Source organism: Calliopsis andreniformis, chromosome 8 (assembly GCF_051401765.1).
Source record: "Calliopsis andreniformis isolate RMS-2024a chromosome 8, iyCalAndr_principal, whole genome shotgun sequence".
In the NCBI taxonomy this organism is placed as follows: domain Eukaryota; kingdom Metazoa; phylum Arthropoda; class Insecta; order Hymenoptera; family Andrenidae; genus Calliopsis; species Calliopsis andreniformis.
Window position 1 is genome coordinate 5,176,911 of NC_135069.1, and position 141,601 is coordinate 5,318,511.

General features: G+C 41.7%; 7 protein-coding genes across 9 annotated transcripts; 5 read left to right on the forward strand and 2 right to left on the reverse strand.

The window, feature by feature from the left end:
* Window positions 1–11,750: 11,750 nt before the first annotated feature.
* LOC143182387 (CCAAT/enhancer-binding protein) lies at window positions 11,751–12,945 on the reverse strand. Its single transcript, XM_076383349.1, has one exon. It carries the CDS (start codon window positions 12,831–12,833, stop codon window positions 11,754–11,756), a length of 1,080 nt encoding a protein of 359 aa, XP_076239464.1. The 5' UTR covers window positions 12,834–12,945; the 3' UTR covers window positions 11,751–11,753.
* Window positions 12,946–15,266: 2,321 nt separating this feature from the next.
* Lolal (longitudinals lacking protein-like) lies at window positions 15,267–17,100 on the forward strand. Its single transcript, XM_076383332.1, has 4 exons — window positions 15,267–15,394; window positions 15,913–16,145; window positions 16,217–16,431; window positions 16,867–17,100. Exons 2-3 carry the CDS (start codon window positions 15,957–15,959, stop codon window positions 16,409–16,411), a joined length of 384 nt encoding a protein of 127 aa, XP_076239447.1. The 5' UTR covers window positions 15,267–15,394; window positions 15,913–15,956; the 3' UTR covers window positions 16,412–16,431; window positions 16,867–17,100.
* A 2,339-nt stretch (window positions 17,101–19,439) lies between these two features.
* On the reverse strand, window positions 19,440–21,869 carry LOC143182056 (arrestin domain-containing protein 3). Its single transcript, XM_076382799.1, has 7 exons — window positions 21,752–21,869; window positions 21,132–21,287; window positions 20,830–21,044; window positions 20,569–20,757; window positions 20,279–20,478; window positions 19,806–20,071; window positions 19,440–19,730 (listed from the first exon to the last, which is right to left on the reverse strand). The coding sequence occupies exons 1-7, from the start codon at window positions 21,867–21,869 to the stop codon at window positions 19,576–19,578; spliced, it is 1,299 nt and encodes a 432-aa protein (XP_076238914.1). The 3' UTR covers window positions 19,440–19,575.
* Window positions 21,870–33,165: 11,296 nt separating this feature from the next.
* Window positions 33,166–60,577, forward strand: LOC143182353 (uncharacterized). Of its 2 annotated transcripts, XR_013002426.1 has the most exons (9): window positions 33,166–34,039; window positions 36,465–36,608; window positions 42,247–42,424; window positions 56,257–56,462; window positions 58,709–58,800; window positions 59,008–59,200; window positions 59,570–60,155; window positions 60,373–60,480; window positions 60,567–60,577. XR_013002426.1 is itself a non-coding variant. In XM_076383308.1 (7 exons), exons 1-7 carry the CDS (start codon window positions 33,166–33,168, stop codon window positions 59,848–59,850), a joined length of 1,968 nt encoding a protein of 655 aa, XP_076239423.1. In that variant the 3' UTR covers window positions 59,851–60,197. The 2 variants fall into 2 exon arrangements, 1 of the variants encoding a protein (XP_076239423.1); XM_076383308.1 differs by lacking the exons at window positions 60,373–60,480; window positions 60,567–60,577 and having other exon boundaries at window positions 59,570–60,197.
* A 5,633-nt stretch (window positions 60,578–66,210) lies between these two features.
* LOC143182101 (vesicle-associated membrane protein 3) lies at window positions 66,211–68,088 on the forward strand. 2 transcript variants are annotated; one of them, XM_076382863.1, is made up of 6 exons: window positions 66,211–66,406; window positions 66,531–66,580; window positions 66,659–66,709; window positions 66,887–67,119; window positions 67,589–67,667; window positions 67,928–68,088. In XM_076382863.1, exons 1-5 carry the CDS (start codon window positions 66,341–66,343, stop codon window positions 67,624–67,626), a joined length of 438 nt encoding a protein of 145 aa, XP_076238978.1. In that variant the 5' UTR covers window positions 66,211–66,340; the 3' UTR covers window positions 67,627–67,667; window positions 67,928–68,088. The 2 variants fall into 2 exon arrangements, with proteins under 2 accessions (XP_076238978.1, XP_076238979.1); XM_076382864.1 differs by lacking the exon at window positions 67,589–67,667.
* A 1,290-nt stretch (window positions 68,089–69,378) lies between these two features.
* On the forward strand, window positions 69,379–78,450 carry Fatp3 (Fatty acid transport protein 3). The gene is made up of 13 exons (XM_076382862.1): window positions 69,379–69,648; window positions 74,339–74,489; window positions 74,552–74,789; window positions 75,266–75,497; window positions 75,747–75,948; window positions 76,193–76,385; window positions 76,715–76,858; window positions 76,923–77,060; window positions 77,146–77,212; window positions 77,352–77,442; window positions 77,518–77,671; window positions 77,758–77,813; window positions 77,875–78,450. The coding sequence occupies exons 1-13, from the start codon at window positions 69,530–69,532 to the stop codon at window positions 77,971–77,973; spliced, it is 1,884 nt and encodes a 627-aa protein (XP_076238977.1). The 5' UTR covers window positions 69,379–69,529; the 3' UTR covers window positions 77,974–78,450.
* An 836-nt stretch (window positions 78,451–79,286) lies between these two features.
* On the forward strand, window positions 79,287–85,631 carry LOC143182057 (5-oxoprolinase). Its single transcript, XM_076382800.1, has 21 exons — window positions 79,287–79,451; window positions 79,507–79,692; window positions 79,765–80,003; window positions 80,069–80,231; window positions 80,292–80,377; window positions 80,453–80,651; window positions 80,768–81,028; window positions 81,143–81,268; window positions 81,335–81,536; window positions 81,603–81,816; window positions 81,910–82,048; window positions 82,140–82,417; window positions 82,508–82,768; window positions 82,925–83,030; window positions 83,105–83,272; window positions 83,345–83,589; window positions 83,654–83,765; window positions 83,856–84,080; window positions 84,147–84,328; window positions 84,455–84,614; window positions 85,340–85,631. The coding sequence occupies exons 1-21, from the start codon at window positions 79,287–79,289 to the stop codon at window positions 85,478–85,480; spliced, it is 3,858 nt and encodes a 1,285-aa protein (XP_076238915.1). The 3' UTR covers window positions 85,481–85,631.
* Window positions 85,632–141,601: the final 55,970 nt, after the last annotated feature.

Sequence of the window (141,601 nt, forward strand, 5' to 3'; positions counted from 1 at the left end):
CTCGCGGTCTCTGATTCGCTTTACATTGGATTGTAAAAATCATGTTCCTTGAGTATTTCAGGGCTGTTGGTACGATTTAATTTATTCGAGCCTTAATCACTTGTATTAGTTATCATTTAAGGCCCTAGTTATCGTTTAGATGATTTTAGAAATTTATTGATTTCGAATCTGCATGCGAAATTATTCACGAAGTTATACACTTGTGTTCCTGAAATTGCAATTCAGAAAGTGAAATACATACACAGACTGAATATTTGAATATTGGAAAATTTGAATAAGTTTTTGTATATTTAAATATATGCAAATAAAAAAATCCACGAGCAGAATGCATAGGCCGATGCACAATCGGTTCGTTTCGTCTGCGAAGCAGTATCGCACCGTCGCTAGTCAGACATCTGCAGGTACGACGTACTCCGCTGCGCTAAGGGGAAACAGCCATCGCTGCAATGGCGAAGTGTTCACAGTAGAAAATTCGTGGTCGCTCGTTGAACGTTTAATTAAAATGGAGCAACTCTGAGTCGATTACGCGATGAAATCGCGAAAGCTGGAACACGACGGAAGGATGTAATTGCCTCGCTTCTCTAATTAATTAACGCGTTCACGCACCGCGCCGTAGGAGCAAACTTTGTTATTACGCGGTACGAGTGGTCTAGCTGCATTGCGTTTACCTAGGCCAGCTGGTACGATCCTGTTTCGCAATCGTGTCGACTTTAAATAGATCTTTCTTCGTAACTTTTGGCTCTTCACACGATTTGTCCCCCATCCCCGATCATTATTCTTTTTAACGCGAAAGCGCACTTCTTTCTCTACTGATCAGAGAGACTCTTCTATGACTGGACGAGACTCTGGCACTCGTTCAAACAAATAACATAATATGTTTCGCAGAATTTACTGCGATCCTTCCCTGAATTTTGGCGGCAATTCCATTAATTTTTATGAAGCGTCTTATTTAATAAATCAAAGACGTAGAGCTTAGAACCGTGAAAAACGTCTACGAAGCTCCTCCTAAATTACTCAGGGCTCCAAAATTCAGGCAACCTCTCTACGAACAGTACACTCTATTTCCTCGTTATACGCTTCTCGACTGATCCAAGCTGGCTCCCTCGAAACTTGGCGTCCAAGGCTATCATTGTTCCCAGTGAATGAAAACTCGATCGTCTAGGAGTCAGCGCGGGCCCCGACAAAGAGAATCGAGCTATCGACCCCTGTAGTGGGGGGAGATCGGCCTGGTGCCGCGATGACCCGAATCATTTTCATTCTCCGCGTGGAAAGGCAGTGGCGGGCAAACAAACAGCGCCGTTCTCGCGAAACATATGCTCGCGCGGGGCCGTCAGTCCGTGGCAATGCTCGGGCCAACGGTACGCGAAAGTTCTGTCGAAACGACGCCTTAGTCATCGTCCTTTTCCGGAGGATATAGGTATACAGCGGCGCGCACGCGTGTACATACATTCGATAATACTAATCCGCGGCTCGTAGCACCGCTTTTGCTTTCTTGCAGCGCAGTGACCTGATTCCTTGCATGCAACGCGGGTAAGAGAGTGTTTCCAGAGAGCAAAGAGGGGGGGGAGATGGAAAGAGAGAGTGCTCGCCGAGGCGAGGGACCGAGACGGAGGAGCTGCTAGCTAGGCGAGCGTGCGAGCGAGAGAGGGAAATTGGTAGGACGAGGGAGGTCGGAGGGGGACGAGCGCGCCTCGTGACACGTAATACCCGTCACGGTAATAGTGGCACGATATTATAGCACCGCTAATGTCATTCATTTGTGATTTAATGGGAGAAGTCTCGACCGCAGCCTGTAGCAGGACAACGACTGCCGCGGCTGTTGATTCGGTGAACTCACGAGGTGCCTCCTCCTCTGTGTTCCACCGTTGCATCCACGGGGTTACGTAATTGCTCAAATAGTAACATCTCTTTTTCGTTTAACACTTGTTGAGTTTGGCTCCGTGGATACTTCGGGTGCAGAGCACTTGGGGACGAACAATCTTTCTATGTTAAAAGGAAACACGAAGGATTACAAGGATATTGAAACATTTCAAGGAATAAAAAGAATGAAAAGTTCAAGGCTCTTGTGGTATCTCAAAAATTATTCTAAGAAAAACTAGGTTTCACAGACTCAATTTAATAATAAAGATAATGCAAATTTTTGGTCCGCAGTAGAAACATACATTCATGAACAGACATCCTTCAGACCTGCCTAAATCATTTAGTAGACATAGACACCCATGGACAGACATCTTTCATACATGCCTAAATCATCTAGTAGAAACAGACATTCGTGAACAGACATCTTCCAGATCTACCTAAATCATCTAGTAGAAACAGATATTCATGAACAGACATCCTTAAGATCTACCTAAATCATCTAGTAGAAGTAGACATTTATGAACAGGCATCTTTCAGACTTTCCAAAACCATTTATCAATGCATTATCCAGACAGCTCAAAGATATCTTATCTTCTCTACACACGAAGTTTAAAATACGTATTTGGGACGATCACAGGATATTCAACATCCAAAGATTTTTCAGCTGTCTGTAAGACGTCGCAGTGGAGTCTGAATGACAGTACTCTCTAATAAACGTACCCTATCGCGTAAGAGACGTCGTGAGTCGCTATGCCGGACGTTTCATTCACTTTTTTCCCCGGGGCGAGGAACGTGGAAGGAATTCACGACATTCGTCGTACATATGTTACAGTAGTCACTGTGCGGATTCGTTCGTCCGTTCGCCATCGTTCCAGCCGCTCGCTCGCTCTAAGTATTTCTCTACTCTCTTTAATGTAGGTTATCCCGGTTATGCTAGTTACGACGGGCTCTTAGAATTTAGGTTGACCATATGGCGAACGGAATCGTCGCGTTTCTTTCTCGCGTCGGTTATTAATATCGCGCCGCGCGCCACTCCGAATCGTCCGTCGGTTTTGAGTTCGCTTGCCAATCGAACCGATCGACGTTGATCGACGATATCGCCTGCTCGGACCATCGATCTCCCTGCAACGTTGACTCGCATAGAAGTGAAATGAAAGAAACATTTTTATTTATGTAGGGTAGCAAGGAATTTGAAGATCATTCTGAGTCGTAGCGAGGTTGATCGTAAGGTAAATGTCTCAGTGGCCGACTATGCTTTGTATGTGAACACTAAAACTAATTTTATTTCATTGGAAGCTTGAATGTACTTATTTAATAAAAAATAAAAAATTCTACCATAAAATAGTATAGTCAGCTAGTGAGATGTAATTCAAGTATTGGGAAATGCATTTTTAGGTTGTCCACTTATTGGGACATTTGACATGTAAGGGTTGAGCCATTCATAAATTTCTGTTGCCTTCCCTTCAGAAATAGAACAGAACTACTTTTGTGGGTGGGAGATTTTTTTTTCCTGCAATTGCAATATCTCATTCAGTGCGTCTTTCTCCGTTCCTATTTTCTATATAGCTCTCGACACGGTCCAGGTTTATTTCGTTTGACTCACCATAGGCGAGACTGGTCGACTTCGAGTAGGCTCAGACTTCACAAAGATTCTGAGTGATGCAGATCTCAGGAGCTCCTGATAAGTGATCGAGATTTACCCATCGTTTCCGCGATCGTCTCCGCAGCTCGCGGTGGCGCCCGCCGCGCGTAGAACAATCTTCCATGTTTGATCATCTGTATTTGCGCCGCGAATGTGTCGACAAACGCGCGGGCTCGTGTTTGTCCGCGATAGAGCAAGGTGCTAGAGGCCATTCGTCGGGCCGTCAAAGCGTAAATTACATCGACCGAGACGATGTCGCCTTTACGGTGCCGACCCATCGATCGAGTGGGTGAATCGTTTGGCTGTACGGAAAAACCGTGATAAAAATAAATTCTCGACTTCCTCGTGGCCGCGTGGGTGCGTGAACGCACACAGACGCCTGCGTATACGTGTCTCGGATGAATCGTTAGACGAACGCTGGCTGCTGTTCAAAGACGCGGCTGCATCGCTGACCCGATATTACGAATTTCACTTTGTAAATAGTGCCTTCTTATTGGGACTAATTGGCTGTCTGGAGTCCTTAGAATCATTGTGGTCTTCTGTTTCGGAATGGACTGCAATGCCTCTTGCATTGATATGGTACGTTCTCTCTTTGGTGTGAGGTCAGTGGAAAAGGATGGTACAATTGTGTCCTCGATCATTGTGGGAAAATAGGACTGAAAATGAGTGTATATGTGAAGATGCTTTTTATTGTGGAATTTGGGTTTCTTCTACTGTTATCATTCCTTACTTTGTCTATTTTCATGGGTATCTATTCATGACTATCATTCATTACTCTGTTAATCAAGACATTTCTTCAGTCATAATCACGTTGATGGGTCACGATTACTCGAGTACTCAGAAATTCAGAAACTCGAATATGAGATATCTGAAGAAGCGTAGAGAAAAGAAAAAAACGACTTTAGAAAGGCAATGTATGAGATCCACATTCAAATATCAAGACTGCAAATACAGAGGTACCACAGTAATCCATAACGCCTGTATGTGCATTGATGATGCACCAATGCACCTCAAAAGGTTAATCGCCCGCTACCACCAAATTACCGCCTCTAATATCTGCCGATTCAGGCGTCCGCTTAAAAATCGTCTCGCGTGCATGGCGCCAGGGATAATGAACGTGTTCTATCGTTGCCGTCGGCCAGGGAAAGGAGCGTCGAGCGTATAGGAAGGGAACAATAGAAGTCGCCGAATTATTCAGTGAATTCGAATTTGATTGGCGTTCAGGTGAGGCGGGGAAGTCGGGCCGTGGCTTGTCCCTGATGCGTCGCGCGCGTCTAATATAGCAATGCAGGCGTGGAATATAGGTCGCACGCTAGAACGCTCTTTTATATATGCCGCCACACGCTCGAGGATCGTGGCGAAGGTGGGCGCACGCGCGCGTTCCTGCACACGGACGAGCTAGTGTAGACACGCGAACGCGAGCATTACGCATCGCATGCGTTATGAATTCGTTAATGTCCTCCTCATTGTGCGCCGCGGTATCCGCGAGAGTGCATCCAGAGCATACCTCGCGATTAATCGAAGATCTGGATCGCTGGGTCTTTAACAAGGCTCTCAAACTTGGCATTATGAGGTGAGGTCACTCAGAGACCTCAATACTACTGTTCCAATATGAACAATTTTAAATTTTCTAATCTTCAGATTCTGGGATATTTAAGACACGCATGTTTAAAGTGTTGAGCTTTTCAAGTCTTCGAGTATTAAAGTTGCATGTTCTTAGAATGAGAAGCAGCCTTCTCTTGTATGGGTGAAGATCCTTTAATGTAATTTTCTTCTACCAGAAATTGGAATTATATTTTGTAGACTTCCATCAAGTAACATATTTCCATAAACTATAAATCCTCAAGCAATATGGACATGCACCGAGTATCGAAGTCAGCGATTTTTCTCGCGAACAAAGAATTCTAGAGAAAATACCAAGGGTTTGAGCGAAGGCTCGAGCGCGCGGAACGCTCGAACGAGCATCCGGCTTTTCGTTTTTGTGACTCACTGATCTCGAGCTATAGACACCGACGAGATCTCTGCTCGCCTAACAGAAAAGACTTTTCATCTGTCGCGAGGCAAAATAGTCGCTCGCTTATTTTAATTCCCGCGGAGTTCCGCACGTACGTCCACGGACCCGTTACGGCCGGCATAACAATGCATGACGTAACACTCTGGGGTCGAATCCTCCTTACCTCCTCCTCGTGGAGCGATGTTACAGGAAAGTGAAACTCTCGGAAACCAGGTCACACCCACATCGTGCTCGCAGCAGTGAACCGCGATGCCGATCTACGACTCCCCTTTTAACTCTGGGCCAGATACTTTTCAATCTGACCGAGACAGCGGGCCGAGGGGAGCCTCCTCTGAGGAGGTTCCTCGAGAGGCCGAAATTTTCGGTGCTCTTAACTTGGACAATGAGGCAACTGGCTTGAGTCACTGAAAATTCGCATAGAATCCGCTGTGCCATGGCACCGCGATATTTCAAGTTTATTCTTCTTCTGAAATTTCGAGGAATTCCGTGGATAGCTTCTGTGCACTTGGTGATTACAATCTCTCTGATGAGAATTTATGTCTGACCTTTGTGTCTCATTAAGAAGACAACTTTCTTGCACTCTAATCGATCTACTATCGTTCAAGCCTCACAAAGTAATTAAGAGCAGAGATAAGATTCTTCGAGGGTTTCGAAGTCCCTCTGGCGTTGGCCTCTTCCAAGAATCTCCCAAATGTAAGTGACAGACGCCTTTTGAGTTACAAGCTCTCGCTAGGAACGCGATATTCCCATTTTACTAGACTAACAGGTAATACAGGTACTACCGCGTTATTAGCTACCTCCGAGTTTGACCAGAAGAATGACTCCTGGCACGTTCGCCTTTCGCGTTTCATGGTCGTGACTAGAGGATCGTTATGTTGAATAAGATTCTAGTCTGGTTTAGAATGAATTCACTATCTAGAAATTGTACCACGGACCGAGTCTCTCGTGAACGTTCGCGTTCCTCTTGAAGCAAGGGGAACAAGCGTGTGCGGGCACGGGCGCGTGGGTGAGAAACGGTGTTGCTAGCGCTGGCCCTAACCCATATACCGTTGCAGCCAGAATAGAGACGAATAATAGGAGGGTGGATAATAATACCGTTGCCAGAGTGCAGCTAACAGTGGCATTGTCAAAAGTCGAGGAGAAAGAAGTCAGGGCAAAAGAGAGTGTCTCCTCAGAAAACCCTTATCACGAAACAACTATGGATCTACCAAATTCTATCTTCCCTTCATATTAACAATTCAAGGTAGAAATTTTTATTTGAGGGACGAAATTCGCTGACAAAAATGGAAACCAATGATTTCGCAGTTTCCATTGGAGTGTGAACACATTACTCTCATGTCACTATTTAGCTATAACATAAAATAAATTTGCTATAGTATGCAATGTTATTCCACGTGACGTGACAGTAATGTGTTTGCACCCTTACTTTTCACTCTCTTTTATCAAGGCTATGTTTCTTCGATGTAACGTCAATAACAGTGCAGTAGAATTATACTTGATGCTCGAATAATGAGTTCGCTGAAAAGCCACGAAGAAGTGAACTCGTCCACAGGGCAATTAATCAACCCTCGGAAGCTGGAACGTCAGTGGCCCTGTTTTCGAGGTGGATGCTTCGAATACTTTGGTCTGGTTCTCGGAGTCCTGTTTCAAGCCGATCCCGCAGCCCTCCCGAAATCCACGCTTCGCTCGAGCGGTCGGCGTTGGCAGAGCTTGCATCTAAAACAAGCGACGGCCGCGACGTGTGCACGTAGACACCCCGGCGTCAAAACTCGGTGCATTATGTCATACTTTTAACGGCGGCGTTGAGCTGCAGCTTGTCCGCATTCGACGTCCTTCTGCCTCCTAACGCGGAACGGAAGCGCGCTCGTTTTATTTCTCTTCCGTCATCGGGCGCAGACAGAGACGTCTCGGTGCTACTTATCTAACGGAGGCGCGATCGTAATGGTAGCCGATCGACGGAATAACAGCTCCGCGATTATGTAACGTTTAGGATAATTAAAGTATCGATTAGTCCGCGGCAGGTGTGTCAACATTGCTCGAGCGTCATGAAACGGGCTGACTCGCGTTCCATTGGGCAGGCCTCTGTCTCTAGAACGGGATCGATTCTGGTTGAGAATGTGCTTCTGTTCGAATGGGACATTTCTTTCGGAAAGTGGAGGAAAGATGCGGAAGTTGCGCTAGGGCTTACACTTTCGTGATAGAGGAATATTTATAACCTGGAGCGATCTTCGGTTCTGAGTCGAGCTGACACTGGTGATTAATTATGTTACCCTCTTAACGATGCCAAGTGAACTTTCGCCTTGTTTTGAGATCTGAAGGTTTAAGGTTTCTTGAGGGGTTTAGGTTCAGATTTGTAAACTTTCTAGTATGTTTAAGCTTGTCATGGGCTCACATTAAGGACCCACGAAAGTTTTTGTAATTATTCTTATGTCTGACTAGGATAGGGACGCTTTCACTTGCTTGATAAGATTCTTTGCAAGGTGCTCTTCAATCCCGAGGCGAACTTTTTACGAGAGTCTTCTGTGCCGTGTTTAACGGTGAGTTTTATGGGTACCTGTTGATTGACTTCGTAGAATCGACACGTGATTCATAAGTAGTAGTTCCTTAAAGTGGTCGAGGATTACATTAGAAAGTATAAGTCGAAAGTGAAACTGTCTTAAACAATTCGAGACAAAATTCCTAATTAACCTTGCCTTACTAAGCTGACGTGTGACAAACTCTAAGTAACTATATTTCTTTAGAATCTTGTGTCTACATACACACCCTTATATATGCGGTTGTAAAACAAAGTAGTATAAATTACGTATCTTTATTTTCGAGAAATTGAGACTCAAAATTCTATATTCTCATAAGGTTTCTTTAATTTAAGTTTCTTTAGTTACAAATACAAATCCTATTTACTAGATTTCAATAAAAGTATAAACTCAAATTTTCTGAAAATACGATTTATGGCGTGTTGCCCTATAGTCAGATTAGACTACTGTGCGTTAAAGTGAGTATCCATTTTTCTTACATCTGAAGCATAGGATTTCTCACGTTCATTTCGTCATTAACATAACAAAGACCCGTCTTATTGCTAACTAAATCTCTAAACAAACAATTCTATTCTTAAATAATAGACGTTGAACAGCGTACAGCAGAATCTCGTTTCGCGGTTCTTTTTGCATTGAATTATGAAAAACTCGTTTGGCTGATTATACCTTGGTCCGTTTCCTTTTGCGCGACGAGCTAGAACTCGTATCCTGTTCGACGTGAGCGCAGAAGTAACGCTCTACGCTCGTCACAATGGTGTTAATCTATTTATCTGACTAACAACAAACTTATCTCGTGACTCATTGCCCGACGGATTCGCGCAGCCGAGAGGGCCGATCGTTTTGCACGCTCGCGACACGCTCGATTTTTACCTCTGGATTAAAGACTGACAGCTTTATTGTTGCATTCTGTTCGCGTCGAAGCAGCTTTACCCCTTTCAAACGCCACAATCGTTCTCCATTGTGACCTCAGACTGCATCGATGCATCCTGGTGCAACGCTCTGCATCGTGTACATATGATGTTATGCATCAAAACAGAGACGATTATTTTGGAAACACGATTTTGACAGTTCCATCGGGAAGGTGGGAAGATTTTGATGGATCGTCTTGTTTTCTTGTAACAGTGATAAGACGAGCTTTTGATCTGGTTCCAAGTAGATTTCTTTTTATCACAGTTTAAGGAATGCAGTGTTTCCTCGTGTAGACTCGGTCCTACACTGATTTGAATTAGAAATTGCTTAGATTGAAAGATTTTTATCTGCATAAATTGGTCTTAAAAATGTGCTCAGTGAATAATGAGCCTATATCGAGAAAGCTGGATTTTAGTTTGATACAGAGAAACAAAAAGGAAATAGATATAGGAGGAGATCAAATCCAATTTTATCAACAAAAGTGATTTCTCGGTATCATTTTTCCAAGTTAAATCCTCGAGTTCCTTCCTCCTCGTGCATGTGTCATCTTTGCTTTCACCAGGGCGTAACAGCTGATAAACAAAGAACGTGTTTCCCGCAACGAAAGAGGAAATGGGTGAACAAAGAAGGCGATTAGTTTTTTCTATCAAAATATATTTGTGCATAGACAAGAAGACAACCGTGACAGGTAATCTCGTACCTAACATACATATCAGTCATACGCCAAGGAACGCGTGCACATGCACGCACACGCTCGTGTGCGCGGCGTGCGTGTCGTGCATGCACACATTCGCCCATGCACGTACACGCACGCCCACGCACGGTGATGTATAATCGCGCGTACGCACACGTTTGTATTTTGAGTCGTGCATCATCGAGAGACTCGAAAAACGTCTTAGAAGAAAATAAAGAAAAAGAAGAAATTAGTGAGACATGTCGCACGAGTACACGTACATTCGTAACAAGTATCGCTCTCTCGCACGCGATCGAATCTACGACAAAAAAAAAAGAAAGAAAAAAAAATGAAATGAAAATGAAGCCCGCTTCACGCGATTTCACGGTAACTCAAAGTACAGGGACCGCGGCTGGACCGGGTCCCAGGTAACGTCGACGAAATATATTCCTATATTTCTCTCTCCTCTTCTGTCTCACCGCAATCTCAAGCATGCATTCGCATTAAAATGTATAACTACAACGACCGTTTGTCGGGTACATGCGTGCACACAATCACCATACATATACAATTCTTCTCCTCTCGTTCAGGTTCCCTTTCTCTCCCTCTCTCTCTCTCTCTCCCTGACGCACAAAAAACGAGCGCTTCGTATCGCTTCTCTAACAAAATATATTAGCTTTTTTTATATGTACATACATCTCGAAATATAATAAAATTAATAATAGAGCTATAATACAAGGGCGTGTAAGAGTGGTTTTGTTCCATCGTTTTTTTTTTCCTTGGGTTTTCTTTTTTCCATCGGATGCGCGTATTCACCCTGTTACGAGAAGTTGCGCGAGCAATCGCCGACGTGGTCGCATCGATACTGATTATCGTCGCGCTGACACGATAAATCTCGGCGTGCCTTTATTTAGGTACTCGGTAATGAGATGGATAATCTAATTAATCGGTCGGTATTCAAGAACGAATCTGAGCGCGACGCACGTGAATATCGCGATCATCACATCGTGTGTACTTGTGCGCGTTTCTCAGCGGCGCGCACATGTGCACGCGTGTGTACGATCATGGAAGATGCATCAAAAATGTATACCGTCGGGGGAATTGAAGATTTATGCGAACGAACTTACGTATGCGCGCATCGTATTCGCGCGCTCGCGTACGTCTACTCGCCCGTACATGTTTCCTTTATGCCTGCATATTTTTCATGCGTGAGTGTGTCGGATGCCAGTACACACCGATGCGTGATTTGTTCCGAGTCGCAGCCGTGAGCGCTGCGAGTTACGCGATCGAATGAGGTGGTACCACCACCCAGTCTTTACATACTCGTGAAAGGTAGATACGAAAGAAGGAAGAAGAAAAAAAAAAAGAACAAAGAAACGAACTCCGATCGACCATCCCTTCCGCTCGAAAATTTTCATCTATCCCGCGCAACCGAGCTTCAAAGCGGAGAAACGCAGCAAGGCTGCGCGAGCTATCCTCCCTTTCGTCTTTTTATCTTCCGCTTTGTACAGACGCGAGGGTGGATTATCAGGGGTCGGGGGATGCTTAGTGTCCGGTGCACTCAGTGCAAAAAGTTCGCCGTAAGCAGAGGCACTTTTCCACACGGAGTCGTCGATTGCGAGCTTCAGCTGCCGAAATCTCTGGAGTCGTCTTAGAGCCTGGTCACACGAGTGTTAAGATAAGGGACGTTACGGCGTCCATTGTATGTCTTTCCTTGTGTTCTTAATTAAAAGTAACAAAGATGCAACTACAATCGTCCATCAAATTCGATTATCCGCCAATACTCGTGTGACCAGGCTCTTGCACCGAGTCCAGCCTCTCTCTCTACCGTTCTCCAATCCTCCCAGCGTCTTTCCTCCCATCCATGGAGTCTGTCGCTCCGGAAGCACGCACGTGCACGTTCTCCACTCGCGGGACAAAGACGCGGCGGATGCTCCACGCGTCCCTCCGCTTCGTTCCTCTACCTCTGCTTCAAGAGCTGTCCTCCGAGCGGAAGCCCGCTCGCAACGACTCTCCTCACAACCGTATCGGCTTGGAAGCCAAGGGGCGAAAGTCGACGGGCGATGGAAAGGCGTGATGGCGTCGCGACGCCACAGCGCCCATGGGCCACCGCCTCCTGCGCTACATGGGTCCCACCGCGTGCTGCTGGAACTGGTCTAGATGCCTGGAGATCTCACGGTGCAGCTGCTCAGGCACCACGCCGACGCTGCTGAACAGCGACCTGAGAACGTTCAGCTCCTCGGTCAGCAGCTCGATCCTCTTCTTGAGCAGGTCGTTGTCCTTCACCAGAAGCTTCACCTTCTCTTCAGTCTCCCTCGATCGGACCTTCGCCTTCTCGCGACTCTTCCTCACCGCGATGTTGTTCCTCTCGCGTCGCCTTCGGTACTCGTCGCTCGCCTTGTCGATCGCCTTGGTCTGCTTCCTGGCAGCAGCCGCGGCAGTGTTGGCGTGGTGCTGGTGCGCCATCACAGGCTTCATGGGTCCTCCCCTTGGGGGTGGTTGGTGCACTGGCGCGCCAGGGTGGCCACCTGGCACCGTGGATGGTGTCAGGGTGGTGAACGTGGGCGCTCCATTGGCGAAGGGCCCATTGGTCACTGGACTGTACCCTCCTGGAGGGTACTGAGGACAGTGGCGACGGTAGTCCGCTGGGTCAAGGGGCTCCTCTTTGATGCTTGGTGATTCGGAGCTGGAGCTGTTGCTGTCGCTGCAGCTGTTGCTCCCTTGATGGTAGCTCGCCCCGCTGTGCACTGGCTGGGGCATATAGGCGAGCGTGGTGCGCGGGTAACCAGGGGTTCGAACATGTTTCACGACTCCATTATTAGCGCCCAACATGTCCAGGAGGCCGTCGTTGAAGTGGCTGTCGTCGATCAGGTGCTGCAGGTCCAGCGAGATCTCCGGCGTGTTCAGGTCGGTTAGCTCGCCGGCTGCGGCGCAGTGCTCGGCGTACTGCTGGTGAAGGCTAGCCTTGCTCGCTGAGACCTTGCTGACCACCGCGCTGTTCTGCTGGCTGTGGTTGTGATTCACCTGCAGAGCCGAGTTGTTGTTGTTCGCCGCGTTGTTGTTATTGTTGTTACTCTGATGATTGTTATTATTGTTGCTAGTGTTGTTGTTGTTGTTGAGCACGTGGGTCTTCTTGAGATCGGCCGCGCCGTGGGCCTGGGCCTGATGGGCCGTTGTATCGTACATGACTGGTGACTCCATCGCTCACTCGCGCATCACAGATACGAATTATAATCTCTCCCGCCGATTGTCACTCCTTGGTTGCCCTGTCCTTTTGCAGCAAACTTCGAAGTTTCCAGCTGGGCTACTTTCCTTCGGGAATCTTCTTCTCGGCGAGCAGGCTCGCGAGCAGCCGAGCGCCCGGCCGAAAGCTTCGCCGCGAGGACGACCTCGAGCGGCGGGGATTTTCCCGTGCGCCTGCGGACGAGCCGAGAAAGATCTGACACTGGTCCAAGAGTAGCAAAAGATACTCGACCCTCGACTATTCCAATTTTCGAGGACGACGAGCGCGTCGCGTTACCGTTCCGCTGGCCCCCTTAGTCGGCCGCGATATCCTCGGCACACGCCGCGTGTTTTCGTGTGCGTCGACGCGCGCGCTAAACTTCACCACGCCTACGCGGGCTTTTTCGTGCCTCGCCACACGGTAACACCACAAGGAGCGCCGCAAAGAAACCAGAGAAAACGATACCACCCGCACGAGAGCTGGCGCGCGACTGAGCCGCTTCGCGGCATGTCGCAAGCTTTCAATGTGGCGCGCGTCGAGAGCAACTCCATGCCTCATTGCGCTTGCGCCCGCGCTAGCGCTTGCCCTCTGCTCCCTCCGCGCCTCTTTTCATAGTCGCGGCGCGATCCACGCTAAGAACGCGCGGATACAGCGCGCGTCCACCCTCCTTCCCCTGTTCCTCCCCTCGCCAAGCGTAGCCGCGCTCGATTCACTCTTTTCCATCTCTCTCTTTCGCTCTCCCTTCCGTCCTCTCCTCCACCCTTTCTCTCTCGCTTCCTCGCCCTCCCTCCGACAGCCCTCGGTCCCTCTTTGTCAGTCTCACGAACTGACACGTTGTCGTCCCGTCGCGGCATCGCGCGACAGGAAAACTTTTCCGGTGCTCGCCTTTCTCGGTTCTATTTATAAGAACTTATACACGCGCCGTCCCTTGTGACGGATGGATTTTCCACGGAAACCGAAAGAGTTTCCGCGCTTGTTTCGTGTTGGACTTCTCCAACTTTTGGGGATACTTGATGGAAGGGGTGTGCCTCATACAGGCTCGTGTTTCGATGGGGAGTTTATAGCGAAGAATGTACTCGAAGATCTGTTTACATATGCGGTCGATCACATAAACCTTTTTTAAGGTTTAGAGAAAAGTATTTCAGAGATGAAAATCCTGTAATCCTCAACACCATTAGGGACAAATATTTTGTCTTCTTACTCGTTCAAAAAATTATATTCTACTGTATTGAAAGTGTTAGCCGTATCTGCGAGTTTCTTTCAAGAAGGGCGCGCACCAGGTACATAGGGTAGCGATCGATTATCGATACGAACATTGTTGGTCACTCGATTGGAACCGATTCCTATGTAACGGCGGGCCCGTTCGATTTGTCAGCGCGTACGCGCTGATATGTAGGTATCCGTCCAATTGCTTGCGTGAGATTGCGCAATTAGCAGTAACGAAGTGAGAGAGGATATTATCGGTAATAGTCGCGAAGTACTTTCTGGCAATGTACGATAGTGAAATGGGTTAATTAGCGTTATAAAGAGATGCATTGAAATTTTTCGTAGGCAGGAACTTATAAAGTGGTTGTAGCGGAAAACGGAGTGGAGGTGACAGTAGAACAATTCAAGAATTTAATTTCGCGGTGTACAGTTCTATTTTCGAACAGGTCTCTGTTTTGGGAGACTGTCTTTTAATAATACATCTAGGAATGCATTTTGCTCTCGCTGACGTCGATATACAATTTTGGATTGACATTTGTGCAGGGAGAGTATTTCAAATCTGGCTGCACGCGGTCGAAGCTGTACATTGTAGTCGATAATACAGAAATCAGTAATTAAATTTCTCTATTATCGATTATCGAATCGATTCATTCTTAATCCGCAGTTTTTCAAATATTTGAAAATCTAACGCGCGAAATTGTTGCTAGCAATGCGTTTAGGATAAACTTTTTCTACGGTCATTATTTCATGGAAAATATCAATTTTTCTTCGTCTGATTAATTTTGCAATTTATAATTGCTTTCATTGGTTCATTCTCTTCTAGTTTAGAAGATATATTGAGTGTCCGATGATACCTAGAATACGACGGAATTTAAGAATGACAAAAATGCGTTTAAGGCTTCATATGAGATTAATGGATTTTGAGAAAACATTTAAAATACACGTGAAATATGTATGTCTGACTATATGACTTATTCTACTGCGGACGATCTTTTTATCAGCGCCAGTGGTGAAGACACAATGTAGTTTCTACATTCGCCATTCGGAAATCGCGGAGGGCGCTTGAAAATCAGTGTCGGTATTTCACAAAACGATGCTTGCACTGACATCTGTCAGGCGTGAAAAAATTTACATATCTGTCGGTACATAGTTCAGGAACCGACCAGCGACGGAAAGATCCGAAATCGACCGAATTTCATCGACGTGATATTAGCCACAACAAAAAATTCGTAACATTCGTGTAAAAACTTTTCGGCGGTGTGTATATATTTTTCGCGTTCTCTTTGTGCGTTCCATCGTTGCCTCTGAGGATACGGCGATCTGTTGGCTTAAGGTAAGTAACAATCTGCTGTAGGTTATTCTTTCACGCGGGATTCGTGTCGTTGGACCGTGTTGGGCCTCTGACGGGACTGGTCCGTCGGATGTACGCGTATTGTTATGACAAAATACGACCAACAACTTCCCACGAACCATAGTCGAATCTCTGTACTAGACGAGTTCGCGTGCAGATGTGATCCTCCTCTTTTCATTTGCATTTTCTCTTCACGAAACGCTTTCGAACTCGTCTGGTCGAAAACGTTGAATGTTTCTCGAGCTTAACCTAAACAGAAATCTGGTACGTAAAATTCCATGCGACAAGGCAACGACCTGTGTAGCACACTTTTCGGAAACTTTGACCTTCGTTTTTTTATTAGCTTCGACTGATGTAACTTTGTTTTAATGGCTCCGAAACTTTTTCAACTTCACACGTGTATACGTTATAGCACTTACCGCGACGTTTGCTTTTTCACACCACCTGCTCTTACCTTTTGTGAGTGTGTTTATGGAAGGCTGGGCTTTCTGTGTTTGCAGCTTACAAATTTAGGTGGAGATCATTGGAACATTGGGTGTCAACAATGGCAGATGAACAGCAGCAGTTTTTTCTTAAATGGAATGATTTCCAATCTAATATGGTATCGTCGTTTAAACACTTACGAGATGAAAAAAGTTTCACGGATGTGACACTAGCTTGCGATGGTCAGACGTGTAAAGCACACAAGATGGTGTTGTCTGCTTGTAGTCCTTACTTTAAATCTTTGTTAGAGGTATGTTATCATTTAAACGTGTTATATAATACTGTGTGGTCATGTGTTAATTAAATTCTTTGTTGTTGCAGGAAAATCCGTCCAAACATCCCATCATAATCCTGAAAGATGTTGCGTATAGTCACCTTCAAGCTATCTTGGAATTCATGTACGCAGGAGAAGTTAACGTTTCACAGGATCAGTTGCCTGCCTTTCTGAAGACAGCTGATCGATTGAAAGTTAAAGGATTGGCAGAAGCACCAGGTGCCATTAAGAGGGAAGGTTAAACGTTGCACTTGTAGTTATGGTAAGTCACTATATCTTATTTTTATACAGGGTGTTTTACAACAAGTATCGGAAGCATTCAGGACTCATACTACTGTACAATATTTTTCAAATCGTGCGATCACGAAATCGATCGCGATTACATTCGAGGAGCGGCTGTTTTGACCTTATCTCGAACAAGAAACTTGTCACTCAATATGTACTTAGGGCAAATGATTGGCAGGCAGGATCGATAAAACATAAGCTATCTAGATATGTACATAAAAATGTTTCTGTGTTTCGTTTTACATACCCGAAAAAACAACGAATATACTCGTGATGTTTTTCGAATGAAAGTGATGCCAAGAATTATCTTTTATAATCTCCTTTTCCTATTGCTGAACACCCTGTATACTATGTTTTAAGTGGTATAAGAAGTTCTACAGAATAAACAAGAATTCTATGCTTCCTCTTCCAGGAGTTTGGGAAGCGTGCGGACTGAAAAAAAAAAGTGTAATAATGTAAAGTGATCGCGTAAAGACATATACCACACACTATAAAAACACACGCTGCGTGTGCACAACTCAGTGTCCTCTGGTTCATGACTTGGATCAACACACGGCGACAATGTAAATTATGCCTTTTCTTAATCTCAGTTAATGTTAATGTTGTATTGAATGGATGTATACAAATATGGTAGAGACGAAATGTTGATGTTTGTCTTGAACTCATTGCGCCATAACGTGGTGGCAGCAACAACATTGATTATTTTTTTAATACAAAGTGCTACAAAAAGAAAATAACTAATAAGTGGGTCACGATAGTTTACAACACACGCTGACCGAGGCAGTATCGTGGATCAAACTGAAATGTTAAAAGACATCTGTACAATTACCTGTTTTTTTAAAATGAATCTACTGACTCACTATACTCTCCTATTGGTGGTTTCATGGTAGATCTATTCACGAGTTGTCGAAATTTTTGGGAGTCTCTACCAAATACTGATCATATAGAATCTCTTTTCGATCCTTGCCCTTGTATCCCTGTGTAAGATTTTTTAATGAGAAACATGTTTTGAGAATTAACGATTAATGGTATCATGTATTATTACATGACCTTGCTGAGGCACTGACAGTACTGAAATGTTTCGCTGACGCATCTTCTGGTATCGACTTGCAGGAACCTTTGATAGTGCCGTGAATAGATCTACCATACCCCCGATAATCTCTTTAAAGAGTGTCAAATCAAGTTTACTGGAAGTTGTAACATGCGTGTCGTACATTGCTCTCTTTTGTTTCTTCTTGTGGATTGATAAATCGTGTCGCTTCTCACTGCTCTAGACGTATTTGCAATCGGACTAAAAACAATTATTACACACGTTCAAAAATCATTCGGTACCAGTTACCTCTTCTAGTGATCATGATTTCTTACTTAACCAAATACTGCCAGTATTTGTACCGGCGTATTCACAATATTACCGATAGACCAAATTTATTTATGATAATAATATATTAAGGGTTGAATGTCTTAAATCGAGGGAAGGTTATTGTAATATAAGCGAAGCAAATTTTTGTAAAGTCGGAGCGCACAGTTCCTTTCCCCTCCCGAAGAATCAGGATAATCAGAGAGATTTAAAGAAAAAAAGAGGTCAGGAAACATTATCGAGTCAAGAATGCGTACATCAGTACGCAAATTATATTGTTTGTTATATATATACACACTCACATACACACACATACACATACACATACACATATATATATATATTAAAATGGCCAAGAACTTTTACTGTTCTTATTTGACAGCATTAACTTACGAATTGTATTACCTTTTTTCTGCTTTAGTTTTCTTCTCGATTTTCGAACATGTTCGAATTTGACTCTTGACTCCTTTTAACTTTTTTCATCCCCGTTCCATCGATTAAAGTCAACGTTCGATATAACGTACAATTTCAGAAAAGCTCGAACATTTTTTATAATTTGCATTTTTCAATTTAAATTCATAATTCAACTAGCCACGAGTACACCTACGACACCGAATGCCAATTTGAAGATTCCTCATTGAAAATGCTGCTCGACGAACATTTTATTCAATTCTGCATCTGATGTTCTTGTGAGTGTCATTGTGTTTGTACTAATTAATAGAGTGCAGCAGTTCGTGGTATTGTTGATGAAATACACTAAGTAACCATCGTTGCAATTAAGAATGCGTATGAAAATGGGACCAGCATTAAAGGAACGTCACGTTTAAGGGATAACAAATTGGAATTGACTTGAATTACTTTTGTTTCAACAGTCACACGTGCAGTTTTTGATAGCAGAACGTGCTCCCTTCTACTCGTTTACTTTTATTTGGTAAAAAGTAAAATTTTGACAGTCATCCGATCCGCGAGTCGCACGGGAAAAGTTAGAAAAGATGATCCGTGTCTCAGTATTTTAAGACAGCCTTTAACGTTTAAGACAGTTGGGTTCAGTTCCTACAATGACACGTTTATCGGGCATTTGGTGGTTGAAACGCGATTCGTACCGTGTGTATTTGTAAAATCGCAAAGTTGAGAGGTATACACGTTTAGAAATAGATAAAATGTTACACGAGTGATCACTCGAGATAAGTTCGCAACTTGTTGATAAACCTTCCTCCTTATTTTCACCTCCTGATTTCGTTAACCGACATTTCTGCGTGATTTTTACCCTCTTTTCTTTTTTTTTTTTATTCGGATATTTGAGAACGACCGATTTGCAATCTGTTGATTTGTCGACGAATCTCTCATTCCTTTTGTATTACTGTTTTCGTGAAATTCTACACAATATTCTCTTCCTACCCCTTATGATCGACCATATATCGTTACCTTTTTTTCTAATTATATGACTCGATGATGATTATGATTATAATATGACGATGTTGAGATATGAGAATAAATTGTGTAAATATATCATTTTTCTTAAATCGTTGCTTTTCCCTTATTCCTTCTGACTTCATCTGTCTCTGATAAGTGATACATACATATAATTCATAAAAAAATATTTATTCATTTTCAAGCAAACATACAATGCAATCACACAATACTATATAATTATAATAAACTTGTAGATAAATTCTTCAATTATTTCTAATTCACTTTTCAATTTATTTGTCTTGTATACCTGAAAAAAATATTCGATTAAAAGAATACTCAATAATAGACTTTCTATATAATTGTTTCTGTGGTATTACTTGGCGTTGGATAGTTGAACACAGGATACCTGGGCGCGAAAGAATCATTCGCACCATGCACGTAATTCGATTCACCGTTATCTTTGATGTTCTGTGCTTTCGTCATGCACTCTTCATACGATGGAGGTGCTGGACGATAAAGAAAGTAGTTAAATTAAATACGTTCTAAATACAGTTCATCTGCAACCACATCAAATTCCTTACGTATTTGATAGTCGATATTCGAAAATCCAGGCTGATTTGGGTGAACGAAACCAATGGACTGAGGTGCATCGCGAATACCACTGTTTGAAGGCTGATCATCAGGTGCACAAGGTGCAGTTGGTGGCATCGGCATTGGAATATGCATTTCTGAAGATTTGTTAGCGATTACTTCGGGGTTGTATGCGTTCTGCGGAGGCGCAGAGGGTGGGCAGAGCAATGGTATCGTTCCAACTATCGCGGGATATTGTTTGTTGACTGCCCAGTGCCTAATTAGAAAGCATACAAGATCATTGACCGCAAGTAGAATAAGACCAGAAGTCAGACTTTAGAGTTGAAGATTTAAAACAACTTGGACTTTTCACAGCTAATCGAAAATACAATATTTGACAAGCCTAACAATAGATTAACAGCTCGATTATACTTTCGATTATCAGTGTCCTAGCTGGATTAGCTTATCATAATTGACTGCTTACGCTCCCGAAACATGAACGATGATCTTTAATGTGTATTCTATGTCAATAATGTTACAAAATTCTAAATAGGACGGTGGTATTGGTGGTAATAACAGCTCAGAGACAGTCTGTGCTTTAGTAGTGGTGGGTGCTGCGATTTTGGAGGATGTTACAGTGCACCTGGTAGTCGTCGATTTCGAGGTCGAGTGAAACTTTAGTAACTGCAAAGAAGATAAATAAAAGAATGATTTTCTTGTACCTTGCAATAGTATCTTTGTGACACTGAATTTTTATGAAGGCACTTTACTCACTTGTTCAAATCTCGTTTCGATAGTCGTTACTTGAACAGTACTTGAAGAATTTACATAGTCTATTATCGTATTTATTCTTTGCCCTGGGACGTATCCCAGGGTTGGAAGTCTGACACGGACGTTCAAGGAGCCTAAGTCGATGCAGCAGAAGCAGCAAAAGTTTTTTGAAGTTTCGTCGTCGACTCCTAACTACTCGAAGATGTGATATGTTATTCAAGTTTGAGATGAAGCAATGTATACAAGAAGAACAGGATTTCTTACACATTTTTGTTGGTACAGGTTCAGATTTAAGATCGAGAGAACAGTGAATGCAGCCTTACACTCATGGTCGAACCTCCATGGCCTGTCCATCACACCCTTTACTGTATACCTCACATATCCGATGGGGTGTTCGAAACTGCTAGGAATATTCTGAGGCAGGTGGAATGTGAATGGATATCGATGATGACCCGGAGGAATGTCTACTTGTATATCAGCTAGAATGGTTTCCATGTTTTAAGTACACTTATGTCAATTAATATAAAGATAAAAAATAAAAAGAAGAACAGCATCTTCCTACTCACATTTTCTAGCTCCTAGTAAACTGAATTCGAAATTGAAATATTTCTCGTTATTACTGTACGTGTCAGAGTGAGTTACAGTGTGTCCTTGTGAATTTCGCTCTGTGCGAGACTCGTTCCATTGCACGCAAGCTAGTCCCTTGGCAGATAAGTACAATCCTAGAAAGTCAGAAATCAGTTGTTATGGATAAATCAATCGATGATTCTTATCGTGAGTTATGCGTGCGATGGATAATCGACAGATCTCAATCATTTCATGTATTTCAACTTACAGTGATATAATATTGTATTCAATTAAAAGTTTGTATTTTTTAACAAAATTTTTGAATAAATTCTAACGAGAAATCTATGTGCTTCATGAATGGAATGCAACTGCCCTTAAAATAGCTGCACGCGCATTAACTGATATCGTGCAACGTGCACCAGCGTAGCTCGAAGAGCGCGTTTTATTTAAATTTCTACGATCAGATGCAGGAACTTGGTTCCTACACTCAGTTATACAATTAAGTATAGCTTTAACATTGAGATCGCTTTACTTTTTGTGTTACGTTACTAAATTTGGCGCCAAAAGCTGGAACTTTGTTTCACCTTTCAGTTGTCGATTTTTCCTTGTTGAAACTTACCTCTCAGGTTCTTGCTTTTGCAAAGCTCTACAACTATATTTCCAGTCACAATTTCACCAGCAGTATATATGGCACCAGGTCGATCAAATTCCACACAGAACTTTGTTAATGATGACATTATGCACGATTTCCACACTAAACTGTTTAGTATTTTTATTCAAGTGACTACTTGCGAATCGATTTTCTTGAAGAGAGAAACTCGCGTAGACTAAAGATAGTCTGTGGAAAAAATAGTTAGACATGCAATGTTAGCGATTTAATCTGTTCCCACTATCAAATTAGTTTGTCTCCTCACAAACGTAATTTGTGCTGTCTACTGTTGATTACAGCTGTAGACTGATGTAAAAATACTATAGCTCTGATATTTCGTGTTGAATGAATCATTTATAAGGATGGGGAGCTATCGATGGATAACGAAGAACGCAGATTGCGCGCTATCAATGTTGCTTCTAAAAAATTTATCAGAGGTGTATTGGCCATTGACGCAATACTTAAGAATTGAAAATCATTATATATGTTATCTTGATTTTGATTTAGAAGAGTTTTACAGAGTTTGTCGCATGGCGGCAAAGTTTAACTGTTTAAGTGTTATTCAAATAAATTTACTTTGATTTATTTCTTGAAAAACATAGTAAGAAAATTATAGCTCATACCGTCGCAAATTTTGTCCAGGTAACTGTTCAAGAGCGAATTTGCTGCTTGGAGTAAGTGTCATAGGTGACTAATATGCATAATATCACTTCCACTATCACTTTCATGGACACTACTATGAATTTTATCATCATTGCTCAATTCTGAGTCAGTTTCAGGCCAAATATATTTAGATAGAAGGTTTTTAAGAATGGTTTTAATGCAGTTTGTGCTGTTTCTGTACTATTCTAGATGGGTTTGCATAATAAAATTCATTGTTTTTTAACAATTTAAAAAAATATTTGCAAAGGGCACAGGTTTTTAAGAATACGGTCCTGATACTCAGGAATTAATTAGTGGCGCCATCTAGTGGATATGTTTCGAGGAGTTTTCACCCACACTTCTCGCTTTCATAAAATTAATAAGTCTGGAATATATTTTATAATTTCACTGTTGAATCCAGCAATTTGTAATTAAAATCGCTATTACTAATAGAATTTTTTCAAAAAGACAATTACCTCTGGTTAATAACCTACCCTCTTGCGCCATCTACCACTAATTCTAAAAACCATTGAAGTGAGACCACGAGGTCTTCATTCGTTTCGTGGCAGTTCAACTGTGCGGACGCTTTAGAGACCTCGCGGTTATTGAGGTATTAATCGCTTATTTATCGACTCTTAATCGTTATAAATACTATTACTGCTTTCGTTTACGTTCTATTACTAATTTTACATAACGTCGATAGTCTTTTAATTCGAAATTGATTCGAAATTTTAAGAAAACTTGAATCGGATTCTGAGTCACTTCTCTGTTATTCATTTTGTATGAACTAGTAACTTATATATCAAATTATAAGTTTTTACAGAATATCTGGGAGTTAATTGTTACTTAATTGTAATATTCGTGTATTGAAATATCTTTTTCTTGTCTGTTTCAGGTATCTGGCTAATATCAAAGTGAAAAGTATTGGCGCCAAAGTGAAACCGACGCCATGACACTTGACCATCTACCAATTCTAAGGGGCCTTAGGCAGACATATTGGTTTGAATTGCGCGCGCCGCCATTCCATTCCTAGACGCCTTGGAGGTCGGACGTGCGCTTACCTCGCTGTGTTAAACGAATCTAATCCTGTTTCATCAATCCTCATTATTATAATGGTATGTATTCTTAATTCTGATATATTAATGCATATTTAATGAAAAATTTACTTTAATTTCGCTCGTTTCAATAAATTATACGTGTTTGAAAAATTTGTTGCCTGTGTGCATCGATCGTATGATTGACTGAAAAATACACCCCATATTTTCTGTTTCCATACATCACTTTAACAAATTTAATAAATTATCTATAGTAATGTGTAGTAGAAATATAGTCTATTTTCTTGAATTTTTTGTTCCCTTATATTGCTTTGAGTAAATTGGCGTTGATAGAAGACGCTAGGAAAAATAATGGCGTCGAAATTCAAATATCGCTTTGACATTTTGGTTTAGATTCATAGAATTGATTAACTTATAATGAATTTTATGCTATATAGTTACATTTTTATAGCTTTCCTATTGTATATTTTTTGTTAATTTTCAAAGTATTTTATGGGGAATGTAACAGGTAGGCGCCGCCATAGTCTAGGCGATCGAGATTCGAATCTCAAACGATATGCTTACGATTCTCGAAGTTGCGCACGCAGCCTACTTTGAACAGGGGACGCCGGAGAGCTCATCCCATCGCAAAGGTAAGTTTTTTACTATTTTTTCTGGTATTATTACAGAATTTTACATATTTTTGTGTATTTTTGTAAAATATAAGATATTATCGCATTGCTACGTAATAAAATTATGTCTATCTCGTTATATAATTTCGAATATTTCGAAAAATTGGCGTGTGGTATGCAAACGATAGAAACGCCAAGGGTTGAGTACAAATACATTGACAATTGTGTCATAATAATTCCTGTACGAATTAGTTCATTGTTCTTAGATTATTGGCTCTGTTTTTTGCTTCGTTTGAATGAGTAATAAGGGTTACGAGGGCTATACAGTTTTTGTTATATTTCACAGCTCTGAGTGACGCATCCCCTCTCCAGTCTCAACGCCATGTTGTTAGTTACGTGGATTCGAACGAAAGGTCGTCATTTGTTTGTTGACTGTGGGAGAAATAGGACCTCGCGGTAGCTCCAGAATATTAAAGTGAGTGTAGTACAAGTAACTTATATAAAAATATAAATGTATAAAGAAATAGTTATTTCTATTTCATTATATTTATTATTAATTTGTGTCTCTATTTTGTTACAGATTTCTCGTACTTGATGGTATTTAAATCGAAAATAATACTATTAGGAATCATTGAAGACGAGTTCCTGTGTTGACGAGTTCAGGCATTAAAACGTGAAGAATAATGTAAGTATCTTTTTTATAACATTCAGAAATGAATATTTAAAATTTTGTAATTGATATTTGAGAATTGAAAGTGATTTTCTCTAATAGATTCCGTTTTCTTTTTATTTCAGACCCAGCAGTCACCCCCTGGGTAATTCGTCGAGCTGCCTTCGTTCAGTGGGTGTAAGGTAACGCATGTTTACAGTTCCTCTGGTTACTCAACCATGTCGTAGGACGCAAAGGTCCAAAGCGGCACGAGTGACTGGTTGTATTTATGTTGTTTTGCGAGCATAGTGATCGCGGGTATGGTTTCATACTCGTGAGTGGTGATATCTTTTCTGTGGTATTTATTAGCTCAGGCTAGGGTCTTCTTCTACGCCGCGTTGTCAATAAATTAGAACTTACTAGTTCTTTTGAGATTTTTTAATACAGATGTGATATACGATATGAATATATTTTTCATGTAGTGCAAAAGTTGGTTGCCTTTGAACTTCATTAAAGTGAAAATTATAAATTAAATATATTATACATAAAATGAAATAAGAGTGTCAGGAAGCACTCTATTGCTACGACGGAATAGTAATATTAAATTTATATATTGCTTGATAGAATTTAATATTGAATATTGTTTGATAGTACATATAAAAAGTTTAAAACAGTACTAAAAAAATATTGTTTATTCAAGTTTGATCGTGTTAAATGAAAATGTGTTCCATTTGAAGTACAAGAAGACATTTCGCGATGGGTAGATTCTATTGTCAAAGTAACAAGCATGCACAACAATTTAGTTTATATTTAGAAACTTTACTTTGACGATGAAATTACCCGAGGTTCATTTTACATTTTGAAATTTTTAGAGCTTTTAATCTTAGTAAAATGTAGACTTTTCCTTGATAAAGAGAATTTTCAGTCATTTTCTTAATAAAGAGAATTTCAAGTAGAGTCTTTCTCTTGTTGAATATAGTAAAGATTAGAGACATTTCTTTTGCCAAAGAATTTAATCAAAGTCGAGTCATTTGAATGGAAAATAAAAGATAACTCGTTAGATTTTGTATACTAATCACTTTTTAAGCTGAGGATTTTCAGGTACCAATCCCGTACCCATTGCCTTCGACCCATTCACGTGCCCAGGTGCTACTTGGGTGGGTGGAAGCAATGGGGCACGACGACCTAGTTATAAGATTCTAATAACATTATTTAGCGGCTGGCATTGTGTTAGTATATCGTGCACGACGTATTTTCCACTTGTGTGTGTGGTTAGGTCGTGGAATTGCGTCGATTGTTTATCAAAGTAGCTTCATTAATACGAACATATTCCTTCGTACACATGCTGACATAATAAACATGTCCTGGAATATGTACATAAAAACAATGATAACATACACAGATGTATATTATCAATCATTACATTATATAAAAAAATAACCCTTTCTTTTCGTTTCAATTATACGTATACGCAATGGTTGCTAGCCTTTGTCAGCCGATTTCAGGAAAATGGTACGTAACTTTAGAGTGTGCTTGTTGTGTACCAAACTCGGGTGACGGAGGCGTCCCGGGACGTCCTCCCTAGTGTAGGCCCTGCACCCGGGTGTTATGTGTGAGAATCGTGGAGTGAGAGAGACGTGGGTGGGGGGAGAAGAGGGGCGCGATTGGTGTGATTGTCTTTTTGCCATGTTTTAAACATAGGGCTGTGGAATCAGTTAGATAGGCAGGTAGCTTACCTTCTGGTGTGACTGTTAGATGTAAGCAGGTAGGGCTGGGGCATGTCATCGCAGTCTCTCTGATCGGGTAGGCGCGCTCTCGCGTGATGACTTGCTTCCGGGGTAATCCATTTGAAGAGTTAAGAGTGGAGCTGGCGCGATAGGAGTATGCCATCGCCTCGGTTTTGCTTTTTGCTTTTCAAATTCAGCGACATTGCACTAGGGTCGCTGAGCCGCGATCGGAAGGACAGGCTCGAACGTTGAACCCATTTGGGGTGTTGAGAGCGTAGCTGGTACGATAGTAGCAATATTATCGTCTCGGTGTTGCTTTCGGCTCCTCAAATTCAGCGACATTGCACTAGGGTCGCTGAGCCGCGATCGGAAGGACAGGTCGAACGATAATCCATTTGGAGAGCAGAGAGCTGAAGCTGGTGCGATAGTAGCAATACTATCGCCTCAGTGTTGCTTCTCGACTCTTCAAATTCAGCGACATTGCACTAGGGTCGTTGAGCCGCGGTCGGAAGGACAGGTCGAACGTTGCGCCCGAAATTCAGTGCGCGTTCACGAACAGAAATTTCTTGGGAGTCCAAGACTTCCTCGCAATTGCTGGTCGCGTTCTCGTGCTTTTCCCTAGCTTGAGGATTCGTTCGTCCTCAATGTGGTGGGGAATCTCGAGCCTAGAGTTAAGTTTCATCAGGGTAGAGCACCCGAAGAAAGAAGCTGAAGAGTCCCTGCAAGATTGGGTAAACTACTAATGGCTCGCCATCCTCGGATGGGGAGTCATTCTTATTACCACTTTATCACTATGCTCATTTCTAGTCTTGTAGTATTAGTAGTTGTAGTTTGCATGACTTGGCCGCCCTAGGCTGGCCCAACGAGGGATCCAGTGATATTGGGCAAGTCGCGATTTGAATTAGTGTTGCGTAAAAATTGTCACGGTTTGGATTAGTGTTGTGGACAAATTGAGATCGCGATTTGTACTAGAGTTGCGAAAAAATGAAGTTTACGGTTTGAATTAGTGTTGCGAAAATGTGATCACGGGTTGAATAGTGTTGCGAAGAAATACCGACCGCGAATTGCTCTTAGATGATTTTATTTTGAGATAGTTTTATACATTAGAGATTTATTAAATCATTTAGATTTCTTTTTTCTAAGTAATCTTTATTAAATTATGCTAATTTTTTGCTTACACTAGTGTTTCGATGTTAACCGCGTTTCATTTAGTATACATGTACTTTTACTGTCACTAGAGTCATTGCCTTTCATTAAAATCTTTGAATTGTTATTCAAGTAGTATTTTTTCCTTTTAAAGTAGAGTTGCGATATAAATTGATCGCGTTTCGAAGTAGCGTTGCGATGTGAAAAATGCCCAAGCTGAAACACTGGAATCTGGAAACCACGAAGAGCAGCTAAAACAGTTGCATTCCACTCGTGGTTCAACACAGCCTTCAGAAAGGCTGCAACTATTTTTTCGGAAGTAGTGTGGCGCATTATGAATTATGGGTGCATAGTATTTTAGAGTCACTGTCGAGAATTTATTTTTTAGATTCATTGAATAAATATGGCACCCTCGGGAAGTTGTTGAATTGTTGTATTATCAAGTAGTGTTGCGGATAATAATAGCGCCCTGCATATGTGGCTGCTTTCGTGAGTTTTTTTATCCTATATTTAGTGAATTAGTGTTGCGAATGAAAAGTCTACTCTAGCGTGTTTCCCGTATTTTGTATGGGTGGACTATTGAAATTGTGGTTTATTTGTTTTATATTTTTGCTTGTCTTTTAGCGCCTTATGTGGCTGCTTTTTTTAGCGCCCTGTGTGGCTGCATTATGTATGTACGTATCTATATTTTTTTCATATTCAATGAATGAACAGGGCGCACAATGGTGAATCTCTTTTATGGATGCTATTGCAAGCTTTTTTTATTCAATGAATAATGGAGAGTTATGTAAAAAGAATCAAAACCAATCGAATGTACGTTCTTCGAAATACTGTTGCAAAATATTACTTACATTCGAATTGGAGAAAATTGTTGTTTTTATTGTTGATATTGATGTTTTTTACTTTCAATGTTTTGAGTGCCACGTTATTTATACGCTGATAAAGATTTTTATATGAATATAAACAACATGAGTCAACTAATTTATATAATTATGAATTATAATTAGAACATGTTATAGAGAAAGATATCAGATGAATTGTAGAGCTATGAAATAAATATAAAATTAAATTAAAAGTAGTATTATTTACGGTTTGATTCACTGTTCATATGATAGGATTGTTAATGAGTGTAGCGTGGCACTCAAAGTTTTAAAATTTTATATGTGTATTATTATTGTGTGTTTTTTATATATTTGATAAATTTTATGTTGATTATTTGATGAAATATGATATGAGTGGAATGAAATTTAAAAACTTCAAGAGTCAATTACTACTTCCGATTAAAATGTATATCAGGGGGAGTCTGTTAATTCTAAAGTTATTAAAAAATTTCTGAAAGCAATGAAAACGCTATCATTTGAGAGTATTAATTACAGAAAATTGGGGCTAGGAAATTTTTAAAATATGTTTACCATTTTTATTAGAATATTTGCTATTCTTAAAATAGAATATTAAATTATATGCTTTTAGTTTTGAGTAAGAGATATTTCAATATCGAAATAGAATTATATAAAAAATTAGAAAAGTGTGAAATTTACAATGAGAATTGAAATGTACTTTTCCAATTTTTTAAACTTTTGCTTTTAATCTTGAAAAGTAAAATAAGTAACAGTAATATATTTTCATTCCGTTCATAAAACTTGAAATATTTTTATGTGTATTATGTCTCATGTTCATGTCTATTAATCCATTTCTTTCAGGTACTGTACTAATCCAACGAAAAAGTTTTTGTTACAGATACCATTATAGAATTAACCATAATAAAATAATAAGATAATAAGAGAAGGAACAGAGAATTTATTAAGAATTAAAAAAGTTATTAAATAGGTAAAAAACGTACGTAATTAAAAATAGTGGCCACTATTTATTAATATTAAGGAAACTGAGTATGGGAGGATGGGTAATGATAAGTTGAGTTACTCTAAGTTAAGATAATTTTAGAATAGAATAACTCAACATACTATAAGTTAACTTAGTACTAAGTTAAATCCTGGGGTAGGTTTACCCTTACATAGAATATAGAATGCTTAATTCTCTATGGAATACAATTTTTCACTTCTGATATATGTAATTTTTAAGTATACAAGTGAATTTATTAAGTATATCAAAGTGGATACGATACATCTAGAATAATAATAAGTTTACCATAGAAAATTAAGTTGTTTTAATTTAAGAACTTAGCTTTTTCGGGAGTAGAGTAAAGCTCGCTTTGATACTCGTTTGCGCAGCGATCCAATCCTAATCGTTTCACAAACGTGTATCAAGGGGTGCATAAAAAATGAAATTTAAATTGAAGGAGGGCGGATGGGCGAGGTTAGGGTGGGTCTCCATTCGCAGCAACCTCCCCGTGGTGAGACCTGGGTAAACGATATTATTTGGTATATAATTACTAATTATATCGCGGTTGTGCAATATAATTATTAATTAAATGACAAATAAATCTAGCAAATGGCTGCGATTATTATTTTGCCTTCCAACTTCTCTGAAAGCAACGTGATAAATCTTGGATTAAACTGTTCTTTATCAATATTATATGGGTATCTCCATAGACCTATTATCTAATGTAATTATGATAAAACACGTCAATTCTGTATGCATTACAATTTTAATTCTTCCTTCAAACATATCACTCGCTTTCATCAAATGTTTGCCAGTGTTTCTCGTATTGGATACTAGGGTATTCAGTTTCAAGTAGTACCACCTCCAGCGAGGTTCAAACATACCCTTAATCTGTGCTATACCTTTAAAGCCTGATCATACATGCAACAAAGTGATTACGATGCGAATCATTAACGAGCAACGACTTTCCAGCACTGTGCAAACTGTGCAATCACGTGCAGCATTGCCTCGTGGAACGATAAACGGTTGGAAGTTCAATTTTCTGCTATAGTAATCCTCCTCTGACGAGGGACAAGTCCTGAGCATTTACCTGTTGGACGTGTTTACTCAAGTTCTACCGCAAGCTCCCATCGTTCTATTGTGCGCCACGATGCTTTGCGACACAATTTCGATGACCGTTTACTGTATTATCGCGATCTATCGATTTACTCTGCGAAAAATCTCTCTGCTTCTATGCACAAATCCAATTTCCCTTGAGGACAGCTGTGAGCTTTTGCATTTCTCACTGAATAACTTTGATGTTCTTGAAAATAGAATCTCCCGAGGTTGTAGAAATCTTGAGGTGAAGTAATTTTTGTTAAGAATCTGATTTTCTTTTGGCAAAAGATGCCTTTTATTTCAAATTTGCACCAAACAGCTATTGTCAAGACGTTGATCACTATATATTATAGATATACAGGGAACTCCATAGGCTTCTGTTCGAATTTTATCAGTGCATTCTATAGTTAAAAATAAGGGAAAAATGCCGTGCCTAAAAATGGGCACTATTCTCTAGAAAATATGTGAATGTGAAAATATTCTCAATAGAATCAAAAACGTTCAAGGCTATGAGAACGTTCCTAGGAGGAGTATAAAGGTTTTCAATTGTAATAAAGGACTTTAGTATTTTTCCTGTGTTTAAAAAGAGAGTTCAGGGCAGGTAGGTTCGCGAAAGGGATGGCGGGGAGGTACCTGTAGTGAAATGGGTGGAATTGATGAGGCGGCACGTGCGAGGGGGAGGGAAGCCCCTGGGACGATGGAGGGTGGGGAGGTCGAGCAGGGTAAAATTCGTGTGGGGGATGGCACGGTACGCTTCAACCCTCAGTAGCGCGACAGTCTCTGTCGGGGTAGTAGCTTAGAGTTGGCGATTCAACATTCATGTAAATATCGTCATCACGTCACGGGTCCTCGATCAGTGTTGTTTCCCTCGTGTCAATGGTTTCGGTTGTCCCGTATTCGGAACGTTGACTAGTCGTGAACTTATCTCGAGAAAGTAAAAGTATCGAGTGGTCAATTATGGAGAAACGAAACGCGATGGCAAGTCTGGCACGATTGCGATCAACAGGTTAATTCTTCGTGAGCGAACGGAGGTGCCTGGTGAGTCGAGAATTTTTGTTTATGATATTGGTGTTTTCGATGTTGACGTACTATATTGCGATTTAGATTTTGGTACCCTATTTTTGTGTTGTCATTAGAGGGTAATTGTCAAGCCTTTGGAGATTTTATTTCTATGTGCTTTCGACTGGGTGTTTGAAATTTATTTATGTAATTAGAGTAGGGGAGGAAATATTGTAATATTGTGGCAGCTGTCAAAATTAAATATTAATTTAGGTGCTATTTATAAAATTAGTTATTGGAAATAATTAATTTCGTATTTCATTAAATGAATGTTTCGTACTTCGGGTTTAATTAACTTTATCGTGGTTGAAACGGGTTCTCCTTATTCTTTTACTGAAAAAGATAATTTATTTCTCGCAGTACTCTGAAGAAATTGAGTTTCTTTGAAATATTCTGTACTTTTTTGCTTCTATACATTGTTAGTAAAAGCAGGCTTTTTTTCACTAAGTGTTTTGCATAATTAACTATCACGTGTAGACCAGAAAAGGGAGAGGAACTTTTAATTTTGAAATTTTTAAGCGAATATCGAACTCTGAAAAGCTGTCCAATTCTGTGTTTGCTTTTAACGTTTGAGCGGATTGACGCTTTACCGACTTGCACCCTGTGGACAAGTAGTAGGTCAACGTCAAGGGACTTTTCAAAAGCATCTAAAGGTTGTTTAAAGTAAATGTGAAAATCAAATGACTAAAGTAGACGAAGCTTTATTAGCAATTTCGAAATTTGTTATTTTACAAAGGTGTTTTATGTTATTCGTCAACTGATTTTAACATCACGCACTCTGTCGACTACTTTTTAAAATCTCCTTGTAAAGTTGGAAAAAATAGGGTTTCTAGTAATTGCAAAACAAATATCTCTTTCATTAAATTTTTTGGAATGAAGAACATTGGAATTACGATTAAAGTGATCCTAAATTTCGACTGATATTATATCCACATTTCAAGATTAACACAATATTGCATAAATCGAAGAATACTGATCTTTGTAAATATTCTAGCCCTCTACTCTACACACACAAAATACGGTATCATCTCATACAAAAAGGCATTTCTTCAAATTTTCATACAAAGATATATCCATGTGAAACCTTTCCAAAGGCACCATCACAATGTTCAAAAAAGAGTTTCCTTGTATCCAAGCATCAAACGGAAACACCACCCTCGTAATTCAAATGGCACACTCAACGAGTCGCCATTTTCAGGTCCGTCAGCACACAGCCATCGCGTTCCTCTCGTCTGCTTTAATAGCGTGGAACACCGACGAACGCTCCACTCCTTTCGAATCCACTCCAAGACGCCATTAACTAAAAACGTGGACGAGGAACGCGACAGAGATTCCAAACAAGAGCATGGCTTGAGATGAGAATTCAATCTGCAGGGAACGGTCTCGTACTCAGAGAAAACTCGAAGTGGTCCTAACGGACGAAACATCTCGCGTTTCATCTTCGCTGGGGAGCACAATGAGCCGAGGAGAGGCTGGTGCCTTCCTTCTATAGATTGAAAGGAGGTCGCGATCGGGGACGAGTGACAGACAACGAACAGATATTCCTCAAAGCTGAGAAATGGCGACAAGCAGCACAGGACAATCGATGCACCTTAAGTCCCCGCGGAGTCCCCGCCAGCTGCCTCAACTGCCCCACATCCCGATCGGTGGCCAGAGAAGCCCCACTCAGTTACCGCTAAACAAGTCGCCTGGAACGCCACTGGTCTTCGAGTTTCCTCCAGAGTATTACCCAGAGACACCCAACACGAACTTTGACTTCGAAGAATTCGGCCGCACGAGTGAATCGGAGAGAGCACCCAGGAGTCCCAGTTACTATGTTCGCCAGGGATGCAAGAGTCCAAAGACGCCCAGCTTGCACTCTCCAATCAGGAAGTCTCCGATATTCCAACTCTCTGAGTGCAAAAAGAGTCTGGGGAAGACTATGAGCTACCCTCCAAAGAGCCCCATCTCTGGCCTACCAATGGTCCCTGTGAGGTCGCCCAGTTCCTCCAGCTTTGGCTGCAAGAGCCCCAAGCCTTTCGACCACAGGAGGAACTCTTGCTTCGGTTTCAGTGGTCCCAAGAGTCCTATGTCGCCGACGATAGTCACTTGCTCTTCTCACACGCTGTCTAGTCCGAAGCACTCTGAAGTGAGCCTGGAGCAACAGCCGAACTGCCTGAGTTACAAGAACAGTGGATCCAGGACGTCGTCGTTGGAAGGGTCGTTCAAGGAGAAGAGCGAGAGTCCTGTTGATAAGAAGGGGAGCAAGAAGGGTAGTCACTTTAACAGGAGTCAGGGGTGTTTAGATGAAACGGGTAAGGGTAAGGAAGACACGGATGGAAAGAATATTGCGAGGCGGTCCACTAGCGATTTGACAGAGATCGAGGACGCGGACACGGAAGTGACTCTGCTGTCCAGCCCACGGAGGCGAGGCTCCATGAAAGGTGGTCTCGGTAAGCGCGATTTTAGATTACTGTTTGTTCGTAAGCTGTTCTGCCTCTCATTAGGCACTATTGTCGGAACGTTTTATCGTGTCCCGTTTGAGGTCGAACACGTATTATTTGTGGACAGTTTTGGAGCGAATAGTTACTGAAAGTTCATTCAGTCGTGCGTCATGGGTGACCTCGTCTCGAAATTGGGGAAATTTTTAAGTGGAAAGTTGGTTGGAGGGAAATATTGGAATGGGTGATATAGAGTTGAAGAGACATGTGATAATAGTATTATGTTGTCTGATAAGAGGGCTTTGTGGCGTTTCTATATGTACTCGGAGTGCGCGAGTTGTCAGGTTCTATTTTAGACACGTTTATTACTAAAAATATGCAAAGTAGTACAGTCTTTTCTGATTTAATAGTCTGTGGTATTTTACCATAGGAAATATTATATTGATACGATTTTTCTTTGGATTACCATAGAAAATATTAGTGAACTTGGAAACAGGATATTGTCATATCTAAGGTCCAATATAGTATATCCAGAAGTCAGAAAAAAGAATTTCTATTTTGTATACTTCCAAGAACATTGCATTTCTAAAGCAGAGAATAACTTTTTATTCTTGTTTGATATCTTTGACGTCAAATGTCATCGAGGCTACTAGCTACAGAAGAGAACGCATCATTGAAATTTGCGATTCTCAATTAATAAACTTAATTATCAAACCTCATTGGACGAAGAGAGCCAGTTATCGATTTATTCTGATGTGAACGGTCCTCGTGACCAGCTGAATCGTGAATGTCATTGCTCTGTAATGAGATAAGGGTAATTATCTGAGCATGGAAACGCGCACGAGACAATTCACTCGCGTGGCGATTAGCGGCAAACGATCGATTGGCTTAAAATCGCGCGGTGTTACGTGACGCCTGTTATATCTTTCAAATAAATAAGGTTTTAGTCTCGTAACATCCCAGGGGATTATCCTTTCATAATTAACGCCTCTGTCCGCCCTTCCTTGAACGTGGGCGCTGTCAAAGTATCCTTTTTTGCATCTGCATAACGCGTTAACGAGACGCGTTTCTCGATGCACCGGAAGGTATCGTCGTGGTGCTTCCGTTGGGCTGCATCGAGTTTCGCAATCAACGAGAATTATCGAACGGGACCGCGGAATCTGAATAAGGACACGTACGTGGCTCAGATAATCGTTTCATGGTCCAGCGAGAACGACTGGAAAGAAAGGGAAAGAAACGCTATGCTTTCTGGTGCTCTTGTCTTGACAATGAATTTCTAGTGGTTAGTGTTCGGCCTCAGAAACAGAATGTGACATTTAAACGCAAATAAAATAGATGATCTTGATAGAAGATGAGGATGTACAGGAATAGAGTGAGGATGCATATGATATTTTATCTAGAGAAATTATTCATTGGAGCATTCATTACTTTGTTTTACATTGACGAGATTCATAGCAGTCTTCTCTATAGAGAAAATTTCAGAATTATTGAAGAAAAATTTGAGCATAGAGTGGAAAAAGAGTTTCAATTCGAAAGTTGAAATTAAGAATCCGTAAAAATCGTCTACTTACACGCAGTCTCGTTAGCACTGCAACGTGCAACGAAGAAGGGATCAAAATCACACGAGGTCGGTGTGATAATCCTTCCAGCCAGTCTTGACAGTCTGATTGGATTCTCGTTTAAAAGTCAAGAATAGAACGAGCTTGCTCCACCTTCGTTCTCCACTTCTTTCTCTCGTTCTCTGACCGTTTCCGCTTCCAGGCGCTGAAAGGTACTGTATTTCGAGAATACCTAATGCCGTAATCCTCTTCGATCTTTAATCCGTCGGTGAGTGGGAGATGCGTTCGGATAGGTATTTCATTCGAGACAGGTTGAACTCAAGCAGCCAATCGAACGTTAACGAACTGTCGTTTAACGAGCTACGAACTGTTGCTATAAACTATTGCTACGAGCTACGTTTACGAGCAGACGTTGCGACTATATGTTATGTCAAGATTTGTCCACGACAATCCAGAATAATAGTATTTGAAACAAGAAATAGAAATATTTGTATTAGATTTTTTAGTTTGTCAAAATTGGTTAATATTAAATAATACGCTCGTATGTTAATTGAAATACTTATATAATTTTGCATGCAAGACACCTGTAATATAATTATGTATTTTTTTTCTGATATTATGTACAATAAAATATTTTATCGCAAAAATTAATACTTCGAACGAGTAATGTAAGTTCACATGCGTCAAATATTGTTTCAAATATTGTTTCCTTTACGCAAAACTATTTTAATAATTACTTCCAACACTTCTTGCTTGAAGCATATCCACCACTGTCACAATCCCTCTGGAACGATGCGCTACGAATCCTTTGCTGTTATGCTATGAAATTCCCTCACGTTTGTGTAACCCACTCGTGTGTGTGTGTGTGTATTTTGTAGCTTACCTCGCGTCCAGACGGGGCTCCCGTGACAGTCAGTGCTCCAATTTGTCGAATGTCAGCAACGAGGACGTGGGCCCGTTGAATTTCAGCGCGCATCCACGCGCGAGACAGCGCAGGACTTCAAATTTCCTTGAGCTACCTGGTAAGCACATTTTTCTCTTGCTAAATGTCGTTTAAGAGGGGAGAGTTGATCTTTCTTGAGACTTAGGGGTCTTTGAACCGTGGAAGACGCAAGGGTTAAAGTCCACGAAAGGTGTCGGTCTCATTTCTTGTGAAAATTGCGGACTCTTGTGTGAAATCTATGATTCCTTGGCGTACATAGTGTACATTTATGTTATTCCCTGTAACAAAAGTGTATTTACACGTGTTCTGTTGTTTCGACGAATCGATGGATTGTTCAAGCGTTCCATCAACGGTAATTGAACGTTACCACTTCACAAGGGGTTGACGGGACAGTATACAAGTCAGCAAATTGGATTCCCAATTATATGGAAAATGTTTCTTCATTGCTAGTAGATGCCAACTCTTCATACAGTATCGTGGTGTAGTGTGTCGTATTGAAAATTGTCAAGTTTTACGGGATGCACAGACTCGGAAAAATTTTTTTCTGAGAAACCGCTTACAGGCGTATAAAACTGGAACCTTCCCCTTTAATTTACAGAAAGAATTAAGTCGATACGATTTTTTTTCGCAAGGTTACAGCGTTTTAAAGTAACCCTTGCATTTTTGCCATATATTGGCACTATGTCATGCAGTATCAAAATGCAAGGGTTACTTTGAAGTGCTGTAACTCCGCGAGAAAAAATCGAATCGACTTGATTCTTTTTCTAAACTAAAAAGGAAGGTCCCTACTTGATGCCACTATGAACAATATTCCCGAAAAAAATTTTATCGGATCCGTGTAGTTTGTCAAACTTTGCAATTTGCCGTGTTAAAAATTCTCAACTTTGGTGGGATGCACAGACTTGGGAAAATTTTTTTCGTGGAAACCACTTATAGATGTATAAAATTGGAACCTTCAGCTTCAATTTAGAAAAAGAATCAAGTCGATACGACTTTTTTTCGCAAAGTTACAGCGTTTTAAAGTAACCCTTGCATTTTTGCCATACAATGGCACTATGTCATGCAGTATCAAAATGCAAGGGTTACTTTGAAGTGCTGTAACTCCGCGAGAAAAAATCGAATCGACTTGATTCTTTTTCTAAACTAAAGAGGAAGGTCCCTGCTTGATGCCACTATGAACAATATTCCCGAAAAAAATTTTATCGGATCCGTGTAGTTTGTCTAACTTTGCAATTTGCCGTGTTAAAAATTCTCAAATTTGGTGGGATGCACAGACTTGGGAAAATTTTTTTCGTAGAAATCACTTATAGATGTATAAAATTGGAACCTTCAGCTTCAATTTAGAAAAAGAATCAAGTCGATACGACTTTTTTTCGCAAAGTTACAGCGTTTTAAAGTAACCCTTGCATTTTTGCCATACATTGGCACTATGTCATGCAGTATCAAAATGCAAGGGTTACTTTGAAGTGCTGTAACTCCGCGAGAAAAAATCGAATCGACTTGATTCTTTTTCTAAACTAAAGAGGAAGGTCCCTACTTGATGCCACTATGAACAATATTCCCGAAAAAAATTTTATCGGATCCGTGTAGTTTGTCAAACTTTGCAATTTGCCGTGTTAAAAATTCTCAACTTTGATGGGATGCACAGACTTGGGAAAATTTTTCTCGGAGAAACCGCTTACAGCTGTATAAAATTGGAACCTTCCCCTTTAATTTAGAAAAAGAATCAAGTCGATACGATTTTCTTTCGCAAAGTTACAGCGTTTTAAAGTAACCCTTGCATTTTTGCCATATATTGGCACTATGTCATGCAGTATCAAAATGCAAGGGTTACTTTGAAGTGCTGAAACTCAGCGAGAAAAAATCGTATCGACTTGATCTTTTTTTTTAAATAAAGGGGAAGGATTGCGCTATAGTCTCCCGTGAACGGGATCTCCCGAAAAAATTCTAGGAAGTCCGTGCATGTCGTCAAACTTTGGAATTTTCAATACAATAAACATGCCTTCAGATTTACGACGCTACAGTAGCAGTAGTACACTGAACTTAAAAATTAGGTACAGCACCTTACAATCAAGACTTTAAGCTATAATTTAAAAAAAAGATTATGATCCTACGATGATTTCTCGCGAAGTTATCGTCTGTCAAAGTTAGCCGATTTGTGCCCAAAATTTTTCTGACATAATTTTTTTGACTAGTGTACTAATAATTCGATTTAGTTCAATTTATGTTTACATTCTTCTGATTCATAAAGTTATCGAAATTTCTGTAAGTAATTAAACTACGTCGTCCCCATGGATACACCTTTATTTCAAAACCCATTGGGACGTAGTTTCAGAATGTTACAATATACGCAAGTTTTCGTGACCCAGAAAACAATTTGTAACGATTTCGTAGCTTGTTCAGCAGATTTCCCGTCGTCGTTGGAATTCCAAGCATAGCGTGCTGACGGATTACATCGGAGAGTATATTCGAGACAAGCGTACCTACACACCGGAAATTAATTACACAGCTGACGTCCGCTAGGTAAATACTTTCCGCAAACACAGGGCTCCCTGCGGCCTTCCTCTAAGCCACGAAACACCGAGTAGCGGGATATCAGGACTAGCGATATTAGACGCCGCGTCAACAGGGTTGTTGGTAACAGGGCGAAGTGTCGGGAGAGAGTGAAACGTCGTTGTAGATCGTCGCGATAACTCGTGTCGATAACGAGCATTTTTTCCCTTCCTTTTTGAGAGGGTCCGATTAATAATCGCTACTAGGATAAAAATAGAAAATCGATGCACGAGAATTTTATTGTTTGTTAGAGATCATAGTGCCAATCCTCGGGGAGAGTAAAGTTATTTTTATATTATTTTCGAATATAAATGCAGAGGAAGTTGCTCTGAGAAAGCATCTAAAGTGATGTTAATTTTTTATGCCTTGAGTTGGTTTTCTTACCCGTATCGTTTTTTGAAACCACAGCGGATAGACATTCTGGTACAAAGCAGAAGGAAATATGAGAAAAATGTGTGAATAAAGGAGAAGAACTGAACTATGGTGTGATCGAAGCGTTGTCGTTTTCACGAGGTGAAATCGTTGAATACGAGAACCAAAGACGTGAATCGCAAGTATTTTTTATTTTGTCAGTATAACTGTTCCCTTTCTATTGCAAAATTTTCTGTGGAAAATATCTGTAGTTTGTTATTACCAATTATAAAAAAATTAAAGTTAATAGCGACTGATATGGACTCTAAGTAGTACAAGTCAATAGGACGCGGCAGTAGAAAAGGTCAGGCGAGGTCAGACAAACTGTTCGAGATTCTTCCTGGATCTCAATTAAATTCCATCCTTCCTGTGCATCTGACTTAATTTATTAAACATCGTCAGTACCTTTTGCTTTCTCATTCTATTCTTTCGAAGAAATATTTCTAAGAATCCACTGTCGTTGAAATAAATTATCAGATGGTCTCTGCATTCTGCGAACGATTTTTCTCTCCATTGAACAGGTGACTTTTTCTTCAGTGTTTCAATATCAAACAATCTGTTGCTTGCGATTCGTAGGAAGACACACGTCGTTTCGAAGTCCTTTCAGAAAGAAAAGAGGTCAAGCACTGGAATTCCTGGACGAGGGTCAAAGTCCAAAGAGCTTCGTCTATCTAATCTTCTGTCAGTTGAGTTTCCTGGCTCGTGTGAATCGTCTTTTCATCCCTCGTGCCCGTGCAGGAACCTGTTCGTGTTCAGTGATCGAATTTAATCGGTTGGGAATTAATTGAAACGCGAGTGGCTTCTTCGTTTCAAGGCAGCGTTCGTGGCATTGAAATTTCCCATTGAATCGACGAAAACTCGCCGGTAATTTCAAGAGGGAGAACTTCCCTGGAAACGTCGTTGCCGTAATTAGATGGCCTGTCGAGAGACGAACTTCTTGAGTGCCTCGTCGGCTGTAACCGCATTAAACGCCGAAGCGTCGGCTATGCTTTGTCGAACCAACGACGACGGTCCTGGCTCAATTTCCACCGAGAGCAAAGTTGTCCTCGCGTGCTGCAGCGGGCTATGGAGGACAGACTCTGGTTATGAGGAGAAAATTAAGAAAATTACCCGACAGAAAAGTGTAATGAGAGACGTCAGGATATAGGATACTATAATATTCGGTATAGAATGATTGAAGCATTTTTTAATAGTATGATGATTCGAAAGAATGATCAAATATTCAAGCATTCAGGCATGTCTCAGACAAGCCTCAGACATCTTCAAATATTTTTATGTATTATCCGAGTTATTTTCAAGTATCTTCTCAGGAACTCAAACATATTCAAAAATTCAAAAATTCAAAAATTTAAAAATTTTTAAATTCAAATATTCAAATATTCAAATATTCAAACATTCAAATATTCAAACATTCAAAAATCCAAATATTCAAATATTCAGATTTTCTATTCTAGTATTTCCATATTCTGTACCAGAAAATATTAGAAACTTTGGAACCTACAGAGATATTTGAAAGTAATTACAGTTAGTAATTATCTTCATTTACTTTGCATACACGTATCTTCAGAAAATTCCCTACATTCTAATATTCTAATCAGTATGCATAACTAGCCTCTAGTTAAGCTACAGCTCTAAAGATCCATAAAGTATCCTATGGTTTCACTACCACATCCAAGAGGAATCCTTTTGGATGTCAATCCATCTGTAACTTAAAATACAAGACTGCATGACTTCAAACAAGACTTTAGTCGTCCATTTCAGCGAAGCAAACGAAGCTAACCAAATAATGTCTGTTACATGACATTGCAGTCAATATTCATCCAGATTTTTTGTCGAACGATGGGTATACGTATGAAAAATATTACGTGAATTATGTTTTACAAATGTCGCGTTTGGACGAGCAAAAAACAAACAAAAAATAAATATCAGAGGGATTTAATAAAACTGTGAATGGAACCATCAGACCATGAGAACTAATCGCATTGGATTCTCGCGACAGATCGAAATGCATGGCGAACGAAATTCCACGGCTATTGCGCAGTCAATTAAATTTTTGCCTTTGGCTCGGTCCTCACGTCGATACGTCGTTCGCGCTATTCCTATCAGCACGAGCCAGAGGAACGGGACCGCGAGCTCCTCCCAGTTTCCACGGCAAATCCACTGACTGATAACACAGATTTTCCGCTCTGTAACGTTGACGTTTCGATCGTCCACCCGTCGCACTGATTTCGTGAAAGGAAAAATTGCTCGTCGAGAGCTCTACCGTTCCTCCAATAAGAATAAACCCAGAAGCTTTCGTCGCTGCTCGGCGTCGTTACGCTTTGATCGTGAAAATTGTCCCGCGATTGGGCTCGAATCGGCAAAAAGGAAAAATAATGGCGAGCTGTTTGACGGAAAATTGGAGAGCCCATTTGCGATTGGGAAACGGTCTGCTTTGCAAAGTGTTGGAACGGTTAGTGAGAAATTGAAGACGCCAACTTTGGTGGAACGTTTCTCCTAGCTTCACTCTGCTTGTACTTTCTGGTTTGTTGTTCAGAAAGTACACAGAACTTTAATACCCCCTTGGAAGTAATTGAATGGACAGTGAATTGACAGCTGTTTTATGGTCCTCTGGCGACCGCTTGTTAATACGGATATTAGTTAACGAAGAGCAAGATCTAATTAAGGGAACGTCCAGTCGATATCCGTTTACTCTGCGGTGACGTTCGACCTAATCACGCGGGTTTAATTAACTGTCTATCAATGTGTTGCAGTGCCAGATCACATCAGGCCACGGGTGCACAGCTTGCCTGAAAAAGCGTACAATCCCAGGGCTGGTGACGATCTCTACCGACTTCGGGCGTTCAGCATTACACACAGAGGTGTTGTCAATAGGGGGGACTCGATCATCTCGAGACGGAGTCGGAGCAACACATCTGTGAACAGTAGCAGGTAAACAGTTGCAAATGAGAGGCTGATGGCGTCTTTGGTACCATTTGATGACTGGGTGAGAAGTGTCAGAAAATGGTTATAGTTTAATAATATGGTATGTCACCCTACTTCAGAAACCTCTTAACTAGAACACTGTCAAGATTACAAGAGAAATGTGTCCTTCATTTATAATATATTTGTAATTTAATTTTTGGGATTAAAAATAAAAATAAGATTACAGTATAAGATTGAACTCTCTGCAAGAATGAAAGAAATGCGTGAAGAAATTGGTGTTTATAGGATAATCAGATGTTTTAGATTGTTAGTTGAGTGACAACCTGGCTCTGTCAGGAATTCATATCTTGAGATGGAAAGAGTGGTATTAGGTAAATTATTTTTCTCAGCAGAAAAATGATCATACAGTAGTACAGCTACAGAAAAGTCAGACATCGATAAATATTCCATATTTTCAGGAGAAAAATTCGAATTGAAATGTTTGAAATTTCGAATATTCACTAAATATAGTTTTTGACAATTTTTCATATCACAGTGGTCTTTAATAGAAATTCAGTTTGCTCGTTTTGTGGCAGGCAGTCCATGCTATCGAATGGTCACCGATATGGGAATTTTGAAGTCGATAGTGGAGCGCGTTCCTTGAACACCAACCCGATTACATTCCCCCACTTTTCAGGATTAGTATTCCAGCTTCTCTTCGTGTCCATTGAATTGCGTTTGGTTTGACCTAGAATGAGAACAATGACAAGCGAATCGAGCGACAGGTTTCTGTTCACTCTGCTCCCCGCCTGACTTGTCGGTGCAATATTTAATTACAATCTTTCCTACCCTGTGATAATAATTAGCCTGTGACATTTCGATTTAATGTGTCCCCTAATCCGTCAATTAAAACGACTGCATTGTATGACGTTAACAATAATGAAATGTGTGCCAGAGTGATGAGTGTGTGGGTGGAAGAATATTAGATAGTGAATGGGTTTAAAATTGAAAATGTAGCTTTAAATTAACAGAAATAACGTACGTCGAAAAATTAGCTTAAGTTTTGACTGTTTAATTTCTTGGATTTTCCACTGAAATATTCTCCTGTATTCTCAGCTCTTGATTGAAATTAATATTCTAGTTCTAATTAGTACGCAAAATGGCATAAAATTCATTCACGTTTGCAGAAACATTTTTTTTATTTATCTGACAATTTCGTAACTCTTTCTAAGTAAATTCCTCCTAGTGGAGCTTAAGAAGAAACAGAATTAATGGAGTATGCTGGTCGTCCCTCTCACTAGACACTGTTTCTAATACTGTAGGATTCATGTTGGACATTGTCTTGAACATAGTTCACCGTCAGACTATCGATCCCCATTTTCGTAATTTATAGAGGAGAATTACTACTGGCACTAGTGCAGTAGAATTAATTGGCTCGCGTTTTACAATTTAGGTGAGCTTGAAGAATCGCCACTGTATGAGGATTTTTCGTGAATAATGTGCGCTATCGCCTTCAAGATTGAAACTACGTTCGTTATTCGAATAAGAAAGAACTTTTCTTATATGTACAATCATTTCATTTTATATTAATTATATAAATATAATTTAATCGTGCATTCTGATTACAATAATGTAGACTTTGCTCTGTTTCATACAAAATTGAAAAATGAAGTTCTTGAATTTCAATCTTATTATTGCAGCAGAATATTTGCGACAGTGCACGTATTGACTTAAGCAAACTTTCATTCCTTTTACCCACCAACGTACATAACGATGACATTTCCCTGTTTCTGAGGTTACCTGGCAGAATCTTATTCCACTCCAAACGCAGTCGTTGTTGTGTCTGAAAATTCATTCTTCCAGCGACTCAGGAATATACAAGAGGGTGCGAGGTTACGAAGGGAGAGCCGCCTGGCATCGCGTCGCCCGCGATCGTTGGATTCCCTTCGAGTTTCGTTACGAGAGCCCATAAGTCTTCCCTTCACTGACAGAGAAGAATCGCTTATGCTCGCGGGAACGATGTTTGTACCACGCGGAAGCTGATTCGTACGATAAAAATTTATGACAATCGAGGCGAGCCGAAAATTTAATCCAGCCACGATGCCACGATAAAGCAGGGGAAATCGTGACGGGTTGTTTATTTGTGGATCGCGTTTCGACGGGGCGATAAGGAACCGAGCCTGTCGCGGTAAAAGCTCGATAAATTGGCCTTCGGATGAAAGGCGAGCCAATAAACCGAACCTGTTCCTTCACAGCTCCGAGTAATTAACATAAACTTCCCTTCTGAATTTCCGACATAACGCACCGAGAAGTTTTGCTTCGTATTGGAAATTCGATCATCCCGAAGTTCGTAGTATTTTAATTTTCTTGTCCGCTGGAAGTTTTTAATAGTAGACGCTACGAGGTTGGGGAAATCTGAGAATCAGTGAAGCATTTTCTACGAGTAAAAATCGTGCTTGGAGACTGCACGTGTAGAACATATACGTATGTACACAATGTAATAACTTCACTCTGGTAAAATATCTCGGTTGTTGTAAAAAGTATGAAGAAAATGGTTTTTATGAATATCTCCCTTAATACGAGGGAGTCTGCGGAGGGAAGAGCTCCTTTTATGGCGGTACTAGGGAAATGCTGAGCCTGTATTAGTCTTTTAGTAACACAGACACGATTTTGATGTACTTGGATTTCCGATGCCGTACTATCAGGAATTGAATACGAGACATGAGAACATAAAAAAAAGCACATCTGGGGCTGATAGATATCTGAGACTACTACTGGAGATTAAAAGGAAACACGAGCATTCCAATGAATTTGGCATCGAGAGCTTCGTCTTGAATGACGTATTTAGGATCGATCACTTCCAATCTGCCTGTCTCCGTGTATCTGTCCTTTAAGCCGAGATGCATTCGTTTTCCTCGAAAGTTTACAGCGTTCCCAGAGTATTTTCCGTATTTACCAAAGATATTGAAATTCCCTGGTGCCCTGAGGGGCCTCGCTCTCCTTCCTAGCACTCGTGAAACTGGCAGTCATAAACTGGGGGAACCCTTGGAACTTGATAGTCTGGGAACTTCTAACATTTTTCATTGGAGCTTTGCGTCTCAGGGGTCCATCCATGAAAATCATTTAATCTTGAAACGGCTGCGACAAATTCGGCTAAATGACTTTGACAGAGGCGTTAATGAGACTTTCTATACTGGGTGTCACAAAATTGGTGGTACAAGTTGAAACATGGGGATTTTATATAGAATAATTTGTAGTAGTATCATCAATATGGATTTTTATATATTTCAAGCTAAAACCTTGATTTTAAGGTAGATTTATAAATATTGTCGGTTTCTGGATATTTTACTCTATATGAAAATTAAACATTGATTTTAATTTGTGACATATTTTATATTACTGATACAGGTGCATGTTAGTCATGCATATGTAAAATAATATTCTCGTAAATATTATAAAGTGCACTTTACTACAAATATTTTGTATATTTTTGCATAATATGTGTATTTTATGTTTCTGTACACATTTAAGTTTCTCATAAACGCATAAATGTCCATAGTCTATTAGCCACTGCAGAAACTCTCACATAAACGAGAAGGTAATTGTAACTTACATACTTTCAAGATTAATTGGTTTATAATTCCTTTTTAAGGAGTACTCTTCTGCTTTAATGTACCACTGCACGTGATATTTACCGCAATTCAAAAGCAATCGTACCGCTCGTGTCAATATTGCATCCCACAGGTGTTCATGCACGCGAATCCTTGAAAGTTTCCCTCAACATCGTATAAGCGAGATATATCTCTCGTCTGCTTTCCACATAAATAAAACCAGGTTTATAAATTTCACTTCTATCGCGTTCAACTTTCCATCTTCTTCTCTCTGCGACGCGTTCGCTTAATAAACGTTCCTCTTCGTCGTCTATCGCGTTGTGTCTCCGTCTAATTTATGTCTTTCGAGTGAGGGAGGTAGTTTTTTAGCCAGGGTAGTGGATCAACGCCGTCGTCTCAGACGAGCAATCGTCTTTTGCAACGCGTACACACGGCGTCGACCTTTGGCCTGTCGCTAAAAAGATTGGAGTGACTCGAATCCTTTGTCGATCGTAACTGTGATCTCGTCTTTGTCGAGCGACTTCTTGCTCGCTCGACTTTTCCTTTGCCTCGAAGACATTTCCCCGTGAGGCCAGCCGATAGATGAAGCGTCCTCGGTTTGGCCTTTTTTTGGTCCCGTTCGACCTCGACTAATTGGATCGCGAAAACGGTATTGAATCTGCCCTGTCCAAGCTGAATTATCTCGCATCCGTGGTTCCGATGATAACGTGGCATTTCTTTCTGGATCTTTGCGCCAGATCGATGGCAAAAGGTTAAGGGTGAATGTGAAAATCACTAGATGTTCGAGTATAAGGAAAATGTTCTGCAAGTGGTAAAGAAGCTCATAGACAATTAATTTCAAAAGTTGATGAAATATACTCGAGTAGTAAAGGGTGTAATAACTATTCAGTTAAACACATCCAAAAAGCCAAGACTCTAAAGATTCGAGCGTCTCGAAATCTGCTTACGATCTCGACTCGGGGCTCATTGAGATTCAACAGGCTCCATTGTTCGAAAGCAGCTCGTTTGCCCTTCGTACGCGTCTATTGAAGCAAGGAAGCGTGGGTAGGAGACTCGTATTGAACGAACAAGTGAGCAGTATCGTAGAAAGTTTATTGTACAAAGATTATTGAACGCTCGTGATGAAATTTGGGGCCTGAGAATGATGGAGAGGATTACGTGTAGAAAGGAGGCTCGAGGAGACCGAGACGAACCCTGGGAAGAAAAGTAAGGGGCGAGATGGTATTTGGCGGTGAACCACGCCGATTGGAGGAGAGCCAGCTCGTGGCCGAGGCTTCCAAACGTTCCTTCGTTTTCCTTTGTCTCTACCACTGCTTCTTTTCATTATCACGCAGCTCAGAACGCGGTGGTTATTTCTGTAGCGCACCCCGATTAACTGGATGCCTTGACCCGTCGATCGGTCGTTCGACTCGACTCTGCACCTTCGTTCCCAGGCGTGTCACTGTCCTCTGGCAAGGTTCATTGGCAACAGCCACACGTTCTCTTCGCCGACTCGTTCCATAGAAAAATCAACGCGACGAGATATCCCTTGGAGTAACTGGATTTTCTTTGAATCTCATTCTAAGCGGCTGAAGAGGTTCAAAGGAACGCGACCAGCTTCTCAAGAGGAGAAGCTTGTTTCTCGCGGGTCAAAGAACAGCGGAGAGGATCTGCGCTGGAGTCGAGTCAAATATACCGCGTCTAGTCTCCCCTGCGTGGCACGACCTTGAGAAGGGGTTTCTGGTGATGATGGTGGATTCTTCTAGTCGCTGTACTCGATCGTCTCCTCGAACTCCATCGACTGCTGTGACCTGGTCGACGACGAGGTCACGGACTTGATGGACGTCGATGACTCCATCACTGATTTCGTCTGCACACTCTGTACAGACTTCATCGACGACACGGACTTGGACTCTGCCGTGACGTTCAGCGACTGCTCGACCAGGCTGTCAGCGGTTTCATTTGCTGAGGGATTAACAAGTGTTTCTACGTTACGTGACTTTCATTTGGAGATTATTGCTTGGGAGTTACTGAGACGTTGACTGTTGGTTAGTGCCTGTCAATTGAGATCGAGACTCGGACAGTTATTGGGTTTCTGGAATGAGGATCGTACTGTTGGGGGCAGATGAGATTTCTTGCTAAAATTGAGTGAATTTGAGAGGGGTTGCAAAGTGGAAACTATAGCTGATGTGGGTAGCGAAAAATATATTATAATTAAGTACTGATTTTTGAAGGGTTGGAACATTCAGAAATTAATAGACTAAAAAATTGTGAATTTTCTACGTCCTACTAAAAATTATGTTCAAAATTATTTACAAAACTTCAAGATCACAGAAATTGAAGATGAAGACCACTTCATAAATAATGACCATTATTTCTAATAATGGAATCACGATAACCCCATCACACTATGTTATAATACCAGGTAACACTATACCAAATGCGGGTCAAAACTCATCTACTCTCAGCAGTGTATATCAACCATCCCTAAATGCGTGGGCGTCTCGATCGTAGACTCTTTACACGGCCAGTGCTTTTATACAAAGAGCTGCAGGCGCTACAAGTGTCTACGAGCCGAGAAACCAAGAAGAGCCCAAGATTGTTCTGAACTTTGAAACTCAATATCCAAAGTGCTCTGCTGGATCAAGCAACACTGTAGGACGAGGTATTTGATCGGATGGCAAGCTTACACGCACCTTTAGCGATCTCCATTCTTGAATGAAAGTTCCTTGCGTCGGTGTCTTCACAGTGTTCAGTAGATTCCAAAGGGTGGAGGTGAGCACCCAAACGACTCGAGTTCGAACTCGCGAATGGGCCAAACCACGGAGCTTCGGTTTATTCTAATCCAGTCGCGGGCCAGAGGAGAGGGAAAGGCCGCGATCACGTGGCAGATGGTGCTCGAGCCAGGGGTCTGAGGGGAGGACGAAAATGTTCGATGCGTTTGGCGGCTTTTACGTGACGGTGAATATTCGTGGAATTTCGAATGGCTCGCGATGTATGTGTCCTCGACGCTGAGTCAATGTTCCCTTCCGACAGCGGTGCGTCGCTCGTCCAGACGACGGCCGTTTCTTTCGTCTGCGAACTGTCAAAGAACGAGAATGAGCCCACTTTACGTTGGCAATCGCTAGACAAGCTGAATCACCTCGAGGAGAGTAGCTTGGTACCAGGGAATTGAGAAACAAGAAATTCCTCAGAAATCTCTAAAATAAAAATAAAGATTCATTTCGCTGTGATTCACCATCGAATGCAAACAATTATCTCTCATCCGGTAATAATAGCAGGCGTATAGTTCCATCGAAGCATCTTTCCTCCGAGAACAGCGGTTGCTAATGTGTTTACAAGCGACATTACCTTCCTGGCTCGTCTCGACGACGTTCCAAGGGCTCGTATGTCAGGACGTGGCACGAGAAGATGATCCAAGACGGCGAGTAACTTGAGTTCAACAAGAAGGAGGGTCTCGAGGGAGAAACCTGAGAAAAGAAACTCATTTCCCGAAGAATTAGGATCACCATTTGTTGGGTGCGGTTAGATGGACTGCGAGGGATGAAACGGTGTGTTGTGGTGTTCGACTGGGCTACTGTTGCATCGAGCAAACTTTCACGGAACTTTTAGTAATAAAATTTCGAACATTCCGATGGAAAGAACTGTACAGGGGAGTACAGTGGTTCCGAATGGAGGAAAATTCGAACAAAGTTGCACCTATTTGGGACAGAATGCAGTGAAGCATGGGGACGAATTAATGAGGCACTATGGAGAGTCTCGATGAGGGAGTTTCCTACGAATTAAACAGCTCCCTTCGGAGTTTTGACTCAGTTTCCGCAATTGTCGAGACAAGGGGGAAGCTATCTTTTTATTCATCGTGATGGCGCAAGCATTTTCGTGGAATTTTGTCCCGCTGTTATTGTCCGATGAAAAAAATCGCCGAACAAGTCCACTGAAGCTGGCTGTGCTCGCTAGCAAAGAATTTACGCTCTGGCATTATTTCTCGTTCACAGAGAAAATTATTGAATTTTTGCCAGACAGCGGAATCTCCCTTGCACTTTTTCCTCCGTCACCCTCGACTTGCGCTGCGATCCTGAATGTCATCGCGCTAAATTTAAAAGCTGATCTTCCGTGCTGGAAGGGTGAGTCACGATCAGGATTTTCCTAGACTCTATCCGTTGACACCTAATGATTCCATGACTCATGGATTTTCACGAGAATCGAATTTTCATGGACATCAGCCAAGCCTCTGCTCCCCTCTCCGAAGCAATAAATATCTCCCGAGGTAATTGTCAGTTCAATCGAATCGGTCTCTATTAATCCTCCGAAAATTTCGGAATCTTTAATTATTGCCCCGTTGTGACGTTCGCTGGTCCCTCGACGAACATTGCCAAATGGAACCGTCGCGAGAATAGTACTTTTATTTATGTTTGTTGTAACGAAGTGACTAAGGCTGCGCTATTTCTACGCCGCGTAACGAGCTCGGCCAAGGTGATTTTCACTGGTATAAATTGTCGCGGAAAATAAAATTCTCGTAAGTTCCCTCTAAAAGCTCGAACTGCTCGACGTAGCTTAGACATTTGCTACTAATAACTTCGTCGACGTGTCGAGGACGTTCTGTCGAATCTATGGGCTCTTCTCGTTCTTTAGTTCTTCGCTGACTTCGAAACCCCATGGCGAGAACGTTCCCCAAAAATAGTTAGGCCACCCGAAAGTGATCCCGCAGAGAATGAGTTCACGCAGGGAGGTCTAGCTTTGTGAAAGGTTTTCGTCGTCGAGGCTCTCCCGTGACTCGTTAACCTTTTAAGGAGGGGCTCCTATAAATTTACATTTCTTCAGCCCCTGCACAAAGATTAACGACATCCACTGGTCCATTCTACGGGAGAACAATTAAAGTGGAAACTTTGGAGAGAAAGATCGCTTTCGATTCTTTACTCCACTGCATAATAATTAGAGTTTCTTGGCGCACAGTAGCTGAACTATTTGTAAATTAATGCCACGTTTTCGGCGGGAGTTTAGGGATCTAGAAATACGTCTCGCTGTTTGTAATTGCATTTATCTCGTTGGAAGTTCACAGTGAACGCTTGTTAAACGTTCGTCGATCCATCTACAAAGCTCTTCTGAAATTCTCCTGGTACGATACTCGAGTGCTGGTAATTATGAAAGGTGCTGTAAGTCGAAGAATTTAAAGGACCGAGTGTTTCACTTCGTGCAATATTTATATTTCAGCCATGGCAGCTTTATGTTCATTTCAAAAGCAGATACTTAATATTTCAGTCGAATTTATGCAAAGCGACGGAGCAGAAAAAATTCATTGTTCTCTTTGCTGTGGTCAGTTTTTTAATTTTCTCTTCGAGTTTTCAACCTACACGCAGAGTAATTTCAGACTCTGTATCTCCATAGAGAGAAGGATCTGCAGGAAAATTGATCTAGCAGGATCGCGTTCAGCAGCTCCTCTGTTACAGAATACGATGTCTATCGCGTGGGAGGGCAAGAAAGCGCGCGAGGGAGCAGAAGGCCAGTTATTCGGTTGAACCTCTGTTACCTCTGTTATTACGCGAAACGTCGTATCTCGGAGGATTAACTGAGTAGTCGATCCGATCCGTCGTCTCCAAATAGAAGGTGTAAATATTTGCACCGTTTTTTCGTTCTCTTACCGAGATCCCCCTCCGTTTATATATAACTCTGCATCTTCCCCGCCGTCTTCGTGCTTCGTTTACACACGTGCCAAGCCAGAGGAATGCACACGCATTGTTCTTGGCCGGGAAGCAGCGCATTCCGTGTTGCAGCATGACTAACACGAGTCGAAGAACGTGCCCGCGATAATCACGACAAAAAGAAGCTAATTGATGCATTACGTAATTGCAGACCTCTGATCGTGAGACCCTTTGCGAGGCAATAGGCCTGAGCCATCTTCAAAGGGGATGCTACATGGATGTTCTAGGAATTATCGACGTTTGTGCTGCGTTAAGCTAACAGCTTAATGCTAATCGTTCTATTTGTGTAGATTCCTGTCTGTCTTCTGGGTGAGGAGTTCAACGTCCAAAAGTGAAATGTTCTAGATCGCGGAAATATGTATTTATTTTAGTGAAGTTAGTTCACTAAGAGGGACTTTCATTCCTTAATTAGAGACTTAAATAATTGGAAATTTAGAAGAGTTTCTTGTGAAGAGTTCTTTTAATATATTCTTATTTTTTAAGGGAAGAATTCCTTCACTCACAATTTCTAAAAGCGAGAAAGGCTACTGAAGATCCTAAAAATTCAACTTTCTTCTGAATACGACTGACGTTGTCCTGGTTTAGAGCCACAGATATTCATGTATAATGCAAATATAGAATATACATAGCAACTAAAATCTGCTTTGCAGAGTCCCAGCTCCATACGTGATACGAGTTAATCTCACATGCATTGTCCACGGTCTATAACCGTCTTCCATCACTGTCAGCCAGATAAGTCCCAGGATATTTTTCAGTCGACCCAATATAGGCCAGCCATTCTCGAACCGAACCTGTGACTGTCGTCTACGCTCTCTCGAAGTTTTAAAAATATCTCGCGTGATTCTGAAACTTCGGTGGCCACCGAGGTCCGTTCAATGGATGTCCAAATCCGCTGGCGTGGAAAGTGCCTCGAATTTCCTGTCCACGAGCGTGTAGCGGAGCGACTTCGACTCTGATCGACGCGTGGCCAGCGTATCGATCGCTGGTCCACCAACTAAACGAATTTATGTGCACGATGTTGGGTACAAAGCGTACACGCGGAAAGGAGCAAGGGACAAGGGATTAGTCGAGAGGCTAGCGCAGGAGGGACGCAAACCAATGGTCTGCTCCATCAAACACGAATCTGTACGTGAAAGCGCTTTTCCATCCTTCAATAGACGAATCAGCTTTATGTCTGGCATATGTAAATTCCAGACGTATCGAGAAATTCAAAATCTCTGCGGGTTGTCCTAATTGAAACACGATCTTCTGTGAGAAGCCTCTCGTTTTATGTACAGAGGGTGCTCGAATATAGACGAGGGAGAATTGAATAGGTAATTTTGAATATTAAAATGAGGGAAAGATCGAGAATATCGAAATTACGAGGTTATATTGAGAGACATGTTAATAGTCCATTTTCTTCTGGTCGAGGGCTTAGGTGTAAGTGAGAGCATAGACACAGCTCGTTTAGTGGAAATGATTCTAAAGTTAGTATCGGTTTCTAAATTGGCAATCGACTTGGACCACGAATTCCATAAGATGGTTAGACCACTATAGCTCGTCCGTCATAGGACCAAAGTAGCTGGCAGCTCCATTTATCAAACGACCGAAAAGCGATCGAGTGGTTTTGGGCATAAATAGCGTGATCGGCTGGCGAAGTAGCGCAGAAGTGCAATTTAATGGCGGAACGAGTTCAAAATCTGCGCCTCTGGTCAAAGCGCAGATGAATAATTACGACTGACCGAAAAGTTGAGTATGATGGAAACGCGTTTCCGCGAGCGATTGCAATCGGTTTGCCGAGGGATTAATTGAGGACATTCGTTTTCTCGCATGGGTGATATTTGGAATGTTATTGGATCGGACGAATTGTTGAACGCAGGTAAATGCATTAAAATATTAACGATGAAGAATAATTGGAAAATTTATTACTGTTGTTATTCAATGTCTTCGCCCAAGTAAACGCAAAAGTGTACAGTTGTAATTATGATTTTCATTCTGAGTTATGGGTCACGAATTTTCAAATATTTGAACTTTCGAAACTTTGAATTTTCAAATCTTTGAATTTTCAGATCTCTGGATTTTCAAATTTTTGGATTTTCAAATTGTTGAATTTTCAAATCTTTGAATTTTCAAATCATTCAACTTTCAAATATTTGAAATTAAAAATTTTTGAATTTTTAAGCTATCATATCTTTAAATCTTTAACGAAGAGCTGGTTGCCTCCATTGATAAACTCTCTTCATTACAGAAAATATTTCTGTATCAAAAAGTTCAATTTTCGACAGTAAAATATTCCATCAAAGAATTCAGCAATATTTTTTGTAACATTTTTTCGCAATATTTATCCTACGATTTTACTATGCATTTTATGATGACCGAAATTTATCCACTCACCAGAAAGATCATGCTCAATTAAGCAGAGTTCCGCGTAATTTTGGCAGATTTGGGAATGTGGAGGAAATTCACTCGTCGGAGGAATTGATTTCACGGATAGGAGCCCATTCCCATCTGAGTTTCTTTGGACCATTAGCTTGCAACCTCTGCTGTCCTTTTTGCCCACGATAAACACAAAGGAACGATATTTTGTTGAATTTGCGTTTTAGAAACTTTACGCGGGCTATTCCAATTTAATGGAGTGTATTATTTCCAATGTGCGTCAAAAGGCGGCACGTTCTGTTTCGCCAGCCAAGGGGAGCAAAGGTTGCGTCGGCAGGAATTTATTCCAATTTTCCATCAGAATCATCCGAGTCACCGATCCTACGATTGGAACGACAGTCGACCTGAAAACAGGTAGGACAGAGGAGGAATTCTTCGATCCTTGGGATTTCTGCTCTCGAGGCCATTTTACTCGGTTCAGATGATGCGGTTAAAATGGAAATACGACCCCGTTTCTCGATCCCCGCGACATACGTTTCTGGAGCATCGTGATACACGCAATTTGTGGTAAAATGGAACGTAAAAATAACGTCTGAGAAATAAGTCTTAGGCATGAAGAACAAGATTCTTCAGGATGTGACCATAGGCGTGACTTGGAACTTCCAAGTTGAAAAGCGTTTAACTTCCAGTTTCGCAGTTTCATTAGGCCCTTTTCTTTTCATTAGAAATCTTCATTGTTAGCGTTGCTATGTGTCACTGTATCGAATAACAGCGGTAAATATTGGGATTGACGCCAGAAAGATAATGCAGTTCGCGTAGGGAACGTCGTTGTTTGGACAGGTTCTGCCAATTTCAGGATCTTTTGCACAAACGCACACTCTGTAACCGCAGCTTCGAGGAGGTTATCAGCGCGATAATTATCGGATTTCAGCCGACCGTGGAGTTACAGTATTCATCTGCTGACCAATGCCATTGTTGATTTTGATGCCAGTGGCGAGCTGCAGGCTACAGTGAGATACATATACTTCTGTAAATTCATTAATCATCAGTACAGGAGATTCTAAAAGAAAATGAGAAAAAGGTAGTTCAAATGATTAAATACTTGAAATTGTTACTTTTTATTTCATTTTCAAGAAACCGTGCCCAAAGCTCTACTAACATAACACAGACATTTTCCTCACTTGATACAATTTATAGAATGGAAACAGTTTGACATTGCAGAGACACTTCTATGTTATTACGAACTATAACTACATATTCTTACACCTGTGACTCGTACAGCTCTTTCCCTACGACCAACCGAGTGGCGTATTCAGTCGCAGTCGAACGTTATTTGCACGTTGCTGGCATAATTGAAAACGGGAATATGTAGGCCACTGTTGGAACGCTGAATCGGGGGTAGAATGTTCGATTTCCCTCTGTGGACCTGTTGCACTCGTCATTGAATTACTATTGCAGCTGGCGGTCGCGACAGTGCAATACGCGCTCAATTGAGCAGTTGATTAGCAAATTTTGGATGTCTGCTATTTAGTGATTCTCGAAAGCTGTTCTGGCCAACAAGCTAGGCCTTGTGAGCTCTTTGGAATTCTCATTCTCTCGCTTCCATTGTGAGGGAAACCACGATGCTATAAAGACCACTGTAATAAGTTAATGTTCCTATTGTGGAGAGAGTCTACATACTACTCGCGACATAATTGCATAAATCGCAGCATGCACTCGAATTTTTAAATACCTGTAAGTGATAAAAAATGATATACAATTTTCAGATAAAAAAACTCATTGGTGGATCATAGGAACATGTAGCAATGGTAGTTGCGAGAAACCTAACTTCTGAGATCTTACTGTATAAGAATACTGGATGTTCGATGACAAATGTTAGTTTAAGAGGCGATTTTATAGGCCAAAATAAAACGAAAATCAAGAGTGATAAAATTGCATTTAAAGCTTTCTTAGAACTCACGGGATATGTGTCTGACTCGAGACAGGACTTATTCTACTGTCGACGTACGCTAATCATACCCAGACCAGGCACAGTGAAATCAGTAGAATAAGTCCAGTCTCGCGTCAGACATCTTTCTCACGAATTTTAGACGCTTTCTCAACATTTAATATCTCTGTGAAATTTCTAAGACTTCTTGTCGAACACTTTGCACATAGAGCTCACTGCCTGAACCAAGCTGATAACGCTCGAAACTGTTTCCCTGTCTTTTCGCAGGAACAGCAACGTCTCCGGCGAGAGGTCTCCTTTCGACGGTTCTTGCTGCAGCGGACAGGGTGTCGCTGACAGTACAGAGAGCGAGGAGATCGAGGAAATCCCCAAATACCGCGTGGTCATGCTCGGCGACTCTGGCGTAGGAAAAACTGCCCTGGTGTCGCAGTTCATGACGAGCGAGTACATGAACACCTACGACGCCAGTTTGGGTGAGTGGCAAGACACGAAAGTCGTACCTTCTTCTGATAGACGATGCAATGCATTATTCGCATCCTGCAGAATTGTGTTGATAATCGAGTTCCATCCACGAGCCGTGACCACAGCGTAAAGTTAATAATAGAGCAAAGTGGAGGGACAGTTGCCTCGCGCGTTTCGCTTCAGTCGTCCTTTTTTGCATCCCATTCTTTTTTAATAAAGCAAACGACTTTTCGACCGCGGTTAAACCTCGGTAACGAGGCTCTCTCGATACGAGTCACGGAGCATGGCTTTCTTCGCGCGAGTTTAGTGCAAATGTACCTGCGCGGGTTCATTTATGCGTGGACGCAACCGCGGGCTCGGTTCGCGACGACTTTTCGGCTGGATGGTTTTATTTTCACCGCCAGTTTTTTTCATTATTCTTTTCCACGCTTCGAGGCACAATTGTAGGGAAAAAGCCACGAACTGTAACCAGTTGAGCTGACGAGAGGCCCGACTTGTGGCTGCGTTTCGTTATGTTTGTGAAAGGGAATGGAAAAATTGAGAACTTGGAAAGTTCATTGGTGCTGCCTTATTTGTGCTTCGATCATTATTACGTAGAAGAGGTATTCGAGCTGATTTGATTATTTGTTTTATGGTAAGAAGTCACTTTGATCCTAGGAGTTATTTCTTAAAAATTATAGTAGATATTGTAGCAATATCTATCTACTATCGAGTTTAGCAGAGGAGGATCCTGAGAATAAGTTTTCTTCGTTTAGGAGAGAAAGAATTTTTTATTTTTCCAGCAACCTCAAATCATTATCCTCCAACGTTCTCAGTAAATAGCAGAAAGTAATTAGAATTCAGGTTCGAAAATATAGAAGAGAAACTCGGTGAACTCCTCGTTAGAGGTTAGACGAGTAATGTATTAATTATAAATGCACGCGTGAGATGACGGCAAAGAGCTCGAATCGGCGAGTGTTTCATTACTCAGTCCCTTTTAGTGATATCCCTGATAGCCGCCAAGATACTTTTAATGAATTTCTTTTCCTGTAGCTTCTCCTATAACGTTGCGTATCTCTTATCCGTGATCATCACACTACAGAATTTGATTCATCGCGTTTAATTAGCGTTTCTGTGACTCTAGTTGTAATGAGAGAAATTGTTACACTCGTTCATTTTCCTTAATAACTTGGTTACCCACAGCTTGGTAATGCCTTCTTTGCAAACCAGTCTCAGTAACGTAGTCAACCTGTAAGTACGACGTTTTTTTTGAAAGCCTGATTGATGACGTTCGATTAATAATGAAGCTCGTTAGCCATTCCAGAACTATCGTGGCTTTGAAATTATCGATATCCTCGTGGGTGTTCTGTTTCCTCCGAGAGGCAGTTAAATTCTCTTGATTGCTAGAAAACTTATATCGTAAACGAGCTCGGTCAGTTGGTATCCCTTATAAATTTTCCTGAAACGTTTCTGGAATTTACTGAGCAAAAATGGTGCACAACCTGAGAAAGGTTTTTACACTGGCTTCGTCTCGAGATGCATTCCGACCTGTTTGATGGCCAACGAATTGCAACTTTTCTTTCTCTTGGTAGTTAAAATATTCGATGAAAAATTACAGGCTTTGATTTTGAGGAGAAATGTCGTACCTAAGCACGTTATCCTCGCAGCGGGCGATAATAGCAATCTCATGTAGGTCTAAATCGTCAATGCGTGTTCTGTACTTGTCGAAGCAGTTACGTTTACCATAATCCGATTATAGTTCCACATTTTGCATCAGAGATAACGCTGAACGCCTAGTTTTGCGTGCTTGTGTTTGAGGTGATTATTGCTTCTGTTAGGATATTGTAATTTTCTATGTAGGCTATGTTAAAACTGTTCATCTACAAAGTGTTAAATAACACTTGTGAATTTATTATTACTTTAAAAATGAAATTCTTCCCAGCAGTAAATAATAGCATTCTCAATCTACTATTGTGCGTGCAAGCTATTGTAGGATAGGATATTAAAAATACAAGGGCGTGATTTTATATGCAAAAATCAGACGCAAATTAAGAGTAATGAAATTGCATTTGAGATTTTATTTCCAAGTTATTACGTAATCAAAGGTACACCTAAAATGATCGTGAAATGTGTCTGACTGGAGACTTATTCTACTGACACCGCTGCGGTTGACCTCTCTACTAGTCATCGGCAGTAGAATCAGCCCTAAGTCAGACACATCACAAACTAAAAATTTCTAATAGTGATGATAATGCTAAGAATAATAATAATATTCCAGACGACGAGTTCGGTGAAAAGACAGTGTCGATCTTACTGGATGGCGAGGAGTCAGAGATGGTATTCATCGACCATCCCCACGTAGAAATGAGCGTGAGTAAAGGCCCTATACACCCACGCTGTTACATGGCTATTTTCTGCCGAAATTTCCATAATCAAGCGTTCCTCGACCCCTATCCTCGATCAAAAGGGGAAATGTCATGCAGTAAACTAGGGAAACAGTTAAACGCCATATAAAATAAAGCGACTCAGTGGTCCGAGCGATTTAATCTCAGCTGGAAAATTCTGTTTCGCGCGCAGGTGGAAAACTCATTGTCCACGTATGACCCTCACGCCTGCATCGTCGTCTATTCAATCGTATCGCGCAGCAGCTTCCAGGCAGCTGAGGAAATATTAAATTACTTGTGGAGGGAGCATTATACACAGGAGCAGTCCGTGATCGTGGTCGGCAATAAGTCAGACCTCGCTAGAAGCCGCACGATTTCGGCCAATGGTAAAATTCGTAAAATAATTTCTTCGCTAAGTAATTTCTGTATCAGCTCGAATTTCAAGCAGTCAGAATTTGTAATAGCTTCTCGACTTCATCGGGAGCACAATAATCCGATCGACCTGGTTTTCGTAAATTAAAGCACTAAATCCGCAGAAAAACGCAGAGGCGTTCATAATTCCGCAAAGTTGGGCAGAGTATCGTGAAATTCAGAAACGTGAAATATTAATTTTCAAATGGAACTTTGAAAGCATAATTCTTAAAATTTGAACACGTTCAAAAATTCTCGAAATTTTGAGGCTGTATGGATGCTAGCTCAGTTGCCTGAAATTCCGCTAGGCAGGTTCTGAATAACAGTTTTATATTCCTTTAAAGAGGGAAAGCAGCTGGCAACCTCCAGAGAGTGCAAATTCATCGAGACATCCAGTGGAATACAGCACAATGTTGATGAGCTTTTGGTGGGAGTTCTGAAGCAGATTCGGCTCAGAGAAACCCGCGACAAAAAGCTCAGGCGGCAGGGCAGCAAGGGGAAGATCCTGTCGAAGCTTCACAGCAGCAAGACCGCCCTCAGCTTGAACCTCGCCAGGGAGATCCTGAGCAAGATTTGTTTAAACGACAGCAAAAGTAAAAGTTGTGAGAATCTGCATGTGCTCTAAAAGTGTTTTTTTTGTCAATAGTGAATTGAACTGCTTAAATTAGCAGAGGTTCGAGGATACCTGGTCAGTGCATTCCGGTTCCTTTAACGTTCCTAATAATTAAAAAACGTTGATACAAAAGTCTGATTTCACGGCTACGTGGCTGTATAGATACTTCATTGCCTTCCTTATTCCTGTAACGAATCCAGGAAGGTCTAAGGTGTCCTAGAAAGCCGATGGACGCACAAACAAAGAATCTTCAGCCCTTTGAATTGTACCCCATCGTTTGGATAACATTTACTTTGCCCCTCGTTTGTTCGTCAGTGGTAAGTAAACATCGTTCGCAGTAGCAGGAAACGAACGAAGAGCGGGTTGAACGCTTGGATACTGACACTGACTGTAAGAATTTGAGGAAGATTGCTGAGAACACTTTCACATAGCACAGAAATGTCCTAAAAACGTATTAAAGATACCCAGTAAGGTCCTAAAATATTCAAAAGACGTCTTTGAAACGTCTGAATCTAAAAATCAGTATGTCCTTAGGACGCTTAAGGGACATTCATAAGACATCTTCAAGACGTCGTATGATCTTTGGGCTACTATTCAATTATTATGAAAAAAATGGGAAGTGTTTTGTATTGTAAGTGGAAGGTGAGTTTTTTTATTTGCTTAAATTTTAACAATCGATATAGTCCAAGTTTTCTTTGACCTCTTTATAGTCGATTCTTGAGTTATAGTTAACCCTTGCTTGGAGTTTCTCCCTCTCCCTTCGAATTCCACGTCACCTGAACCGGAAACGGAGTGATTTCTCTTAAGAGCTGATTCCGGAGCAGTATTAGTCGCAGTTCGACGCGCGCCAGGCCTCGAAATTAGAATCGAAGACGAATGTCTTGGAGGAAATTCGCTGCGAGGCGAATGGATCGCGACGAGGGTAAATTTGGCGGCTGGTTTGCGCGCGATTCGATTATTTATTAGGATCTAATGGGCGACACGTGTCGCTGGGCTCTCATGTTGCAACGACACGCGCGCACACGTCCACGTAACAGGGAGATGTTTGCAAACAGATCGATGTTATTCTTCTTGAAGTTTGGAGACACGTGAGACGTGAGGGAGCTGCTAAAACGCGAGATACATCATTCAGAGGGTGGAGGGACATGTTAGGAAGGACTTTTGCGAGGGAGGAGATTTTCTCGGATAAATTTAATGCTTTCCCATGGAATCATACATGCGTCGCTCTTGTAGGTTCATTTCTATTCAAAATTTATGAGTGATCGCACCGTAACTCTCGTGATTCTGAATTATTTTTGTTTGCTAGTAATTCTCAATTCATGAAATGAAATTTATTCACGACCTCAAATATGTTTTCCAATGGTGAACAATTGTGCCATGTATTTCTGCAAATTTCGATCATCACACTTTTTGAGGACTTTTGAAAAGCTGTTTTCCATTGTTATTCCATATTTAAATTGTCCATAGCAGCTCCACGTGTGCACGCGTGCACGCAGCCAGCGAGAGAGTTTTCCGATAATTGAGGCCACGCGATACGCTTCAATTAAACGGCTTTCATGAATTGAGATAAAAACGGGCCAATTGCTGGCTACTTCTGGGACGAATTGACTCACGTTAAACTGTCGTCTCGGATTCGTCAGGTACAGAACACATCGATTGATGTTCGGTCGACTCGATTTTCCTGGGGAAAACTATTCGTTCGTTGATTCGACGAGCTCCTCGATCGGCGTTCATTAATTAATCAAACGTTAGGTCTATGTTGATTTTTAGCCATGTTCCTCTAATTGGCTCGTCTTCGCTTTGGTATCTCGTTCGGAAACTCGAGTCACTGGATATATGTATTTTCGTTTTGTTGGACGCTGGTTTCGTCCAATCGCGACGCTGGACGTCTCACCCATCTTGTATCACGCGAACCAATATTGTATTACGAATAAATATACATTAGTATTATAAAGATTGAGAAAGTATAACTGTGGTTGCAAGGCAAATCAATGGAAGTTATATACACTACTTGGAAAAATTATGGCATCGAACAATTTTGGGCAAAAATCGGCTAACTTTGACTGACGATAACTCCGCGAAAAATCATTGCCGGATCATGATCTTTTTTTTTAAATCGCAGCTTGGGGTCTTGACTGTAAGATATTATGCTTTAATTTTAAATATAGTGCACTTTTACTAATGTAGCGCCATAAATCCGAAGGCATGTTTTTTGTATTGAAAATTCCAAAGTTTGACGACATGCACGGACTTCCTAGAATTTTTTGGGGGGATGCCGTTCATGGGAGCATATAGTCAGATCCTTCCCCTTTATTTTAAAAAAAAGATCCAGTCGCTGCGATTTTTTGTCGCAAAGTTACAGCGCTTCAAAGTAACCCTTGCATTTTGATACTGCATGATACAGTGCCAGTATATGGCAAAAATGCAAGGATTTCTTTAAAACGCTGTAACTTTGCGAAAAAAAATCGTATCGACTTGATTCTTTTTCTAAATTAAAGGGGAAGATTCCTATTTTATGCACGTGTAAGCAGTTTCTCCGAGAAAAATTTTCCCAAGTCTGTGCATCCCATCAAAGTTGAGAATTTTTAACACGGCAAATTGCAAAGTTTGACAAACTGCACGGGTCCGCCAAAATTTTTTTCGAGAATATCGTTCATAGCACCATCAAGTTGGGACCTTCCTCTTTAATTTAGTAAAAGAATCAAGTCGATTCGATTTTTTCTCGCGGAGTTACAGCACTTCAAAGTAACCATTGCATTTTTGCCATGTATTGGCACTACACCATGCGGCATAAAATGTAAGGGATTCTTTGAAGTGCTGTAACTCCGCGAGAAAAAATCGAATCGACTTGATTCTTTTTCTAAACTAAAGAGGAAGGTCCCTACTTGATGCCACTATGAACAATATTCCCGAAAAAAATTTTATCGGATCCGTGTAGTTTGTCAAACTTTGCAATTTGTCGTGTTAAAAATTCTCAACTTTGATGGGATGCACAGACTTGGGAAAATTTTTCTCGGAGAAACCGCTCACAGCTGTATAAAATTGGAACCTTCCCCTTTAATTTAGGAAAAGAATCAAGTCGATACGATTTTTTTTCGCAAAGTTACAGCGTTTTAAAGTAACCCTTGCATTTTTGCCATATATTGGCATTATGTCATGGAGTATCAAAATGCAAGGGTTACTTTGAAGTGCTGTAACTCCGCGAGAAAAAATCGAATCGACTTGATTCTTTTTCTAAACTAAAGAGGAAGGTCCCTACTTGATGCCACTATGAACAATATTCCCGAAAAAAATTTTATCGGATCCGTGTAGTTTGTCAAACTTTGCAATTTGTCGTGTTAAAAATTCTCAACTTTGATGGGATGCACAGACTTGGGAAAATTTTTCTCGGAGAAACCGCTCACAGCTGTATAAAATTGGAACCTTCCCCTTTAATTTAGGAAAAGAATCAAGTCGATACGATTTTTTTTCGCAAAGTTACAGCGTTTTAAAGTAACCCTTGCATTTTTGCCATATATTGGCATTATGTCATGGAGTATCAAAATGCAAGGGTTACTTTGAAGTGCTGTAACTCCGCGAGAAAAAATCGAATCGACTTGATTCTTTTTGTAAACTAAAGAGGAAGGTCCCTACTTGATGCCACTATGAACAATATTCCCGAAAAAAATTTTATCGGATCCGTGTAGGTTGTCAAACTTTCCAATTTGCCGTGTTAAAAATTCTCAACTTTGATGGGATGCACAGACTTGGGAAAATTTTTCTCGGAGAAACCGCTTACAGGGGTATAAAACTGGATCCTTCCCCTTTAATTTAGAAAAAGAATCAAGTCGATACGATTTTTTTTCGCAAAGTTACAGCGTTTCAAAGTAACCCTTGCATTTTTGCCATATATTGGCTCTATGTCATGGAGTATGAAAATGCAAGGGTTACTTTGAAGTGCTGTAACTTCGCGAAAAAAAATCGTATCGACTTGATTCTTTTTCTAAATTAAAGAGGAAGGTCCCTACTTGATGCCACTGTGAACAATATTCCCGAAAAAAATTTTGTCGGATCCGTGTAGGTTGTCAAACTTTGCAATTTGCCGTGTTAAAAATTCTCAACTTTGATGGGATGCACAGACTTGGGAAAATTTTTCTCGGAGAAACCGCTTACAGCTGTATAAAATGGGAACCTTCCCCTTTAATTTAGAAAAAGAATCAAGTCGATACGATTTTTTCTCGCGGAGTTACAGCACTTCAAAGTAACCCTTGCATTTTTGCCATATATCAGCACTATGTGTTCTGCTGTGAAAATGCAAGGGTTATTTTAAAGTGATATAAATTTGCGAAAAAAAATCGTATCGACTTGATTCTTTTTTTAAAATAAAGAGGAAGAACTGCGCTATATGCCACTGTACGTAACATCTCCGAAAAAAATTTTTCCAAATCTGTACATCGCGTCAAATTTGGCCAATTTTTGTCCATAATATTTTCTGTGACATAATTTGTTTTGAGCAGTGTATTTAAATTTGACATTTCAGAGAAGTATTTAAATTTCTAGAAAACAATCTTCTATGTTTAAAGCGATGTATAAACTCAAGTTTCGAAAATTTGGCCTCTCTTTACTTTGACTCATGATCACAGGTATACTCAACCTTCGAAGGTCTTAACTCAACAATTTTCATCGTTTCTCACAGCTAATGTTAAAATAGTAATCATATCTGGTTTGAACATTCTAATGGATATCTCGTTCAATCGTTTCAACTCGATTCATTTCAAAAAAGGACCCAATCAACTACCTAATTCCATTTTCTCCAAAACGCGACGCTTTGGCCACTGAATTCCCTGAAATTTATCGATAAGATTGTTGAACAAATGAAAATAAAATTCAATCGAGTAGGGACGGCCTAAAAACGTACGAGACAGGAGATTCGCCTCTCTCTGTCGGTATATCTGTATGTGTGTGTGTGTAGATATATTACTGTATGACTGTTTGTGAAGCGTTATTTTCAACGAGGCCAGGAGATTATCGATAATGATCGTATGTCGCAGCCAGGCGTCGATACGCGAGCCGAGGATTCGCGAATTAGATAAGCGCTATAGCATATCGAGCTACGGCTTCTATATGGTAGAAACTATCCGTTTAATCATCGGCCGTGTGTATAATCGTAAACATCCAGGACACACGTATCGATAAAAGAATAATTATCCCTCCTACTCTCTCTTCTCCCCACTTTCTCCTCGTTTCATAAATTATCAACCTCTCGAAGTAAATTCGTTATTCTGTGAATCGACTCTCAACCGTTCGCGATCGACAGAAGTTCGTCAATGTTAACACATACCTCAGAGTTAATTACGAAAGGCTGGTCTATTTTTATATGCGCAACTCGTCCATCACCTTTTATTACAAATCTTTCATCCAGGCATAATCGACGTTTTTCTACTTCGTGAGCGCGAGAAATCTGTGCAGGGAATAAGCATTTTCCATTTCAAGAAGATTGTCGATCCTTTGACTGTAACTCGGGAACAGTAATGGTCATTGAAACTGCACCACTTTAAAAATATCAATGCTTTCGGTTTAAGTGTCATGTGGCAAGTTGTGGCAAGTAATCGTATGTGTTATTTGTCATTCATCTAATTCTCCCTTTTTTACTTGAAGTTCTAATTTGTGTAACAATTTAGTTACATTTAGGTATTACGTTTCTAATTAGTTTCATATTCAGCAAGTGGGATTTTTAACGAGTGTTGCAATTTTATTGATCATTACTGTATTGTTTAACGAAATCTGCTTACACAGAAAAACTGTGCTACCTAAGAGTCATTGTCATCCATTTCGTGATCCTTCTTCAACGAGTCCCTGCACGTTCACACGACAATCAACTTATTTTATCAACTATTGTACTGTACTCGATATCTGTACTAGGACTTAGGCTCTAGGTGTTTATGTAGAAATAAAAGCAATATGCGTGACGTAGCTTTTCACTTCACCCTATATCCAAGACAAAAAAAGCAAAGAAGTTTATCCTCTGTTGTGTCATTTCCTTATTTTTATTTTGTAAAAAATATGTACAGTGTTGCACGCATAAATTGCAATACCCAATGATCTAGCCCCACTACTTATTATCTCAATGATCAGTGTAGTCCAACCCTCCTGAAACCTATTTAAACTCGAGCTTCTGCCTAAAACAAAATCTCTGTTACACAAAAACTCCAATGTGGATCCCAGACCCTACTAGAATTTAAATGTGCACTTGCACATAGAATTCCTGAGAGGAAATGATTTCAAAAATACGCGCGCGTGGAGCATTAGCCCCTTGCGATGCAACAATTGCCGCCATCTGACGCCAAGGCCTGCACTTCAGGGTCGGTTCAGGTCGATGGAGTAGCGTATATCAAGCAATATGGCCACTTGTTCAGTGTTGCTTGTACCGCGTTCAAGGGCACAGCCGTGAAAGTGCTCGTTTCACGACGAAATCGCCAACTCGCGCGAAGGATCACAGACAGTGGCGCAGTTCGCTGGGAATATGGCAACAGCCAGCAAGTGGAATTTGTCCAGGGAGGACATTAAAACCGCGGCCAAGGATGAAAAAGTGAGTGAGTCAGACCGTGAACTATGTGACGCGTGGCTTGTGGTATCGATAAGACGCGAACGAGAGGCGACACTGTACGGCGGGAGTTTTTAAAATTTGACTGATTTCGTCTTTACTGTTTCAGGAGCTGCTGCTGGAACATGACAGTGACCCCGATGAAAATATGCTGTTCAAGTGAGTGAAATACGATTTCACGTGCTACTTCATTATCTGTTTCCATTCGACTAACGTCATCTGTTGTTTCTGTTTCAGTCGGCCCAGCACATCCATGGCGGAGACCAGAGTCGATGGAAAAATGGACAGGTAACTGTGTCACCTATTTTATTACTTTCGCAATTGGAATCTTTGCGTGGCTAGTTTTTCTTTTGTACTATGTTTCTATAGAGAATACTTTGGTAGAAAATCGTTTTCTCAGCGATGAATATTAGTTAGTTGCGAAATGTTTAAGAATTGTATTCAGCGACAGTTTCTTGCTTCAAGCGTCCGACTGCAAATACGAGAGGTGACAGAGGTGATGCGCGAGAACGTGCAGAAAGTGATGGAACGTGGAGAGAGGTTGGAGGATCTACAGGAAGCGAGTGATCGTTTAAATATGGCTGGGAATGAGTTCAGAGCGACGGCGAAGAAAGCGCAGCAAAGGGCTTGGTTTCAGAACTTTAAAACGAGAATCATTCTCGTTGCCATCACGGTGACTGTTGTCATCTGCATCATTGGTATGATATACTACTAGTAGAGGTAGCTTCGGAATGCATGTGGAATGTACATTTGTCGTTTCTTTACTGCAGTTCCAATTTTCAACAGGAATGCACGACCAAGTGTGAAATTTTCTAATTTTTGTTCAGATTTTTTTATAGGTCGAAAGCAGATAATTAGAATTAGTCCTATAAAGGTCCTATCTTTGAGAACAGAAATCTGGAAAATTGCAATTGTTCGAGGTGAATAGGTGCTCTTCCTGATCGAAATTTTCAATTGATGTTTTCCTTGAATTGTGCACTTCTGTTTAAAAATATTCATGGGGCGTCTGTGTTCATCCACCGAGAATGACCCGCACCAGACTATCCTTTCTCTCCTTTCTCACATTCAGTCATTGTTTCGCACTGCGGATCGTGAGCTGTTCACTTAAAGATAAAGCGATCGTTTTAACTCAGTCCACGTAGTCAGATCGAGCCGTATCGTTTTCAGTTCTGGACATCTTCGTGCTTTACCTGGTTCTCAGATAGCGAACAGGGTGTCCTAGCGAGCCTCAATCGTTGAAATCCAGGTACTCATCAATCTTCCACTAATCTAATTTGTTTCGCAGACGTTCAAGGCTTTTTTAATCTCTGGCGTTAGGTAGGTCACCCTTGAAATCAGCTTCCGTTACAAGGTCCGCTGTATCGTATTAAATTCGATAAAAACTGCGAGCTTTTTCTTCGTGCTTATCTCGACTCACACCCACTCCGTTTCGCTTCGATTCTCTTTTTCCCTAGAAATGAACGAAGGAAAAACACGTGTACGTATCACTGGCGTTTTATTTTTCAGTATCCATCGTCCTGAAATACTCGTGATCGAGGCCCCCTCCGGACTGACTAAGCTGATTGCTTTGAGAGCGTATGTGAATATTTGTACCTGTCTTTCATTGGATTGTACACGTGTATTATAACGATAAGTTTGTATAAATATATCTTGTTATTTTTAATTAACCGACTCTAAGTCAATCCTCTTCAGGATAATAGGCTCATCAAATTTTGCAAATAATGATATTACTCAATCGCGGTCTTATCTGTATTCATTATGCGTACCGTATGTTAACTAATTTCCTGTTATCGATATCGTCGTACCGTGTCGCGGTTGCTTTGCCCGTACCTGCAAGCTTTTATCTCATTAATCGATTAGAAAATTGAACACTATAATGTCCAACCACACCGACACGCGCGCGCCTACTACATAATGCAATTAAATTCACCACAATTGCCTTTGATGCGACGTTCGTTTCGACCGTGATCGATTCTCTTTTTACGTTCAAATACCTATAATATTCTACTATCATGTAATATCACTATCGTATTATAATGAAGAGACTACCAAAAACATCCTTTCCCTATTTAATTTATTTTTTAGAATATATTCCTTATTTTAAGTGAAATATCACTGTGTATTAAAGAGAAGAGAAAAATGTTTGAGATGAGAGACTGGCACAACTGGTCGCGTGCTAATAAGCGACAATGAGGCGGAGCAGAGTGCAATTATACCATCATTCCGCTTTTCTACATCCCATTCTGCAATCATTCCTGGAATTCCTGGCATTTTGTTATTATTCAAAGTCTGCCATGGAAAAACGAGTCCGCGGTAACATATACTTGATTTTAATCGCGACCACTTTTTCAGTAGTCTGGTTTTAGTTTGACACTACATTAAGAGATCACAGGTAAAAATATTTCACGCTTGAACAGCGTCTGGTTAAAAATATTTATTAGATACAGCTGCATGTGGTTTGTTCTCGCTAAAATAGAGTAAAAATGCAGTAGATAAAGAAATTAGAATTCTCTCGCCACAAGCTCCCTATTACAGTCATCAGAATCTCCCCCAATTTCCAGTAAATAATCTCTCCTATCACATACTCCACAGATGTCCCCAGAGCCCAGCCACTAACACCCTCCACCCACCCCACTGCCACAGCCTCGCAAACCTACATCGAGAGCCCTCTACATTTGACAAACAATCATAATAGTATTTATTTTCCAAGTAAAAGTACCAGACCGATCTCTCCCAAGCATGATAGCTCCTATCACCGTATCTCCGTCGCGCGAAGTTCACAGAACTCCCTACCGTCGCGAGGCGTGCTCCCCCCTCCGAGGCCTGTCGGCAGGCTACGCCAATGACTATCAATGACGATCAGTCGTTTCGCCGACACGCTACGTCCACGCTCGAGTACACACACGTCGGCATATAGCCTGGCAGCGTGCAGACGCCAGACTCAGTCCATCCCTCGGCCGGCTGTCGTCGCTCGTCTCGCGAGCCTCGTTCCACGCGCGCGCGCGCGTCAGCTCTCTCCGATTTCCGAGAACAAGATCCTCCGGGTCCGAGCGCGGTCGAACGCGCGCCAAGCAGATCGATCGGTGGCGCGGGGGGTCCCCGAGAGCCATGCCAGTGCACGAGGTGGTGATCGCGGCCCTGTCCGTGCTTATCGGCGCCTATCTGCTCACAGGAAACCGCCGACGCATCGCTTATGCGCTCTACAAGACGCTGCCTAGGGACATCGTGTGAGTATTTCGAGAGAACGCCCTCTTTCTCTGCCTCTTCCCGTGGATCGATTATACGCGCGACGCCGCGGTCAAAGTTGACGCTGGCCCGTTTCGGAGCGACACGATTGGCGCGCAGATTGAAGCACCGAGACGAGTGCTGCGACTCGTATGCTTTGTTGTTTCCTCTGGAGCAGCGGGTCCGAGAATTCCTATGGAATTCTTGGCATACTGCGTCTTAGTATTGTTTTTATCGTTTTGATTGGGTATGCGGGGTGGAGAGGTTTTATGGGATTCTAGAGTCTGTTGGATTTGCGAGGTTTTGACGTTTCGCGATAATGGGTCCACGTGCTCGCTGCTACCACGTGATCGCGCGATAGGAAGTTTAATTACTGTTCAATTGAGTAATGTTCGAGTGTAGGCACAACGGTACCTCTGGAAGTTTCCGCTTACTTTGTATTGGAGATGCGTCACAGGAAAAGGAGAGGTATTTTTTTCCATTTGCATTTTAGGTATTCATTTCCTTAACTGGAGGCCCCGAATAGATTCTGACGTTCGAAGATATTACACAATAGGACGTAACCCACAGTCCATGGTCCAAACACGTGACCCCTCAATCCTGTCGGGTGCACGCGTTTAACGAGGCGATCGATTAAGCTAGACAGACGGTTGAGTCACTTCAAACGCGGAAATCGGTTTCGTTTGATCCCAGCCACGCTGTCGAGGGTTGCGACAGCGGTTCCATGATACGAACTTGAAACGGGACCTGTTTGGTATTCGTTTCGACCAGGGGCCTGGGGAAACAGCTATTCACTGACATACGTACGCGCCAGTGTTCCTCACGCGTGATTCTTCCGCGCACACATTCACCAACGGTCGTATCTCGCGCATTGTGCCGACGCGAACGACCATTGTGGAGCCAATAATCGAGTGCATGGAATTTAAACAGCTTCTTCAATAACATTGTCGATCCTGCGATTGCGCTCGACGGAGAAACCCAGGCTAGCTTGGGACCTCGCGCGATCATGGGGGCTCCTACGCAGTGTTCGAACACGTCTTGTCTTCCGATTTCAATTTCCCGCCGAAAGTGGGTCGCGCGAAGATCGCGGTGACTGTATTGTCAACAAGTCGAGGTAGTAATTTGCTGAGGAAATTCTGAAGGTTTTTAATTACGACATAGAGATGTTTTCAGTCATTTGTCTTCTGTGCTTCTTTGTGGCGAGTTCTCTTTGCGTTCTGAGTTCACTCATCTCTTGAACTTTTTTGCTATTCCACGCTATGGTACTCATTCGTAAGGGTACTATTTTTACTATGTTGTATATAAATTAAGTTGTAATATACTTTTATGGGTAAAAATGTCGAAAAGTAGTGGAAAATGTGGATGAAAGTTTAAGAGGGGGTTGTTTAAAAAAAATTTTATTTTTGGGAAGTTAGATCTTTAAGGGAAGCTTCTCTAAAAAAATTAAATTGAATCTTTAAGAGAAGATTATGTAAAAAAAGTTAAAGATCCATGCCACTGTGCATTTTGACATCATCCTCAATTACCAACTGATTCCTAATATCCTCAAATTCGTAAAAATCAATAGCGATGAGGGTCCATTTAGTGTCCTCGTCGAGTCCACACGAGTCTCACAGAAAATACTACACACAAATAACATTCAATCGTTCGAATATCGATTGCCAAGAGTCGGCTCTTGTTCGTGAGCCGATAAAAGCGTAGGATTCACCGCGTGTTGTCGGAGGGGAATTCAATCAATCTCGTTTATATGAAAATTGCAGCGTTTCCTTGTTCGAGTAGTGGAATGCTCGATGGGAATCGATTGCGAGGGAACCACTAACTGCCCCGCAAGGTAGAGTGTAGGATAACCTGATTGGATGGGGCGCGTTTCAAGAGCGATCGCAACAGGTTGTCGAAGATGGACGCGCTTCCATGCGTTTACTTGTCGTCATTCAGCTTATGCTTGTAATCATATTTGCGAAATTCTTCTCTGGCGAAAGATAAACAGCACGAAGCACGTCCTTGTCCGCGAACGAGTGTTGGATGCCAGCGTTTACATTCCATTAAGCGTTGGTCTATCGACGCTCGAAGAGCAAATGTCTCGTTCTGCATTGCACTGGAGCCTGCAACTGTGCCTGATGCAGTTTTCCAAGGGACCACAAAATATTTTAATTTTTTAGAGGGTCTTCTTAGGCAATGAACTACTTATTACGTGTTTCTTATTTTTTGTTGAAGTGAAGTTGTTGTGGAGATATTGCAGTGGGTATTTGTTATGTCGAACTCGGAATTTTTTCGGTCTCTGAACTTTGAGCTCGAAGAGAGTATCAGGAATAGATCAGTAATCGAGGACGTCACTGTGCAGTGGTGTTCTGTTAGGAACATATCTATGTTTAAAAGAATGCGTTTAAGAAAAATTAAATGAAGGGTTAGTTTATTTAATGAAATTTATTAGAATACACTATTTTCAAAAATTTGAAATGGAGTTAACTTTGAGAAACTTGAAGATTTCATATAAATTAACACTTTTAATGTCACTCTAGAATTTTTAATCCACCAAAAATTTTATCATGTACATAGTATAATTCTAATTTTCTTTTTGCTTCTTCAGAATCATTTAAATTAATATGTCCATAATCATGTAAAAGCTGTCACCCACACAGAAATGATGTGGCACTCAGAGTGTTAAATAATTGTCCATTTACGATGGACTGGAAATGCGAAAAATTATCCACAGTAGCGCCGAGATAATTACCGAGGCGTTAACATCTAATGAGTACTAACTACTGCATTCCAAGTGTACTCTATTTTTTAGTAAAATCTTCAGACTACCTTCGAAGTACTCTAATCTCGGTCGATCCAATTGTTCCATCATCAACCTTGATCCATACCCTAAAATAAAGTCTTCTCACCTTGGCTCACATTCTGCGACAAATCGGCCCCTGCGATTCTCGTTCAACTGGATCGATTCTTCACCAGTAATTAACGCCTTCCTTAATTGGTCTAATAAACGTTTTCTCGAAGGAGCTAGTAACCCGTTCGTGTCTCGCGCCCATTACACGCATGTTTGCATAATTTCCCATCGTCGCGTGTAGCTTTTGATGAATGATTTCACGTGATCGCGAGAAGAGGGGTCGACGGGCAATGGATGTTAATTCGAGGAGGTGTAAACGGACCAAGAGCACCTAGGGTTAACGTAGGACAACGAAACCGCGAGCGATGCACCGCAGCCGCGGGCTATCCTCTCGCACCGAACACGCAACGTGTTTCGTTATTTTATTTGATTTCATTTAATCACCGTGGAAGCCGTGGAAGGGGCCGACCGCTGGTGTCGTTTGCTCACCGCGATACGAGAGCCGTGACAAAGGCGTAATCTTCCGGGGACAAGCTGCTTCTGTTCCTCTGCACTCTTTGACCTGACCTTCTGATACGTTTTGACTGAATTGTACGGAATTTTTAGCCTGATTTGTTTTTTGCTGCGCAAAATTTGTTAACCTTTGAGTTTTTGATAATTCTGGAGGATATAGGAGGTGGATCATGAGCAATCATTTGTATCTCATGTTTTGGTTTGAGATAGTAGGACACACCTCTGAATTCGGAAGTAGGAGATAGCTGGAACAGAAGTTATTAAATTATTTATCGAATATTCAAATGTTTCAACTGCAGTATGTATTTTTTGAGGAAGAAGTGTGACACGGAAAATTGCTTTTCACAGCTTCGTAGGGATATTTCATGAACCTTCTTTAAAGTAGGAGCTTATGTCATTCGAGTCAAATATAGGTCGAGGAAAAGGAAGGGTTTCTAACAATAGTAGGAAATTACGCGAAACTGTAGGAATGTGACCCATGAGGGGCCCTAATATTTCAGTGAATTTGACCTCATAGAATAGGCAAAGAGGAAGCATCTATAAAAACATGAGATGTTAATGAAGAATTCAGGCACCGCGTGCTAATGGAAGCGCAATCAGGCAAGTGTCAAAGGAGCAATCAGGGAAAGGTTGCGCTCGCGCGACACATGTCACGCGCGTGTCGTGCCGCGATATTAACCAATTGATTCCGAGAGGAAAGGATGTGGGATTAGGGGAGCGAGGTAGGGGTAGGGGGAGGGCGTATTACCGATCCAGAAAACATGTGACGGTTCTGTCGCCTCTACCTTAATTCGCCTCCCAACTAATCGTTTCATTTAATCCCTTTCCGAGTGACCTCTTTCCCATCACAGAAATGTGTCACGTGGATTCTACGGAGCCACCACCCCCATAATCACCATTATCCGCAATTCCAGGATCATTCTACCATTTATTCTAAAACCGTTTCAGTAACTGCGTTTCTACAGTAGCGAGTAGATGAATCTAGATCAGAATGAATTTCTGCGTGACGTACTTCCCTTCCCTTGTATGTGATAAAATATTCAGTGTTTTTTCCTATGGGTCACTGTTAGGTCTATGACGAGGGCCACGTTTGTAGGGTCAACTTATACTCATGGTAGGCCACTCTAGCCTTACTAAAGTACAATGTTACATCAGAGCACATATTTAAGTGTAACCTTTTACATTTCGAATATTTTTAAGTCATAGTGACTACAGCAATAAACCTATGAGAAAGCAATGTAATAGTGTTCCTCAGATTTCGAAGCAGCTGCTGGCAATTGTGCTGTTTTCCCAGTTTCATGAAAATTATTGCAACCATAACTTCAAATACCATTTTCCTTTGGCTACAGGGGCGCTTATAGGTTCGTCCGAGTCAATCTCCTCCTATGGTGGTGGGAAACGCGGGGATTCACCGTGGCAAGGGTGTTCAGCAGATATGTTGCCGCAAATCCTGATAAAATCGCCTTCATCTTTGAAGACAAGGAATGGACTTATCGCGAGGTAGGCTGAAGTCTTAACGCTCCTTGGAGGAACGATGTAACATGTTTTTTGTTTAAACGTAGCTGGAGGAGTACAGCAATCGTTTGGGACGTTATTTTCGCGGGACTTCTCTGTCCCGTGGGGACACCATCGCCATAGTTATGGAAAGTCGACCTGAATATGTGGGAACGTGGCTAGGTCTCAGCAAAGCTGGCTTTGTAGGTGCTCTTATCAATACGAACCTTCGTCATGACGTTCTGGTGCACAGTATGAGGGCTGCTAGTTGCAAGGCTGTAATTTTTGGGTCCGATTTTAAAGATGGTAAGGTCGTGGGGATATGTATAATGACTTACGAAGAACTAACTATATACTAGTTCTTTTATTAAAAATAAAATTGTAGGAAAGTTGAATTTAAGGGCCATACACGAGGAAAATGGAAGAATGTGCACACTCCAGTATTTCTTAGAATTAATTAACATATAGAAAGTAAAATAATTTTCTTCGTAAAAAGAAGTTCAAATTCTTTTTCATTGGAATGTTTTTGCCACACTATCAGTTCAAAGCTTAATTGTAAGCCCTATTATTCAACTTCAAAAATATCGCTAATTTTCTGCGCTATCTACAGGTTATCTTTGTGTCCCCAAAAAGTAGGACACATTGTCACCTTTTTGTCAGTATTCGATTCTTATCACTCTTTTTCCAAGTGTAAATATATTACTATACCCTCTAGACCAATCAAATGATTTTTATAACATCGGATTAGATTGCAAGAGAAATGATTAGTCTTTTTTATCCAGCTATTAGCGACGTAAGAGAAAAAATCCCGGACCTGTCTCTGTATCAGTGGTCGGAGCTGCCAGACACCCCGTTGCTGGAGGGAGCGACCGATCTCAACGCAGGAATGTCTAACGTCGATTCAGGACCCCTCGTTGACGACCTTGCTCTTGGTACTCCACGGGATAAATTAATTTACATCTACACCTCGGGCACCACTGGGATGCCAAAGGCTGCGGTCATTACCAATCTAAGGTAGCAGGACTCCCTTATCATTACCAATGCTTCTGCCAAAACAAGATAAAGTTTGTTTTTGGGGAAACCTGACCAGTCACGATCCGCGCGTGTTATCGATGCAACCTTTAGTCGCGAAAGAGTTCGAGATCGAGGCATTATCGTGGCCTCCGCTATCAAAGATAGATCACGTCAAGTGAAACGTGACGATAGTCGACAGACACGACCTTCAGAGATTGGCAATCATGAATGTAATACATTTTTTTGCAGATATATGTTGATGTCCTCGGGTGTTTACTGTATGCTCAAGCTACGATCCACTGATCGCGTCTATAATTCTCTGCCACTTTATCACACCGCTGGAGGACTGCTTGGAGTAGGTCAGACGTTGCTGCGAGGTGTCACAGTCGTCCTTCGTAGACGTTTCAGCGCTTCCAAGTTCTGGCCTGATTGCGCCCATTACGAATGCACTGTAAGGTCTCTTTTGCCTGTCGATCGTCTACAAATATTATCTCGCACTTTGATCCTAGTGACACAGTTATTAGATATGCTTGGTTTCCTTTGGTAGTTCTTAGGATTGTTGTCTCAATCACATTACGAATACTGATTAGTCTCATTAATTATTCATTTTGACTAGATCTGTTAATCGACTCCTATGTCTATACTAGTCGTCAGCGACGAAGAACTTTAATATGGAGAGAGTGATTTAATCGCAGGTTGCTCAATATATCGGTGAAATATGCCGGTATCTGCTCACTGTTCCCCCAGGCCCTTGCGACAAGAAGCACAAAGTTCGGTTGATGTTTGGGAATGGACTCAGGCCTCAAATTTGGAAGCCTTTTGTGGACAGATTTGGTGTGAAGCAAATAGGCGAGTTTTATGGAGCCACCGAGGGAAATTCGAATCTTGGTAATTTTATCAGGTCTCTTCCATGGTCTTAACTCCTGTGCACTGTGTGAATAACTATCGCATACAAAGCAGTATAACATTTCTATGAGGAAGTAGGCCTCAAAAATTAATCAGAATATTCTGTCAAATTTTTCTCTTAAAGAATATGAATCAATTCCTGCCACCAAAATTCTATAGAAGCAGACAGAGGCTCTGATACATACAGAAAATCATAGATACCATATCGATCATATTAAAAAATAAATAAAAACAAGTTTCAAGAACAGTGTACAGGAATTAAGTGAATCCTTGAACCCAGAGAGTCACTTTCTCTTCCAAACTACTTTCAGTGAACATCGACAACAAAATAGGCGCCGTGGGATTCGTGCCACTATGTGCTTTCGCTCTTTATCCAGTGGCCCTGTTGAAGGTTAACGAGGAAACCGGAGAGCCAGTGAGAGGGCCTGATGGTTTGTGCGTGCGCTGTAAACCTGGTACGTTAACCACAAGTATAGATCAAGGCCAGTCCGTGTATGATTTCCTCGTCCCCCTTCGTAGGTGAGCCAGGCATTTTCGTGGGGAAGATAAACCCGAAGAAGGTGGTGAACGACTTCTGCGGGTACGTGGACAGGAAAGCGTCGGAGCAAAAGATTCTCCGCGACGTTTTCAAGAAGGGCGATCGTGCCTTCAATTCTGGTCGGTGAAACAAAAACAAACGATCTATTTGTACCGCAACCGCGAAACACATCCGCGCCATGATTAAACCGCGTTTTTCGAACAGGTGATATATTGGTTATGGATGAATTCGGGTACTTCTACTTCAAGGACAGGACTGGTGACACCTTCAGGCAAGTCCTTGGATCCCTTATATAGATTCGAGTTGTATATATTCAGACGAGTTTTCGAAATTTCGACCTGCCATTTTGGAAGCCTCCTGTTTTCCATATATGGGAATGTTTTATTTTACTCCTACGATTGTGGATGCAGGTGGCGTGGCGAAAACGTCGCTACTTCCGAGGTGGAGGCTGTAGTCAGTAACGTGATAGGATTGAAAGATGCAGCTGTCTATGGCGTCGAGGTAATTGCAGATAATCAGAATTTGAGAGGTTCGTGAAATTCTTTGGAAACTTTGAAAATTGTGGAACTTTGATAGGTGCCCAAAGTCGAGGGGAAAGCAGGCATGGCTGCCATTTACGATCCAGATAATACTTTGAATATGAAAGAACTGGCAGAGGGGGTGAAGAAATGTTTGCCAGCGTACGCCAGGCCTCTGTTCATTCGAGTTCTTTCAGAGCTACCAATGACTGGCAAGTGTTTCCACTGGCAAATTATGTGATTTTGTTTGCAGTTTTTTAGATTCGGTAATGGGAAATTCTTGTTTTTGTCTCGCTAGGTACATTTAAGTTAAAGAAGAAAGACCTTCAACGAGATGGTTTCGACATCAGGAAGGTAATCATTGCACTTCTCTTTTATCAGTAAATATCTGTTTGTCTTGCAATATTCTTTGTAGATAACGGACCCACTCTACTTTCTCGACTACACTGGCGTCTACGTGAAACTGACGGAGCAGCTGTATAACGATATTGTCGAGGGGAGAGCTCGAATATAAGCATCAGGAACTGAGCTGTCCAGGAACAGTTACAAACAGAGAAATTTCGTGAAATTTTGTACAATTTCTATTTATTGATAGGAAAAAGAAGTCCACTGAACTGGAAGAGATTCGATCGATTGGTTGTCTTTCAGAGTGTCTATAATTTTGCATTTTTTTAAAAACCACATTTTTATATATTTTTATAATACCTATTTTGTCCCTCAAATCTCCAGTTGATTCGAAGTAGCAGCGCAGCCAGGAAGCACAGTTTGATCTCCAAAATTCGTAGAACATTAAGGACCCTGTGTATACGATTTCCTTTCAATTCCTTAGTTGTAACTGTAGATACACGAGGCGAACTCCTAGAGATTAAGACTTCAGACTATTTTATAAACCGAAGTGATAAGCACAAACTATCGCGACTGTAAAGTAATATTGTATGTAAAATGAAACGAATCGTAGTTTAATAAATTGTTCCCTGTTAAAAGAGGCCAATTCATCGCCGATTTTATCCTCCGGGTGTTCTGTATTTTCTGACCACCCGTTATCAACTCTAATTGATGCAACAGTGCGCAGTCTCCAGTGTTCAGTTACTCTTATCGTTATCAAAGCGACGTTTAACATCGAATTTAGCACTTTACACTTCTCTATCCGAACATAAATTACTTTGTGACCAAAACCAACCTTCCATATCTAATGTAGAAATTTCCAGTAGTATAGAATTTTCCTCAACATTTTCCTTCAAGTAGAGATAACACCTCTCCTTATCTAAGCCAATAAAGCAGTTTTCCACGAATTAGAGACATAACCTTTCAGTTCTCGATATTCCTATTGCAACAAAATTACTAAATTGTCAAATCTCTTTGGCTGAAGGTTTCACGATCGTTACGTAACACTTGTTGCCGAGAGAAATGGAAAAACACTAGCGTCGGCCTACGTCGAACGCTACAGTGCTGTTCTGGAGTGCGTGGATCTATAGATCATTTAATGAAAACAGCCGCTCGAAACAAACAGAAAGTGAATAAAATACACGAGAATAAAATCTAGATGAACCTTCTAAAGACTGTGCAAATAGTCGCTCCAATTGTCACTGTATACTCCAGTTACAGCTTACAGAAAACACTGATCTACTGGTTGGTCCAAACACTATTGACTTTGACTGTGTTATCTATGTATTCCTAAAATACAGTCATCTCGAAATCTTATCAGACGTTACTGTGTACCGAATTGAGCTTCTCTTGGAGGGTTTTGCCTAACCGACGAGCCAGTTCTTCACGACCTACGCCAGTCGTTCTGTCATTTGAGACTCTGTCGAGTGAAGCGCGAGGAAGATGGGTCATGAGAAATTCGAGTTCGCTATAGATCGAGGTGGCACGTTTACCGACGTATACGCCAGGTGTCCAGGCGGCAAAATTCGAGTGATGAAACTGCTCTCAGTGGATCCTGCCAATTATGAAGACGCCCCGCGTGAAGGAATCCGCAGGATCCTCGAACAGGTAACAATAGTATTCGTTTGCACACTGTTCTGTGTCTGACAAATTGTAATTTTAGGAAACTGGGAGGAAGATCGAAGGGGAGATCGACACTTCTTTAATATCTTGGATTCGAATGGGCACGACGGTGGCCACGAATGCTTTACTAGAAAGAAAGGGCGCGAAAATGGCACTTCTGACTAATGAAGGCTTCAGAGATCTGCTTTTTATAGGAAACCAGGCGAGACCAAATATATTTGATCTGGTTTGTGTTTGTGACACTTTAATTTTCGAGAATATTTAAATAGAAATTCTGATAATTATTTCTTCTTCTCAGCAAGTAGTCACTCCAGAAGTTTTATATAAAAAAGTAGTGGAAGTTAAGTGCAGGGTGATACCTGCTCTGCTTGGCAGGTGTCACCTGGAGAACAAACAGTGGCGAAAAGTGAAGGGTTGCACAGGTGAAGATCTCTTTGTTACGCAAGAACTCGACGAGGAAAGACTGAAGAAGGACCTGGAGAATCTACGACAGTCTGGAATAGAGAGTTTAGCAGTGGTCCTAGCACACAGTTACACGTGAGCCATGATAAACAACAATTATAATCAATAGTCAGGATTTTGTAACTCCCTGTTTATTTCAGGTTTACTGAACATGAAATCAGAGTAGGTGAATTGGCGAAGTTAGTTGGTTTTCAGCAGGTGTCTCTTTCTCATGAGGTCATGCCCATGGTGAGAATTGTCCCCAGAGGTTTCACTGCCTGTGCAGACGCGTATTTAACACCCCACATTAAACATTACCTAGAGGTAATATTTAACATCGTCTTTAGCCATTTATCTGAAGAATAACTAACATTTGTTTTCCAGAGTTTCTCGTCGGGGTTCAAAGACAAACTGAAGGGTGTGAATGTGCTGTTCATGCAAAGTGACGGTGGTTTAACTCCAATGGATTCGTGAGTTCAGTTTGAGGAGGTTCCTTCGTTATTTCAAGGAGCAATGTTTATTAAATAATATTTCTACCTTCGTAGATTTAATGGATCTCGCGCCATTCTCTCTGGGCCCGCTGGCGGGTACGTTGGTTACGCGATGATTACTCATGGCAAGATCAATTCACCAGTGATAGGATTCGACATGGGCGGCACTTCAACTGATGTGAGTCGCTTTGGGGGAGACTATGAGCATGTTTACGAGAGCACGACAGCTGGTATCACGATTCAAGCTCCACAGGTATTTCTGTTTTAGATTTTCTTAAAAATATCTTAACCCACTTATAAAAATTCAAATACGCTTGTTGCGAATTATTTATTCAACTCTCTTTCAAACTCTACAAAATTGGATTGAAGTTGGACGTGAACACAGTGGCTGCAGGAGGTGGATCGATGCTTTTCTTCAGGTCAGGTCTCTTCGAAGTAGGGCCTGAGAGCGCTGGGGCCCATCCAGGGCCAGCTTGTTACAAGAAAAACGGTCCCTTGGCTGTCACTGACGCAAACTTGGCTTTGGGAAGGCTGTTACCTGAGTATTTTCCAAAAATATTCGGTCCTAATGAAAATGAGTCCTTGGACAAGTCTCGCACGATAGAGGCGTTTCAAAAAATCACTGATCAAGTACGTAGAAAAGTATTTGAGGAGTTATTTAATTTTCTGGAAAAGAATCAACGAATTGGACAGATCTCATTTAATCTAAAAGTCTTAATTACAAAGTTTAATTCTGGTTTATAGATAAACGAATTTATAGCAAAAGGAGGTTCCCAGACAAAACGGAAGATGACAATCGAAGAAGTGGCAATGGGATTTATCAGAGTGGCTAATGAGACTATGTGTCGACCAATACGAGCTCTGACCCAGGTACCATACAAAGTACTAGACTGATAGAATAATTTAAACATTTCTTATAATTGCATATTAAAATAGGCAAAGGGCTACGATATTTCCAACCACGTTTTAGCCTGTTTCGGTGGTGCTGGAGGTCAGCATGCATGTGCCATTGCACGTTCTCTAGGAATGCGAACTGTCTTCGTCCACAAATATGCTGGAATCTTGTCAGCCTATGGCATGGCCTTAGCAGACGTGGTTGAAGAGGCTCAGGAACCTTGTGCAGAAGTTTATGAGAAAGGTGCGTTTGTAACACGACAGTAACAGACTCAAACTTGTTACAAATTTATAAATTATTCACATATAGAGTCATTTGGTCGTCTGGAAGAGCGTCTCGATGCTCTGCAGCAGAAAGTTCGAGCTAAATTAGCCAAGCAAGGGTTCTCTCGTATAGACGTACAATCGTTCTTGCATCTACGTTATCAGGGTACAGATTGCGCTTTAATGTGCAGTGCAAGTTGTAGAACTAATGAAAACACGAGCACAAGGCACGGGGACTTTCTGACTACGTTTTTGGAACGGTGAGGTTTTTGATGACAGCAAGCATAACACAGAGATTAAACTCTAATTAATTCTCTAATTACTCTAATTACTATTGCTTTTCTCTGATGAAGGTACCACATGGAATTTGGTTTCACCATGCCAGATCGAAAGGTTCTGGTCGATGACGTGAGAGTGCGAGGAATGGGGAAGACATCCATACCCGAAGACCCAGTTTTAGAGCCTTCTAAGCAACCACCTAAAATAGAAAAGGTTCGTAGAAACTAAATATTATAAGTTGCTAGAAACGATATACTTCATTAGTACTCTCAGAAATGGGGAAATCAAATCATTAATTTTGCAGACGACTTTGGTGTACTTCGAGAATGGTTACTTAGACACTAAAGTGTACCAATTAAATGCCTTATCGCCAGGCCATGTGATACACGGTCCAGCCATTATCATGGACAGCCTGAGCACCCTTCTGATCGAGCCTGATTGCAGAGCATCGATCACATCATGTGGCGACGTCGAGATAACGATCGGCCAAGGCCTGAGGACACAGGTCACGACCGACTTGGACACTATTCAGCTCAGCATCTTCTCCCATCGATTCATGAGTATCGCCGAGCAAATGGGCAGGTAGATAGAGATAAGACGATAAGATGAGTTCGAGCAGGCCCTGCAAGGTTACCTTTAAATGACTCGTTAATTGGGGCCTTGATTTTGAAGGATTCTTCAGAGGACCTCTATCTCGACGAATATAAAAGAGCGTTTGGACTTCTCTTGTGCCGTGTTTGGCCCAGATGGAGGTCTGGTTTCCAACGCGCCACATATCCCTGTTCATCTGGGTGCCATGCAAGAGACTGTCCAGTATCAGATGAAGGCCTTCAAGGGAGAATTCACGAAAGGTGACGTGATCCTAGCGAATCATCCTTCAGCTGGAGGATCACATCTGCCTGACCTCACTGTTATCACTCCTGTGTTTTATAAGTATATATTTATTACAAATTTGTACTTAACTTCTTTTTCTGATGTACCCTTTACTTTCAGTATACTTTACATTTTTGCATATTTATATTTCCATTGAGTGCATAGATAATGATGATTCAATGATAAGTAGAAAGGTAAATTTCAAATTTCTAATAGGAACGTAGAGAAACCAGTGTTCTTCGTGGCTAGCAGGGGCCATCATGCTGATATAGGAGGAATAACTCCTGGTTCCATGCCTCCACATTCGACTATGTTACTTCAGGTGCATACAAAATTCTCTTAGCGAGAACTCCATAATATTACTCTATTTCTCTATAAAAAATACTCTCGTAATAGGAAGGAGCAACTTTCAAGAGTTTCCTATTAGTGCACAAAGGAGTTTTCCGAGAAAAGGAACTAACAGAAGCCTTGATGGCTCCAGGAAAGATCCCAGGGAGTTCAGGAACCAGAAATCTGTCTGACAACTTGAGCGATTTGAAGGCTCAAATTGCAGCCAACCACAAAGTGAGCAAGGACCATTGTCTGAACATATCCTTCCCCCATAATTCTCTAAACACTTGTCGATTTCTAACACAGGGTTCATTGTTAGTGAATGAATTAATCGATACATACGGTCTTGACGTCGTGCAAGCATACATGGGTCACATCCAGCACAACGCAGAAGTCGCAGTGAGGGATATGTTGAAGTCTGTTGGAAGCAAGCTCCTTAAAGAAACTGGAAGCACAGCGGCAACTGCGATAGACTATATGGATGACGGAAGCCCGATTCAGTTCCTTTTGAGCATCGATATTGAAAAAGGCGAAGCAGTTTGCGACTTCACGTAAGTCAACTAAAATAATTCATCAAGAAAATAATATTAAAAAAAAATAAAATTAATATTGTAGGGGAACAGGTTACGAAGTATGGGGAAATTGCAACGCACCTCGTGCTGTCACACTGTCAGCTTTGATCTATTGTTTGAGGTGCATCGTTGGTCGAGACGTTCCTTTGAACCAGGTACGTCAAACTTTCCACCCTCTCCATTATAGATACTATTTTCCTCAAATATGACTTCAAAAATTCTTTGATACCTCCACTAATTTTCAGGGCTGTCTGAAGCCCGTGAAAGTGATCATCCCCAAAGGCTCGCTTCTAGACCCATCAGAGGAAGCTGCAGTGGTAGGTGGCAATGTCCTCACATCTCAACGTGTAGTAGATGTGATTCTGCAAGCTTTTGGGGCCTGTGCTGCGTCACAAGGTTGCATGAACAATGTGACGCTGGGGACTGAGGAATGGGGATACTACGAGACTGTCGCTGGCGGCAGTGGAGCTGTAAGGCATTTCAAACATTCCTAAATCTCTGTGAAATTTATTTAACACGTTTTTACCTATGAAAAGGGACCGACGTGGGAAGGCAGAGGAGGAGTGCACACGCACATGACCAACACTAGGATCACTGACCCAGAGATCCTCGAGCTACGATACCCAGTTATACTTAACAAATTCTCTCTTCGTCCTGGAAGTGGTGGAGCAGGTGCCCATCATGGTGGTAACGGGGTTATTCGTGAAATAACTTTTAGGTAACTCATGTTTTCAGGACGATGAAGACAGACTAGCTCCATGAAGATAAAATAATCTTTCCAGCTCAGATAGTATTGGGCTAGCTGTTCTAGGGTTACTCATAGCTCATAGTCTTTTTATCACAGGGAACCCATGACGCTATCAGTGCTGACAGAGCGAAGAGTACACAGTCCTCCTGGCTTGGCAGGAGGTTTGTCTGGAGAACGTGGAAGAAACACATTGAGAAGGGAAAATGGCAGGAAAATCAACTTAGGCCCCAAAACCGCTGTGCCAGTTTATCCAGGGGTAGGGATGGCATGAATAATCCAATCTTTATTTACAGCGAACACCATCAATCCTTCGAAACGTGAATATGAATTGCATAAAAATTTACGCGTCTCTCTAAAATCGTTGGGATAAAACGCGAAAAATAAACTGTCCATGCGTCGATATCCAGTAGACCCGCGTAACAAACTTGAAAGAAAATCGTTCGAGTTTTACGCTGTCTCGTAAAGATTTTATCTCGATGGGTACGATCTGCTCGTTCTCGACTAAGTTGCGTGCACCTTTTCGAATAAAACTTGGAAACTCACATCGTGGCTTATATCGCGGAGTTATCGACAAATTGTGGTAGTTTGCGATCTGAGAGACTTTTTTTTAGGGTGGAAAAGTTTAGGTGCTAGAAGGGATAGTAATCTTTATCGAGTGTCTCAAGAATTTTTTCTTTGGAATTTTTAAACGTATTTGAAGTTTTTACTTCACGTAAATTTTTATTTGTGGTTCTCAGTCTGATCTTGAAATAGTAGAGAATCTGAGAATTGAATTTCTGTCGATGTGGTTCACAGTCGGTAAGCAGGGTAACAGGTTTAGGAGCTCAGGTCTTTACCATAGCACGTTCATTCAGATAGTAGGAAAGGAGATTAAATCAACTGCTGATAATTTTTTAAGAATTTATTTATTGCATAAAAGAGTGTATGATTCTTGTAGGCTTTGTGGTCTCTGGATTTTTTTAAAGTAATATTCCTTCACAGGATACCTTTATCCTGGAAACTCCTGGTGGTGGTGGCTATGGAGTCCCAGGCGCAGAGGCGCCATCGGTGCAAAGGAATTTACAAGGGTTCCTTGAGCGAGGGAGTGTCTTTGAATACCGAAAAGCTCAAGAATCTGTGTAACTTAGATTATCACATTTAATATATTCAATATCTCTTAATTTATGATTAAGGACACTGACAATAATTTTTCTACCAAAAAAGGAAGAAAGTAAAATAGACGCACAATATACATGATAGCCTTATTGGCGAACGATAATAAAACAAAAATTCGTATATCCTCGATGGCATTTGAATCGTTTTCTCCTCGAATTTAGTGAACCAATAAGACAACTAATAGCATGCTAATTTCCTTGAACGTTCTATCACTCCTCCCCTATTTATTCCCAAATTTCTTAATGAATCGAGGACGATCAGGGAATCAAATTTACTGCAACTAACATCGATTTCCCTCCATGCTTCATTTGGTTGGGCACACGATGGTTCTCGTTCCATTTCCGGTCACAGTAATTGCTAACCGAAATATCGCGACCCCATGCACACGTACAGTTGGACATTTCCGATTGCATTTCCATTTGCGAGGCTGTTCGTACCATTTCTTAGATGCATACATATATTCTAGGTGCATTCGCTGCACCAGCGAAATCGATAGAAAATTACTCCAGTTTCTTCGCGGTCCCATTTAACTCTCATCAATGGTCTGAGATGCAATATAGCGTGAGAAAGGAAGGAGAAGTCGACCCCTGCTTTCCAGATTTCCACACGACAGAAAGCTCTTTTGTACTGGGTTCTTTTCACGACGGAAGACGCAGAGGCCAAGGAACCTGCACGCCATCCCATTAAGATGCAACGCGACACGCGACGTGTTAAGGTTCGTTCACAATTAGTCTGTCTGAATGAGCGGCTAATCCTTGAGGACGCACGTGAGGACCTCTGAGGAAGCACAGCCAACGTGAGATTGCCTTCGTGGGGAAGGAACACGAATTTTCCCCGCATTTTCATCGAATTCGTGAGGGAATCGCAATCAGGCCGTACAAGGGATTCTGATTGCAAGAATCGAGTACGCTGAGGGGAAGACGGTGTTAATTGAGCACAAAAGAGGAACGAGGGATGTTCAATCGTACAGGGTGGTACATGAGTCACTTACAACTTTTTGGAATTGTTCCCTTAGGTATTCTTACTTCCTCCTTTGACTAGGCAATTGTGATGGTTTATCAAGCATTTAGAATCCCTTAGGATATGGTTTCCAAAAACTTTCAGAACTTTACAGAAATGTCCAAGACTTCCAAAGCTGTTACATTTATCAAGATCCTTGAGCTTCGCAAAGTTTTACAGATTCCCAAGAATGTCTGACTTCCAATTGTTTCCGAAGCCATTTGGCTATGTACTTTCTCGCTATAAACTCGTCGTTACATTTCTTATTTCTTGAAATTATTCTCTCGCTTCCTTGAATTATTCTCTTCGCTGAGATAAAGTTAACGAGTTTAACGACCCTATTAAAAGTGTGTGATACTGTAATTCTGGGTGGTAGTATATTTTCAAGACTTGATTCTTCAGGAAAAAATAAAGCAGTAGAATAACAACTAAATTTCTTTAAAATGGTCTACCAGAGGAACTTCTTGTATTTATTAGGACACTTTATATTCTCTATAGATTCAGGTTTTGTATCATGTTACAAGCGTCTAACAAATTGTGTATCACTAGATAGTCGCGTAACAATATCCTCCTGAATGCATGTTCAGCGTAGCTGCACAATTTCGCTTCTTATGGAGGAGTCTGAGGGATCGAAGACAAGTACGGGGCGTTATGATCGGGAAACGATAAAGTTTCCGCGGATATTTTGCGAATACCTCGGCTTTCGCGGAAGAAGAGCAGAAAAGTTGCATGACAAACGACGCTAGTTCAGGAAACTTTTCCTCTCTACCCTCGGCGAAGTTATACCCTTCACGTCGATACGAGCGCATGCCTCGGCTAGCACTAAACCCTCTGCTCGATTCGCCAGAAATTCTGGGAAATTCAGCAACATCCCGACACGTCTTTTCCAAACGAGCCAGCTCGAATTCCAGCACACTGCCTCGAATGTCCTCGAGATGCCAATTAATTCAGCGGAGCCCATCTGTGTTTAATTTGAACGTTGATCTACCAAAATTCCGCTCGCCCATCCACGTCTTCCTAATTTTATTTATGGCCCTTCGATTGCAATGAAAACAATACGAACCGACTGTACAAACGACGATGTTTCATCGTTTACGCAGTGACGGTCCAAACAACGCCCAGCTCGCCTATATAATTCGTCTGTGTGCAGACCTGTCTCAGAGATCGAGTGACAACTCTCGAAAGCACCCGCTCGCGATGGGAGTACTTTCAATACCTTGTGTGCTTTTGTTCGCCGCGTTCTGTTTTATTCCTACGCTCCCAAGAGTCAACTGCAACGAGCAGGTTCACGATGGCGTCCACGCGAACTCTGGAGAACTAAATTCCTGTCAGACCTCGGCTCTCTATAGACGACTAATTACGCCTCAGGATGAAGTAGCTAGAGCAACTTATAGAGAGGCATCTAACGAACTTCCAGGACTTCAAAAAAACTCCGAGCAGGTAGGTCCTCCCAGAGGACAATACGAATTAATTACTTTCATCCCCCTCTGGCTTAAAAAATGGTCCTAACAAGCGTCCGACAGTAAAGAGGGAAACGCTTCAACTTCTTCCAGAAGTCCATTCTCGCCTCCAGCGAGAACCCCAAAAGGACATCTGTCCTCGGCGACTCGGCCTCGAGAGCCAGCGCAGAAGATGACGGAAAGGAGCCATTGGGTCGAAAATTGAATCGACGATCACTGGTCGAGTTCGAAGCAGAGACTCAGCCCAGCGTGGATTCCAGATCCTCCCAGCTCAGTCTTAATTCGAACGACAAACTTAGCCCCGATCCGCAGATCGAGTCTTCGTTTCCTCTGGGTCGCGAAGAAAATCAACATGCCTCGTTCCAGCCGAGCGAGCAAGCCGCCGCTTCTTGGACCAGCCACGCTGAACGTAATCCCTACCGACCTAGCTTCGAGTTATCCCTGACAGGGCGAGTGGGAGACGTAGCTGGGTACAGAACGCTTCGGGACAATCAAGGCTTGGCGAATGCGTCAGAGGTGCCTCGACACAGACTATTTGAGAACTTCAGGATTGGCCTACCAGGTCAGCCAGTTAGGAGGATTGTCGGTTTGCTGTTGGATAGGCTGTCAAAGCTGAGGCCGATCGTCGAGGTGGATCAAAGTGGAGCCAGGCTGCCCAGAAGATTGCTCGATCAAGGAAGAAACGTGGTGAGCAGCGTCAGGGAGAATTCGGAGTTCAGGAGGATGGGCATTCACAAAGCAGTGAAGTTGGGCCCCTTGTCTGTAAGCGTTGATGTGGGAAGGCCATGATATCCTCTCGTTTCCAAAGGAGATTACGTGGAGCAGTGGATGCCCTTTTATATCGGTTTGTTTTCGTTTTATGTCCCTGGTGGGACGAGTGGTATGGTTTACTTAGTTGAAATAAATGGATCGATATCGGTGTTGGGAGTTTGATCGACGTCTGTATCGTCTTAATTCCCTTCGAATAGGTAAACTGTCAGGATCTTGGATCCTGATGGCGGAGCAGATGGGATGGAGTATGTCGGTTCTGAGCTGCCTTGAGAATCGAGACGATTTCGAAATAAAGTCGAGAGAGTCGAGGGATGTTTTCACGAATAGTGGATCGCGGAGGATAAAATCGAGCTCTTGGAAAAGAGGTCGTTTGATGAAGACAGTTGTCTGAGTGTAAGGCACACGTTTTAAATAAGGCTTTGTGAATTTTATGGAACTTGCGGGACCAAATCTCTTTTCTAAGTATGTGAATATTAGTTTACTGAGTTTTCACAATGGAAGTTGTTTCATGTGCTTTATCCTCTTATGAGATTTCAAGATTTGGAAATTTAGAACTACTTTGCATTTTAATCGTTTCTTAAGGTAACTTTTATGCAACTGTTTTGTAGTTTAAGGGGATTTTTATCCTTTTAAAAGATTTTAGAATTTAATACTTTAGAGATTTAAAATTGAATATCTGAAAATTCGAAAGAATTTTGAATTTGAATATTTGAAAATTCGAAAGATTTTGAATTTGAATATTTGAAAATTCGAAAGTTTGTGAAATGAAGAACACGTATTGATAGACCTCATACCCATTACTTCCATAAATGGTAATCACGATTAATGACCCACGCAATGGTTCGTACATAAGCGATCAGAGTAACAATCACCCCCGGAAGTAAATTCGAAGTAGTAATTATTAATTTACGGGATGGTTTACGCTCCTTAATTAATCATGTTTGGCTACACAATGTATATTTGATGAGCAAACCCGTGCCGCGTTAATATTATTATCCATAACTTCGGATAATCAAATTAATTGGCGCGATTCTTGCAAATGAAATTAAGCAAAATCAATATATAACGGCGCATTACGGATTCTATTTAATTAACGCCGCGACATCGGCTACAAAATCGTCGGGCACTTCCGCCGCCAGATGGGAATTTGTTTATTCGCGCGTTTTACCATTTATGCAATTTACGAATCTCCACGAGAAATCCCGAAAAATCCGTCAGACACAGGGGCACGACGACACGTCGCGATGGATCGATGCGAAATCCCCGCGCGGGGCATATTCGTCTCTGTTACTTCGACGCGGATGATTTTTCGCGAATTACCCGCGTTTCGTGCTTTATTCGTCCACGCTTCGGTCGTAACTCCCTCCGAAATGGAGCTCGAAAGCCGCGTTCCACGATCGCACTGTCTCTCCCATTCAAGGAGGAAAGAGACACGGCGGTGCTCTCGAATTACTTTGCGCCGTGGAAAAATCAAGACGCGTGGAGATACTAGGGGCTCGTAAAACGCGAAGCACCGACCCCGATTCCCTCTTTGCAAATCGATGCACCGACGGGGATCGGAAATCGCTTAATTTCCCCGAGCACGCTCGCTCGAGCAATCCTCGATATTTTCACGCACCGGTTTATCGCTGCCCTTAAAACCCTGCAGGGATACGAGAGGGTTGAATTCACACCTGCTTCTATCGGGCAAAGTACAAAATTCGAAAAATAGTTTCATCTTCAATGGAATATCGATTAATCGAGGTAAATTGAAATTGAAAAATGTAGCACTCTTTTGATGGCTGTTTGTTTTATTTTTGGGAGGCTGTTGTTGGATTATGGGTCGAGTTTTAGTTGAGAATATTTTTAATGTAGAATATTTTGAGACAAGGAGTTTAGATGTAGACTCACTGAGTGCTTTTATTAACGTAGTAGGTTTCTTAACTTTAATACAAAAAGTAAAATATTTTCAGAGTTTGATGGTGTGAATTTAATAATTTTTCGTGAATAAATTTATTAGCCACTGTAATTTAAAAATATAGTGAATTTAGAAAGTAGGTTATAATGAGAGTATACTGTGCAGTGTGCTACCCTGGAAATTTTTGCTACAGAAAATTCTGGGAAACCCCAAGGTATCCTTAAGTTCCTCATCGGCTTCCACCTGCATTCTTCGCTGAAAGCGCATGCTTACCTTGGTGTACGTGGAATACGCGTGAACGTGACCAACGCTCGCCTCTGATGTCTGAGATTTAGTAGGGAATCGTTGCTGGACCTTTGAAGATTCATTTCTGAGGGAAAATGTGGATTGTACGAGGGTAGCATTGACGCAGAGGTCGCCTGAAGTTTGTGCTTTGAGAGAAAAAACTTCGATCTCATTCATTTGAAGAAGCTAAGAAGCTTGAACTTCTTTACTGGGAGGAAATCCTTCCCTTACCTCTGGAAATTATCTTTCACCGTGTAGATCATAAAAAACTCATTTTCAAACTACTGAGAAATACTACTCACTTTAGACGAGGGTTTCTCAACCCTCCTTTTCAGCTTATGATTTTCTTCTAAACATAGGTCACCTCTATGACCCTTTCCCAATTTTTGTCACTCTCCTCCTTTCCTTCACATAGCCCTAAAAACTGAGTGCATGTACTCCAGGGAGTTACATAGCAAAAAATGGTCATACAGAATTGCAAAATTCTCCTAAGTAGATTTACATAACCAGGGACTCTTCAAGGGTCTGTTACAGAAATTTGTGAACTTAACACAGGTAACTTGACTACACTAAGAGCAGCTTTATTAAATCTACAAAATCGACTCTACTATTAAACTCAAGCCTATTTATCTACTTTTATAAATTCTACAAGAGATCTCAATAACTCCAGCTTAACATTTTTTTCCCTGGCGTATAGCTTTCCTTGACATACCCAGTTTTATTAAACACACCAGCAGTAGCCATCTTCAGGCTACCAAATCTCCCAGCCAGACCAACTCTCTGTCCCCCATACATCATCCTGTCTCCAGATACCAAAAAGAGTCTCCTCAAGCTCGGCCAGAAAATTCCGCGAAATCGGAAACGACGTCTTGACTGTAAAACGAGCGAGTTCTCTTCCTTCCCAACCGCCGCCGCTGAGCCAGGCTCCGCGGATCCAGTGAATTGCGTGCGTGTTCTGGCTGACGTGTACGAATTACGTCGGAGAAAGTATCGCGCGAGGGTCGAGCATCGAAAGGAAAAATGGCGCGGAGAATGGGAGAATAAACGTGGTGGTTGAAATTGCAGAAGCTGCTTGTAAACTCGGACTCTCCCTGTGAAGACAAAGCGCGATTGGCGAAGGGACACGCGTGTACACGCGGGACGAAGGGGAGGCAGCGTGGCTCGGTGAACGATAAAGGGGTGGTCACCCTCTGCCAGTGGCACGTTACCAACGAGCCTGCCAACATAAATCCTGCGCGCCTCTGTTCCTCCTGTCTACGTGTAACGCGTCTCTGCGAGTTGATCTTCGAGAGACAGACATCGCGTCCTGCGCTCTCGGATAAATGCTCGAAATCTCTGCGAGGATAATTACCTCGATCCTTTTTCGCTTCTGTGCAGCGGCCTCGCCAGCCGAGCGTCGCTCGCTTTTATTTACGTTGCACCGGTGCGTTTTAGCGTTCGGTACTTGCCGCGCAGTCGAAATGGAGAATGGCTCGCTGGGAAGTTGTTGATGTTACTCGATGCTTCGAAATTTCGGCTGCGAGAGGCTATGCAAATAAGGTTTGCACTGATTAAGCGTTTACGTTCAGTCGAGCCTGACTAATGGAGAGAGGTTTGAAAGGGTTTGTCGGGGCTATTGGAGTTCTATATTGTTGGAGCGTGGCTTTGGTGGAAATTATTTTTATTCTTCATACAGTCGGTGAAAGCTTGCGAATCTTTCATGGAAAATTAGTGTTGCAGAAAAGAATTAGTTTAATTGTGGAGCATTTGTCGTGGAAAAATTCTGTTGCAGTGTTAAAGTGGGTTTATGGTAAATGTTATACAATTTTTTAGGAAACAGAAAATTTGTCTTTTATAGTTATGTTCTATTTCCCATCGTTTCTTGCATAATCAAATTTACGTATCTGTCACACTTTGTGACTACTAAAACAAAGTTTATCCAACTTTGAATCCATGTCTTTACCACGAACTTCTTGCCAAGGTCGATTTGCAGAAGTCCTAAAAAGGGTGAAAATTGTTTCCACGAAATCCAAAATTACTAACTCAGGCTTCCTAAGGCGGCGTAACTTCGTTCTAAGTACAAAGTATCGCAAGTTTCCGGAAGCATTCCATTTTCGTCGTCAGAAGAGACTGGCAGGAGTTTAGCAGCGTAATGGACGCCTCTACGAAGCAAGAGACGCCAGAAGCTGAATTTTAAACAGCGTTGAACTCTTAACGAGATAATCGCGAGAAGTTTGGCGAAAGTTGATCGACGCTCATCCCAGCGTCACGCATTTCTTACCCTCGATTTTTCTTCCCTGGACGACAATCTTCCGACGTTTGCTCAATATTAGAATAGCTCTGGCGTAATGACGCGAGAGAGAAAAAGGGAAACGTGTTTGCTGGTCTCGCGAAGCATTGTCTCGTAATGGCGAGCGAAATTCTTGAAGAAGTTCTTACTGGAATTTGGGTCGCGTCACTGAAACAGACACTGTAACTCGGCCAGCTCGCAAAATCCTTCCTCGATTACAAGCCACCCCCGCGGCGAATCAACTCGCCAGACGCTGGAACTCGGGGAAGGTCAATAGAGAGCTCGTAATCGTTGCTGAAATTTCGATTCTGTGGACTGATGAGACCAACTTCCCTCGATACTGAAGCAAGCAGACGATCGCCCGCTTAACCGTGTCTGATTGTGTCAACTCGCCCCGAGGTTAAATTTGATCCTTGTAAACCAGGATGTCCAGGATATCGTCTTTACTTCGAATACCCAAGGGCCCCCTCAAGCGTGCCAACGATAAAGATATGGATTTTCTTTACAACCTGAGAAAGCTTGCCTTTAATTTATCGGGGTTTAGGAAGTATGGGCTTTATATGGATGATGTATTAGACGAGGACAATGTGATAATAAGAGAGGCGGTGCGTCGTTTGCCCAGGGACGTGAAAGACGCACGAAATTTTAGGTATTTTTTCTAATATCAATGTTCAGATATCAAATATTAATAATTGTTTCAAATATTTATATTCTCAAAGAGTTTGAGTTTAGAATATACACTTCACAGCAAAATTAAAGGATCACTAATTTTGGGGTGAAAAATTGTCGATTTTGAACTATTGTAACTTTGTGAAAATAAATCGCAGAGAGCTGAGCCTGGACTCATTTTAAAGAGAAAAGCCTCTACTTTCTTACCCCTGAGTTGAATTTTTCCAAAAAGAATTGTCCATTCCGCGACACGACGAGGAAGAGAGACTTTACTCTACCGGCAGAAAATATGTCGAAAAAAATTTATCAAGCTCCTGACAGATGACTGAATTTGGAAAACTTTCTGCGAAAAACCACCCTCACTTTCTCGGCGGGACGTGAAGTCAAGAATTTTTTTCGGACAAATTCAACTCAGACGAGTCATAGTAGAGGCTTTGGTCTTTAGAATGAGACCAGGCTCACTTCCCTGCGATTTTTTTTCGCGGAGCTACAGCATCTCAAAGATTGACTTCATTTTCAGGCTCTGGAGCACTGCCTGATTCAGAGGCTGGATGCTCACTTTTCATTCAGGGCGCGATATCTCGGCGAAAAAAAATCGCAGATCATTCGCCATGGTCTCGTTCGATAGGGGAGGGTTCCAGCTACGACACCTCTGCAGAGAATTTCGCGAGCAAAATTTATCGAGCTCCTGACAGTGTACTGAACTTGCAAAACTTTCTGCGAAAAACCACTCTCACTATCTCGGCGGGTCATGAAGTCAAGAATTTTTTTCAAAGAAATTAAACACAGTGGAGTCATAGTAGAGGCTTTGCTCTTTAGAATGAGACCTGGCTCACTTCCCTGCGATTTTTTTTCGCGGAGCTACAGCATCTCAAAGATTGACTTCATTTTCAGGCTCTGGAGCACTGCCTGATTCAGAGGCTGGATGCTCACTTTTCATTCAGGGCGCTATATCTCGGCGAAAAAAAATCGCAGATCATTCGCCATGGTCTCGTTCGATAGGGGAGGGTTCCAGCTACGACACCCCTGCAGAGAATTTCGCTAGAAAAATTTATCGAGCTCCTGACAGTGGACTGAGTTTGGAAAATTTTCTGCGAAAAACCACCCTCACTTTCTCGGCGGGACATGCGGTCAAGAATTTTTTTCAAAGAAATTCAACACAGCGGAGTCATAGTAGAGGCTTTGCTCTTTAGAATGAGACCTGGCTCACTTCCCTACGATTTTTTTTCGCGGAGCTACAGCATCTCAAAGATTGACTTCATTTTCAGGCTCTGGAGCACTGCCTGATTCAGAGGCTGGATGCTCACTTTTCATTCAGGGCGCTATATCTCGGCGAAAAAAAATCGCAGATCATTCGCCATGGTCTCGTTCGATAGGGGAGGGTTCCAGCTACGACACCCCTGCAGAGAATTTCGCTAGAAAAATTTATCGAGCTCCTGACAGTGGACTGAGTTTGGAAAATTTTCTGCGAAAAACCACCCTCACTTTCTCGGCGGGACATGCGGTCAAGAATTTTTTTCAAAGAAATTCAACACAGCGGAGTCATAGTAGAGGCTTTGCTCTTTAGAATGAGACCTGGCTCACTTCCCTACGATTTTTTTTCGCGGAGCTACAGCATCTCAAAGATTGACTTCATTTTCAGGCTCTGGAGCACTGCCTGATTCAGAGGCTGGATGCTCACTTTTCATTCAGGGCGCTATATCTCGGCGAAAAAAAATCGCAGATCATTCGCCATGGTCTCGTTCGATAGGGGAGGGTTCCAGCTACGACACCCCTGCAGAGAATTTCGCTAGAAAAATTTATCGAGCTCCTGACAGTGGACTGAGTTTGGAAAATTCTCTGCGAAAAACCACCCTCACTTTCTCGGCGGGACATGCGGTCAAGAATTTTTTTCAAAGAAATTCAACACAGCGGAGTCATAGTAGAGGCTTTGCTCTTTAGAATGAGACCTGGCTCACTTCCCTACGATTTTTTTTCGCGGAGCTACAGCATCTCAAAGATTGACTTCATTTTCAGGCTCTGGAGCACTGCCTGATTCAGAGGCTGGATGCTCACTTTTCATTCAGGGCGCTATATCTCGGCGAAAAAAAATCGCAGATCATTCGCCATGGTCTCGTTCGATAGGGGAGGGTTCCAGCTACGACACCCCTGCAGAGAATTTCGCTAGAAAAATTTATCGAGCTCCTGACAGTGGACTGAGTTTGGAAAATTTTCTGCGAAAAACCACCCTCACTTTCTCGGCGGGACATGCGGTCAAGAATTTTTTTCAAAGAAATTCAACACAGCGGAGTCATAGTAGAGGCTTTGCTCTTTAGAATGAGACCTGGGTCACTTCCCTACGATTTTTTTTCGCGGAGCTACAGCATCTCAAAGATTGACTTCATTTTCAGGCTCTGGAGCACTGCCTGATTCAGAGGCTGGATGCTCACTTTTCATTCAGGGCGCTATATCTCGGCGAAAAAAAATCGCAGATCATTCGCCATGGTCTCGTTCGATAGGGGAGGGTTCCAGCTACGACACCCCTGCAGAGAATTTCGCTAGAAAAATTTATCGAGCTCCTGACAGTGGACTGAGTTTGGAAAATTTTCTGCGAAAAACCACCCTCACTTTCTCGGCGGGACATGCGGTCAAGAATTTTTTTCAAAGAAATTCAATACAGCGGATTCATAGTAGAGGCTTTGCTCTTTAGAATGAGACCTGGCTCACTTCCCTACGATTTTTTTTCGCGGAGCTACAGCATCTCAAAGATTGACTTCATTTTCAGGCTCTGGAGCACTGCCTGATTCAGAGGCTGGATGCTCACTTTTCATTCAGGGCGCTATATCTCGGCGAAAAAAAATCGCAGATCATTCGCCATGGTCTCGTTCGATAGGGGAGGGTTCCAGCTACGACACCCCTGCAGAGAATTTCGCTAGAAAAATTTATCGAGCTCCTGACAGTGGACTGAGTTTGGAAAATTTTCTGCGAAAAACCACCCTCACTTTCTCGGCGGGACATGCGGTCAAGAATTTTTTTCAAAGAAATTCAACACAGCGGAGTCATAGTAGAGGCTTTGCTCTTTAGAATGAGACCTGGCTCACTTCCCTACGATTTTTTTTCGCGGAGCTACAGCATCTCAAAGATTGACTTCATTTTCAGGCTCTGGAGCACTGCCTGATTCAGAGGCTGGATGCTCACTTTTCATTCAGGGCGCTATATCTCGGCGAAAAAAAATCGCAGATCATTCGCCATGGTCTCGTTCGATAGGGGAGGGTTCCAGCTACGACACCCCTGCAGAGCATTTCGCTAGAAAAATTTATCGAGCTCCTGACAGTGGACTGAGTTTGGAAAATTTTCTGCGAAAAACCACCCTCACTTTCTCGGCGGGACATGCGGTCAAGAATTTTTTTCAAAGAAATTCAACACAGCGGAGTCATAGTAGAGGCTTTGCTCTTTAGAATGAGACCTGGCTCACTTCCCTACGATTTTTTTTCGCGGAGCTACAGCATCTCAAAGATTGACTTCATTTTCAGGCTCTGGAGCACTGCCTGATTCAGAGGCTGGATGCTCACTTTTCATTCACGGCGCTATATCTCGGCGAAAAAAAATCGCAGATCATTCGCCATGGTCTCGTTCGATAGGGGAGGGTTCCAGCTACGACACCCCTGCAGAGAATTTCGCTAGAAAAATTTATCGAGCTCCTGACAGTGGACTGAGTTTGGAAAATTTTCTGCGAAAAACCACCCTCACTTTCTCGGCGGGACATGCGGTCAAGAATTTTTTTCAAAGAAATTCAACACAGCGGAGTCATAGTAGAGGCTTTGCTCTTTAGAATGAGACCTGGCTCACTTCCCTCCGATTTTTTTTCGCGGAGCTACAGCATCTCAAAGATTGACTTCATTTTCAGGCTCTGGAGCACTGCCTGATTCAGAGGCTGGATGCTCACTTTTCATTCAGGGCGCTATATCTCGGCGAAAAAAAATCGCAGATCATTCGCCATGGTCTCGTTCGATAGGGGAGGGTTCCAGCTACGACACCCCTGCAGAGAATTTCGCTAGAAAAATTTATCGAGCTCCTGACAGTGGACTGAGTTTGGAAAATTTTCTGCGAAAAACCACCCTCACTTTCTCGGCGGGACATGCGGTCAAGAATTTTTTTCAAAGAAATTCAACACAGCGGAGTCATAGTAGAGGCTTTGCTCTTTAGAATGAGACCTGGCTCACTTCCCTACGATTTTTTTTCGCGGAGCTACAGCATCTCAAAGATTGACTTCATTTTCAGGCTCTGGAGCACTGCCTGATTCAGAGGCTGGATGCTCACTTTTCATTCAGGGCGCTATATCTCGGCGAAAAAAAATCGCAGATCATTCGCCATGGTCTCGTTCGATAGGGGAGGGTTCCAGCTACGACACCCCTGCAGAGAATTTCGCTAGAAAAATTTATCGAGCTCCTGACAGTGGACTGAGTTTGGAAAATTTTCTGCGAAAAACCACCCTCACTTTCTCGGCGGGACATGCGGTCAAGAATTTTTTTCAAAGAAATTCAACACAGCGGAGTCATAGTAGAGGCTTTGCTCTTTAGAATGAGACCTGGCTCACTTCCCTACGATTTTTTTTCGCGGAGCTACAGCATCTCAAAGATTGACTTCATTTTCAGGCTCTGGAGCACTGCCTGATTCAGAGGCTGGATGCTCACTTTTCATTCAGGGCGCTATATCTCGGCGAAAAAAAATCGCAGATCATTCGCCATGGTCTCGTTCGATAGGGGAGGGTTCCAGCTACGACACCCCTGCAGAGAATTTCGCTAGAAAAATTTATCGAGCTCCTGACAGTGGACTGAGTTTGGAAAATTTTCTGCGAAAAACCACCCTCACTTTCTCGGCGGGACATGCGGTCAAGAATTTTTTTCAAAGAAATTCAACACAGCGGAGTCATAGTAGAGGCTTTGCTCTTTAGAATGAGACCTGGCTCACTTCCCAACGATTTTTTTTCGCGGAGCTACAGCATCTCAAAGATTGACTTCATTTTCAGGCTCTGGAGCACTGCCTGATTCAGAGGCTGGATGCTCACTTTTCATTCAGGGCGCTATATCTCGGCGAAAAAAAATCGCAGATCATTCGCCATGGTCTCGTTCGATAGGGGAGGGTTCCAGCTACGACACCCCTGCAGAGAATTTCGCTAGAAAAATTTATCGAGCTCCTGACAGTGGACTGAGTTTGGAAAATTTTCTGCGAAAAACCTCCCTCACTTTCTCGGCGGGACATGCGGTCAAGAATTTTTTTCAAAGAAATTCAACACAGCGGAGTCATAGTAGAGGCTTTGCTCTTTAGAATGAGACCTGGCTCACTTCCCTACGATTTTTTTTCGCGGAGCTACAGCATCTCAAAGATTGACTTCATTTTCAGGCTCTGGAGCACTGCCTGATTCAGAGGCTGGATGCTCACTTTTCATTCAGGGCGCGATATCTCGGCGAAAAGGAATCGCAGATCATTCGCCAAGATCTCGTTCGAAAGGGAACGGTTCCGGCTTTAATATGCCGTAAGAAAATGTAGCCATAAAAATTTATCAGTTTGCTGAGAGCCATCTGAATTTGGGAAAAGATTCTGGGAGAAACTACCTCCTCTTCCTCTGCGGGTCGTGAAGTGCACAATTTTCTTCTGATACGTTTAATTCAGAGGTGCGAAGGTAGAGGCTTTGGTCCTTGATGTAAGTCCAGTCTCGCTTGTCTGCGATTCTTTTTCAACATGTGATAGTAATCCAAACATCGACAACTTTTCGACCCAAGATTAGTGAGGCTTTAATAATTTTGCTTCACCGTATATTTAAGGAACAAGGACGCACGGTAATATAAGTGGGATATAGTAAGTCAGATGTAAATCCATAATAAAAAATTGAAGTTCAAAGGTGCAATTGTCAGTATCTCAAATAGTAGATGAAGACAGGTTCTCTCTTAGCTTGCAATCACAGATATATCCATTCATTAAGCGTCTGCAATCTGTTGACATATCTAATTACACTCTTGGTAGAGAGTTCACGTGTTTGCCTGTAGTTTGCAAGCTCATCTGGATTGTGGAATTCCCAGGCTAATACGGGCGCTTCAAGCAAGCTTCCTGAGGACGTATCTGCCTGAGGAAAAATGGACCACATACGAGCAAAACCTGGAGTACCGATACCTGCGCCCTTATATAAAGGAAGTCGAGGATGAGAGGAAGGAAATATACGAGTTCGGTTGCGTGAACTATCACGATCAGCACTGGCCTGCGGATGAACAGAACTGAGGAAATGGGACTCCTTTAGATTCGAAAGGAGCGTGAGGAAATGATAGAAGAAGGTTGAAGAATCACCAGAGGCGCAGCATTATTCATGTGTTCGATCAATGCCAAGGCAATCTATTCTACATGAAAAACTGTACAGTTGGGGTAACTGTAATAAAGATACATTGTTCCCTTGTTATAGGATCATAGTTCGTTGATGAGTTTAGAGGGAGGCACGTTTACAGGAGTATGTGTGTTTAGTTGGATCTCGTTATATATGCGAGTGATGGTAAATACAAGCAAGCTCACTTGTTCTAAATTATTTCGAGGTAAAAGTAAATTATACATACTAACGAGCTCATAATGAAAAATGGATAGAATTTTATCGAAATAAACACATCTAAGTTGGAGTAAAAGTTAACAAATTTTTTGGTTATCGATTATTTTTTAGTTATTTGGTTAGTTTATATTTCAAGGGTTCTTTGAATACACCTTACAATTACTAAAATTTTTGTCACTAAGAGGGGTGTTCACCATACTTCTCCATGGTCATAATTTAAAACTTGTCCTTTTTTATATCCATTCAAGGCACATGTATAACTTGTAGGTACATTGAAATAGATATTTTTGCTCAGATCTACTTGGCTGTCCATTTCGAGGTAACGCTGTCCTCACAAAGTGCGCGAGGTACCAAGGAAGAGGGAAGGGGTGCTCAAGTACGAATGACGTTCTTGATGGTAACTTCGTTATCTCGTAACCTTAATTATGGGTCGCGCATTCGAGTGTCCGCCGCGGCGAGGATGTCACTCGAGATTCGAAAGTTGCTTCTTCAAGTGCACTGCGCCGTCGGCGTCAAGGAGTCTCTTGAACGTCTACCCTGACCTAGACTAGGTTCCATTCGCTCCCATGGCGTTCAAACGTAGCGTCGCGACTGCTTCCGCAATTGCACGTTGGTCTCTTTGGATAGTTAATCACTCAAAGCTTCACTTATTTACTTATGTATGTTATATATATATATATATCTTTTGCGAGTCTTGTTAATTATCGTTTAATTATCAGCGCGCTTTTGTGTACTTTGTGTTATATTTGACGAGCTGGTGCTTTTCGCTTTGGCGCTGGAAGTGACTTGTTAGGGAGTGTATAGATATAGATAAATGCATTTTTAAGTTTAAAATGTTCTCAAAGCTTATTGTAGAAATACATAGAATAACAGTGCCGCAAAAGCTTTGAGATTAACTTAGTTAAAATAGAAATATGTAATATAAAATTTGATGGAAGTTTCTCAAAAGGTTAAAGGGATGTTCTTGTTTAGGGGAAGCTTTGAGAATTATTTTGGAACAAGTACGAAGTATAGGATCAAATTTTTTATATAAATTTCTTTAAATTTGAAGTGTGTCCCAGAGTTTTTTGTGAGATGCTTAGTGACTTTCGATGATGAACTTGATGGTCTGAAGCATGCTAATCATGCAGAGGACCCTCTGAGGAAGCCTAAACATCTCAGCTATCATGTAAAATTGATATTTTGCAGAGCAGAAAAATTCTAGAATACATTTCAAAGATGAAGATTAAACAGAAACATTCTTTTCCAGAAGAAAAATTCATTACTTTTTTCTAATTCAAAGTTGCTTAATTTTTATAGAAAAAAACAGAGCTACCAACCTATGCAAATTAACAAAAAAAATTTCACTTCAGTCTAAGCTCTAAAGAAAGTTGAATACCCAAAGGATTCATAAAATATTTTTCCGAAGCTCCTCTTCAAATAAAAGCTCTCCTTTAACCCAAAGCTCGCGTCACCGTTATCGCCGAAATCCGCGAGCGAAGAGCGACGAATCAACGCCGATACAAATTACCCTCGTCGCCATTAAAGTTTCACAACGAGCTCAGCGCCGCCACGAACTTTTGTCGAGTGGATCAAAGCGAGAAGCGTCGGGTCGGGGTTTCGCAGCCAGTCCCGAAAAAAAAACCGCTACTCTGCGTCACAAAACCGCATACAATTTTCGTCAGCGCTTGACTCGTTCTAATACACTTAGTCTCTCGTCGCGTGCGCGGGCTGTTCGTCTCCTTTTTTATCCCCGAAGTTAATGGACGCGACGCGCGACCGAGCGCCGACAGTTCGACGAGATAAAACGCTCCGCGGGAAAGTGAGCGGAAAGCGCGTCGAGTTTTTCCACTCTGGCGGGCCGATACTTGGCGAACTTGGGAGTATTCCACTCCCGAAAACACTTCGGAAAAACGAATCTGCCGTGAGTAATGGCCAGCATCCGTCACTTCGATCGGCCGGAATTTTAATTACGGAATCGCGTCCCTGTCGCGACAAAAAGTTGCCCGACACCGAATCGTCGTCGGGGCGGACTGGCCCTGCGACTCGGGCCATTCTCGTCGGGCGAACGTCAGGATTATAATGTCGACGTAAACTCGACGGGAATGGGATTAGCGTAATTCCATCGGCGTCTAAATAAGGCGTTCAGTATCCACGACTCGCGCGGCTGTACTTCATAGGACGGCGACGAGAACGTCGTCTTACGTATCAGTTGATGCTTAAAACAATTATAAGATGAAGAGATATCCAGTAATCTGCAATATATGTTGACATTTATACAAATTCATGAAGCTTTTTTACTTTATGAAAGTAGTATAAAAAGTTCGTAAAAAGGAAAATCATTCTCACACTCTGGAAAATCATTTCATTGGAAAGATCTCTCTATCAAGCTCCAATAATGTTACAGTTAACTCGTCGTCGTAATTGGTTCCCCGTACTCAAACATGCGCGATTATGTTCTACACCTTGTTACCGATATACGCCTTGAACTTTAACTTCGATGTACAGTAACAGTTCATCGTTTATAGGCTCGTTTGCACAGGTCGAGGGGTATCATCAAAGTTTCAGCAAGGAGCCCGCTCCTCCCCGTCGCCATCTCGTTTTAGAAACACTTTGGGAAACTGAGAGAAGACGTAACTCGCAGATTAGGAGATCGATTAACGCGAAACGAGGCTTTGTCCGAGATTGGAGCTAGTTCGATCTTCTGCTATCGATAGATGCACGTTAACCAGATATTCTCTAGTCGATCGAGCTTGGCAGTAACACCCTGCTTTTTACGCTAATTAACGACAGTCTCTGCTCGTTAATAAATGCAATTTTATCGGCAGATGTCGCATATTCTCTTCTCAGCTCGCGCGTTTGAGTTCACTTGGCTCGTTCATCGTCTCGAGGAATTTCGAGAGGCGAGCGGGCCGAAGGCTGCCTCGTTTGGAGAGCAAAATAAGTTCTAGTCAGAGGTAGAGGATTTGATTAGCTTCTTGTCTCGCGGAGGAACGAGGAATCGCGTATTCCTCGCGACGTAGGCAGAGATAACAGCCGCGGCCGCTGGAGAAAGAAGAGGAGTCTTAATTTAACCTCTGGAGTTTAGGCGAGCCTCGGCTGAAAGTTTTCTGCCACTTTTTTCTCCGCCTCTTATTGGCGCGCGTTCCACACCTATAAATTCCGTTATTATGTTCGTCGTCGGTGGATCATTATGCAGCAGACGGTTTATTAAGACGGAGAACTTCTCTTTCACCGTTATTTCTCCTGACGTTAATTTGCATACATTCCGAAGTCGCCCTCCTGTTCCTGCAAATTTATCCGAACTACGTACTACGTTAATTAGGTAGGAATTACAAGAAGCGTAACGGGTTAGAATCGTTCCGCATCGCGACTACGCGAGAGAAGAAAATTTGGAGCGGTTAAATACTGCGGGGAATTACCTTTTAATTGTGCTTTATGTGTATTGAGGAGTACTTTGTCCGCTGAACGCTAATAAAGCTAGATTCTTCTCGAGTGATTTACAGTCTCGTGTGATTAAACTGTACTGATAGTAACTAGAAGATGGATTAGAAGATATACTGGAAGATGGACTAGAAGTTGGATTAGAAGACTTAAAAAGGTGTTAAGAAAGCTTTAAAAAGGCTTTAGAGAGGAACTAAATTCATTTTAAGAATTAAAGCATTAAAGAATAAGGACTACAACTTTCTAAGGTTCCTCTGAAAAGTCTTAAAAGGAGTTCAAGGATTATTGACAATAATTTGAAATATCCCAACATAATTTACAGCAACTTAGTATTTCATACATTACTAATTGTACAATTATCTCACCTTTGTACTAGCGCGCGTCGATAATGAGCAGCTGCAGTAATTACTTTGCCTCACAGACCGCGTCTGACCACAGACGGCCTCTTCCCCTTGCGCGCTAATCTCGCGCTCTAGTAATACCGATCAATGAAATCTTCAATCACCTTGTATCCAGCCAGGCATACAACATCCACAGAACAGTCTCTCGCGTCGCAGTGGAACGTTCGTTAAGAGAGAACAAGCGTAGGCATTTACTTTCGGCCGAAAATGAAAGGAAAACATCGCGCGTCGTTTCACAGCGATTCGATACGCCGCGACCGCGCTGTGGGCCAGGTGTTTGCTCAGCGTTATATTTTTAATACGACCAGGGTCCCCGCGACCATATAAATTCTCGCGGCGATCAAAATGCGCTCGCGGACTTTTCCACTTTACCCAAGGAAAGTTTTCCCGCGGAAAATTCGCTCGTTCCTCGCCCTGCAGGGAATCTCCCCATAGGCTCGAGCGGTATTGCGCGACGACGAACTTCCCTCGGCATTTAATTTGAATAAATAGGTTCCGAAGAAGCAGAAACTTGGCCCAGCACGTACCGAGGAGCGCGAGTAGGCCAACAGTATCGGCACCACTTTGGAATAATGAAGCCAATACAATTAATTCAGGATCCCTGGGCGTGAATGCAATAACGATTGCGGGCGAAACTTTGTGTAAACAGGATCAGAAAACGCTTCCCCTCGCTTGTGGCTCTGCGACGCTCTGTAACAGTAGAATGCTGCCTCGTGTCAGACCTCTGCCTCGTTCTTCGTGTCAAAAATCCCAGAGACACGAGTCAATTCTCGAAGTTCGCTCCGATAGCAGAGCAAAGTCACTGCTGGCGAAGCCGAGCACGTCTCGTCGTTATTAGTTGCTTAATTTAATTATCCGACACGGGTGAGCATTCAGCCGATGCTGGAGGTTACATGGAACAATGTAATCGAACTGCAGCACGCCTACGATGTCTATAACGACTCCTTAAAGAGATCGATGAGCAAAACGTGTGGGTAAGCTCCAACAATTATCTCGTTCCCATTAAAATTCTGGAAGAAAAGATTGACGGCGCAATCGAGGATTATTTTATCGACAGAAGTGTCCTCGTTCGGATTATTTTCTCGAAAGCGTTTTCTTCGACGCTCGCGTCTTCTTCAATGGTAAACTTGAAAATCTCCGGATCGAGGGGGCGATGTCGATGGTGACGAGGATCGACGAACAACGAAACGAACAAAGTGCTTCGAATCGAGGGAACTACGATGGCTCTGCCGACGTGGAAACGTTTCCCCCGTGACAATCGACACTTGTCGCCGAAGGAGCGGCTTCAGAGTGCAGAGCGAGATTGCATCTTTCGCGCGTGTGCATCGATCGGCGCGTAAATGCGTTCGGAACGGAACTCGTTGCGGTCGGGTGCATTAAACGGGGCCGAAATAAAGGGGACGTTATTAAAATTCGCAGACGACCGTGTTGCCGTATAAATTGCACTTTTGCAAATTCGAGCGAATCGCGAGGGCGGGTAGTTTAATTAAACCGGACTCCTGCGAGAAGTCTCGGTCCCGCGTGCTTTCACTTGTAATATGCGCGGTAATAAATTCTTGACGTCGATGTTTTTACCGCCAGACGGACCGCAAAAAGGGTAATTCCGTCGAATAAAGTAAATCTGAGCCGCGAGGCGTATATGCATATGTTCTCCCTCGCGCGTGGGATGCTTGAAAAAATGTTCTTGGGTAAAGGATGGACGTCGTTATGGGACAATGTATTGCGCGTTTTATGAATCTCGTGGCCAGTTAGATGGAAGACTCGGGTAATCAACATTTATCTTTCGTGTAAACGGGTCGCGGAACAAGATAAGTAGCAAAAGATAATCTTTAGTATTCTTGCAAATACGTGATTTTATTTTGGCCGTGCAGATGATCAAAAAGAATTATACCACAAATTTCTATGACAAAAATGGTTAACGTAAAGCTTTTTCTTGCTTCAGTGGAGAAGAATAATTGTAATTTCTATTCTTTTGAAACTCGTTAGTTACACAGTGATCATTATTTGTGATCGAAAATTTGTTCGTTTTCGATAACCATTAGCAACGATAGGAATTTGTTACGGTTGCTCGTAAATGTTATCGATGAGGAACATTTTTCGGCTGCATTCGACCAATCAAACTTTTTACTTTATATCATGGTTTATGTTTCACCATTGTTCGTAATATTACTTTTAGTTCAAATTGTTATTGAACAATATCGATAACGTGAACGGAATTCTAATTAAGAGGAAAAAAAGCAAAGTGAATCACTTTAGTAAAAGAAATTTTCTATTTGCAATTAAATGAGAAAATAATTGTTATTCTATCTTGACTTTATTGTGACTACAACAGGATTTCTGAATTTTTGAGAGTTAATAAAAAGTTTTACAATCCTAAGTTAATTCAAGCTTAAAGCGAAACTAAACTAAAGCTACTTTTTACATTTACTTAAATTTACTTTCTTCAGTTATACACTAAATAAAAGGCACCTGTAGAAGCTTTGGAAACTGCAAAATTAATCTTCGTTTACTATCAGTCTTCCTAAATTACATATCTTATAACAGTATAATAATTATCTCTAATGAGGCAGCTAGAAGATACCTTTGAAGGTTTTCGCCACGTTCATCTTTCTCATAGGCGATAGTCGAGAAAGTGCTGATAGGACCTTGCATACCGTATATTCATGGCCATTGATCACTTTAATAACATAAGTTCCCTTTGCCTTCCTCACGGCAGTCACACGAGATGTATGTAGGTATGTCTCAGTTATTAGTCATCTATACTACTTCGAAATCGGTCTCACTATTGCTTGCGAGTCAGACGCGCATTAAAGCGTGGTAGCTCGTCCATGGACTCCCCATTTCTGATTACTTTAATGCTCAGACATAATATCAAGACGCTTAAACGACAAATGTCGTCTAAAAGCTCTAATGCAGGTACTTTAGGCAACTTCTACCTCTGACGTCGCGTGTTTCGCGAATAGCAGAGACTGCAATCTGCCCACAAATGAAACCTCTTTGCTCTAAGGGACCAATTTCATTAATTATAATTACCTTCCGTGGGAGTATCGTCTTCATTGCTATTTTTCTTTTGCTGCAACTTGTTAATTTTCTGATTGCATACAAACTGTCGATGCACTCCAATCTTCTTCGAGTTTTAGAAATATTGAAAATTTCTATCAGTGTCCATGGCTTTCAAGTACTTGAATTCATTCAAAGCTTGCAAGAGGTAAAGCTGAATTTTTATCGCTGTTTTAAGTAATAGAACGCTTCATTCTTTGGACACATACAGGATGGTGTAAAGAATTCAAGGGTAAGGGACGTGGCAAAATGCCATCGAGCAAAGGGATCGTCTGATTTTAAACAACTGGCTGGCAACTTTCTCGACTGTTTCCGACCATCGATTTGACATTAAGAAGCTTCTCTTATCGCAGCGAGACCAGAGACTTTCAGCTTCCGCCAAACAGGATAGCAACTGAGGCGGCTTCGTTCAACTTTTCTTGGGAAAGTGGAGCAGAGCGTTGTGTGTTGAGAGTAACGTGCATTGTAGCTGATAAGAGCGCCCATTGAAATTTTCCCTTATCTTATAGTTATTTAATTCAGTTTAACTAAATTTATCATATCGTTTGGATTCATTTTTCATGCAGGAGTCTCTGTTACTTTCACCCCTTGCTTTACAATTTTTCTTTGCCTCCAGGTATCAGAATTAATTCAAGCAAAAGGAAAAATTTGTAAGGTATGTAAGTCCGAAGCAGAATTGATTTATTCTATAATTTTTTCATATCTTTTATCACGAGTTAGAACTCCTTGTTATAGGGTAAGGATTTAATGAATGTAGTGCAATTTAAACCCTACTATTTCCTCTTCGTTTTGCATAATTAATCTACCATGACAGATCGTCTGAATTTATTCAAATAAGAAATGTTCTCCATGTGTCCAGGCTTCGACAACACTTTCCCACTTCGAATGCAGCAATCAACTCGTCCATCTTATTCAACTTAATTCAGCAGCTTCAATCTAATACCAGGAAAATTGAATCGACTTCTCGATCAGGCTCTTTAACATCTCGATCAAGATGCCACGCGGGCTCCTCGTTAGGGTGTTTAATTTCCACCCCCATTTGCATTTATATAGGACCAGCTAGTGAGCGCAAAGTCCTTAAAAATCGAAAAATCAACACTCGCCTTTGAGATAAACTCAGGAAGAACGGTCAATATTCTACGTTCATCAATATTGCCTTTGCTAAACAGTTGGAAAAAAGGGCAAGTGCGACATCTTCACCATTCCTCGTCGTTCTTCACCTTTAACATGGAACCTTCTCTTTCTTAATTACCGCGTATTCGCAATCGAACAGTTTTTTATTTCGTTTCAGCAATTTTTTCTCTTTTTAGGTTCCCTTTTTCTCTTTTTTCAATTTTTAGATACCCTACAAATTTTTTAACAATTTTAAAATCTTCTAAAAATTTATACGTACAATTTATAGGTCTAAAAATTTATACGTACAATTTTTAGATTTTCTAAAAATGTTTGTCCAATTTTCAGATCTAAAAATTGCTACAGTGTTCTCAATTATGAAATTACATTCTTTTTCAGAGGAAAGTGAATGTCGTCTGTCTTAAAGGTCCATTTACCGCTGCCCATTTCGCGAGTTTAGATTACAGGAGTTGTTTGCCCGTACTTCCTGAGTTTCTATCCATCGCGAGCACGTAAACCGAGCCCTTTGCGCGGCCGAACTCGTTACGACGATCTGTATGCGCACACGGACGCTTCCCTATTAAATCGCACATATTTGCATACTCGCTGGACCGTACCCCCATCCCTGGATCCGCGTTCCAGCTAATATCAGCGAGTTTTGAAGGCGCCGCCGTTTCGCGAAGCACTGTTTGTGCACGCGAAGACCATTAAATAGTTCTCAGACACCTGGTTCCGCGCGACCCCGAGGGCTTCCTGTTATCGTTGGAACAAGTCCCTGCTAATTTCGAGCCACTGCTTCTCCATTGTTTATTCAATTCTCGTTATTTACCGGGGCGATCATTATCTACGGCGGTCGCGAAACTCACATGGGCAGGGAAATCAAAACCAGCCATTAGTCTTTGGTGTCGTTCTCTCTGTGGCCTCTGGAAGAGGTCGCGGTGGTTAATTCGGGAAGTGTGTTTCGTTTTGTGACGCCTGGAGGATCGATTTTACTCGCGGGACCTGGAAATTGCAATAAAAGTATACGCAAATAAACGTATGGGCTGCAGGGGCCGCTGCAATAGCGGAAATAAAGGAAACGAGGGCGGGAGCAGTAATAAAGAGAGGATCGCGCGACGCTGCGGGACATAGGAGATTGCTGGTTCAAAGACTTCCACCAAACTGCACGATTCTTCCTGTCTATTGGCGGACTGCCTTCGAAGTCTTTTTTCCTTCAGCGAATAGTCCGTTTCATGTTTCCAACGCTACGGTTGATGCATTTTTGCTTCCGGTTCTTTTGTGATCTTGGACCCGTGTGCTTCGTTAATGAATGCAGGGTGCTTGGAATGTGCAGATGCAAATTACTGGTGGTAGACGTATGTAGACGATTTAAGTATTTCAGAATTTTAATTGAAATTGCAGGTACTTTTGTTAATGTTTGTGTTTCACTTCCTGTGTTGATTAATAGAGTAATTAATATCGTAATGTGCAGACTGAGTGTTTATATAAATTCATATTCAAACAGTGAAACATAAATGAAACTTTGTTTCATCTTTTAGGTATTATAACATGCATTTTATTTAATTTTGTATGGGTTACTTTTCGCATAATTAAATTTGAGATAAATGTATGAGCATCTACATTCTAACGAATAAACATTTTTTACCGAGGAAACGAGGATAATTTCAATAGTACTTCAAATGCATTTTATGCATAATAAATTATATATGAATGAAATTAAAAGAAAAATAATAATACTTTGCTCCTGCTAGTAAAACAATACGTATTCACGAAACGGTTTGGAAATCCGAAAATAAAAATACATAGAAACACTTTTAAGGTTTGAAAGTTTGTAACTCACCCCTAAAAAAAGTAATAAAGTAATAAAAAGGAAAATTGTCCTGACTGCAACTCGTAGTGAAAAACGTAACAATATCCAAGCCCTTCAGTACTACCATTTTTATTACATAGAAAGTTAATTAACTTGATTTTCATTCAGCATTGTATTTGACAACACGAGTGCAAAGAAACACTCTCAATTCAAAATTAAGAGTAACAACAGCATTATTTTATTTTCCACAGTAAGTACAAGTTTTCGAATAAATTTCTAGGGTTGCAGTATTCGTTCGTGCAAAGAGAGCATCGGTCACGAGTTTTCCATAAACCGAACAATTCCTATAAGGAATACACCTTAAACGTCAAGGGGGCAAACAACGAAGGCGATCTTCCGCTTGTCGTTCTGGCTCGTTTTCAGGCTGACTGAAGGCAGATAGTTGAGCGCGACGTTCATACCGTGGCGCAGGAACGCGGGGCGAAGGAGACGAGATAGGAGGCTGAATGGGGCGAAATAAAAGGACGACGAGGATCTGCAAGGAATGATAGAAATATGCAGCGGCGCGTTCGATGAGCGAATATAAAACGATCGGCGCGATGAGCTCGAGGTCGACGCCTTCGTAAACTCACCCCCTCGATTGCCAAGATCAGCGAGTCACCATTATCTCACGAGTAGATAACAAACAGCTATCACCTCGCGCAGTTTCCAATTTCGTTTCTCCGCCTCTGTGCGACGACACGCTCGCACAAGCGGGAAATTAAGTCATTTCGCCGCGATTGAACTTTTTCCCTCGGAAAAACAGCAACCCCCAACCTGTCATCCCCACAAATTGCAACGTATTCATGGCCGCCGTTTTTCCAGAATTTCGGTACGAATTGTCGAACGTGTTGTCGGTCTCGTGAAATTGCGCGAGAAAAAGGGGGCTAACTGAATTCCCTGGCAGGTCCAGGGGAGGGGTTGAATATCAAGCCAGACTACAAGCTATTTCGCTCCTTTCTGCGGAGAAATCGGCGGAAGCCAGAAAGGTCGAGGACTTTTTTTCAGACGGTCGACTGGACCGAGAGGGTGCACGGGGGTGTAAAAGCTATCGAGAGGAAATAACGGGTGGGAGAGTGCTAAATGTGCGGTTAGGATCGGGGGTGGAAAAGGAACGTCGGTAAGTGGCCTGGTAGGAACACGACTAGCAGGTTAACCCTGATTTTGCCTTTTCTTTTACTCTCCTGTCTCTACCCTTGCGGCCATCCCTTATCTTAAGAAGTTTCCCTTGAAAAAGAGAGAAGACTGTGGAGACATCTCTTTAGAAGCTGCATCGATTTTTCATCCCAGAGCCGTCCCTTCATCCTTATTTCTCTGTAAATTTTTTAGGACGCGGGAGAACTCAATATGAGATTCAGAGGGCTGTTAAAATTGCAGGTTTTCACGGAAAACGTTCCTGGACGGTTTCAAGTCTGGCGACGTGGACTGTGTGGGGTCAGAAGGTCGAGGGATAGTTCACCGTCGCATCGAACAGGAATTTAGCTTCCCAATCTTCTTTCCGTCTGTCCGAAGCTTGTTTGGAGGAGGATCGAATCGATTTCTACGGGCAGAGGACTGATGATCGTCGCTCGCTTCACAATTATTCCAAATTCTAACGAAAGGCGTGATCGCTCCCACGGAGTGCCCATTCATCTCGATTACGCTGCCATTACACAGTCCGTGACTTCGAAACGACCAGCGTGACAGGGTCTATTGAGTGGACGTCTTGAGCACGATTAATTAATTTTCTTGGGAATTTCATTATCGTGTCGCTGCCCCTGTACACCCTTTTCGGCAGTAGAACTCTGGCACGAAGATCTGCTCGTTAATCATCGATCAACGATCGCACTCTAGGGATTCTCGATTAAGTATTGCACGAGTTTACTTTCATTCTATTTATCCCCATTGCCATATCCCTCACGAACCAATTCCACTGAGAAAATCTCAAGGGCCTTCTCATACAGAAACTTCCATTTCTTCCCAGGAGAATTATATTCAAAAACACTGTAGCCATTATTCGCCCATGAATCGAGCTTCAGGAAGCTTTTTCACGAGCCACGGTCTATTGTGCTGATTGATCTGCTTTCAAAAGATCTCCCTGTACGTATTCGCGAATATTCAGCCCTATATTTTAGTTAGCCAGATCGTAACAGAGCCATGAAAGGCTGCCCCGCCGCTACGGTTTCCCCATCGGAATAGAAACAGAGAAAAGTCGTTACTATCAGCTTTCGGTACACTTCTGCGAGCCGCACGTTCAACGATTATCGTGGACCATTTCTATTGATCTCTGACCATACGATTTCCAATGGAAAGGGGATTAAAAAAAAAAAAAAATGGAGGATGAGAGGGGGAAGAAGAAGAAGAAAAATACATACAATGGCTCAAAAGCAGTCGTTGAGTTCCGTTCACGCAGACTGGGGAGATCGACATTCCCGAGGTCGTCCGCGGTTCCAATGGAAACCCTTCTGACACGGACGACAATGGCGATAGGGGCAATTTCGTGGAGCACCGACAATCGCGGCGGGATGGTGAAAGAGCGCGGGAAGAAAAGCGAACGCGCGCTTGAAACTCGGGGACAGTTTTCGTCGCGTCGGGAATATTACCATACATATTGCCGCGCTGTCGCGAATGACGCTTCCTTTCGCCGTCGGATTTTCGCACTTCCTGGCGACACACACGCGTCCTGACGGCCACCAGATTTATGAAAGGATTAAATTAAACCAGCGAGCAGGGCATCATGGACACTGGGAGCCGCGCGTGCCTGGGATCTTCGTGTAAAAATTGAGCCTGAATAAATTGCCTCTGCCATAGTTGGAACTCGAACTCGATGTTAAGTCCGAGAGGAGGCTAGGGAGTTATAAATCCCGTGATTTGCGGGGAGAATTGCAGGGGTTGATCAGGAAATTACCAAAATTGCTGCTGTGCTAAAGTAGAAGGTAAACTGATGACTCTGAAATTTCTGAGATTCAAATTGTTGAGGATATTGATCTTTTTGGGGTTATAGAGTGCGGAGAAAATTGATTTTGAGGGAGGCATTGTTAGTATTAATAGTTTTATGCATTTTGTCCCAGAGGGTACATGTTATTTTATCACTGATTATTAATGCAATTGCTGTACTGTTCTCGATATCTTTTTGCAAAAGTTTTCAATTCTTTGGGGGTTTAAAACTACTAGTTTCAGTTTTTGAAACATTTAAATTTAAAAAACTTTAAAAGCTTCAATCTTTTTAATTTTTAAACTCTCTTCAATTTTCAAGCTTAAATTATTAGATTGTCCCATAAATCTTTTCTGTTTTTTCACTAAGGCCAGTGTACAAATTACAAAAGATCTTATGAGACAAATTAATATTATATAATTCATTGGGAATGTTCCTAACACAGAATCTCAATCTAATCCATAAAATCCATAAAAATTAAATTCTGCTGTATAAATAAATATTAGCAGAATTTTCCAAGTACTCTTAATAAAACCATCCCCTGTATCAAGCCATCTCTAAGAAGAAAATTCACCTCTATCAAACTTCTTAAACCCCCCTTTAACTTAGCGGAGTTCTCACGAGCCATAAAAAACATTCGTCATCATATTGCCACGAATAATACAGGTCGCGAGACTCGTCGACGCGTCGTGAATTATGGAACACTTGTGAAGGCAGCTGTGCGGGTGTTTAAACAGCACACAAGCATTCCCCTTTCCCACGAAACCGCGCCCTGGCCATCGAAATTTGTCTCCAAACTTCGCTCCGTTTGCCTGTCCATCGCTTCAGTCACGATTTCCGGCTGGATACTCTTCGCAGATCGAACCACACAAATAAAGCTCTGGAAACAATCGTGGTTCCATTTTTCAGCGGACACAGACATTTTTTTGCTCCCCGAATGTTTGCTTACGTTGACGCGTAAAAAGGCAGTCGAAATCGGACTTTCTGCCGCTGTCCTGTCGACATATTCGATAAAAATCGCGGGGTTGGTTTATCGACTTTCATCGAGGCCAATTCGAGGCGGGAATGAGACTTTCACTGTTCGAGGCTGGCGATCGTTAGAACGAGTTCCTTGAGGCTTCGGGGAGGAAAACGCCAATACCTTGAAACGTTTTTAGCGGGGAGGGCAGTTCCGATTGATTTCACGCTGGCGACAATTGCCTGTGCTGCGTTATCAGCGACCACCAATGGCCATCGACGCCGCGTAAAATACAATTCAATCTGTTCACTGTCGATACGGGAACCGGCCACTTATTAGACACTGCACGTGTTTGCAGGCTCTATCTGCGAGCAAATTCGACGAGGTTACTCTGACGGGAGAAAGTCTGGGCTGTACGACGGCGAGGGAAGCGTGGAAATGAGCTTCTCTGAAGAGGAGGAGAATTTTAATCGAAATTACGGAGGCATTTGATTATGGCCACGTTTTTGGGGTACTCGTGCGTGGAGTTACTTGAAAGAAAGGGGATTCTGTTTCAAAAATTCTAAGTGAAATTTGTGAATTGAAAATACTGGTCCAGGGAGGTTAAAAGAATTAGAAGAGAATTTTGAGAATTTGAATATTCCATCGGTGAGAGTTTAAAAAAGTTAATATTTGAATAATTGGAAATTTGAAAGCTTCGGAATTCGGGGTCATACGAGCTGATTTATAATTGTTACCCCTCGCTCGATTTCGTGATCTCTAATTTTCTGAAATTTCCATTGACCTCCATGGTAATTCACAGGTGATTGATTTCGCAATTGCCATTTCCCTCGACATTTTGTTCCCAACCACATATATCAGTCGTGATAAAAAATAGAAATAGCCATGCTTCTAATTAAACTAGCATGTCGATTCATGGAGATAGTAAAACCAACGCACCATAATAAAAAACGCTAGAATCTACAAAATATTTTTGCATTTGAAAATAGCAGTGGAAACGGGCGGAGACGGCGGAAAAATGGTGCAAACCAATTTGACGTGAAAAATAAACGAGAAGGGTTTATGTATCCAGGTTTGATTTAAAGGTAAAGGTAAACAGAAATGATTACAAAAATCTGGCGGACCGCTTCGAAGCTTTGAAAATCACTGCTGGAAAACGGAGCTCCGCGGCACGCTCGAAAACGATAAAGTATCGGTTCTCTGTATACGCTCGTATCCTCTGACTACCCAGGATTTTTTTCGTCTCTGTTCTTCGTTCCAGCAGGGCAGGAATGGCTATCGCGCGTGGCAGCGTTTTTGCTTCGATGTTTTGAATAGGTGAATCTGCCCGCCGCTTCAACATCGTGATAAATTCCCAGATATAAAAAGGCATCGAAGCGCGCGGCGCGCACAGTGCGCGCGGGATTTGACGATGACAAACATTTGTCGTCGGCGCGCGCGCGCGAAGAAACGCCAAACAACAGGACAAAAGCGCTGGAGCGAGCCTTTGCTATCTATCTCGAGAGCACAGACTCGATTCCCTTCTCGTGACGATTTGCATGAGAAACGTCGAGTGTGAGCTCGCTCCTCTGAGGTGGGTTTAACGTTTCATAGAAGCCTTGCACATCCTGGCGGCCCTTTTTCCGTTTCTCTTGCATTGCAGAGACGCGAGATAAGAAAGGGATAGGTGTTCCATCTTCGGTCTTAAGGACGTTTCGAGAAATGGATCTTCTGAGGTGTACGAGGCGTGGAAAAAGTCTAGTTAAAGTTTTTGCAGTGACTTTTAAGAGGAGGGGTGGGATGAAAGGGATAGTATTGGACGAGACATTGCAATTATCTGGAAGATAGAAGTCCTCCGACGACGAAGTACTTTTGTGCCTTAGAAACACCTGCATTATCTTGAATCAGTATTTGGTCACTTTAACATTATTGAAAATTCATGAAATATCTACATCTATTCTTTATTTGTACTAATTGATATCAAACGTTATTTCCATGAGTACATATAAACCTTATATTGTCGTCTGAAATGAGATTTGTAGCCTAAACTGTATTATAGAATTCTATTTGGTGTGTTTTACATACTTCAACAACGTGATAGTGTTCAAATGCTTAGGCACGATGATGTATGCACCTCTAAATACGTTTAAATTGCTGCCATTTTAAAGCTCACGGTGAGGCATCATTGACTTTTTTTGTGTTTCAAAGTAAAATCTTTTATCCGACCTCTCCCCTGCGAAAAAAAGACATTTCAATGAATTTCGAGAGTAATCCTGTAAATTACGGTCTCGCGGGAGAATCGGCGACTGTGAAAGTACTTGTACGAAGACCTCTCACTGACAGCAAGCCTTTTCTAGGTTCAACGCAAGTCAAACATGCACCGCTTGCGAAGCTTAAAAGCATTCAGGGTGCACGAGAGTTTCGAAAAACGCGCGAGAGCTCATTAAGAATCGAGGAACCATAGATAGACCCTCTCGTGATAATACAGCAGCCTGTTCCAACGCTTTGGAACGAAAACCCGCAAATAGGACACGATAAAACTCAGCGAGGAATATGCATTCCTATGTGGATTGCATTCTCGCCAGCGAAACTGCGTATGCAAGATGGCTGGACAGAGCATCGCTAATCAGCTTGTCCAGGCCAGTGCTCTTCGATATAAATTCAAGCTCGCTAATGGTCCGCCTCGCGGTACAACTAAAAACGCGAAAATCGTTTTTAACATTTTATCTGTGCATCTACGGAATACCAAATATTACGTTCCCTTGCATATTGCAGCAGGGAGTCATGTAACAACGCTCCTCATTTCCGTATTAATCGTCGGCGATATTCAGCATGGCTCGTCGGGCGGATAATAAATTAATCACGACAGACAATGAATAGTTCATTATGTTTTATAGCATTAGCTTCCATGGTATTCGGCGTCGAGTTCACGAGGCAGTGGCATCGCGGGTTCACCGTTTCCTACGAAAGGTCGATCGTTCAGCTCGATGTACCTTTCCGGCAACAAATTGCACCCCATCCGGCGCGCGCTTAGAAAGGATGTCTCTATCATTGGCTGCATCGCGTAAAATATGATGCTATCGTTTGCGGTCGAATACGAAGTTCGCCGATGGTCAACAGCTTCACGTATTCTGGAACGAAACAATAAATCCGAAAGGGATTGGGAATTTCGTGGAGAACTTTCAATCACGTACCAAATATTTTAAATCAAGCACCTTGACTCTTCGATTCACGATTTGGGTCTGAGAGATCCATAAGGGTTGGCTATCATTTCTCATTTTTTTCGTTCAATGTTTAGTTAAATATTAATATCAGGTTGTTGCATATGAAACGTTTGAACTTGAAATGAAACTTTGAGTGACAATCGGACATTGAATATGCAATGACCTTATAACTATGTATTTTATATGGAAATATAGTTTCATTAGGAACTGTATTTTTTACCTATGCATTAGAGGGTTAATATGTTTCAAGTAAAGTCTTCTCCAAAATTTATTCACTTTATACGAGATAAACACATTAGCAATTTCACGTAGGACTGTGATGAGGTATCGAGAAATTATTCTAAAAAAATTAATAGAAAAGAGATTCTTTTATAGTAAATATCTATTGCTAAAAATATTAGAGTTGAAAGGTTGGATTTTTTCCAAGAACTGCCACGTTCAAAATCACTGAGCAACAGCCAGCACTTGTCACCCGCCGCTATCGATACGGAATAATTACTTTCGCCTCGTTGACGTTGACAAGTGTCAATCGATTACAGATACGTATCGAGGGGGCGTGCATCGAGGCAGAAAAAAATCTCGTAGCGATTGTATAATATATGAAACGCGACAATGTTCGACAACGGCAAGTGATTCACGCTGCGCTTCACCTTTTCACGGAGCCGACGACTCATTGGCTAATTAACATCCGCGAAACGAATGAATTTAATTTCGAGAGATTCCAACGAAGGCCAGCGATTTTCGTGAACACGACTCTCGAAACGGAACGAAGGGCACGATACTCGACATGAATCTTCTCGCTCGTTACGTGCGACTGAATAACATTTACGCTTGTATCGTGCTGGCGTTCGCTTGTAATGAACTTGTACGATTTTTGCGCGGACAGGCGAGTGGGTAGCTTATTAACGTGGCTCTTGCGTCGTTACACCATGGACATTTCACGCGAATCTTTTGTCCCTCGCAATAATCTGATATAATAAATTACGCTCTCGTAGCACTTCGGTGGCTTAATTAATTTGTAACGAGTTTCCACAAGTTACGCCCTGATAAAGCTTGGTTATTAATCATCGTTGTTCTGTCGCTGGGATGCTTTCTATCCTAGCCTTGCGTTTTCTTCACAGTTAATCAACCTGATGCCTTTCTCTCATTTAACCTGTAAAGGTGGAGCGCGGTTAATTTTTCAAACGCTTCGTGTTCAACTCTTTTTCTTGGAAGATTGTTTTGGGACGGAGGAGTGAATAATAAGTCAAGAGGAATTATGGAGGAATTTTAGATTGTAGGTTGGCTTAAAATGAAAAGTTTCTCTTGAAAGTGGTAATATGAGTTTATTTTAGAAAATTGGTTAAGGTACATTCTAATTTTTAATTTTGGCTTGCACTCTCGCGATTCTCAAGTTTTGACTTTAAATCTCGTTTATACCCGCATACTCAGACTTTTATTCTCCATCACATAGCCTTAAGAATTCCATGCACACTCCATAGAAACCTGAACACATGCCAACATGCTCTCAATCTTCTCGTGCATTCTCGGAATTGTTCTTCATTTACAATTGATATACTACTGTTCGACAACAGGTGTCAGAAATTTTCAAGATTGATTCTACAAGCTAAAATAAGATGGAAATAAAATATGACAAATTTGTCTGTGAGGCTTTAAATCCAAATTATTAATGCCTGAAGTGTGTCTGACTCAAAGGTTTATTCTACTTCAGACATGCAATAGACGGGCGTGGCACAGCGGTGCCAGTAGTATAAGTTCATATATGGTCAGACATTCTTTATATACACCTCAGGCGTTCTTTCAACGTTAATATTATTCCTCTTTTCTCCTTTTTATTTTACTTTACATATAGAATCTCTCTTAAAAACGTCTCACACCTGTTGTGAGACACTGCAAAAAATGAAGAACTTAACCAAATTTTAAAAATCCCTTTCACTCATTTTTATTACTATTTTAGTTACATTTAACTCTAAAGTTTTGTGGATATATTAGACTATCATTAAATGCACTAGATCTAAGGACATCTTCTCCAAGAACGTTTTCACAAGATCCATCCGAGAAAGGTGATAGAGGTAATAGGGACGACAGAAAAGAAGCATTAAGTTCTCGGTCCACATACGAATATCGGTCAATCTCCTTAGAAGCTCGCAATAAGGCGATATCTTCTTGATCGAGATGCAGCTAGGCCACGTTGAGCCTGGAATTGTGCTGTGTGCAAAGTGTTTCGGTTCGTACAATGCGACGTTCGGCCTAACACGTAGCTATTGTGTACCGAGGGCATCAGAGTCGCCACAATAGGAGATTAGAGCCTATTCGATCTTAAATCCATCGTGGTGGAATTGATCCATAGGAACCCTCGCCAAGCTTATTTAAAGCTTTCCGTCGCTGTGGCTTTCTAGGTATTAACCTCGAGAATTCCCTCTTCAACCTTTAAACTATTCTGTTCCGACGCCAGAATAGTTTCCCACTATTGCTGATAAATTTTAATAAGTCTGCTTTTCGAAGCGTTTGCAAAAGTAACTATGCGGGCTGGTACATTTTTAAACGCCTCCGTGTTTCTTGTCGTGAGGTAATTATCGTTGCTGCCTTCTGTTTGGAAATTCAATTAGTACTGCGAGGTGGTAGTCATTTTGGTATTGTATTTTATTAGTGAAAAGGTAATGAAGGTTTTGAGATAGAAGGGATTCTGTATTAAGTTTTGAAAGCATTTTAGTTATTTATGAGCAACTCTCCTTTGACATGATAAAACATGAAAGTTGATAATATATAGTATAAGTGATTTTAAGTATTTTCAAAGATTTGAAAAACTGAAAATATTCAAATTAATATGTTAAATTTTAAATATTCAAATTTTTTAATTCAAGCTTTAAATATTTAAATCTCCTCATTACAAAACTGCTGTTATATTTAAAGAACCATCTTCGTTATTATTCTCAAAAGTCAGTATCACTTTTCCCTCATTCTACACTTGCAGTTACTCCATAGTATTATTATTTTCTGAAATATTCGAGTATATTTCCATGAAAACCGAAGTCAAATATTTCATAGGCTTTGGAAAATCTACTGCCAGAGTTCATCTGCAAGCTTCGTCCCTCATCGATTCTCGAAGTTCCATCAAGCAGTTCGATATAGCAGTTTCCGTCTGGCAAAGTAGGTTCGCGCGGTTATCAGTTTGTTAACCGACAAGCCGAGGCGGTCTGGTGAACTGAGGCGAGGCAGGAGGGACGGTTGAAAGTTTGCAAAGGAAATCGAACGCCTCGAAGGAAATCGAACAGCCCTTAAACATTTTCTAGCCCCGTTACCGCTACAATCTTCCTCCCTTTGTTTCTCGGCTCTGGATAACAATCGAGCGAAAAAGCACTTGTTGAATGGAAACTCCGCGGCTCTGAATCACAGGGAGAAACAAACTCGGCGAAAGTTTAATTGTCGTTGCGGTACTTTCAAGCTTCAAACGACGCCTGAACGAGCACCAATCGAATCGCGCTGGCGCCTCAGCGCGAATGGTTTTTCGATCGATTATCATGAACGTTCATGATCGTTCTTCAACGACGGTTATTTAGCCCAACGCTGATTGCACTCAATATCGATTCAATTTTCCTGTAATTTCCGTGCCCCGCGGAACCTGCAGTAATTCACTTAACGTCCAGCGTCGAATAGCAGAGAGACGATGAGATAAGGGGAGTCACGCGTGAGAGGTGATTTTGCTGAAACGAAAAAATCAGTAGATTTCGTGTAGATCGGCTCGCTAGCAAAGCGTCTTGATGGGGAAAGTTGGGAGGAGGGTAACCATCCGAATTAATTACGTGACCGACGAGCTGGGTGATAAGGCGACTTTGGCAGGAATAACGTGGCTCGACGCGTCTAGATAACGCCTTAGGGAAATCCTCGAAATCGATCTTCGACGTTTAATCACAGTTCCTTGTTACAGGGGTGGTTTTGAATTTCGTCACTAAGGTGGTTGATCTAGGCTTCCCAGACGCGTCGGTGAGTTATGAGTGTAGTATTTCTTCGTTACAAGTTCATTATCATACTTATTATATTTTCTAGCTATTTTTAGTAAATAGCTTTTATTTGTTACTCTTATTTTTTTGTGATATAGAAATTAGTCATTTCACAATATATATTATGAGGTACGTGTCTAGAAAGAGAGAGAGGATTGTATGAATTTTGTATCTATTTCTACTTCAGATTAATCTGTCTTTATTTCTACCGCAAATTGAGTCTTCTTTTCTCATTTATACCACATACTAATTCCTCTTTCACTAGCCATTACACGAAGAACATTGTTTCCCTAAACTATCCAATATTAGCCCATAAATCTACTAACACGACCGTAGCTCCTTTAATGCACTCTCTTCGTTCATTAGCGCGCCCGAAATATCGAACAAACTTTATGAAGTTAAGGGACCAATAGTTAGTTGAACATGGTGGCGAACTATCACACCCGAGCAGATAACAGCAAAATTCAGGTCGGAGTAACTATTGAAGGTTAACTGAATCTGAGATTGAGGCAATTGTAGGAGGAATCGAAGATGATAGTGGGAATCAGTTCGACAGTGATATGTGCTTCCAAGCATTGATTTGTTTGCTTGAGACGGGTTACATATGCCGAAGGGAATCATCTGGAATTAGCTTGTTAATCATAGCAGATAAGTTAACTTCCCATGTTAGGCAGTAGAGAATTTAATATTGACTTTGGAATATGAAAATTTTCAGATATTCAAAATTTTAAGCTTTTACATATTCAAATTTTCAGATGTGTTCAAATATTCAAATTTTTAGATATTCAAAATTATAAGCTTTTAAATATTCAAATTTTCAGATATGTTCAAATATTCAAATTTTCAACGCTACAAAATCCCAGAGCAAAATTACGAAGCAGCTTTTCTTCTCATAATCTTCATATAAATTAATATGTGATTCGTAAGCATATAAGTAAAACAGTCACTCAATCTTAAGCCTTATACAATATTCAATTCCTTTCATGTCCTCAATTTCAAATACCTGGAGACATATTCACAAAAAAATAACTCTGTTAACGGATAAATTAGAATCTCCACTTTTCTTTTCAAAACTCAGCTGTACAATTACAGCTAGAAAACAATCAATACTGATCACCTTTCACGAATCAGAATACGCCTCTGGCTTCGAGTCCACGTTATTAATGGAAACACAAGAATACTCGTTCCGATTCCCCCTTTACAACGTCGGTTCGTAATTTTTCGCGATCGTGTTTCCGCTTTACCGGGTCGGAGGAGGTCGTTACCCCTGCAGTTAACGATACAACCCTGACATTTTAATAACATCCACGGGCGAAGTTCGCGTCTCGATACACGTACTTCAGTCTCTGTTACGACTCCTCCGATTCAATCTCATCGAGCTTCGTTCCTATGCTTATTCACTTTTTCCACCCCTGCAGCAAGAGCGCCACCCTTCGTTCGACCCGCGTTCTTGCTGTAGTTACCTGCTCGCAATTTCCCCGCGTAAACAAAATTTCCGCATCCTGTGGCCCAACTCTGGCGCAACTTTCCTGTTTTTCCGTCCCTGGAACTGACGGGGAGTTTCGAGCTCGTCAGCCAGAAATGCGTCTGGAAGCCTCGACTGGGCAACTTCGCGCGAGACAGAGTGTATTAATGCTGATTCGAGAAACCTGACAGTATTCCCAGACACATACCCTCGTGCCGAGCTTCCAGCAGTACCACTCTTTCGGAACTCGCTGAGACACGATGCTCCCCGAAATCCCAGACCAAGGAGGGCCTTTGAGTTGGCGAAAACAAAGGCGAGGCGAAAGAGGTCCGTCGCGCGACGAAAATTTAATTCCGATACCGACGGAACTCCCTCGATCGACAAAGCCAGCGGCTGCAACTTCGTTCAGATTCGAGGCCCTAATCGCGAGCAATTTGCGAAGACACCGGGAACAGGCTGAGACAGCGGGAAGATCAAAGGGAAATGGGCTCCTCCATGAAAATCGTTCTGAAGGGAATCGGTCAATTCGGCTTGTCGTTCACCTTCGTCTCTATCGTTTCTAGGTTTGCGTGTGAAGGATGGAGATGTAGGAGAGAGGGAACAGGAGTAACATTTCTACATTTGGTCTGGCTGTTCATTACGTTTTAAAGATAAACAAGTAAAATGTGTTTCTTAAGAATGTAGGTTTATTGGTCTATTATTTAACCCATGTTTTAGTCTCATATGATAAGTAGTCGAAGGGGTATGGGATCATTGTTACCTTCGTCCTGGAGGGTGGAATAAAAGTAACACACTATAGGGACAAAAGTAGCATTAGCTGATTCGAGGAGGATTAAGTAAAAGCATTTTTCCAATGTTATTCGTGTTACTGTCCAGCTCCGAAACAAAACGAAACGTAACTACACACGTGTAACTGTATAAAAGAAATCTTCTAAAAATGTTTACAGTAGGGGGGAGGAGGCTCGTTACTCTTGTCCCCTCTCTCCCTTAAAGTAAAGACAGCGTGCAAGGCTAAAAAAATCCGTGGGCGCTGAAAGCACAAGCGCAGACAGGAAAAGACGAAAAAGGATTGTAATCTTCGTGCCCGAGGGTGCACTGGATTCAATCCTCCCAGTGGAAGGGACCATGAGGGAATGCTGGCGACAGGAAAGGGTGGCGAGGGAGGTGTGCGTTTCGGTGTGCACGTCGCGCCGCGTTTCTTGGCTTCGGCTTGCTGGCCCTCCTGGGGGTTGAAAGAGGTGACTGAGGGGGTGGGAGCTCCCAAGAGGCGCGCCTGGGATGGGGAGTCGAATTCGCCTTCGGGTCACGCGCCAGTCGAGGAACGCTGCTCCATTCAGAGCAGCCTCGGCCAATTAAAAAACGCCGGTCACTGCGCCGCATGTGTTTCCTAGCTGATTATTCTGGACGTTAACGAATTACCCCTAAGCGCTGGGAAGCGCAAGGGGGACTATCTGATTTCGGGAAGGCTTGGTAATTAAACCAGCTACGTCAGTCGCGTCGCTGACTGCGGAGCAAACAGGAGGGAGACATACGATGCCACTAGGTTGGAGTAAACTCGGGGGCTGTTTGGAGAGATCGAGGTGGAAGAATCGGGGAAGCATGGCACCTTTGGGATTCACGGAGTCCTGATCGGGGGAAGTTTTGGTTTCTTGAAGACTTGTACTTCTCTTTTGTCAAGAGGGTTGAACCTTCGATGGGGTGCAAGAGGGAGATGACTAATTTCTGCGATAATTATACAAGCCTGGAGAACACGAGTGGAAAATAGGGCAATGTAAAGATCCTTAATGGCGTCGGTGCAGCAGCCTGCGATACGGAATCGCGGGGGTGTTGTATCGCCGCGGTAGCTGGTAATTACGATAAAGCTTAATTTTCTCCAGGATGCCACGCTGCGCGATTTGCGGCTAACCTCCGTGGGAAACGCCGACGCGGCTTTAGCTGAGATTCGAGAAAGGACAATAATGAATAGGGGAATGTTTTTGTGTCCTAATGGGGTAAAAGGTGTGGGATTTATTTTACGCGGGGAGAGTGGAAAAGAATTTGCGTCAGTCACTGAGAGAAATGTAACACGGTGTTCCCTTGTTAGGAGCTCGCTGCTGGATTTATTGTAACTTGAAATTAGTTAGTATTAAATTTTGTCTTTTTTTTTGCATTTTTTATGGGACCACAGTGATGATAAAGTAGTATAACTGCCTTGCCTAAATCGTAGTTATTGATTTTAAAATTGTACATCCCTTAAAAATATTTAACTTGGGAACGGATGTAATGGTAAATTTATGGAGGGACAATGCAAATGTTTTTAATACATATTTGTTAAGGACAAATAAAGAATCATCCAACATATGATGTTACAAAAATAACACATTTATTGATATTTCATATTATATCGTGTTCTCGATGGCAAATAGATAACTGTATTCATACGTAGGTCGAAACCAACAAATATTATGTTGGTATAAAAGCAATAATAAGGAAAACAGCTGCATTTTTAAATGGTCATTTGAAATGAGTAATTATGAGTTAATGAAAATGATTGATTATAACTAATAATACAAAAGTTGTGGGTGAGAATGATTTCCAACGATCGGCTATAACACTGCAAGATAAAGAAAAAAATAAAGGCATAAAACGCGATAGAATTTTCTGCCAGATAGAATTTTCTGTCAAATAATATATGAGATGCTTTTTGAAGGATTAGCTTCCCGCACGAACGCATCAAGGATCGCTAATAATTTACAGCTTTTCATCAGATCCTATTTTAACCCCTTTATCTACAGGTGTCTGCTCTAACACCTCCTGCATGAAAGGTATAAACCGAAGGAATCGTGAATAAGCATGGTGCAGATTGTTACAGCAACATCGTCCGTAATAATGGCTCGCGTTTAACATCGTTAGCCAGTAATCAAGACGCAGCCTCGGCCAGAAATTAGCCTTGAGTGGGTCCCTCCTGTTGCCAGCGTAAAAGTGTGATTAATTATTGCACGCTCCACGCGAACAATGAATTTCCTTTCGGCCATTATTATTTCCACGAGGTCAGACCCTGTTCACTTCTCATTGGCCTGAATTCCTTCATCGAGGGCAGCGCAAACAAACACGCCCAAATTTCTTTTTATCCCCTCGCCAGGTCCAATCGAATCTGCATGAGCATAGAATTTGTTGCGCGTTTGGAAGCGATGATTGATCAGTCCAATTTCGTTAGTTCCACAGCGCGCATCGTTTGGACGAGGCGCCATCCTGAAGAGTATCGATATTCCGTTATTTGTATTTTTGACGGATCCACCCGGTCAAATGTCATTCAAACACTCACTTGTCATTTTTTCGTCCGCTAACACAAACGACTGGTCGTTCATGCTTTATTGGTTTTGCTCGTAGAGCACTGAACGCTTCGTGTTTCGAAACGAAAATTCGATTGTTGCAATCTATTATATTTGGGTACTAAGGTCAACAAACGTTTTATTCGTTCCTTTTTCCTGTGTGTCACTTTGCTGTAGCCAGCTAATGCTATTACCAGTGATCTGATATATTCTGAATATTTATTACATTTCTATTTGCGAGGAGATGTTAACAAACAGTACGCCTACGTTAATCTCTTCATGGATACTGAAACGTCAAGTTCGAATATTTTCAACAGCGATTTTTCCACCAAAAAAGTTAATTCCCTGAATTTGCGCTTTCACAAAATCAGATTATGTCCTCCAGTTTTGATAAATTCACTTTGATGCAGTTAGCGCTTCGAATTTCCGAGTTTTCATTAAAATTTCAACGACTTGTCGTAAAAACTTATTATAATTATGGTTCGTTTCAGTTTCCAAAATCAGTTTAAATACACGACCAATTAGCATACTCGACGCCTTCTATTTGTTTTTAATTATGCAGGTCCTGGAGGCTGTTGTTTTGTGGTTCTACTTGCTTTGCAGAGTAATTTCATTTAAATGCTTGTGTGATTTTCGTGGCGGCGATCGAAATTCCCTTTACACCAAACAGTAGCGCGCCGAAACCGTGTGCCAGCCAGGAAATTAAAATTTGAACAATGCCGTGGATTCGTCGAGGACTCTGTTGCGTAATGGAAGGTGCAGGAAAATGCATCGCCCTGGGCTTTTATTTCCGAACAAGCTACTCAATATCAATTAATAGGCGATGACAATGTCCATTTTATTAAACTTCGTAAAAGTTTGAAGAGGCGTGTCGTGTTTAAATGATAGAAATAGAAGGAGACTTATTCATCTCAAATTTCCTATTAAATAATTAGATGCAAAGTGAGTATAAGATTTATAGGGATAGTTGGGACAATTTAATCTTCTGTTAAATATGAATAACCGAAGTTGTTAATTAAGTAGAAACAATATTTTAATCCTCTCCATTCGGAGAAGTTATAATTTACTTCCTGTATTGTTTTGACTTCGTTGCGACGGACTGCTTCCCAGGGTCCCCTGCTGTTAATAACTCAGAGGCAGCGTAAAGCTGTACCAATTAAGGGCTCCAGTCGCGATCGTTTCTAGAGCAACGCGCAATTAAGCTATGACTGCTCATCGTTAAACATTTCGGTGATTCCATTACTTCGTTATTTCAATTTAAGGTGTCTACCCTTTGTTCCCTTCTCCCCCGTTGCTACTCTTTCCTTTTCATTCCGAGCGCAGTGGCAATGCAATTAAGCTCGGACAAACGCCTCGCCTTTTGAACTTGTAAAGGACCACTCTTGGATTAAGATTGATCACCGTTCAGCCTTTCCCAGCTGGCTACGATAATCTTCTTCATTGAGGAATTATATACAAGGCGTAGCAAATTTCCACTAATCAGGAAGACGACAGAAGTGACATTATGGTAATCACTGCATCTAAAATCAGTATCGCTTCAACACTCGTGTCGACAACATCGCGAAAATTAAAATACTTGAGCCTATATTTTTTTACGTAGTGCAGTTCTGATTTCCCCGTAAATGTGCCTGTAATTATCAGTTTCCTTTATTTCTGTTATCCATGCTCGCTCGGTCGCGTCCGACTCGATTATCCGAATTATCAAGCAGCCATTGAATTCATTAGCGCGATTCACAGTGCAGTGATACCAGGGTAGGAGTTAGCACAGTTGGGAAGGTCGTATCTTTCCGAGAACTCGGATGTTGATCACTTCAAGACGAAGAAGAGTACGAGGGGAAAGAAAATACAAGAAGGAAGTGATGCATCTTGCAGTCCCTTTTACGCGAAGATGGATCATCTGCTACTTAAATTCCAAATCCCCTTCGGAGTGGAAGAAGCATTAACTACACTGCCCTCTGACGATGTAACGAAGACAGAAGAGGTCAAAGTACAGGTGGCCGAGCCTGTAATCTTTCTGAAATTTTGTCCATGATCAGAGGGAAAGTTCCATTACAGCGTTAACTTCTTCCCGAGTCGTGATAATAAACTTTATTACACTTGAATTTAACGACTAAGAGCGTACTAAGTCGAACAGAGTCTCGAAGGAGGCTGAATGGGACAGGTATACTGCACAGATCCGACCAAGTGTCTCGTTATCCCGTAATTCGAGCCTCATAGAGGCAACGTCGACGCGATCCATCGAATTCATCGGCCATCAGGCAGGGATTAAACTTTCGCGGCTTGATCCCCACTCGTAAAGCTTAATTGAATATACAGAGCACTCGAGGCAACAGTCGACCGCTGATTGCTCAATTGCGCGTCTAAGAAAACTCGAACTGGAGAGAATATCTTGGTACTCTGACAACTTTCCGCATCGTTTATCGCTTGTGGGGGGTAAAAGTTTCAAATTCACCGTGGATGCCTCGGACACTTAACTGGTCTATAATCTCTCCCACGCAACGAATGCTAATACGATCGGGTGGCGTGGCGATGTGGAATCGTTTTGAAGTTTAGTGGTAGAGTTAATTTTCAGTTAGTCTGGTGTTAATAATAAAATTAATAAAGTTAGCAGCTTCAGTACTGTCTTATAGACTTGTGTCTTCTTGAGCCTTTACTTTTAGGCGAACAAATTATTTTAATGTCCTTTCTTCTTTCTGGAAATATAAATTCTGTATTCTCGATATCAATTAAGGCCTTCTGTATTCTCGTTTTTTTTGAAAATGTGACACAGGTCCTTTTGCCATGCAACCACAGACATTATACTACTGATCACTGTGGTCTTATGCAGTGTTAAAGATCTAGAAGAGTTACAGAATTGATGTCTACAATTTTCTAATGTTATACAGTTCAAGAAACATTAATTACTCAATTATTTCATCGAATAATACTTTACAACCGAGCATCACAATGTCACGATTGTAGAGCTTGATTGCCCACTCAGGTCAATGAGATCACAAATAGCCCATTAATTACAACGATTCAATCGATAATTATGCCGTTGCTAGTGACACGATTTTACGATGAACATTTTGAAGGCGATTACATTTGTCTCTGTCGGCGGGACACGGAGCAATCTATTAAATCAACTGAAATATTCCCCAATTCTGTCTTCCGCGAGTTGGCGGAGACCGTGCAATAAGTCAAATTGCCCCAGAATGCTTTTTCAATAATCCGTTTCGCCTCTGTACGACATTTCTCTGCGGACGGTCACTGCTTTCGACGGTACTTTTACTGCACATTCAAACAACATGATATAAAACATTACTGTTATTGAAAATTCCCAGAGTCCACTAAAGAAGACTCGTAATGGAAAACGATCGGAAATAGAGTATTTTCTCGATATAGTTTCATCGAGGAGTTTATAGCGAGATATATCTACTTTCCTGTTTCGATATATTTTGAAGCAATTTAATATCCTGTTTAGATTTTAATTTTCGAGAGAATTGAGGTGGCATTTTGGTTACAAGTAGAATGAGACTCCGTGTCTGACCTTTGACTTTATCTACTGTGAAGTAGAAGCGTTTCTCTCAGTCTGCCTGTTTTTCAAGGGAAATAATTATACCCTGGTGCTTTTATACTCGGTCAAAATATCAACTCAATTATCTCGAAATCAAAATAATTCATAGTTTCATATTCAACTTTGACACACTTGTATGAATAACTTTGAAACGCTCCATTTAATCCTGTGGTTATCAGTTTAGCATCTAGATGTCTCAACTTTAAGGCATTGTTATTATAGAATTAGGACAGATCAGACACTTATACACTGCAGTGTACTTGTTACACCCTCTATAAATAGAACCTAACGCGAAACCGCGAGCAAGATTAGCTCCGTTCATTCCGTATCAATGGTCTGAACGTTTCTAAGAGACCCTGAAACACGCTTGGTGAGTTTCCCCATCATTCCGCGTATTTTCCCTCTAATATAATGTATATTTTCTGAGGGTGCGTTTGAAGCCTAAAACGAGGGTCGGCGAGGGATCGATGGAGGGCAGCTTTAATGGAAACGAGGCAGCGATTTTTATTTGGCCTAGGAAGGACTGCATAGGAGAGAGAGAGAGGTGTGTACAGGCTAGGCTTTACACGAACGAGCGGATCCGCCTCGCGGAGTCAATTCCGTTAGGGGTAATCCGCAAGGGGCAACTCGATGAAAGAGGCAAGCTGATTCGTAAGGGTGGAAAGGCATTAAAGCTCGAACAGAACGAATTAACTGTGCACCCCTGCTCCTCTATTTCTCGTTTATCCGGGTTAATTAAATTTCCATTGATCTGAATCCTTCTCCAGCAAATATCGCGCGCCGCGGACTAGACGCCCTCGCGTTTTCGAAACGCCTTTGGGGTACTCTCATCTCAATTTCGAATCGATGGTTCTCGTTCTCCCTTCTGGCCACGGGACCTTTGCAATCGTTAATATTCGCTGACTTTTTGATGGTCATAATTCAAGACGAAAATCGAATTTATCACATCAAGGATCCTGTAAATGGAAATTGTGCACGCTGCTCGTTTCGGTTTGAATACGGTGATCCATTCTCATTTGGAAATGGGTATAGCGATTTGAAGTTTTGGGTGATCGAGATTCTACTTTGGAGTGAATGTAATTGTGATAGAAGAGGAGAGTGATGAGTCGCGAGAGAGTGCGAAGAAACTTTAAGGAATGTGATCTTAGGTTGTTGGAGGAATAATGTTGTTCCCCTTCTGAATTAGTTTTACCTTGAGTGGGTAGGAATTTCTTGGAGGAAAGGTCAAAGAGAAATTCAAGGTAGAAGTATATCAGGTTGTTATGAAAGTTTTGTTCTTCCTCGTCTCAAGTTACTGCCCAAAGGGGTAGGAGTTCTTTAAAGAAAGGATTAAAAGAAAATTCAAAACGGAAACATAATAGTAGATTATCGCAAAAATGTTTCTCCTCTCAAGTTTTCCTTCAAAAGACTAGAAACTTCGTCAAGAAAAACAAAATAGTATCAGATTTTTGTAGAAACAATCTTCTCCCATGTTACTCATTTTAGCTGAAAGGGGTAACATTCTTCGTTACAAAGAGGAAATGAATCTGTGTTCTTGGGTATTACACTGATTCTCATTACGCTGAAGTAACGTTCTCACTTTCATTGTTGCCTGAAAAACTGCGATCATCGACTATCTCGAAACGAATGTTTCCCTCCATTGGGTTGGTCCCGTGACATAATGGCCGTGGCTGTCGCGTCTCAGGAAATTTATTCGCGGACGAGAAATAAAACGAGTCAAGGGAGGCCGTTCCCAGCGGAAGTTGATCGAAAAAGAATTCGCCAAGGCGGAGCGGTTTCGGCGAGGAGAGAAAATTTACGCCCATTGGAGGGATCACGATTTCATGACGTCGCGACGTCTGTCGGATTGATATACGGTCACTAAAGGAACTTTAAAGATGCCCCTCGCGAGTACGCCTCTTGTAGAATCGTGCCTCTTCGCGTATGGGCAGTTTCCTTCAACAGATGATATACTCCCGCGTCTCCTGGGAACATAAATACGTATTAATAGCTGCATCCATCGACCCACGATCGACTCAATTATTCCGCTTCATGAAAATTTAACGGTGATTATGTAGAACAGGGGAAACTTTATCGATTTCAGTGACTTTAAAGTATTTCGTCAGGGGCAATGTCTTGACTTCTTTTTAAATATAGAGGGTGTTCGATAACAGATGTCAGAAATTTTGGGGAGTGATTCGTCATGCCTTGGGACTTATTCTACTAGCTTTTCTATGTCTGATTTATGACTTATTCTACTAGCTTTTCCATGTCTGATTTATGGCTTATTCTACTAGCTTTTCTATGTCTGATTTATGGCTTATTCTAGTAGCCCTTTTATGTCTGATTTATGACTTATTTTACCAGATTTTCTGTGTCTGATTTATGACTTATTTTACTACTTTTTCCATTTCTGATTTATGACTTATTTTACTACTTTTTCCATGTCTGATTTATGACTTATTTTACTAGGTTTTCTGTCTGCTTTGGACTTTTCTACTGATTTCTCTGTACACACCTTCAAGATATTTACTGATTTATTACTCATTAAAGTCATTGAAATCGATGTATGCCCTATTTTATATAGCTACGAGTCCAACAATATTCTTTATCGTTTCCTTGAAACATTCGTCGGCTTCCAGCAAGCTTATTCGCGAACGAGCGAAACTGGAACGCGCTATGAAACCTAAATACACGAGTCTCCACACTGTGGTCATTGAGTAACCGAACGACCGAGCCTCCCGACGTTCCACGTCTCCCTTGACCGCAAGTTTCCTGTCTACGGGTATCGGGGGCGTTAATGGCACCGTCGATTACGGATTTAAAGCTAACGTTCCGTGCAGATACTTCGACCACGACTCCCCCCTGTCCCGTATCTTCCTTTTGTCTTCGTTAACGCGAGGGAGGGAGCTATTGTCTCCCGTCGACCGGCAGTCGTTCCAGTCTTCGCGAGCCCCAGCTTTCTAAACTAAATTACGGAACGCGCCGCGACACAATTGATATAAATATTCTCCCGCTGACAAATTCGAAATCCCCCGCCGTAATTAACCGTTACACACTGCTGAAAGTTTGAACACAGATACCCGTAAATTGTCTGGTGGTTGGACTACCAACTTTCTGACTAATTTCTCTTCTACAACCGAGTCCCCTCCTCTGACTTCATTTTTAACGCGGTAAGCGTAATTAACTTGTTAATATGTAAATTATGAATTAGGTACAGGAAATTAAAATTTGACAGATTTTGAGATCGCTATAATAGTTACAAATAGGGGAAGGAAGAAAGTATTGTAGTATAGGTTTCTGCTGAATGTTATAAACTGTCAGAAATTTCAAGGGGTGGTTCTGCATCTCAAAGTAAGACGAAAGTCAAGAATGACAAAATTGCATTTAAAGCTTCGTGTCAGAGATACTAATTGTTGAGGAAACGCTTAAAATACTCGTGAAATGTGTCTTACTCGAGACGAGCATATTCTACTGATATCACCGCGTCTGACTTAGCTGCTGCACGTCGGCAGTAGAATAAGCTCTAAGTCAGACATATTTCACGCATATTTTAGGGAAACACATTTTCATTATTCTCGATTTTCTCCTGTTCCAGCGCGTAGAATCGTTTCTCAAAATTTCCAACACCTATCATCAAACACTCCCTACAACATACTCATTTTATAAGTATTTTTACACAATATCAAATTATTACAAACATTGTAAATAACTCTTCGACTTCTATCATCATGTGGGTCCTCTGTTCCAAAGTTCAGAGGCGAAGAGTCAGGATGCAGGCAAGAATAAAGACGCTCGAGGTTGGTCCTGATCTGTCTCGTGTAAAAGATAGATCGACGTATCCGCGAGATGTTCGCCCCGTGTAAACAACGTCGTTCCACTGTTACGAGGGGCGGCGAAGGGGAGCTGGTTCTGGGTCGGAAAAACGGAGGAAATGTTGTGTGGGAAAAAGGGCAAGAAAGCAGAACGGGGGAATAAAGTCTGAGCTTTACGGCGCGGCTTTCGCCCCGTGTCGCGATGCTCGCGGATCAGGTTCTCGCGCATCTGCATCCTCCACAGCATGCGGGACTCGTAATATCGGCGGGATCACGATTTATGCGCGCCCATCGGCCGCTGTCACTTTTAATAAAATGTAAATACGCGGCTCGGTGCCCTCGAAACCGCATCAATTCGCATAATTTCGTGCCGCCGATAAATACCGTGCACGTAGCAATGGGATTACGCCAGCACTTTTTCTCCCTCCACTCTGTTCCTGATCGACGCTAATAACGTTCATTTTAATTTCCGATATTCCGATTATCCATGTGCCCCACCCCCTAATGGAATATACAGGGGTAGTGGAATTGGTTGGAATTTGGAGAAATAGAATACGCGAAGGCTGAGTGGTGAGGTCGTTGACATTGCGTGGGCGTGAGAAGGACGAGCTTTTGGACGAAGTGTAGAATATTAATTGTAGAAACTACTGTAGCTTTTAGAGAGGTTTCCCTAATTTAATAGTTGCGTTCAGAATTTTATACAATTTGTAGAGGTCGAAAATTCAGGTGATGAAGTTTGCGAGACTAACCTTTTATAAATAATATCAGGAAACAGAATTTGCATTCAGTTCATTGATAATTACAAACTTTTACATAAATGGAGAGAATATATATGGGAAAATACGGAGTGTTTTCTAACACGAGGGAAGTATTGCAGCAGTAAATTCAGGACAGCAAAATAATAAAAAAAAGTTTCCAAGTTAGAGCCCCTGCAAGATGCAAGTAGTTACTTATTGGTAAGAAATGTTGGAAGGGGATTAAGGAGTAGAAGGAAAGTAAAAAGCGTCTGGGAAGGGACTGAAGGGAGGAAGGAGGGTAACGCAGAAACTCACAGCTTCAGAGGTGCATCTAAGCCCTTCCAAAGACCACATAGGAAATCAAATAAACATGATTAAAGACTGATTGAAATCTCGAGATCAAACAGAAAAATAAATTAGCAAAATGCTATTTCCAATCAACTATCGATCATAGCAATAACTCACATTATAGACATAATTATAAACAGCAATTTCACGCCCTCAATGAAATTTTCAGTAGTAATTATTATAATATATAAGCACAGTGGCCAATGAATACATCTATGATAGATTATTACATTAAATCCAGACGCTCAGATTCCTAGGATATTAAACACATTGTATTAAATTGAAGCAAACTAAGCCGAAATTAAGCTGAATCGTCAATTAATTATTATAATACTCTACACAAACATAGATACTCAAGTTCATAAATCACTGCAGTCCACTTAAATCAATATGCAGCATTTCGGCTGTGCAATAACGCCTCCCTCCAAAACAAATTTTACTCCCTTTTCCCCTCCATCGCAATCCATTGTTATTGCTCGCCATAAATTAACCCCATGTGCCCTGGGCGCCCATCGAAGGATTAAGAAATATCCAGTGGCCCAGATTCGCCAGGCCGAACACGCGGAAATCGAAGAGGGGCGGTTCCTTTTCGTTTTGAGACAGCCTGGCACGAAAGAAAGGAGGATTTATCTGAGAAGGGCAAAAATACAGATCTTCCTGATATAGGGAGACTATCGAGTGTGCGCCTGGACGCCTGTGTGCGAATGCTCGCGACCCACAAGCGTATATTTGCTGCGGACGTCTGCTGGTACATCCCCCTCGCACATAAACCGTACTCCACGACCCCCGTCGAGTTTCGTTCCCTCTGCTCCGCGTCACGTCGAGCAGATCCTTCTTCTGGGGAGCCCTCGAAATGCTTACTTTACGGTGCGCCGTCATAAAGGCGCGATCTTCCAATGAGCGTAAAACTCTCGACTTCTATTCGCTGTAACTCGCGAATGCCTCGCAATAAATACAGATGGAGTGGAAAGTACAGGCTTGTTTTTCGCGTTCAGTCGTCGCCTCGTCGTGTGGCGCAAGGGAACCGTGATCTCGAGTGAATAATAGAGGAGTGAAGCGTAGTCAGCGTTTGGTGACCTCTTATTTCTTCTTAAGATCTTATATAGCTTATCTAAATGTCTTACTTCTTTACATGGTATTGATTTTTATGGACCACTAAGAGCTTTCAGGTTTACACCTGCATTCCGCTACGTTTGCTTTGAGCCTTGCTTTGGCGATACAGACCCAATATCTCGCATTACCACTTTTGCTAATAATTATTGTCCAATAACTGACCTATTTGTCGTTTCTTTATTTGTATTTCATAGATCCCAATAATGGGGTTTTTTTTCGCGAATAAATATAAATATAAGCAATATAGAGAACCCACTCTGTATGTGGGATATTTAATCGACCTCTCGAAGCGTGGCCCGCCTCGCTTCTCCGCAAGGATTTCTCGAATTCGTGGAATTTCGGAGGAGGGAGATATATGGAGGCCACTTCGGCCATCCCATCGAACTTACTTACATTTTCATATCGGTGGACCGTAAATCGATTCACAAACTCGACCTTTTATTTATCGAGGACGCATGTTTCTATGATGAAACGATCGCGCGAGATCGCGCGGAGCGCACTTTGGCGGACAGCCAGCCCCATAATCGCTTCCGATAAATACTCGTCGCATTGGGGAGCGGAAATGACTGAAAATAAAAACGACGGGCGAGGGAGAAGCAGATGAGAAAGAGATGAGTAGAGAAGGGCGAGGAAATCTTTTTTTGGACTTTTTTTATTTCATTTGGGAAGCTTATTCTGCTGTGTCGATATTTAAATATCGAGAACAAGTGAAACTCATTTTTCCAAAATTAAGGTAGTAGTATTAATTGATTACAAACACTTTATACTTAAGATTGCCTATTTTTTCGAGTACATAGTGGGGTTAGTTCATTGTTGCTCTCAATGCCTCAAACATGAACGATTTACTTTGAGGACACTGAATTAATTTGCCTACCAAATTTTACCTTCTCTCATCTAGTACGAGGATTTTTCCTGATGTTTACAGTGTAGGATTCTGTTGAATTAAATCGTCCTGTATTAAACTCCTATCGAACACCGCATGGCTCATCTGGCAGATTACAGGTACATTCAGGTAACAAGCTGATCTAGGTAACAACCATGCATTGAGCCGATTACGCGGCGATTAAGTTCGCTCTCTGATCATGCGAGTTTAATATGTCGACTTGCTCCCTTGGATAGGGTAACTTTTTAGAGTTACGAGGCTCTCATGATAATTCTGCCCCCGATCGGTTAAATTAAGCAAATTTCGATCGACCGATGTGTGTATACAGAAGACGCGCTTAAAATTTGAAAATGGCTGGCGGCTGGTGGACAATACGGTAATTGCAATTCGCTCGGCTGTGTCGTCGTAGAATAATTCCCTCGAAAATATATCCTCTTCGAGATAAATTTCGTTTCGACTAGAGAAATACTATTGCCACGTCCAGATAATATTGTTTATGGTTGTTATTAAATTCTAAGCAAATTACTCTAACTCCAACGACGTGATAAGCGATCTTTAGATAGATGAATTACTGTCATATCTCTTGGAATAAGATTTTCGATAAGAAATAAGGCACATAGCTGGGCCATAATCGAGGAGCACGTGAACCCGCTGAGTATTTAGCCCAAATTTGAGATAGCAGGAATTACGAATTTGAGATTTTACGACTGTCTCTGGACGACGGCGCGATGGAATTAGCCGAGCGTGTAGTTTCCCACGCCAAGCGAAATTTGAAGACTGTACTTTAAAGCAGTGGATGGCACAGCTGCATCGTGAATTCCCATTTGCATCGTCCATAGGCGATTTTACTTTCCCCTTGAATATCGGCCCTGCGAGAGCGCCAGAGACACTCATGGACGAACTCTATTTAGCTTCATGAAAAATTCACGATGGCCCCCATATTCGAACGCCACGCTCCAATAGATTTTAATTCGCCAACACTGGAAGTGTCCGCTGGCAAAATTGAAACTCCCAAGAAGCTGCTCGAAATGTTATCGCCCGCAGGCCTCTTTCCCAGGAAATGCAGCGATCTCGAAAGTTTCGTGCCACCCAAGTTCGTTTTCGCGTTCTTTTCTGCTGACTCCCGTTCCCTCGTCCCAGCACTTGCATGAAAGTTTAATTCCAGAGAGTAGGAGCGCCGTTTATTACTCCATTTTCAGTTAATTATTTTGAGCAGAGCAAGCCAGATTGTTTCGTATCGATAACATTAGCAGAATAAATAGGCAGCGAGTGTTGTTTGCTATCGATGCATCACTGGCAGTGACTTCGAAATCCACGGAGAATCGAAATCGAAACGCAAGGGGGGAAACAGGAAAAGTTGGAAGGAAAGTAACTTCATTTTCTCAGTGGAAAGACAGGCAAGTTTTTAGAGAGATGTTTCCACTACGAAATTCCCTCGCTAAGCAATTTTGGTATTTCGGGGCTAAGATGAGGAAGAATCGCCATTAAACGAGCGATATCTCATTGTTGTCGCGTGACCTTTGACACCGACGTGACTGCAGCGTCGGGAACTCACATAAATTACAAATTATGTGGAAGAGATAAAGGCGACCGAGCACTGGCTGAGTATAGATGCATGTATGGCACATGTGCCGTATCAGGTAAAGGATACAAAGTTTCAAAGGACCCATGTTTTACTACGATTTAACCTGCCTCACCATTATTCGTGTATCTTTGATCTCCCTGTCAAACGAGCAGAGCTTCGCTAAATGAGCAAAAATCAACGACCTGGTCGTTTGCGAATTTTTGAACGTGGAATAAAGAGTCAGAGTTATTAATTTTCTTTTACCTCTTTGAGCAGGTCCGATTGTCACCGACAAAGCCTCACATACTGTCTGAAAAGTCTAGCTCTGGGTTTATTAAAATTATTTTACGCAGATGTAGTTAGAAATGGAGAGAAAGAATACTTATTCAATATCTTCAAAGAAATAAAAATTTCCTTCTGGTGAATTTATTTTCTGAATTAAATTGTTTGCGAGTTGATCAGTAATTTCATTTTGAATCTAGAAGGCAGTGGTCGTAGGCGTTTTCAATTTCAAAGGTTTAGTTACTTGGGTGTGTCGCCTCCCACGAGTTCTAACTTACGTGTATGTTACGAGCGTGCAAGGTTGTAACTTCCCTTCGTTAGAGCAACACGGACTGAAAAAATGTGGCTAATTAGTACGGTAGGTAAATCTTTGGGGGCGATCTGCGAATCATTTAAAACTAATTAAGAGCCACGGCGAAGGCGGGGTTTGCACTGGGGGATAGTAAAGCTCCCGAGGCAACAAGGAAGTTAATAATGCTAAACAAGTAACCAGGAGAGAAAGGCTTCCATTAAACGATGCACACTTTCGAGAGAAAAGCTTTGATGAGAATAGTGGCTGACGCCGCGAATTGCTCGTGCTTCCCTGAAACGCTTGACAAACGTTTGTACGAAAGAAGAAAGGAAAAGCAAAAAAAGGAACGAGGGCGTGCAGGGTGGTGAAATCATGCTGGATAGCAGCGCAATAGAGTTCGCTACTAGTCTAACTAAATTAGCAGTTTGAGGAGGGAAATTTAATTACAGGAGGAACGAATTGTTAGAATCTACAGTGCACGATCAATGCATGAATTGAATATTTTTTTTAAAAATATGACTTCGTGGAAATAGCTTTGCTATCGTGGTAAATATAGCTGTCAGTGGCATATAGATTCAACTATCGAAAAAGCTCGGTAAAGAGGTAGAAAGCTGGAAGGTATGCAAATTCCAAAAAAGTTGGAAAGGAATTGGGTCAACATACTCGAACTGCTACGTCTAGTCTATCAAACTATCTACAGTAATACCATCCGCGATGTAAACTTACCTTCGATGAAGTTTTTAGCATCCCACAAATCCCTGCAGGCTTCTTCGTAATAGACGATCCAAACGTGGAAAGATTGAATCCTCCCAAGTCTATTATTCAATTTCATCGTGACTCCATTTACGCTCATAATTTCTAAGAGGAAGGGTGTGGGGGAGGATTATAAAAATTGTGAGTTATTTTAAAAGTACTATATTTATTATTCATCTGACGTATCGCTGCGACAGACGACCATGCGCCATTTATATACAAATGTGTACACTCTGTACATTCTGTCCCTATACGATAAATGTTAACACGTGACCTGTACAGAAGCGAGAATTCTCAATTACTAAACCCTAGGTTCCTGACAGCTTTACAACGTGTTCGCATACATCGGTTGCAGTTAACTCGCACATGGTTCTCGCACAACTTCACCTCCTCTTCCTTTCGTCCGACTATTGCAGTCCCCTTTTCCCGAAATTTTTCCCTGCTCTGCCGTTTCCGTTCGATCGTCCGACGTTTAATTGACTAATTTTATTATACACCTGCTTGCGAGCGCAATTACGGTACACGCGGGTCGCGGAACTTGGTTTCTCCTCGAAAGCCTGCATTTCGTTTCCGCTCGATCGATCGACGAACTCCTCTGGGCGAAAAGCAACGAACGATTCAATCGATTAACCAATGGAACGTGCACACGCGCGATTTCAAGCTATCGGAGTACGTGTATCGAATTGATGACGAAGATGAGCCCCCGCTGTCACGCGGATCCCGCGGCAGAGAAATTAATCGGTAGCTGAGAGGTCGGTTGGGATACTTTCTGTCATCGAGACGATCTTTGTGCTCTGATGAAACGGCGACGATCGATCGTGAGTAACATACGTCATAAATGCATTCTTTCGACCCTCCTGACCGAGTATGCTGAAATACTTATGTTTGCATCCTTCGACTATCAGTGAAAACACCGTGGAAAAATAATTCGCCTAATATCGTAGTGTCGCGTGGCTCAATTGAGCGATTGTGACATTTCTGAAGGGCCTTTTTGAACGTGGAATGAGAAAGGGCTGACAACAGTCACGATTCACTCGTTTTGTGAATGTTTTATTTTTCAGGAGGATTCGTAATTCGTTTCCTTTGGCAATGTAACAATCGCTGGATTAAGCTATGGTTTGTTCATGCTAGAGGTCTCTATTTACGTGTAATTAAATACACGAGTACAGGTGTATTAAACCTGCTTCTATTTTAATGCGAGTAATCTTCAGTACGCGGTTCTGCATTCATTAGTGGTCTCTATATCTTCATTTCACAGGTACTTAAATCCATGTGTACATGAGTATTATCGTATTCGTATTTTAATTGCTGTAATTTGTATTACTAGAGTATCCTAATATTGATTCAAGTAATTTGTAGAATAAAACACACTTATGGATTTCCAGGTTTCGGGTAATTTTAATAAACGTCAGTATAATTCCCCTCAACAAAATTTAATTAACAGTGCTCTATTATTTGTATTTATATTTGAAAATACGGATACGTTATTATAGCAGCACAGCTGTATTTAAATACATCTGAAATATAGACTTTAATATCCGCGTACATGGGCATCGAAACGCAGAATTATTCGCAAGGAAAGAACACGGGATTTTAAATTCACGTGTTTCTGTAATACTATGACCCCCAGTTCATTACGCTTAAGCGTATATACCGATAATTCATGTACAAAACTGGTTACATTAAGTTCGACCTGAATATTAATCGCTCACCAAGTGGGATGTCAGTATATCGCGTACGGAATCTAGTTGGCGAAAGTAATCGACGGCTGACTTTCAACAATTTTCGAAACCATCCACTTTCGATTTTCCTTCGCCGTAATACGCGCGATCACTTCGATATCGATTCTCAATCTACGACTATAGAGCCCTCATGACCCATCTGTGGGTCATGTGCACTTACCGAACAGAAGAAAGCGCGTCTCCATACGATATGTTTGCTTTTCGTTCGGCGTAGTTTTCTTCCCCCAAGACGAGTGTATAAGGAAATTATTATCGTAGTTGTGTTCATAAAACGCGAGTTTCATCTCAGAGGATCATTTTCGCAGTGTCAGTGACCATTCAGTGATCAATGGCGCTGCAGTAGTCAATGAAAACTTATGGTCGAAGTGGTCAGGATTATGGTAAGTCGGTCGTTTTAAGTAGTAC

Bases quoted from the DNA above. Each gene is read 5' to 3' on its own strand.
- LOC143182387 (XM_076383349.1), bottom strand. From the start codon at position 12,833: ATGGAGTCACCAGTCATGTACGATACAACGGCCCATCAGGCCCAGGCC.
- Lolal (XM_076383332.1), top strand. From the start codon at position 15,957: ATGGCAGATGAACAGCAGCAGTTTTTTCTTAAATGGAATGATTTCCAA. The intron at 16,146-16,216 runs GTATGTTATCAT...TTGTTGTTGCAG, and splicing joins ACTTTAAATCTTTGTTAGAG to GAAAATCCGTCCAAACATCC.
- LOC143182056 (XM_076382799.1), bottom strand. From the start codon at position 21,869: ATGTCATCATTAACAAAGTTCTGTGTGGAATTTGATCGACCTGGTGCC. The intron at 21,288-21,751 runs GTAAGTTTCAAC...CTGACTTTCTAG, and splicing joins CAAAAGCAAGAACCTGAGAG to GATTGTACTTATCTGCCAAG. The intron at 20,479-20,568 runs GTGAGTAAAGTG...TCTTCTTTGCAG, and splicing joins TCGAAACGAGATTTGAACAA to TTACTAAAGTTTCACTCGAC.
- LOC143182353 (XM_076383308.1), top strand. From the start codon at position 33,166: ATGGCGACAAGCAGCACAGGACAATCGATGCACCTTAAGTCCCCGCGG. The intron at 34,040-36,464 runs GTAAGCGCGATT...TGTATTTTGTAG, and splicing joins CTCCATGAAAGGTGGTCTCG to CTTACCTCGCGTCCAGACGG. The intron at 58,801-59,007 runs GTGAGTAAAGGC...TTTCGCGCGCAG, and splicing joins ATCCCCACGTAGAAATGAGC to GTGGAAAACTCATTGTCCAC.
- LOC143182101 (XM_076382863.1), top strand. From the start codon at position 66,341: ATGGCAACAGCCAGCAAGTGGAATTTGTCCAGGGAGGACATTAAAACC. The intron at 66,407-66,530 runs GTGAGTGAGTCA...TTACTGTTTCAG, and splicing joins CCGCGGCCAAGGATGAAAAA to GAGCTGCTGCTGGAACATGA. The intron at 67,120-67,588 runs GTATGATATACT...TATCGTTTTCAG, and splicing joins TGTTGTCATCTGCATCATTG to TTCTGGACATCTTCGTGCTT.
- Fatp3 (XM_076382862.1), top strand. From the start codon at position 69,530: ATGCCAGTGCACGAGGTGGTGATCGCGGCCCTGTCCGTGCTTATCGGC. The intron at 75,949-76,192 runs GTAAGGTCTCTT...ATTTAATCGCAG, and splicing joins GCGCCCATTACGAATGCACT to GTTGCTCAATATATCGGTGA. The intron at 76,386-76,714 runs GTAATTTTATCA...AACTACTTTCAG, and splicing joins CGAGGGAAATTCGAATCTTG to TGAACATCGACAACAAAATA.
- LOC143182057 (XM_076382800.1), top strand. From the start codon at position 79,287: ATGGGTCATGAGAAATTCGAGTTCGCTATAGATCGAGGTGGCACGTTT. The intron at 81,817-81,909 runs GTGAGGTTTTTG...TCTCTGATGAAG, and splicing joins CTGACTACGTTTTTGGAACG to GTACCACATGGAATTTGGTT. The intron at 82,049-82,139 runs GTTCGTAGAAAC...TTAATTTTGCAG, and splicing joins AACCACCTAAAATAGAAAAG to ACGACTTTGGTGTACTTCGA.